Here is a 144179-nt window from a genome sequence, read left to right as displayed (position 1 = left end):
ACAATATATACAAAATACAGATCTATTTAAAGACAGTGTTTTTTTTTTACAATTTTAATTTTCTTTATTTTATCCCAGTAACAAATCTACACATAACTTTTCCATGGTTACATGATTCATGTTGTCTCCCTCCATTCTTCTCTCCCCTCTCCTAGATTTGACAAACAATTCCTTTGGGTTTTACATGTATTAGCACTCAAAATCTATTTTGATATTGTTCATTTTTGTAATAGAATAATCTTTTAAAACCCAAACCCCAAATCCTATACCCAAATAAACAAGTGATAAATCATGTTTTCTTCTGCATTTCTACTCCAACAGTTCTTTCTCTAGATGTGGATAGTATTCTTTCTCATAAATCCCTCAGAATTGTTCTGATCATTGTATTGTTATTAGTAGCAAAGTCTTACATCTGATCATCCCATAATGTTTTAGTTACTATATATAATGCTCTCCTGGTTCTACTTATTTCACTCTGCATCAGTTCATGTAGGTCTTTCCAGTTTTTAATAGAAGTCAACCATTTCATCATTTCTTACAGCACGATAGTTTCCCATCACTATCATATGCTACAATTTGTTCAGCCATTCCCCAATTGAGGGGCATGCCCTCAGTTTCTATTTTTTTGCTAACCCAAAAAAGTGCAGTTATCAATATTTTTGTACAAACACATCCATACCCATATTTTAAATCTCTTTGGGATGCAGACCAAGTAGTGTCATTGCTGGATCAAAAGACACACATTCTTTTAAAACCCTTTGGGCATAATTCCAAATTGCCTTTCAGAATGGTTGGATTAATTCACAACTCCATCAGCAATGTATTAGTGTTAAGAACACTTTTTAAAAAATACACAGGAAATTAAAAACAGAACAACTTATACTTGAGCCCATACACAGTCAAGCCAATTCTCCTTTCCTTCCTTGTAAACTCCATTTACTTAGAGATCCCTACTGTACTTTTATAGTGACATTCACAGTTCAATACCTCTGGAAGGGAAATGTGTTTGGTGTTATTAAAGAATCACCTCTCTAATGAGGCTCTCTTGTTGCGCTTCCAACTCTTGGGCCATGTAGTTGATTCTTTTCTTTCCAAAAGTCTTGATTCAACTATTGTGCTAAAAGGAATAATGAACTAGAAGAATTCAATGGGAACTGGAACGACCTCCAGGAATTAGTGCAGAGTGAAAGGAGCAGAACCAGGAGAACATTGTACACAGAGACTGATACACTGTGGTCTAATGGAATGTAATGGACTTCTCTACCAGCAGCAATACAATGATCCAGGACATTTCTGAGAGACCTATGAGAAAGAACACCATCCATAACCAGAGAAAGAACTGTGGGAGCAGAAACACAGAAGACAAACAACTGCTTGATCATGGGTCCATGGGGATATGATTGGGAATGTAGACTCTAAACAATCACCCTAGTGCAAAAATCAATAATATGGAAATAGGTCTTGATCAATAACACATGTAAAACCCGGTGGAACTGCTTGTTGGCTATGGTGGGGGCGGGGGAGGAAAGGAGAGAAAGAACATGAATTATGTAACCATGGAAAAATTCTCTTAATTAAATACAATTTAAAAGCTTAAAAAAAACCCAAAAAAACCAAAAAGTCGATTCAGAAATTTGATTAGAACTTCTCAGAGGGAAGGTAGGTCTAGGAACTCCTTTTCTTTTTTTTTTTTAATTAAAAAAATTTTTTTGAACTCCTTTTCTTGGTGGCTGGCTCCTCATGTAAAAATTTATAGTTTGCTGTAGCTGGAATGAAACTTTGAGGCCAACTCTCTTTTACTACTCTCTAAATGCTTCTCTCCAGCCACCTCTGGAGCTGAGTGGTTTCTCTCGGGGGTTTGCTGACATATGGGTCTTACTTCAAAAATACCCAGATCTACTTTTTTTGCATTTTGTTCTTCTCTTAGTGTTCTCAACATTGTTATCTCTGGTTTTTGGTCTCTTTGCTAGGAATGTCTGTTCCTTTTTATAGGTTAAGTCTAAGGGTGTGACTCATATCTACATTACCTTTGATTTAATCAATCCTTTTCTATATGGTATCAGTCAGTAAGCCAGAAGGTACCCATGAAGAGGGAGCTATACTGCCATCATGGACAAAATAAAAATTTCAAAGATTGGTCATGTCCAAACCAGAACACAGATCTCATTCTTTTAATTGATATTATTTGGGGGAGGGAGCAGGGTTTCTATTAAAGGAAAAAGCTGTTGTTGCTTTCTGTTAGTTATGGCTTGGTCAAAGAACATAGCAGAGAAGCATTGCTTTATTATCTTTGTGATTCCATCATTCAGCAAAATTTATATACAAGGAAAATTTGCCACTTTCTATCCAGGCAGTCATTCCTAGGTCTCAGAAGTCTTGATTTCTAAAATACATGACGACATAGTTACTGACTCCAGAGCATTTGACATTAGGGAAAATCATAGCCACTATTTGGAGCCCACAGTCTTAGATGGAATAACCCTGAGTGTGAATGTAGATATGAGCCTTTTATGCAATTAGTACCTTGCATCAATTAATTATAGCTCTGAGGGATAAAATAATAGGGATGAAGCACTATACTATGGGTGAATGTCAAGGATTTTTTTTAAACCCTTACTTTCTGTCTTGGAATCAAGACTATCTAATGGTCCCTAGGCAGAAGAGTGGTAACGTGGTAAGGGCTAAGCAATGGGAGATAAGTGACTTGCCCAGGGTCACACAGCTGGGAAGTACCTGAGGTCAGATTTGAACCCAGGATGTCGTGTCTCTAGGCCTGGCTCTCAATCTACTAGACTACCCAGCTGCCCCCTTAAGGATTAACCATATGAATCATAGGAATCAAATAAAATTACCTCTATGTTTTATAAATGATCCGGAGGTGTACTAGATAAAGGCACACAGCAATCCAAAATTCTCAAAACACTGGAAGTGATCTCTTGTGTAGTTCACACAAAGGGAATAACCTTTGTATGGTATAGATGTCATCTGGTTGTATTTGATAAGTCAAACACATTAAAGTTCATTGATAAGGTAGTCTATGACTGATTTCTAAAATGAAAAATGCTTAATGCTATAAGAATCCAGACATGGCAACATCCACATGGGCTGAAATAGTCCCATAAAAGTTTCATGAAGTAGGTGGAAATAGAGCTGATCTTGAAGGACAGTTGATTTTTAGATGGGGAAGGAAGAAGAAAGGGCATCTGGATGGGGAATAACATGGCAAAAAGTCACAAAGGCTGTAATAATCATGGAGTGCATTGCATGATCGGTGAGGAAACAGTCTTTACTGGAGAGGGGTTTCTCAATGGAGGAATAGTGGGAGATAAGGCTCTTTAGGGAGAATGGAATCTATAGACAGCTTTGAGTGCCAAATAAAGGAATTTGGACTTACTAGCAACCAGGCAGGAACCAGTGAATTTTTCTCAAGACTTGAACCTTCTTTGAACTGTCAAAAGTAAGATATGATACAGACAAAATCAGAGCAATGAAACAGTCTCCCTATCCCATTCTTATCTCTGGTGACATATAAACTCCATATGTCTTCACACCAACAAGGGAGTATCAGTTAAATGCCTAGTTAATGCCCAAGAAACTTTCCCAGCAGATTTCCTAAATCTCTTCCATTTTCAGGAGAGTTTTCCCCAGACTGAAATGGTGAGGATAATCAGAGTCACACTGCTATTCTCCTCTTGAGGAAGGGGAAGGTATAGTCATAGGATCCTTCTATTCTAATTCTCCCATCATCATCAGTACTACTAATAAAACTTTTCTGGCTCTTGGGAGAAAAATAGATATGCCTATGAGTCAAAAGCACTTTCAAAGATTCCAGGATTTTTCTGTCCAACTCAGGAGAGGTAACATCACAGACCAAGAATTTGGAATGTTGAACCAGGGTTTGAAATTGACATAGCTGCTCAGCAAATAGGGAAGATAATCAATCCCCTGATTGGGAAGAAAACCTGGAAATAGGGGTCCTGAGCCCAATATATATAGTATTGATTCTAAGATGGAAGGTAAGGGTTTAAAAAAAATTTTTTTTTTACCAGACAGAATAGAGTAAAATCAGATTCTATTCAAAGATTGATCCCAAACATGATAGACTTTCAACTAATTCCATTTCCAATGTATAGTGCCAGTAAGTAGGACAATGGATTGATGTGATACCGTATACTGGTTCCAAAGCAGAAAAGTGGTAAGGGTTCAGTAATGGGGATTAAGTGACTTGCTCAGGGTCACCTAGCTAGGAAGTGGTCTGAGGCCATATTTGAACCCAGAACTTCTTATCTCCAGGCATGGCTCTCTACCATCTCTCCTTTGATGTGATCTTGATAAGAAATGCTTCCTAACATAGACAGATGTTATACATATTAAGTATTCATTCAGGACAAATAGATATCAGTCCTTTGGCTAGCTCAATCTCTTTCAGGCACAGTGAACTACACTTCAAAAGGGAGACTTCCGGGTAAGCATGGTGGCAGATTAGATGCTGCTCGCTTCCCCTCCTCAGACCCAATGATACAGACGACTTCAAAAGACCCCCAAAAAACCATCCTCATAAGAACAGAGGGCCCCTACAGAAGGGAGCAGAATTGAAGGTATTTGGGACATGAACATTACCACACTATAAGGGAACGAAAAAACTCCCTCCCAAACCTGAGCTGACCTACCTTCCCCCACCACACTTATGGAGCCAGAGTTAAAGTCAGTACACGCCAGAACCAACGAGTGAGGGAGGGGTACATCAGGAGTGAGCAACGGCCAGCTCCAGGTCTTGGGAGCTACTAAGACCACCAAGGACTTACCCCTGAGAGCAGTAACACCCTAAACCCTGGCAGGCAGGCAAGGGGAGCTCAGATCTTGGGCACTCAGAACCAGCATGACACAATCAATGAGTGTGTGAAGGGCACCCGTGAAGTGAGCAAGGGGTACCTATAGGTCTTGGGAGTTGACTAAGACTACCAAGGACCCACCCCTGAGAGTAGTAACACCCCAAAAGCCGGCCGACAGGGGAGGTCAGACCTTGGACTCCGCCGGGAAGATAATACAGCTGTGGAGAATTGAGAGCTGGCCCCAGGCAAAAAGCCTTGATCCATACATAGAAAGACAGCCCTCCTCACTCATATTTCTGACTGGAAAGGGAAAGGAAAACCATAGAGATGGCAAACAGTGCCCAGGGACAACTTCCCAACACCAAGGAAAGCAAGAAGAAGGGGCTGACTTTGGATAGTTTTTATGGAGGAAAAATACAGAATACAGAGGAAATAGCAAAAGAGGAAACCAAAATAAATGCTCCAAAACCTTCCAAAAGAAATGAAAATTGTCCACAAGATCTTGAAGAATTTAAATTGGAGGTTATCAAAAAGATGGAAGCCTTCTGGCAGGAAAAATGGGATATAATGCAAAGAGAATTTAACGATCTGGGGGTCAAGAACTCCCAATTGGGGAAACAGCTGGAAGCCCCCAAAAGCAGGATAGACCAAACTGAAAAGGAAAACAAGTCTTTAAAGACCAGAATTAGGCAACTGGAAGACAATGATCTTGCAAAAGAGCAAGAATTAATAAAGCAAAGTAAAAAAATTTACAAATTAGAAGAAAACATAAAATATCTAACTGAAAAGGTGACAGATCAGGAAAACAGAGGAAGGAGAGACAATCTGAGAATCATTGGTCTTCCTGAAAAGCCAGAAATAAACAGTAATCTTGACATCATAATACAAGATATCATCCAAGAAAACTGCCCTGAGATTCTAGAACAAGGGGACAAAATAGACATTGAAAGAGTTCATAGAACACCCTCTACACTAAATCCCCAAAAGACAACTCCTAGGAATGTAATTGCCAAATTCCAAAGCTTTCAAGCTAAGGAGAGAATCCTACAAGAAGCCAGAAAGAAACAATTCAGATACCAAGGAGCTCCAATCAGGATCACACAAGACCTAGCAGCGGCCACACTGAAAGGCCGCAAGGCCTGGAACATGATATTCAGAAAGGCAAGAGATCTGTGTCTTCAATGAAAAATCACCTATCCATCAAACTGACTATATACTTCCAGGGGAAAGTGTGGGCATTCAACAAAATAGAAGATTTTCAAGCATTTGTAAAGAAAAGACCAGAACTCAGTGGAAAGTTTGATATCCAAACACAAAGAGCAAGGGAAACATGAAAAGGTAAATATGAAAGAAAGGGAAAAGGAGAAAAATGTTTTTTTTTCTTGTATTCAAACTCTCTTCTATAAGGTCTACATTTAGAACAAATTATATATATTAATATATGGGGAAAATGTTATGTGTAATTCTCAAAAACTATGCATTATTAGAGTAATTAGAAGAATCACTCATAGGGAAAGATTGGAGCATTAAGATGATATGGAGAAAGGTGGGGGGAGAAAGAAAATGGGAGGGAGGGAATTGATGATGGTATCAACATATACTTGAAGAAATAGAAATAAATTAAATAGAATAAGCCTTGTCATACAAAGATACACATGAGAAGTGGGGGGTGGGGGTGGGGGAGAAGAATTCTCTTATAAGAAGGAGAGGACGAGAGTACTAATTGGTACTACTTAAACCTTACTCTCAGTGAAATCAAATCTGAGAGAGAAGAGCATCTAGACCCATTGGGATCTTGAATTCTGTCTTATCCAACAGGATAAGGGAGAAGGGAAAATTAAGTGGGGGGAGTTCAAAAAGGGAGGGAAGGAGAGAGGAGAGGGAAATTAAAAGACCCTAAAAAAAGAAGGGAACAAAAAGGGAGGGGCTAGAAAGGGAAGCATAACAAGGGAGGGGATAGGGGGACTGATTGAAAGTAAACCACTGGTTTAAAAGGTTATAGCAAAAGAAGAAAGGTCAGAATTAGGGGAGGATATCAAAATGCCAGGGAAGTCACAAGTGACAATCATAACTTTGAATGTGAATGGGATGAACTCACCCATAAAACGTAGATAAATAGCAGACTGGATTAGAATCAAAACCCCTAGCATATGTTGTCTCCAAGAAACACACATGAGGTGGGTAGATACTTCCAAGTTCAGAATTAAAGGTTAGAGTAAGAACTATTGGGCCTCAACTGATAGAAAGAAGGCAGGAGTTGGAATCATGATATCTGACAAAGCCAAAGCAAAAATAGACCTGATTAAAAGGGATAGGGAAGGTAAATATATCCTAATAAAAGGGAGTATAGACAATGAGAAAATATCACCAATCAACATGTATGCACCAAATGGTATAGCACCCAAATTTCTAATGGAGAAACTAGGAGAACTGAAGGAGGAAATAGATAGTAAAACCATATTAGTGGGAGACCTGAACCAACCACTATCAAATGTAGATAAATCAAATCAAAAAATAAATAAGAAAGGTGTCAAAGATGTGAATGAAATATTAGAAAAATTAGAGTTAACAGATATATGGAGAAAAATAAATAGGGACAAAAGGGAATACACCTTCTTCTCAGCACCACATGGCACATTCACAAAGATTGACCATGTACTAGGTCATAAAAACATGGCAAACAAATGCAGAAAAGCAGAAATAATAAATGCAACCTTTTCAGATCATAAGGCAATAAAAAATAATGATCAGTAAGGGTACATGGAGAGCCAAATTACAAACCAATTGGAAATTAAATAATATGATACTCCAAAATCAGTTAGTTAGAGAACAAATCATAGAAACAATAATTTCATTAAAGAAAATGACAATGGTGAGACATCCTTTCAAACCTTATGGGATGCAGCCAAAGCAGTTCTCAGAGGAAAATTCATATCCCTGAGTGCATATATTAACAAATTAGGGAGGGCAGAGATCAATGAATTGGACATGCAAATAAAAAAATTCAAAAGTGAACAAATTAAAACCCCCCAGAAGAAAACCAAATTAGAGATCCTAAAAATTAAGGGAGAAATTAATAAAATCGAAAGTGATAGAACTATTGAACTAATAAATAAGACTAGAAGCTGGTACTTTGAAAAAACAAACAAAATAGACAAAGTACTGGTCAATATAATTAAAAAAAGGAAAGAAGAAAAGCAAATTAACAGTATCATAAAGGGGTACCTTATCCCCAATGAAGAGGAAATTAAGGCAATCATCAAAAACTTCTTTGCCCAATTATATGGCAATAAATATGCCAATCTAGGCGATATGGACAAATATTTACAAAAATATAAATTGCCTAGACTAACAGAAAAAGAAATACAATTCTTAAATAATCCTGTATCAGAAAAGGAAATCCAACAGGCCATCAAAGAACTCCCTAAGAAAAAATTCCCAGGGCCTGATGGATTCACAAGTGAATTCTATCAAACATTCAAAGAGCAGCTAATCCCAATACTATACAAACTATTTGACATAATAAGCAAAGAGGGAGTTCTACCAAACTCCTTTTACGACACAAACATGGTACTGATTCCAAAACCAGGCAGGTCAAAAACAGAGAAAGAAAACTATAGACCAATCTCCCTAATGAATATAGATGCAAAAATCTTAAATAGGATACTAGCAAAAAGATTCCAGCAAGTGACCAGGAGGGTCATTCACTATGATCACGTAGGATTTATACAAGGAATGCAAGGATGGTCCAATATTAGGAAAACCATCCACGTAATTGACCATATCAACAAGCAATCCAACAAAAACCACATGATTATCTCAATAGATGCAGAAAAGGCCTTTGACAAAATTCAACTCTCATTTGTATTGAAAACACTTCAAAGCATAGGAATAGAAGGGCTTTTCCTAAAAATAATAAACAGTATATATCTAAAACCATCAGCAAACATCATCTGCAATGGGGATAAACTAGATGCATTTCCAATAAGATCAGGAGTGAAACAAGGATGCCCATTATCACCTATATTGTTCAACATTGTACTAGAAACACTAGCAGTAGCAATTAGAAAAGAAAAAGAAATTGAAGGTATTAAAATTGGCAATGAGGAGACCAAGTTGTCACTCTTTGAGGATGTGATATGATGGTTTACTTAAAGAATCCTAGAGAATCAACCAAAAAGCTAGTGGAAATAATCTACAACTTTAGCAAAGTAGCAGGATACAAAATAAACCCACATAAGTCATCAGCATTTCTATATATCTCCAACACATCTCAGCAGTAAGAATTAGAAAGAAAAATTCCATTCAAAATCACCTTAGACAATATAAAATACTTAGGAATCTATCTCCCAAGACAAACACAGGAACTATATGAACACAACTACAAAACACTCTCCACACAACTAAAACTAGACTTGAACAATTGGGAAAACATTAACTGCTCATGGGTAGGACGAGCTAATATAATTAAAAATGACCATCCTACCCAAACTTATCTATTTATTTAGGGTCATACCCATTGAACTTCCAAAAAAATTTTCTACTGAATTAGAAAAAACCATAACAAAGTTCATTTGGAAGAACAAAGGATCAAGGATATCCAGGGAAATAATGAAAAAAAAAATACAAAGGAAGTTGGCCTTGCAGTACCAGATCTCAAACTCTATTATAAAGTAGTGGTCATCAAAACAATTTGGTACTGGCTAAGAGACAGAAAGGAGGATCAGTGGAATAGACTTGGGGTAAGTGACCTCAGCAAGATAGTCTATGACAAACTCAAAGATCCCAGCTTTTGGGACAAAAATCCACTATTTGATGAAAACTGCTGGGAAAATTGGAAGACAGTGTGGGAGAGATTAGGTTTGGATCAACACCTCACACCCTACACCAAGATAAACTTCAGAATGGGTGAATGACTTGAACATAAAGAAGGAAACTATAAGTAAATTAGGTGAATACAGAATAGTATACATGTCAGACCTTTGGGAAGGGAAAAACTTTAAAACTAAGCAAGACTTAGAAAGAGTCACAAAATGTAAAATAAATAATTTTGACTACATCAAATTAAAAAGTTTTTGTACAAACAAAACAAATGTAACTAAAATCAGAAGGGAAGCAACAAATTGGGAAACAATCTTCATAACAAAAACCTCTGATAAAGGTTTAATTACTCAAATTTACAAAGAACTAAATCAATTGTACAAAAAATCAAGCCATTCTCCAATTGATAAATCGGCTAGGGACATGAATAGGTAGTTTTCATTGAAAGAAATAAAAACTATTATTAAACACATGAAAAAGTGTTCTAAATCTCTTATAATCAGAGAAATGCAAATTAAAGCAACTCTGAGGTATCACCTCACACCCAGCAGATTGGCTAACATGACAGAAAAGGAAAGTGGTGAATGCTGGAGGGGATGTGGCAAAGTAGGGACATTAATTCTTTGCTGGTGGAGTTGTGAATTGATCCAACCATTCTGGAGGGCAATTTGAACTATACCCAAAGGGTGATAAAAGACTATCTGCCCTTTGATCCAGCCATAGCACTGCTGGTTTGTACCCCAAAGAGATTATAAGGAAAAGACTTGTACAAGAATATTCATAGCTGTGCTCTTTGTGGTGGCAAAAAATTGGAAAACGAGGGGATGCTCTTCAATTGGGGAATGACTGAAGAAATTGTGGTATATGTTGGTGATGGAATACTATTGTGCTAAAAGGAATAATAAAGTGGAGGAATTCCATGGGGACTGGAAAGACCTCCAGGAAGTAATGCAGAGTGAGAGGAGCAGAACCAGGAAAACATTGTACACAGAAACTGATACACTGTGGTACAATCGAATGTAATGGACTTCTCCATTAGTGTCAATGCAATGTCCCTGAACAATCTGCAGGGATCTAGGAGAAAAAACACTATCCACAAGCAGAGGACAAACAGTGGGGGTAAAAACAATGAGGAAAGGCACCTGTGTGACTACACGGGCTGATGGGATATGACTGAGGAGAGACTTTAAATGAACACCCCAATTCAAATACCAACACCATGGAAATGGGTGCGGATCAAGGACACATGTGATACCCAGAGGAATCATGCGTCGGCTAGGGAAGGGGTGGCGGGAGGTGGGTGGAGAGAGAAAGAAAATGATCTTTGTTTTCAATGAATAATGTTTGAAAATGACCAAATAAAATAATGTTTAAAAGGAAAAAAAATAAATTTCAAAAGGGAATTAGCAATGTGGAGAAAGGTGATGCAAGCGTGCAGAAGCAAATGAAGTGTGTCCTCGGTGCATGTAGCAACCAAAGTGACCTTGGTTATGAACAGACGAGCTTCTGCTTGTGTTTTATTCAACTTAAAAAGCTTTAATTTATGATAGCTGTGGTCAGGGAAATGCAACACAGACCTCTCCTTACTTCTTGTCAAAGAGAAACAATGTTCTGGTGTTGGACAGAATTTTTGAGAGAGGCAGCCTAGCTAAAGACTAGTCTTGGATTCAGGAAGACCTGAGTTCAGTTCTGCCTCTGACACTTACTAGCTGTAGGATCCCAGGTGAGTCACTTCATCTCTCCATGGCCCAAGTAACTTTCCAAGATTACAAGTTACAGACAGCACATTCTTTATTATAAGGGATGGCTCTCTGGGAAGAGAAAGGGGGAAAGAATGGAGGAGGGATTTAGTTAATATAAAACAAAAGATAACAATAAAATGATTTTAAAATATGATACATATGGCTATGTATTATAATTAGTCTTGTAATTAGTCTCTCTGCCACACGTTTGCCCATACTGCAATCTTATCATCTACTGGGCTTTCAAAGTGATTTTCTTTAAATGTAGGTCTGGCCATGTCATTCTCTTGCTTAGTAAACCAGTGGTTCCCTATTCCCTATAGGATAAAAAAAGGAGATGGGAGGCAGATAGGTGGCACAGCAGACAAAGTATGGGGCCTGGAGTCAGGAAGACTCATCTTCCTGAGTTCAAATCTGACCTCAGACACTTACTAGCTAGATGACCTTGAGCAAGTCACTTCATACTGTTTGCCTCAGTTTCCTCATCTGTAAAATGAGCTGGAGAATTAATGCAAGTCATGTAATGGGATCACAAAAGATCTCCCTTGTTCAACATATCAAGATCTTCATGGCCTGGCCTTGTCCTACCTTTCCTCCACTGCACAAACTCTACAATCTTGCTATGACAGGAAATTCACTAGTCCTCAAACACAATACTCCATCTCCCATTTCTAAACCTTAGGCTGTATCCTATGCCTAGAATGCTTTCCCTCTCAACCTCCGAACCTTAGAATCCATGGAAACCATTAAAACTCAGCTCTGGTCCTCCTAGCTGCTAGTGCCATAGTCCCTAATGCTATCTTTCTTTATTTGTATTTATTTTGGACATTCCGATTTACATATGCAGCCACCATCATTAAAATATAAGATCCTGAGGGCAGGGGCTACTTTTGCTTTTTTCTTTATAGCTCCATGACTTGTTCTGCTGCCTGGCACAGAGCAAGCAATTAACTAAATTTTATTGATAAACTGATTGATTAATTACCAGTCTGTATTAGTGGGGGCTGAGGGAGTAGGGGTGTGGGAGGAGTTTATACTTAGAAAGTTCCATACTCTAATGAAGCCACAGATCAAAAATAAAAATTGTGGCACACTTTCTTGCTTGCCAAAAATAAATAAATAAATATAATTGGGAAAAGAATAAGATATTAACCAAACTCCTAAGTCTAATGGCTCAATGATAGGTCTAAAAGGAATCAAAAGGGCTATATTAGCATATATGGTCACAAACAAAATTTTAATTTATAACTTATAAACTGTCCATTTATAAGTGATAATTTATAGTATTTAATTTGAGCTTTCAGCATTTGGCTATGACAGTGAGCTTCCCTAAAATGATAGAGAGATAGAGAGAGATTCCCTGCTATCCCTCTTTACAAAAACCATCATTTGTTCACTATTCTTTATGAACTTCTTAGTCTGGCACTCAAAGTTCTCTAAAATTTATCCCCAGTGGAGCTTTCCAGCTATATATTATATCGTGTGACAACCAACCCTACCCAAATCCTCCACTCTTAGCTACATCAGTTTATTTGCTTCCTTCAGCAAAGGCTTTGTACTTTCCTACCTTGGTGTCTTTGTTCACCCATGGTGCTCCAAATGCTTTTATTTTTCTTCAATTCATTTGTAGAAATCCACTTCTCTTTTAAGGAATAGTTTCAGCCCCATCTCATTGTGAAGCCTTTTTTGTCTGCCATAGCTGGAAGTACTCTGTCTCTTTCTCAGGCTCTGTCCCAGTCTTCCCTCTTTCTCTCTGAGTTTCTGACTCTATCTCATTTTTTTGTCTATCTGTCTGACTCTCTTTGGAACTCCTGCACTATTTATTTGACATATCCATGCACTTGTTATTGGCCATTGACTACCTTCTGTTGATTATTTTTTTGTATCTATTTCATCTGACCCAACTAAATATATGCATGTTATTTTTAGGACAGGAACAGTGTCTTATAGGTATGGTACTGAGTTATAGCAGAAAGACAATGTGGTGTAGGAGAAAGAGAACAAATGAATTTGGAATCAGAGGTTCTGGGTTTGTATCCTAGCTTTGGGTGTCTGGTTACTTAATGTCTCTGAGTCTCAGTTCCTTATCTGTAAACTGAGAAGGCTGAACTAACAGGGCCCCTTTGAGATCTAAATGTATGATCCTAAGATGCCCCTCAGGCCTGGCACCTGATAGGCACTTGATAAATACCCATTGGCAGGTGAACAGATTGCTATGACTACAACATTCAAGATCTAAATTAATTAAGGGCAAAGTTTCTGTCATTCAGTCATATCTGACTATTTATGACCCCGTTTGGGATTTTCTTGGCAAGGATATTGGAGTGGTTTGCCATTTCCTTATCCAGCTCATTTTATAATTGAGAAAACTGAGGTAAGCAGACTGAAGTGACTTGCTCAGGGTCACAAAGCTAATAAGTATCTGAGGTTGGAGTTAAACTTGGGAAAATGAGTCTTCTTGTCTCCAAGGTCAGCCCTCTACATAATGGACCACCTAAATGTTTCTCCAGAGTACAAACTCAGTCCTTTTTGGGGGTGATAAGGTCATAACTACTTTCTCTGAATGCCAGGAATTGAAGCGCCTTCCCAGTTTGTTCTTCCTACAGTACTCACAGAAATTAAGGTGGCAGGAGGACAGAACTAGGTGAGATTATAGTAAAGCTTCCTATTTAAAACTGCAGGTGAGAACTGAAATAGGATCAGGAGAGCCCAGAGTTCAGAAAGAGCCACAAACAGCATTAGTGGAAGGGGTGGAGAAAGAGGGGATCCCAAAGGGAAGATTTAAAGAAGAGAGAAGGATGGACACTGCTACTGGAAGAATGAAGGAGATTCTATAAACTTTAAGATATTAGACACCTGAATTTTTTAAAAAACTACTTTACTTGATAAGTATGGCAGGTGAATTGACATTTAGTGACAGTGACAGGTTATTTTATTTTTACCTGCAATTTTGATACATCTCTGCTTTTATTTACTTATTGGGTTTTTTGAAAAATTTATTTTAAAACCCTTACCTTCCAAGGCAGAAGAGTGGTAAGGGCTAGGCAGTGGGGGTTAAGTGACTTGCACAGGGTCACACAGCTGGGAAGTGTCTGAGGCCAGATTTAAACCTAGGACCTCCCATCTCTAGGCCTGGCTCTCAATCCACTGAGCCACCTAGCTACCCCACCATCCCTATTTTTAAACATAGAAAGATGGGAATGGGAGATATGGAAATGTATTTGTGTTGATAAAAAGGACAGACAAAAAAAAATCTTGTATTTTTCCCTTTGTGATCATAATCGTATATCTACAATTAAAGATGTATCAGTTTTAGAGGTAATTTAGTTTATCCTGTAACCATAACATAAAAATTGAGTTATGATAAGGGAAGGGAATAAGTATATTATGCCTACTATATGTCAAGCACTTTATGAATATCATCCCATTTGATCATCATAAAAAACCTGAAAGGTAAGTGCTATTGTTTTCTCCATTTTATTTTTGAGGAAACTCAGGCAAGCAGAGGTTACGTGACTTGCTCAGGTTCACATAGCTAGGAAGTATTCTAAGGCCAAATTTGAATTCAAGTCTTCTTAACTCTGGCTCAGCATTCCAGCCACAGCACCATTTTCCTGCCTCTTAGAGACAGAAATAGAGATTAGACTCGTGATTTCCCTAATGTAGGGGACTACTTGGGAAGGAACACACACATATAAAATATGTTTACACATACATATATACACATATAGATAGATAGGTGATGGATAGATTATAGATACGTGATAGATAATAGATAGATGAGAGATAGATAATAGATTATATAGAGTACTAGATTTGGAATCTGGAAGATAAAGGTTTAAATTCCACCTCTGAGAGTTATTAATTGTGTCATCCTAGGAAAATCACTAAATTTCTGTGAGCCTCAGTTTCCTCATTGAGAGAGTTGGACCAGATGATCCCTAACTTCCCTTCCAGGTCTAAGACTATGATCCTAGGACACTTCTCCACCATTTTTGCCCAAGGCACTGTGAAGGTGAGGGCTATGATTTATCAGGACCTGGGCCTCTGTCTACTACATCACATTACCTTTCAAGTTCCAGTTATCTTTAGCATGCCAATAATGCTAATCTAGGAATTAAACACGTAGTGTTTTATACTGGAATTAACAATGATGAGTACAATTACTATGTGTCAAAAGTAATATCACGTACAAAATCATATAAAGATAGCTACCATGCCATGGACAGCGTCTTACCCCTCTCATATAATACATTAATCTGAAGCAGTGCTATCACATGCTTTGAATTTATAATTCTATGTAGCAAAAGAGGTAGAAAATGAACAAGAAAATACTCAGCAATAAAAAAAGAAAACAGGAATAAAATTCAAGAAAAAATCCCAGCTGGAAACCCTGAAGAGTAGTGTCATTTTATACTAACCCATATGTAGCAATCCCATACTTGAAGAGAGTATAGTAATGTGATGTAGGGTGTGGACAACACCTTTCTAGATGCTGTCAGTGACAAATGCCAAAGCCTTATCTCTCAGCCTTCCAGTTGACTCATTATCTTATTAGTTCTCTCACTGGGTGAAAAGGCAGTTTTTAGTATGGGAATTAAGTCAGAAAAGTATTTAGAATGCAAAATCTTTCTCCTTAGTTATGTAATTAGCTCTGAGTCTCTCCATCCTTTATTTTGAAAAAATGAGAGGAACATCTTTTCTATTAAAATTTCTCTTTTCTCCTTCTCAGAGCCTATAACAATAGATTTAGACCAAGTATCCATTTTGCCAATCATATGACAAATAATAGTGACACTGAAACATACACTAAATGTATTGTCTATGAGGAAGGTCACAGCCAGTATGCCAAAATGACTTCTGATTCTTCCAAAATAGTAGAACTATAGTTAAACAATTGCTTTTTTAAAGGATATCAGTGAAAGACTCGATTCTCTTCAGAAATTCTCCTCAAAACGTTTTTTTTTTTTACCATAAGACCTAATCTTAGTCCTTTTAAACTATCTCTTCAGATTCTCTGAAGGATGGCTCAACTCACTGATTCCTTGTCTTGTGGCTTACAAATAGCTGACTTTTAATAAGTAGTGAATAAATGGGGGTGGGGTGGGGGTGGGAATCGAATGAATTGAAGGAATGTGCCTTCTATTTTATTCTTCCTACACCCTTTTACTTCAGAAAATAAGTGAAGCTGAGTTGTCATTTTGATGGTCTATAATCTTGCCTATAATCTTGGTTCTCTTGGATCTCTAACATCCTTAACTTCTAGAAACAATCTCTTCCTTCACTTTGCATAGGCAAGTCTATGATGGTTCTTCCTTCCTCTTGTTTCATATTCTTTGACCTTACTCAGGATTCCCCTTTAATTCAAATCTCTTTTCATCTTTGTTTTTGCCTTGAAAAACTTTTGTTCTTTAAAAAAGAATCTTCTTCCTGGTAAACCCATTTTTCTATAGGAGAGAAACCAACCTGTACTTTGTGACTACATAGTAGTTATTTGACATGGGCAGAAACACAAATGTCTCATAGTCTCCCTTCTTCAAATCTCTCCCTGCTATAATCTCTCCTCCAATTATCTTCCAAGGTTATTTTTCTCAAGTGTAGGGCTGGCTATGTTATTCTCCTGCTCAATGACCATTAATGATTCCCTATTACCTCCAGGATTAAATACAATCTCTTGGGTTTGTCATTTAAATTTCATAACCTGGTTCCTTCCTGCCTTTTTTAGTAAGCCTTTTTATATCCACTTTAAACTTCACACAGGATTTAAAATCCATGCTCTATACTGTTTGACTTACTTGACGCACACATCATACTCCCCATCTCTTGACTTCATGCCTTTGTCTTGGCTGTCCCCTGTGTGTGGAATGCTAGATTCTCTTACTTCTCCTCTTTAGTATCCCTGACTTTTTTCAATACTTGGCTTAAATCTAATCTCTCAGAGGTCCTTCTTGGTCTCCTACTTCCACTCTGAGATTACCCTCTATCTATTCTGAATGTATTTTGAATTTGCCTCATTGTTTATATGTTTTCTGTTCCTATTAGGATATAAGCTCCCTGAGGTCAAGGACTATATTATTTTATTTTAATTTATTTTAAATTTTATTTTTATTATCGTGCAAAACACTCCCATATTGGTCCTTGTTGTAAGAGCTCACTCACACAGAGCCAAAATGCTAAAATAAAATCCTAAATGCACTTATGTGAAAGATAGTATACTTTGACCTGCATCCATTTGCCTCCAACAGTTCTTTCTCTGGAGGTGGATAGCATTCCCCATTATAAGTCTTTCAGGATTATCCTAGATCATTGCATTGCTGAGAGGAGCCAAATTTTCACAGTTGATCATCATACAATATTGCTGTTACTATGTACAATCTTCTATAAGGACTCTTTTTGCCATTTTTTTTTATCCCAAGCAATGGTGCCTGAGACATAGTAAATGTTAGTAAGTGTTTCTTGATCAAGTGACTATCAGAGAAGAGGAAGTTGAAACTATTTTGGAGGTAAGTTGAGACTTGAGACACTTGTCTGCCCACAGAGTAATCTTACTTGGAAAGAAACTGTAGAAAATGAAGGTTTGTTCTGTGATGCTCTAGAGAACAGACCTAGGTCCAACAGGTAGAAAATGTAGAAAAGTAGATTTTAACCCAATATTAAGGGAGAGATTTCTATGAACTAAAGTTGCCCAACAATAGAAGTCTATTTCTTGAGGTAGTAAGCTCCCCATTACTAATGGTATTTAAAAAGAGGCTGGTTGACCATCTGTCAGGAAAGATTAGTTAGTTAGCTGAACAGATATTGTCTATTTTCATTCAAAAAGGATCTTGAAAGTTCTCTATGTGACTTATTTTAAACATCATTACATAGACAGGCAGTGTGGAATAGTAAAAAAACAAACAAAAAACTACTGAATTTGGAATCAGAAAATATGTCCTTCCTTGACTTCATTTTTTCTTAAATTTTTTTTCCTCCTCCATTAAATAGGAATAATCATTTTTGCCCTGCCTGGGTCAGAGGGTTGTTGGAAGGATCAAATAAAATTCAGTACATAGAAATTATTTGCAACCTGTAAAGTGCCTTTTAATTATAAAGTTTGTTGGATAGAGTTGAAAAGCAAAAATGAATCTTGGAAATGCATTTCAACCTGAAGAACTACTCTGCTTTGCTATTACTGGGCAGTCCCAGGTTTTTTTTTTTTTTCAGTATCTGCCTAGGAGAGCCATTTGGGAATAGCCAACCACACTGAAAAATGTATAAAAGAAAGTTCTTAGAACTTTGGCCAAATCTACATTAGTGGTTTGTTTGAAAAGCTTCATTGTGACTACTTTTATTCGGAATGATAGTAGAATAAAAGTTTTTATGATGAAAGTAAGTCTACAATTAAGGGTAATTTAAGCATGCCTTTCAAACACTTATTTTCAGAAATATCATCATTTACATTTCAGAAACTATGACTAATGTTCAGAGATGTAATGTATAAGGTGATATAGTAATAGGTAGATTAAAGATAATATCCATGAAAAATGTAAATTCTTCTTAGCTTCTTTTAGTCAGTTTCTAACTTCTTTAGCTTCTTTTAAAAATATGCTTTAAAATTAACAAGCATTTATATTTTCTATCTCCCTTCCTTCCCCCAACTTAAAAAGAAAAAAAAAACAACTTCTAACTTATATGCATAATCAAGCAAAATAATTCCCCAAATTGGCTCTGTCAAAAGATGTATGAGTTACTGGCTACTCTGTGTCCATATGAAGAGCTATAAAAACATAATTTGGTCACTAATGATTCTTCTCTCATCAGATCCTAAAATATTAACCATGAAGAGAAATGTGATCAGCACTCAGCACTCATATATGAACATCCCCAAGGTGGTTCCACAAAATACTGAAAAGCAAATAAGAAGGATAGAAAATGGAGGTTTCAGGTAACTAAAAGCTAATCATGTTTAACCATGCTCTTTGTCTTAACTATGTTAGAATTAGCCTTGGCTGTTTATAATTGTTATAAATGGATGATGTTTTCTTTTTAACACATAACAGCCTATTTATACAAGTCACTTTCCAGTCAATAGGCAAGGTCTCTCCCCCTAGCAGGATTTTTATGTCCTAAACAGACAGCATTAAGATGTGTTCATTTCTGAAAGGACTCAGTCATGAACTCTGAAGCAGTACAGGAAATGTCATCTGAGAGGTATGTGCCTTGAAATAAAAGATGAGGTGAGCATGAGTGAGAGCATGGGACATCTAATGGACAATTACATGTATGCTTTGTTGTCATACATGCAATATCAAAAGATGGAGAGGAAGGACTCTAGTATGCTGGACTTAGGGGAGAACATAGCTAAGAGTTGCACGAGATGGTGAGAGCTTGATGGGTTATAATCTGTATTGTTGGAGGGAGGGAGCCTTATTGATGAGAAACATGTCAACTAATATTTTTTAATGTGATATAGAATCCCTTTTCAACTAAGCAGTGAGTAGATGGGAGGGATTCTCCATTTTGTATTTAGTTAGTTTGTGCCAGTCAACATGAGTCAAGATACAACAACCCAGATATCACACTTTTTGATGGGCAAACCTTGCTATCAACCATTCGTAACCGAACACTGACCTATCAAATATCTAATCCTAATTTCTTCTTTTATATTTTAGTAGTATGTAATGGTTCAAAAGTTCCTCACCACTATCTATTTATATCCTCATATGTATATTTACAAGTCTCGCTAAATGTCATTTAGTGCTGGGATATGTTAGCTTATGGGAATTGGTAGGCTAGGAGTGGAAGAAGGGAATAGGGAAGCCCACAAAGGGCCAGGTTACCCCACATACATATTCTTTAATGTATTAGGCTAATACGCCTCTGTATGCTGTTGGAATGTAGTTCGCTCTCGGACGATGATGATGACAGTGCCTCTGTGACGAAACATGGAAACCACCAAGGAGGCGATTCCTTCAGAACTAACTCCCATGCAAAGGAAGGAGCATCCTCACAGAGGTGAGCAATGTTTTTTACCTCTAGCTTTTAAAAGATGAGTTGGGATCTCACCACTTAAATAGCATAGTCTGGGCCAGTTCTCACAATGGACCACTATACAGAGCCTCCATGGTACACTTTTTTCCTGCTATTACCTACTATGTTGCCCCTGGGAAATTGTTAATGTCTAATGGTTCCCTAGTGTAATGTGGATATGAACAGCAGCAAGTAATCATTTTATTCAAGAACCTAAAGAAGAGTTCTAAAAGAATTGTGGCATTAGAGGATTAAATCCTGGCTACTTTCCAACACAAGTCACTGCCTAAAACATAGCACCTGTGAGTGTATGATAGCTGGAAGCCATATTTATTTATATAGTCAGTAGAGGATGACCAGAGAGACTTCAAGGAAGGAAATCAGCATTTCTTAAGGATCTACTTTGTGCCAGGTATTGTGCTAAGTGCTTCACAAATATTAGCTCATTTGATTCTCACAACAATCTTGTGGGATAGATGCTATTTTTATCCCCATTTTATAGTTGAGGAAACTGAGGCAAATAGAGGTTAAGTGACTTGCCTAGAGTCACACACCTAGCAAATGTCCGAGGTCAGGGCTGAACTCAAATCTTCCTGACACCAGGTCCATTGCTCAATTCACTGTGCTACTACTTGTCCTAGGGATGTGCAATGGAGGCTGTGTGTGAGTTCATGGAAGATATATAGGATTGAAGGAAAATAGGTTATATAGAAGGACAGATGGTATAACTGAGAGATTGGTCACCTATGGTAGAACTGTCACAAGGGACACTTTATTGAATGCCCAGATTTTCTTACATTTTGAGAATAAACGTATGTTAATAGTTGGACAGTATGTTATAGTGGATAAATTTCTGGAGTGACCCAGGTTCACATTTCTTATTCTGTAAATGACAAAACTGAAGGCTAGAGAGATTAAATGATTTTCCCATAGTGATAGAGTTGGGATTTGCACCCAGTCCATCCAGGACTTAATTTCTAGGAAATTCAGTTTCTTCACCTATAAAATGTGGTTAATAATACCTAGAGTTTCTGTTGTGGGGATAAAACTAAATAATAGATGTAAAAGTCTTTATAAGTATTGGTTATTTCTTTCTCTCTTCCTTTCTTTTTCTTTGTTCCCTCACTCTCTTTATTTTTTCTTCTTTTTTCTTTCTTTCTCTACTGCCTTTAAGCCTGATAGTAGGACCCACTGGCAACCATATATTGTTTTTCCTTGTCGATGGCATCAGGGTCAACCTGTACAGGATTATATACAACCCAATGATAAAGGTGTTGAACTCCATTGTGTTAATCGGTCAAGGGATATTTAGTTACGTCTTTTGTGCGGGGGCTCTTTTATCAGTTCACATCTCATCTGAGACTTAGGATTTTTAAAAAAATCATTATGTATTATGTATTTGACAGGTAAGTATTTCTATATACAAAAAGCACAAGAGTATTTATATGGAATCACGACTCTTACATTCAGCTTACTTTTAAAAATACATATTATACTTAACATGGGAATATCCACCTTGCTGAGTCTTCTTTTGTACTTCCTTTGGCTTGCCTTGGGTGTGTTTTAAAATGTTGCATTGGTGCTCTTTTCTTGGCTTTTTTTCCCAAGCATCATTATCCTGAGCTCCTAATTCTTCTCCAATATGTAGTACCCTCTCTTCAATAATAACTTTCCCTTGTAACAAATAAGTCAAGCAGTACAAATCCATACCCTGGTGATGATATAAATCTCATTTTGCTCTTCATGACCCCGGTGCCAATAGGTGGGAAATATGCTTCATCATCAGTCTTCTAGAGCCGTGACTGGTCATTGTAGCAAACAAAATTCTTAAATCTTACTGAGCTATCTTCTTTTGTAGTATTATTCTTCTGGTTTGATTTACTTCACTTTGCACCAGACTATAAAAATCTAGGGGAAGCTAGGTGCTGAGTGGCTAGAGAGCCAGGCCTGGAATTGGGGGGTCCTGGGTTCAAATCTTACCTCAGACACTTTCCAACTGTATGACCCTGGGTGAACCACTTAACCTCATTACTGCTCTTCTGCCATAGACAGGAAGTAAGGGTTTTAAGAAACACACACACACACACACACACACACACACATCTTTCTTAGTCTCCCTGAATATCTGTCCCTTTTGTTATTTCTTACCATATAATAATGCTGTTCTATTCATATCATATTCCATGATTTATTCTATCAGATCCCAACTGATGGTCATCAATTTTATTTCCCATTCTTTGATGCTATTGGTATTTTTATACATATTGGTCTTTTGTCTCTTGGGTTTATTTATCTCTTTTAATTGGCACCACTTGGTCAAAAGGAATGCAGTTTACTGACTTTTGAAGAATATTTTCCAGTTGTTCTTTCCAGAATGTATGAATTAATTAATAGTTTCACCAGTGCCTAAATATGGGCAAAGGATTTTTAATCAATGAAAGTAACTTTAAGAAAAGCCTTAACTAAGAAGGGGCTTTGCCCAGGAGTAAGACTAGAAGTGGGAGGAGCTATGCCTGGAAGTGATACCTTGCTCTCCTTGATGGGCCATCTTCTGAGAGACCTACCTTCTCTCCCAACCCTTCAGGGGAAAAGGTTAGGGATACACTGCCTTATTGGCTTAGCCATTGTGGGCCCTCTACCTCACCAAGTCTACTTCACAGAATTTGCCCCAGGTATAATTTGAATGAATTACAATTCTAATAATTAGGAATTATAAAAGCCAGTATCTTTTCTGCCAGTTTTTGTTTCTCCTTTTTTAACTGGCCCTTTTCTTTTTGCATCACTTTTATTTCTCCTTGCATCACTTTCATTTCTCTTTTCCACTTTCCCCCTGCCTTTCTTAATTGGTTTTTGGTCTTTTTTTGAGTTCTTCAAGAATCTGTGTCCAATCCATATTTTTCTTTTGGACTTTGGGTATGTTTTCTTTGCTTTTACTGTCCCCTTCTGTGTCTGTACCTTGCTCTATCTCCATAAAAATTCTTTAAAGTTAGATGCTTTTTTTGTTGTTTGCTCATTTTCCCTAATTATAGGTAGCCTTTGGGGGGGATGATGTGATGGTCTGAGGGATGAGAGCTCTGAAAGCCCCCTCTCCCTGCTGATTCAATTGACCCTTGAGATTCTGATAATTTAAAGACTTGCCTCAGGCTTAGGTATAAGCTTTGGATCTCATTCAGATCTTGATCAGGTCAGGGGATGATCAAATTCTAGCCCCAGACTTAGGCTCAAATTTTTTGTCTCACTGTGTACTTGATTCAATCAGGCACACCCTTGATTGTCATGTCTTGGAGTTCTGTCCTGAGCTTTTGGTTTTTTCTTTTCTTGAAAGTTGTTTCACTCTGTCTCTTTGTTGGTTCATTTATTCCTGTGTTCATTTTGTGGTGATATTGTAATCTTGGTTGGAGAAGATTCTCATGGTGGCACAGAGCTGCTCTGGATTACTCTGCCATCTTGACTCCCCAATATCTCTTTTCTGAAACTATTATATTGATCTTCACAATTATACAGAAAGTTACTGATGCATATTCATTATACTCTCATTTCTAGGAGTCAATACTTGCCAGGTGCCATTGCACTCTTTAATGTTAACAACTGCAGCAATAAAGACCAGTAAGTATTTTATTTTCACCCCTGAAAAATAACAGTTATTCCTTGAAAAAATGTATTAATCAATTAAAGATACATCTGAACCAGTTTTGTATGGTGGATTCTTAAGGGAAGTATGATGTTTTAAATATAAAAGGGAGTAGATTTATTTTCTATCTCCTGTAGGGTACAGTGGGATCTAGTAAATAGTTTAAGTCATTTGTCTGGAAAATGGAAAATGGAAAAATACAAATGACCTTTACATTTTCTCTAAAATTGTCTTTTGCTTGGGAAGATAGCATTTCTGAAGATGATTCAGATCAACATGTTTGGGTGTGGCTGATTGTTTTTAGATTAACATCATACAAAGGAGAGGGGGGTTGTGGGTGGTAAGCACAAAGGCTTGGGCTGTTCTACCTTAAGAGGTATTGCCCAAGCTGTTAGATTTTAGCTCTGATTATTTATGAACCTGTAGCCTTGGGTGTATGTGCCATATTTAATAATCCCTTATAGTCTCTCTCCCAGAGGGGGAGGATTCTGTGCAAATGGGGATCCTTATGGAGCTGCCTTGGCATATAATACATTGCAGCAAATATCTTTAATCGAATTAAGAGCCTTAGGAGTTCTATGGCAAATCATGTTCAGGCTACTGAGGAGTTTATTTGGGTCCTTTGCTTAACATAAAGAATAGAACTAGGTAAAACTGGAGTAAGTTAAAATTCTCTTTATTCTTTTTTAATCTTTTGCATCAGCCAGATTTTCCCTTCCAATCTTTCACATTCCCATCTCAAGCTTGAAGATCCTTCACATTTCCCCAGGACTGGGAAGCTCCTTTTGGGCTAGGAAGCATCCCAAGTTTGGTATCTGTCACCTCCCTCTATTGTTCCTTTAAACCTCAACATAAATGAAGACCTCAGTGATCATAGGATTTCTAGCTGGAAGAGACCCTAGAAGTCATTGAGGGAAACCTATGATAACAATGGTGGTTATGCATTTCTACCTATCCAACATGGAAGGGGTATTAAGGTCGAAGGTTAAGCTCTGCTTCAAAGAAAACTTCTTTTGTGCTTTAATTGTGTATCATGATTGAGTAATGTGTCAAAGTGAATTTATCTAATTAAAATCTTGTCTCAGTCCTTACCAAACAGGAAAACTGACTTACACCCTTCCTGCCTCTCCCTAGTTATATTAGCAGGCCATTCCTATAGAAGCTAAAGGAAGAAAGCCAAATATAAGGTGTGCCTAGATTGCACACCTTTGCTTCTCCCAGATCTTAAGTAGTCTTTAGACATACTCCAAACCTGAGTTCCTAGACATAATTCAATTAATCATCAAGCATTTATTAAACTCTACATGCCAGTTGCTGAGACAGTAATCCTATCCTTATTATTATTAAGGAAATTCACCATCATCTGCTTCCATTAGGAACTAGGAGATCTCTCCACTCCCTCACTTGTTTTAGTTCTTCAAGTCTTTTCTTATGCACACCTTCAAGAGCTTTGTGGGTGGGACTGGATTTAGTTCCCTATTGGAGAATAAATAAAACCCCATTGTGTCTGGAGTTCCATTCTAACTATGCTATACTCTGTACCTAAGAACTGATGAACAGATTGGAGCTAAAAGATTTGTTATTACCTGAATTTATCTTGTCTCTCCCAGGTAATATTTGTGTTTCAATTTTTTCAGGCACTATCAATGAGGACTCAGTTACCTCTACTCCAATGGAGAGGAATATCTATAGACTTCCTCTATGTTTGGATAATAAGGATAACCTAGAGTGTGGTGATTTGTCCTTAAGCAAGGTTTTTCTAGTGTCCCTCTGTGTGAGATAAATATGATGACAAGAGCCCTACTCACATAAACAAAATATAGAATCAGAAGGTAGAAATATAAAGAGGCAGTTGTTTATTCCCCTCATGAGCACTTCAATCAACAATGGGCTAAGTGCTGACTGACTAGGCAGCAAACAGGCAAAATATACAAGTTCCCAACACAAGTCTCCTCTCCCTTCCCTTATCTCCACCCCCCTCCCCCCATTCCCACAATTAAAAACATCTGTTATAGCTTCTTCCAACCCAGTTCAGGTAAGGGGAACAACCAAGTTGTTTATGAGTCCTCAATCAATAAAAGGTAGCAAACTAGCCTTTGTAAGCTGAATGCTCACTCTGAGAATAGCTCACTCAATTCTGTCTTATATATCCTCTATCTTTAATTGAATTAAAGAAATTATATTGTGGTGATACCTAGTCAGATAGAGGGTATTCAGTGTTCATGTCTGGACTTTCACAATAGCTGTACCTTCAACTACTCACAAGGGAAGCAGTACTTCAAATACACAAGAGTAGATGATTCTTTCCTTTGTCCCTGAACCCTCCTGCTTTTGTATGCTCTTTTTGCCCCAAGGTCTATATAGGGCTAAGAATATGCTTAAAAATTACAAAAGTGGGAAAATATTTCATTTTTGCTCTGGCTTCCTATCTAATCTTAGGGATGCCTATTCTAACTGACCTCATTAATAGGACTTAGATGATTTACTTTGTAGTAGTCATGTGATTTACTGATACAAAGTAAGAGAGCAATTATACATGATGAGCTGACTCTAATAGATGATCTAGGTTATGGTGGATAGGAGTAGGAAAGGATTTTCAGGTTTGAAGTGCTGAGATTGTCTTAGCAAGTAGTTGGTGAAAATAAGGCAGATGACAGAGTTAGTACTGCCTCCAGCAGAATTAACTGAATTTGGGAGGTTCCATCAGTTTCCTCTGGCGTAATCATAGTTCCATTTTACCTGTCTTGCTAGTCCCCATCTTTGAATCCCTGCTGTCATCACCACGCTTCTCTTAGATCATTCCTCGCTTTTCTTTCCCTTTGCTCTGCTCAGGCTGTAGAGTCAATGTTATGGGGGCAAGTTTGTAGGCACAGGATCTTTTTGCCTCAGTAGGACTCCCAGTTTCTCAGAAATGTCTCCACTTTTCATATGAGGATATCTAGCCTTTTTATTCCTAGTTCTGTGAAAGGAGTAGAGTGGAGTGACAAAGTCAATGTCCTTTTTCAAACAAGGAGCCTGAAGATGAGCAGGGGGACTGGGTCAAATATGGAAGTTTGCATGTAAAATTTCACCTTGTCTCATCTTTTCACACATCATTTTATGATCAAAAGCTGAATATAAACCTTGTTACACATATAATAGTCCTTTCCTCAACCTGCTAAATCTTATACTCACCTAATATAACTTTTGAAAACTCAGTTACCTCCACTCAATGATGAGGTATTGGAAAAGAAAATCTGTCTTTAGATATTAAGGATTACCTTGCTTGTAATTAATTTTTAATGATTGGTTTAATTTATGTTGACTAACAAAAACAACAAAATTACTGTCTGATTTAGGTTTATAAAATTTATTATAATTAGAACTGTACTTCCTTGACCTTTCTTCACATTTTTATGCCTTCCTTATTCACTTTTCCTAAACACATGTCTAATGACAATAGCTTTCCTCCCTCCCCCAAATGAAATGCTCATTGATTTCTGGTTGAACTCATCTTTGGGGGAACACCTTTCCATATGGGAAATGGGAGTGGACTGATGAGGAAGAAAGTTAAAATGGTTTAGGACTGAATGTGATTTGAACATGTGACAGATATATTATTTCTTTTTTAGAGAGGTGAAAGAGGAAAAGAAGAAAAAAAAAGAAAAGAAAGGGTAAGTCTCTCATTGACCAAAATATTTGATATAAAGTTTTCCAACATACAGAACTTATGTTTTAATGCTGTTATATAATGTGATCCAATTTCTAGCAAATCCAGTGATAAAAAGGAAAAGAAAAAGGATACAGAAAAGAAAAAGAATAAGGAGAAAGAAAAAGAGAAAAAGGAGAAAGAGAAAGAGAAGAAAGAGGACCAAAGTAAAGATAAGAAAGCAGAGTATGTATATTATTTATTAATATTGAGATCAATAATGCTCTGTATTTGTGAGAATGTGATAGATGCCTTGTATAGAGTGGCAATGTGGTATAATTCAAAGAAGAGTAGTCTTAGAGTAAGATTTACTTACTGAGTGACTAGCCATTCACTTAACTTTCTGAAATTCAGTTTCCTCATCTGTAATACATGGATATCGATATTGAACAAAGACTATTTCATCTTTGTCTTTGTATACCTGGGGCCTAACCATTCCTTGGCACATAGTGACCACTTAAACACTGCTTGTTTGACTGATTGGCTAATCAATTGATTAATTTACCTTATGGGGTTATTGGGAGAAACTTCTATGTAAAGCATTAAGGGCTATAAAATATGAACTATTCTTAGCAGATATAATAAATACAATTTAGGCCAACTCTATAAGACAAAGAACCCTAGCTTAGTTAAAAAGTTAAATTGTCCTCCTTCTTCTTGCCAGATTTAAAACTAGGTCCTCCTGGCTCCAGGCTTGGCACTCTATCCACTGAGTCACCAAGCTGCCCCATAGAAATTTATTTTCTCTAAGCATTAACATCTCCCAGTTAGAGATAATGTATCAACTCATCTTCTTACTGGAAGAAATCTTGATTCTGAGGAGACTCAAACACACAGAATGCTTTCAAAATAGCATAATTATTCATTCATTTCATTATTTTTTAGAGTAAACAAGGTTCTTGTAACTCTATAGAAACTATTTTAAATAAAACACAGCTAGTTGAATATCCTTTTCCTGATTCTGGATAGCAGGACAAATGTTATCATACAACCTCTAGAAATACCCTTTTCTAAAGAGGCAGCTGGGTATGGTACAGTGGATAGAGCACTGGTTCTGGAGCCTACCTCTGATTTCTTAGTTTGCTCAGGCATGGAAAGGAAACAAGACTCAGTTTGTGGGGGAAGGGGCCAACTGGGAGGGGCAGTTGGGTCTTGTGACTAGCACTTCCTTCCTGCCGTGTTGGACTTGCTTCCGGGTGTTGGAGGAGGAAGGAGCTTGTTCAGCCAGTCTGGAGTGCCATGCTTTTTCTTGGTTCAGCCTGAAGATTCAAGTCTAATCTCTTCTGAAGGTTAGACCTGTTCTTGTTTGCTTTCTTTCTACTGCTAAGATTCTAAAAAAGACAAAACTGGACTGATATAGAGTAGACGGGAGTGGGAGAACCCTCTGCCAGCCTCTGGGGCCTGGCCTCAGGTCTGAAGCTGAAAAACAACTCCAATCCCAACTAGTTATTAAACTTTATATTATTTGAATATGCAGTCAGATACGTGGACTATCATTTCTGGTCATAGAGGGAGCTGAACTTCAGTATCAGTCATTCAAAGACAAACAGACCTCATTGGACCCTTGCTGTTTCCTCTCAGCAGGGGTCATCTCCCTCCCTTGCTTCACCAAGCAATATTCCCTCTCTCCCCTCTCTCCTCCATACCCTGCTACAAGCCTCCCATTATCCCCCATTTTTCCAACCTTATTTCCTTTCCCAATAAATATTATACAGGTTAAAAAAGAGGGGAATAATAGTACCTATTTTGAAGTGTCATTATGAGGATTAAATAAAATAATATTAAAAACCCTTAATATATAATAGGAACTATATAAATACTCATTTCCTTCCTTCTCCTTCTAAATGTGGTACTTGAAAGCTATAATTCAGTAGAACTAACTCACAGAATGCTAAGGTTTCATTTTTCAAATGCTTTCTTTCTTTCTTTCTTTCTTTCTTTTTAAATTCTTACCTTCCATCTTGGAATTACTACTAAGTTTTGGTTCCAAAGTAGAAAAGTGGTAAGGACTAGGCAATTTGGGTTAAATGACTTGCTCAGGGTGATAGAGCTAGAAAGCATCTGAGGTCAAATTTGAACCCAGGGCCTCCCATTTCTAGGCTATCTAAGCCACCTTATCTAGGCTACTGGGCCACCTAACTGCCCCTTCCTTCGTTCCTTCCTTTGTTCATTCTTTCCTTCCTTCCTTTTTCTCCTCTCCCCCCTTCCCTCTCTTCCTTCATTCCTTTTTTTTTTAATGGTAATTTGTTCTCTTTGGACATTTAAAGAGTAGAGTTGCAAATACAAATATAATGGACATAGTTATTTGTATGGGCTGTGGAAAATTAATGTTAAATTGGGTGATTACTGAAAAATCATTTTTCCCCTTTGCCTTCCCATCTTGGAGTCAGGATGAAGTAGTTTGATTTTAAAGTTGGGACAAGCAGTCTCTCCCGCAAAGCTAAGAAACGCTTGGGAATCTCCCTTTCTTTTGTTAAAATCTTTGTTATGTTATGTTGGGATTAAGGGTAAGTTGACTAGCCACTTGCTCAGTCAATGGACAGAATCCTTCAGCTAAGATTGGTTTTATTAGCAGAGTTCCACCTGTAGCACTATCTAGTCTTGGACTGAAGGGAAGCATCTCATGTGCCCCTTACTCTCTGCTGCCACCTATAGTTTGAGAAGGAAAAGCAGAGATGAAGATGGTCTTTTTGGCTACTTGGTATCCTCTTAAACTCTCTAGTTTTCTTTGCCTTATTTAAAGTCGGCTTGTTCTTTGTTTCTGCAAGTTCTTTTTTCCAGTTGGACAAAGAAGCATCTGGGACAGTGAATGACTAAGTTGGTTTGTATAGACTAGAGATAGCCAGTCTGATGAGTTTTGAAGTTCTCTCTGACTTAAAGAGAAATTTTATTCATATTAAGAGGTAATATTTTCTAAAAGCCTTCTTAGGGGAAAGCAAATTTGAGTCGAGAAGAAAAGAGAAGATTTGCTAAGCTAAAAAGTGGTAGAACCAGTAGATGAGTAGGAAGCAGAGAGTTAGTTTCCTGAAGGGAAGATGTTTCTGTATGGACCAATGACATCAAAGGACTGTGAATTACAGTTGTCCCTCACTGTATTGTAGTTCATATTTTTTTTTTGTAGCTTCATTGAATCACAGTTTGTTTTTTTAAAATCTGATTCTGTATTGCAGAGTTACACTTATCAAGGCACACTATTGGTTGATGGAACAAAAGGCAACCAACCACAGTACTATGTTCTATATCCTGAGTGCTGATTGGCTCAGTGACTGTAGGTTAATAAGAGTGTAAAAGGTTTATAGGAGAGTGGGAAGGGTTTATAAAATCTTAAAATATATATAAATAATAAAATAAATACAATACTGCTACTTCGTGGATTTTCACCTCTCATGGGGGTCTCTGGAACGTAACTCTCATAATAGGTGAGGATCACTATACTTGATAAAAACATATAGATTTTCTTCCTCATGTTTCCCTGCATGTTTCTGAGTGCCTACTTACTTCCATAGCTATGAAGTGTATTCATGGGAGATTGTGTCCCAGATTTCGATGTGGATGTACTTTAATATTATATCTATTATTTTTTTTTCTTATTTCTATGTAAAGTATTTAAGGTTTAAAATGGTGACTTAATCATTGTGTTTGGGAGGGTTAATTAATTCACCATGTGAGTGTATTATGTGGAGTCTGTTTTGTTTAAAAGGAAGTACACTGGAAGAATCTCAAGCTACAGCGATGACTTTGAAGAATATGTATTCCCTCATTAGGTTACCTCTAGGATGCTGGGGGAGTTTGCCTGGTGATGGGGACCTAGGTCTGCCAGGGTGAGAGGCCAGGTCGGAATGATCAAGCTAACTCACAGAGTCAGTAGGTGTTGACATCCCTTATGTGCGTGTGAAATATTGTTTTGCATTTTGAATGTAGGTTAGCCACAACTGCTCCCAGACCATGCCACTGCCATTATATATATAGATATACATTAATTGAATCTACCTGTTGCAAAATTTCTCAGCTGAACTGCTTAACTCTTGACTATCCATTCTAATGAATTATGTATGATGGATATAAATTTTTAAATTGTAAAATAAATTTATATTTGCTTCTCACTGATAATCTTTTTATTTCTCATTGCTGCTTAGTGAGAAAAAAGAAATTTTGGTTATTGATCCAGCGGGGAGTACATATTACAACTGGCTGTTTTGTATCGCTTTGCCTGTGATGTACAACTGGACCATGATCATTGCAAGGTGCCTAGATATTATGATAGATCTCATTTCTCTTTTACCTTATCTGATAATACCCTATGTTCTTTTACCAAGAGTACCTCAGAAGATGTTTTCTTCTTTCTTCTCAGCTCAAAAGAAAGACTTAAAAATGTCTATCCCAAACTTTCATTAATGTCAGCAGTAGATACTTTAGTGTCTAGAACTACTTTAACACTTAGGCAATTTCCATTTTAAAAAAGAAATAATTATTCAGGGATGTGTTTAACTTTAATTATTGGTGCCAGACCTTTAGAAAATGTTGCACTTTTCTGGCAACTAGAGAAAAATGCTAGAAAGTGACAAAATACAAATTTTTAAAAATAAAAATTCAATAAAGTAGGATAGCTTGTCATAGACTCAAAGAATAAAAGAATTGGAAGGTACCTGACAGCTTACCTGATCCAGTCTCTTATTTTCAGGTGGATTGTCTAAACCCTTCAGGTAGAGGGATGTTTATTTTCTTGAAACTTTTCAGGGATTCTCCAAGTCCCACTGATAGTCTATTTCAGGATTATGTCAACCTGATAACCAAGATGCTTTTCTTTATATTTAACTAAAAATCTCTTATGCTTTAATTAAAGCAAATTTCTTATTCTTATTATCTCATCTTGAGATGGCATAGTGTAGTTTCTATCAGCTGTTGAATCACACATTTATTGCAGGGAGTTCATTGGGTGGTCATGTGCTAATAATTAAAAAAGTTCTGGGTCAAGAGTCAAAGGACCCTGGTTCATAGCAGCCCTGATAGTTTCTCCCTGTGTGACCTTGAGCAAGTCATTTTACCTCTCTGAGCCTCAGTTTCCTCATATGTAAAAAGATATTGGATTAGATGTTATTTAAGGTCCCTTCAAGTTCTAGGTCCCTTGATTTATATAAAGAAATAGGTGAGAGCCAGGTCTAGAGATGGGAGGTCCTAGGTTCAAATCTGGCCTTATAAACTTCCTAACTGTGTGACCCTGGGCAAGTCACTTACCATTCTTCTGCCTTGGAACCAATACACAGTATTGATTCTAAGACAGAAGGTAAGGGTTTTTATTTTAAAAGGGAGGGGGGGTGCAGCTGGGTAGCTCAGTGGATTGAGAGTCAAAGCCTAGAGACAGGAGGTCCTAGGTTCAAATCTGGCCTCAGACACTTCCCAGCTGTGTGACCCTGTGCAAGTCACTTGACCCCCATTGCCTAGTCCTTACCACTCTTCTGCCTTGGAACCAGTACACAGTATTGACTCCAAAATGGAAGGTAAGGGTTTAAAAAAAAAAAAGGAATAGGGTACCTTTCATGATTCTTCTTACAAAAATGATAATACTAGTAATAATAGCTAGCAATGATACAGAGTTTTAAGGCTTGCAAAGTCATCACAACAACTCTGGGAGGTAGGTATTATGATTATCCCTATTTTACAGATGAGAAAACTGAGGCAGACAGAGTTAATGAACTTGCCTAGAGTCATACAGCTAGTAAGTGTCTGAGTCTGGATTTGAACTCATGACTTCCTGACTGAAAGTCTAACACTCTCTCCACTGCACTACCTTGTCCAAGTCTCATTAAAACTTGACTCAATTTAACATTTTGTCACTTGGACTTCATCAATTTAAATTACTTTTTCTAATATAAATATAAATTAGTAAAGCTTTTGCTATGCTCCCATTTTAGCTTCTATATTATTTTATTTACAAAAATTCTTCTGTTACAGAGCATGTTTTGAGGAACTTCAGACTACTTACTTAGAATATTGGATTATTTTGGATTACTTATCAGATGCAATCTATCTTCTTGACATGTTTGTACGAACAAGAACAGGTAAATATGTTGTATTGTTTTGTATGCGTTTTAAGTTGTGAGAGCTTTTCATTACAAATAACATCAAGTAGGCTTATAAAGCAATACTTTAAGGGAAGGAAAGCAGAGCCAAAGTCATAATCAAACTATGTAAAACAATGAGTTTATTTCTTTTGTTTAGACTTAAGTTGGTGCTCTGTAACATTTCTAAATACAGAAATGGTTTTCCTCCATATTTGCCCCACCATCCTAGCTTATGGCAGGATTGAGAAAAAAAATTCTTACTGTTTTTTTTTTAAAAAGTGAGAATAGATCTCATTTTTAAGATATCTTGCTTCATTTTGGTGGAAGGCATGGGAATGGTCACACTGTTTCTAGTAGGGAAGAAAAAGCATTCATTGCTTATTAAAAAAAGCACAAAATATGACTAAGACATTACATTTTGTCTATTATATTTTGCCTTCTGTTGTGTTTTTATTTCCAATTTTAATGTTTTGATTGTCCTGCTTCTTGCTTATTTTAGTAACTCCTTCTTGTTAGTAGCCTTTTCTCTTTATGTATCTCTTGTGTACACTTTTTCTCTTAAAAATATCAGTGAAAATTGAAATTTTGAACATCAGTGATAAGATATTTATATAACTACATGTCCATTAATCTCCAAAATATTTTACTCTAATAGGGGAGAATTTACTTTAAGTTCAGTCTTATCTTTGACCAGAGAATACTAATATTCTATTATAGAAGAGAAATAATGAATTGATTTGGTATTATATTTTAGGTTACCTGGAACAAGGATTGTTAGTGAAAGACAAACTTAAACTCATAGAGAAATATAAATCACATTTGCAATTTAAACTTGATGTTCTCTCAGTGGTACCAACTGATCTGCTGCTTTTACAGTTGGGATGGAACTATCCAGAGGTCAGATTAAACAGATTACTCAGGGTATCACGAATGTTTGAATTCTTCCAACGGACTGAAACGAGGACAAACTATCCAAACATCTTTAGGATTTCTAACCTTGTCATGTATATTGTGATTATCATTCACTGGAATGCATGCATATACTATTCCATCTCTAAAGTCATTGGATTTGGGAATGATACATGGGTCTATCCTGATACTAATGACCCTGAATTTGGTCGTCTGGCTAGAAAGTATGTTTATAGCCTCTACTGGTCAACACTGACCTTAACCACCATTGGTGAAACTCCACCTCCTGTTTTGGACTCTGAGTATGTCTTCGTGGTGATTGACTTCTTGATTGGAGTTTTAATTTTTGCTACTATCGTTGGTAATATCGGCTCCATGATTTCTAATATGAATGCAGCCAGAGCAGAATTTCAAGCAAGAATTGATGCAGTAAAACAATATATGCATTTTCGAAATGTAAGCAAAGATATGGAAAGGAGGGTTATCAAGTGGTTTGACTACCTATGGACAAACAAAAAAACAGTAGATGAAAAGGAAGTTTTGAAATATTTACCAGACAAACTAAGGGCAGAGATTGCTATCAGTGTTCACTTGGACACATTAAAGAAGGTACGCATTTTTGCTGACTGTGAAGCTGGACTATTGGTGGAACTGGTCTTGAAGTTACAGCCTCAAGTTTACAGTCCTGGGGATTACATTTGCAAAAAAGGCGATATTGGACGGGAGATGTACATTATCAAAGAGGGGAAATTAGCTGTAGTAGCTGATGATGGGATCACACAGTTTGTGGTCTTGAGTGATGGTAGTTACTTTGGGGAGATCAGCATCCTTAACATTAAAGGTAGCAAAGCCGGTAACCGAAGAACAGCCAATATTAGAAGTATTGGCTATTCAGATCTTTTCTGTCTATCAAAAGATGATCTCATGGAAGCTCTAACTGAATATCCAGATGCTAAATGCATGCTAGAAGAAAAAGGCAAACAAATCTTGATGAAGGATGGACTATTGGACCTAAATATTGCAAATTTAGGAAGTGATCCTAAGGACTTAGAAGAGAAGGTCACACAAATGGAAGGATCAGTAGACCTCTTACAGACAAGATTTGCCAGGATTCTTGCCGAGTATGAGTCAATGCAGAAAAAGTTGAAGCAAAGGCTAACTAAAGTTGAGAAATTCTTGAAACCATTAATTGAAACTGAGTTTTCAGATATCGAAGGAGTAGAAACAGAGAGAGAACCCACAGAGTCAACACAGGAATGAAATGATGTGAAATGACAGGGACTATCCACTGGACTTTGTGAGATGCTTGGATGGTAAGGATCCAAGGCAAATGTGAAATATCTGTTCAGCAGTTCTACAAAGTTATCTTTTTATCCTAGGAAGATATTTATGAATGTTTATGAAACAATGGGGAAAATGACTTGGATTCAATAAAGAAGTTGATAAATGCTACACTATTCATCACCGAAAGGGAAATAAAATTGTGGAGTATTCCGAATATAGAGTCACTGTGTCATGTTTTCTTACTGGATACCTTGTAAACATACAAGCTAATGAATTTGACAGTACACATCATATCTTACAATTACTTCTATAAATCATCTTCTACACGGATATAGTAAACTTTTTCTTATCTGGCATCACTGGGTAAAGCACTATTTGGAGTAATTAAATATCCTGGCAATTGAGAATTACCATCATGGATTACAAGTTTTACAAAGGAGTTAGAATATCATAAAATGCACTTAATACTAAAACAATAATGAGAATGATTTAATCTTTCTTCATGATTCAGAAGGCATTTCAGGATCCTACAGTGTCTCGGGGCCATTGTAATAAATATCAATTACATATTGGAGAATATATTGGAGAATATAGAAGTGTTGGTTAGTAGAAATTTCTGACTGATAGAATATCTAATGAATAGTAAATTGTTTTGTAACTCTCTAGTGTACCTAACATATTGTATACGATAGTCATCTGTGTTTGTATCTTATTCCCTTACTAGACTGTAAGCTCCATGAGGGCAGTCTACATTTTGTATCTGTGTGCTATGCACGTAATAGTTGCTTAATAAATGTGTTTATTTGAATAGATCAGCTTTTTTGCATGTGTTTTTATCTTTGAGATTCATAAAATCTTGTCTAAAACATGTACAGTACATCAGGATTTTTTTTTCAATTCAGCAAAAATTCCTCATAGGAAAGGTGCTATAAAAATGTGTCAAATAACACTCGAGTCAGTCTTGACAAAATTGCAAAATATCAAGTAGTATGCCAACGCCTGGCCTTCGAAGGCTTTAGAGACTATATTGGAAGTGATTGCAGGGGTTCTGGAAAGTTAGGAGCCAAGCTATTGCTATATTATCTGAACGGAAAGCTAGCCAGATAGAGCAGAGATGTGTGTATGTATGTATCACATAACCAATGTGAGACGATACACAGGATGCATATTAATAAAGGATATAAAAATCTCTCCAATTAGGAAATGAATATTAAACTGCCTTTTTAAATAACCCACTATCCTGTTAAGAGAGCAAAATCTCTTACCTTTGGGGAAGAAACAACTAAACCAATTTCTCTAGGAACTTGTCCTATATAGCTACAACATTGTAACCAAGCTCCAGTGACTTTAGATTTCTGTTATTTTCTGAAGCAAGCAAAATACCTAGAATATATTTGTGTAATGACTTGTTGCAGTTATTGCAATAAGGGTACTTTTATAGCACTTCACAGTTACGAAGCCTTTTATATATATATATATATATATATATATAGTACTGTCTCATATATATATATATATATATCTGATCCCTCCAGCCACTCTCTAAGGTAGGTAGAATGAATATTATCATCTTCATTTTATAGATGAGGTGACTTAGAAAGGGTGTGATTTCCTCCAAATCACTAACTTTGTGTTATTCTGGTCTCTTTTCACTACACTGTTTCCTTGTGGTAATGAAAAGTACTGGAGAAGAGAAATGCCAGAATGCTTTTCCTGTTGGGTTAATGTCTACCTCCCCTTCCAGTATTCTATCAATTCTCCTTCCCAAAAACAAATTTCAAGAAAGACGATTATTAGTTTCTCCAGACTTTGTACGTAATTACTTGAAAATGGCTCAATTACTTGGCAGCTAGGTGGCACCATAATGCATAGAGTGCTGGGTCTGGAGTTAAGACATCCTCCAGAGTTTAAATCTAGCCTCAGATACTTACTAGCTAGGTGACTCTGGGTAAGCCATTTAACCTTGTTTGCCTCAGTTTCCTCATCTATAAAATGAGCTGGAGAACAAAATGGGAAGCCATTCCAAAACCTCTGCCAAGAAAACCCCAAATGGGATCTTGAAGAGTTAGATACAACTGGAAAACAACTTGAAGATGAAAGCATTATGTATCATTAAAGTTCAAACTCCCAATGACTTCCTGATAAACTTTAAGAGCTAAAAGAACAACTCTATTCTTAAGATTTATGGCTGTCAGAAATAAGCACCTTAAAACTCCTCAATATTTTCCTCCAATTCAAGAATATCAGTCTCTCTGTAGGTTCAGGGTTTTTTGATCCTGTTTTTTCATGGGGCAGAGATCATTGGATTATAGACCTAGTTATGTAAAGAACCTCAGAGGCCATCTAGTGCAACTCCTTCATTTTACAGCTGAGGAAGGTTATATAAGGAAATAAGTGTCAGAGTCATGATTTCATCCCTGGGCTTCTGACTTTGAGACAGTACTACTGTACTATATAACAGTGCCATACCACCATGTCATAGATGAGGGGGACTAAAAGGTTGAAAAGTAAATTATTTTTTCCCGGATATGGTCTTCCAATCTGTCAGTGATACTATTGGTTCATCTGGGACTCAGATTGCCAGTAGCTATCTTTTACTACCACAGTGATAAATCTTACAACTACTAATAGCAAACTTAAAATGTTTTAAGGACTGAAAATGTTATCTCATCAGATCCTTGCAATAAACTTGTGTGGTAGATTGTTGATGGGATTCCCACTTAAAGATGAAGAAATTAAAGCTCAGAGTAATGGAGTGATTTGCCTGTAGTTACATAGCAAGTCAGTGTCAGTGTCAGATATGAAATTTGAATGCAGGCTTTTCCTGAGTCCAAATAAAGTGGTCTCCAATGGAAAGAAAAAGCCTGGAAGGGGCACTTAGCCTAAATAATCAGAGACTGTAAGAAAGCACCTCATAGCCTTGATAAGATCAAGTCTCTAGAATCATATGTATTTCATGTTAGGCTACCAAAAGAATTGGTGGCTGCAAATGTTGAGCTACTGATGGAGATCTTTCAAAGGTTATGAAGTACTCTCTGCCCCAGAAATTATTCCAGTGCTAAGCATATATTCTAAGAAATTTAATATAGAAAGATCCCAATTGTATAAAAACATTTATAGTTTCACTTAAAGCAAAGAACTTGAAACAAATAAGTACCCTTTTGATTGGGCATATAAAGAAATTAGTGCACATGAATGTAATCGAATCTTACTGCCAGTAAGAAACAATAATTATTAAAAGTATGACATATTTCATCAAGGACAGATCATCCAGACTAACTTCACTTTCTTTTTGGATGGGTTACTAAACTCTGTATAAAATATCTCATGCTAACTTGTAGAGAAGATGGAGAGATATGGATGACATAATACATTTGGAATTGATTGGCAGGCTGCACTCAGATTAGTCATTAGTCATTAGGATCAATTATAACAATAGGAAGTGTCTAGAGAATGTTCAAGAGATCTAGATTTAGTCTTGTGCTGTTTAACCTTTTTTTTTAATCAATAAATTGGATCAAGGCATAGATGATATGCTTATCAAATCTGTAGAAGAGACTAAGCTGAGAGGGATAGTTAAAATGAATGATATATTCAGAATCCAAAAGGATGTTGGTGGGCCAGAGCATTGGGCTGGATTTAATAAGAAAATTCAGTAGAAAAAAAAGGTTATCTTATAATTGTGAAGTTGATATTTTGAATCCAAATATAAAATGAAGGCATGATTGGATAACATTATGTCTGAAAAAGATCCAGGCATTTGGAGATAGTATGATAAGTTAGAAGGAGTGTCCAATATTGATTCAGAGGATCTGAAAAAGCTTGACTTTGATATCTGGAAAATTTTTAGAATTATTAAAGAAAGTGTTAATAAAAAGCAAGGAAAAGAAACAATGATCATAAAGAGCCAACATGACTTCATCTAGTCATGCCAGTCTAAACTAGCTTCCTTTTTTTTAAAAACAGCTGCTACACTGGGAGATCAGAGGAATGATAGGTATATATGTAACATTGCCTAGGGATTGAAAGTGTTCTGTTAAAGAGGGAAACTAGCTATCCCCTCACTTTGATCCACAGAGGTGGAACTATGCTTTCCTAAATACTCCCTTCAGGGTAGATTCTCTAGGCACTTCCCTCAACTATTACTCCAATCCCTCCAGATTTCCTTGAACTAAGGGAATAAACCAATTGAAATAAAAGTTGTGTGCACTGCCTTCAAAGAGCTTTTCCTTATCAGTCCTCCTTCTTTCTAACATTGCTGATTCAGAGGAATCCATGATGATCTGGATTCATTTGACTTGATTGTTTCCAAGGTTTTGAGGAGTTATGGTTATATTTGTCAATAAAAGCTTTTCAGTTCATTTTGTACTTCTGATGCTAAAAACTTATAATTAGAAACTTTCCTTCTTTTTCTCTTTCTCGGTCTCTGTCTTATCTCTCTGCCTCTCACCAATAATAAAATGGATGATGTTTTATCTTTTTTTTTTAAACCTTTACCTTCCATCTATGTATTGGTTCCAAGGCAGAAGAGCAGTAAGGGCTAGACAATGGAGGTGAAGTGATTTGATGAGGGTCATACAGCTAGGAAGTGTTTGAGGTCAAATTTGAATTTAGAACCTCTTGTCTCTGGGCAGGGCTGTCAATTCACTGAGCCACCTAGTTGACTTCTTTTTTCTTTTTGTTTCATTATCTCATTGCTCTTCCATTCAGTTCTTGTTTTTGTAACCTTCTTTTGAATTCCATGTGTCCTCAATCATGGAGGTAGCTGAGTTTCTTTATATTTGACACCTAATTTCTGTTTTGGAGAGGTTGAGGGGATTAGAGAACATATATAGTCTTCTATCTTGTTTATCAATGACTTGGAAGTCTGCAATACAATCTCTCCTTTCTCCTAGTCTTTGACAAAGAGGTAGCCTTTTTTCTTGCCAGCTGAACTCCTCTACATGTGGACTTCATCTTATTCCCTCACATTTTCTCCACAGATTGTATCATTCGCCAACTCCTCCTTCTTTTCTCTGCCATTTTCAACCTGTCCCTATCAACTGATTCCTTTTCTTTCTTTCTTTTTTTTTAAGTTTTGGAAAATTTAATTTAATTAATTTAGAATATTTTCTCATGGTTACAAGATTCTTGGTCTTTCCCTCCCCTCTTCTGACTCTTCCCATAGCCAATGCACAATTCCACCGGGTTTTACATGTTTCATTGATCAAGACCTATTTCCATATTAAACCAATTCCTTTTCTATTGTCTTCAAGCAGGCCCACATCTCTATATACTTAAAAAATCCTACACTAGGCCAAATCTGATAGATTTTTCTCAGTCCTAATCCTTCTCAACCAGTCTGTTGGATTTGACACTATTAACTACCTTCTTCTCCTGAATCCACCCTCTTCCTAGGTTTCCATGATCCTACTCTTTCCTGCTCATCATCAACCTGTTTGGCTGTTCTTTCTAAATCTCCTTTGCTGGTTCATCAGCCACATAATGCCCCTTAGCTGGGTATTCCCCTTGATTCTACCCTAGCCCCTCCTTTCTTATCTCTGTAAACTCTCTTGATAACCCTATCAATTCCTATTTAACTATGTAGATAACTCTCAGATCTATATAATTAGACCCATTTTCTTCCCTAAGATTTATCTACTTATCACCTGTTGTTTACTGTTCATTTCCAACTAGATGGTCCTAGGGACATCTTAAATTCAACATGTCCAAATAAAAAAGGGCCTACTGGCTGTTTCCAAACTTCCCTCTTTCTGTCAAAGGTACCATAATTCTTAGCCTCAAGGGTTTGTAGCTTTGGAATTATCCTGGCCTCTTGAGTCTTTCTTACTCCATATGGTCATTCCCTTGCCAAACAGTCATTCTTCCTTTCACCATATCTCTAGAAGCCAATCCCTTCTCTTTAGTCACCCATTCATTACTTCAGTTCAGGTCCCCTTCACTTTTTGCCTAGATGATCACCGCAGCATTCTTATTGGCCTCCCGACCTCCAGTCTTTCTCCACTCCAGTTCATCCTACACCTTGAGGCCGAAATAAATAATTCTTTAAATGTAGGTCTTATCATGTGACTCCATTGCTTGGCCAACTCAAGTGGCTTCCTATTGCTTTTAGGATAAAAATATAATTTCTGTGTAGTCCTTAAAGCCTTAAACAACTTGGCTCCAACTTATCTTTCCAGTTTCACTGGATACTGCTTTCCTATGATGTAAGTCATCCTGGCTTTCTCCCTGTTTCTGTTCCTCATACACAAAATTTCATACCTCCATACAGTGAAACACACACACACACACAGATAAAGAGACAGACAGTGAAAGAGAGAGAGAGACAGAGAGAGAGAGACAGAGACAGAGACAGAGAGAGAGAGAGAGAGAGAGAGAGAGAGAGAGAGAGAGAGAGAGAGAGAGAAGGAGCAAGAGAAGTGGGGGAGAGAAATAAGAGAAGAGAGAGAGACAGATACAGAGGAAGAGACCTTCTCTTCCTTTAAGATACAGTTCAAACACCATCTTCTGCATGAGGGCTTTCCTAACACCCCCACCTCCAACTACTAGTGACTTTTCTACCAAACTGTCTTGTATTTAACTACTTTGTATATATCTATATTTATTAACTTTATGCTCTATGTTTATATATTATAGATTTTTTACATATACTTGTCTCCACTATTAAAATGTAAACTTTTAAAGTGCAGAGTATTTTACTCACTGTATTTGCATCCCCAGTGCCTAACACATAGTAAATGATTAATAAATACTTGTTAGTTAATTGGTTTTTTCTCAAATATAATTGCTGCCATAGAAATAATCCACTATATATGTAATTCAATATTTTACCACTTGATGGCAATATCCATCCACAAGTAAAAACCTTAGCAAAGAAAAAAAAAAGAAACAAATTCAAAGCCTCAAACTTGCATTTTTTTCATAGAAAAATACATCTTTTGCAAAGTTCTAGAGAGCACTCCAGCAATCTTGTGAAAACGATGATGGATTATAATGTGGAAACTTGTCATTTCAAATATTTTCTGGACAACTGAAAATAGTTAAGTGAACGGAAAACAATGGAATAATAATTCAAAATGCAAAGAAAACAAAATGATATAAATTAAAATATTTAAGTATGTAGGAGATCTATTTGTGAGTTTCAATAAACACAGGGGAGATAATAATCATATTAAAAAAAGCTTTAAAAATGAAATTATGTTCTATACTGAGTCCACACCACTCCCAATCATGCACCCTATATTCCAGTCAAATTGGTTTACTTGCTGTTCTCTGTATATTATTCTATTTCCCATGTGAGTGCTTTTGCCCACTCTGCCCCCCACTCCTACAATACACACTGTACTCACTCTTACCTCTTGCAATCCCCAAGTCCTTTCAAGACTCAGTTCAAGTGCCTACAAGAAACTTTTCCTCAATCACATATGTATTCATGCTCTGTCCATTTGTACCAAAGAATTTTGTCTTTATCTTTTTTACTTCCTTATCTGTGTATGACTTCTTTTTACTCTTCCCCTCCAACTGAAAAGGTCAATAAGTCAATAAACACTCATGAAGGGATTGCTATGTGCCAGGCACTATGCTAAGTGCTGAGGTTACAAAAATAGACAAAAGATAGTCTCTGCCCTCAAGAATCTTACAATCTGGTGATAGGGGTACTGTTTTATTTTTGTATTTGTTCTCTGCAATGCCCACCATAGTGTCTGGTACATAGAAGATGCTTCAAGAACTTCATCAACCTTTAGGTACTATCTAAATGTCAACTTCTCAAAAAAAACCAGGATGTAAGAAATTTATTGTAGGGAAGCAGAGGGGAAAAAAGAGAAAAAGTTAAGCCTTCCAATTTCTAATGTGTGCGATATGATGGTCCTGCTCTCCTCCTAGTCACTTAGCTCATATCCAGTCAGTCACTTCCCCACTTACCTGCTACTCCTCTTAGGATTCACTTAGCTCCTGCCTCAGCTGGCACATGCTATTTTGGCAGTTTCAGAGTTAGGTAGAGCAAGGGTATTGTCAATTAAAAAGGAAATATTATTCCATTATGATAGCTGAGTCTGTATCTTTCAGAAGTCCTAACTAATAGTGAGATCAGATAGAATATTGGAAACAAAAAGTTTATTGTGCCATTTGGTTTTCTGGGCAGGTTGGATTGAGTGTTTTTATGAAATGGAAGTTGGAGGTAATGATTAGGTGATTTCTTCTTTTTAATATATTCATGAAATGAAGAATATGCATTTCCAGCATGTTGAATAGATTCTAGATGATATTTTCTAGAATTACCTTTGGAATCTGACTGGGTTTCCTGGCCAGAAAAGCATTTTTTTCACCAATTCTTTCCCTTGGGATTCTGTGAATAACATTGTACCACAAAATTATTTATCAGCCTCACAATGTTTGGCCCTCAATCAAAAGTGATATTGGATTTCTTGTCAGGTCTCCAATTTCCTCTCCTTTCAATTAGCATCACTTTATCTGAGCTGAGTTTAGTTAGTTGGACTCCATCCAAGATCCCACTTTGGTTAAGTTTCTTAAGCAGAAAGGGAAGCTGTTTCCTGGATGTCAGAAGGGATACACAAAGCTGACTCTCACCTATATATTGGTGGCATGGAAGTTTATGGCTCTTTCCCAATGGTTTCATTGCATATATTGTATAGAAGAGATAACAGGTGGAATGTTGCTGTTAAGGATATTCTAGGGAGTATCAAGGGAGTTTTTATAGGTGGAATTAAAAAATTTTAATCATTAGTTGTTTGTTTTTTTTAAAAGAACAGTTAGCCAAACTACTTTCTTAGTTGGTGCAGAATAATTAATGTTCAGTAGATCTAAGTTCCAGGTGTTTTCACTGCTCTTCACAGGTGTGAGGACTCCCAAAGCAAATGAAAATCTTAAATTACCAGAGAAAGTGTTTCTGCAATTAAGTAATGTGAAAATTGCTTTGATTGCTTTGCATTTATTTTTTAACCACTAAAATAATTGGGCATCTGAAATATATGAAGTAAAAACAAGGAGCACAATTCCTTTTTTAGTAGAAAATTGATTTGGTTTTATTGAATTGTTACAATTGGAAAAGCTTCCAAATTAAATTATATCGATGCAGACTAAAATAAGTGCTTTCTTCTTTTGGAAACCCTTGAGAGCTGGATGGTAATTCCTAGTTGTGACCAAATGACTCAGCTTTTCTACTTTCTCAGGTGTTCTTTATCACAAGATCAGAAAATCAGTTGCTTTTCTCTGAGACTCCAGGAATTATGATTTCTGAACATCATTCATTCTGATGCATTGGAGAATGCAAAGGAGGGTGAAGTTATAGTCCAAAACTATATACTGATTTCATTCATTTTGTTTTCGCTGTGTATTATGATTCAAAGTCTGAAGTCTGAGTAAACATATATTAGTAGAGAAGAGTATAAAATTATGTAAGTTCACTATTTTCAATAAGTTATATACAAACATTATAGCAGTCAATTTAGATTGTGCTATTAGAACTTCTCACTAGAATACTTATGAAAGACATACCGAAAACAAAATGAATGAAATCAGTATGCCTCATCTGAGTATTTAAGCTATCTGGGCAGAAAGGGTTGGGATGGGGGCAGTATATGTGTGTATATAAGTGAATGTATACATATGGGAGTAGAAAATATACATATTACATTTACATATCCATATAATCTACGTATACACACATACACCACATATATATGACAGTTAGGTGGCACATTTGGATAGAGCACCAGGTCTGGAGTCAAGAGGGCTGTCTTCCTGGGTTTAAATCTGGCCTCACATTTACTAGCTTTGTGACCCCAGGCAAATCATTTGACCATGTTTGCCTCAGTTTCCTCATCTGTAAAATGATTTGGAGAAGGAAATCACAAACCACTTCAGTATTTCTTCCAAGAAAACCCCAAATGGACAAGACTGAAAATGAATGAACAACAACAAACCACACATCTGTATAGATATAAGGTATATGTATATTGTGTGTGTTTAAAAATGTGTGTATACATACACACATACACATAAATACATCTAATATACATGAAGAGAGAAAGACACACAGAGAAGGAAGAAAGGAAGGAAAGAAGGAAGAATGAGGACTCAAGAAGGTGGTAGTTACTGGATTTTTCTAAAAAATCCATTGTTTTCCCCTTCTTGAAAGATAAAGTACATTAACCTAGTTTATTGCTAGTCCGATTATTATACTTCTTGTTTATTATGAAGACATAATACATGAATTAACAATTCAGGAGGCAAATTTTTCCCAGGATTAAAATGCATTTAAAGAAACTGGGCTCAGAAGAAAATAATGTAAAGTCCTTTTGAAATTCCTAAAACAAAATCTGGGATAATATACAGTATGTTCTCAAGATGTTCTTCCTTTCTCTACTAAATCAGAATAGTGCTTCAAGAAAATACTCAAGGAATTTGCAAGGGTGGTTTATATAACTTTCTAACTCAAGAAACAAATGTTTTCAAGGTCAGGAAGTTGGAGATCAAAAGAAATAGGCTGGAACAAAGAACATTTCTACAGATATCCTGAGAAACTAAGAGTTGATAATTGGTTCTGCAGTTTGAAAGCTATGTATATATTGAAAGGTTGAATGTTTCCCCTTGTTCTCCTTTCTTTCATCTTATTGCTGCTCCTTGCTTTGTGTGTGTGTGTGTGTGTGTGTGTGTGTGTGTGTGAGAGAGAGAGAGAGAGAGAGAGAGAGAGAGTTTTCTATCTGGTTTGTAACAGAGCCCAGAAAACATTAGCCCTTCTTCCTCTCTTGCTTTTTCTGCCTAGCCAGGAACTCCAACACACTCTGGCAAGAACAGTCAACTTTGGGAAAGTTCTCTTTATTCCTCTGTCCTAACTTCCCAGAAGTACTTCCACTGTAACTTTTAGTCTTCTCTTTTATTCTCATTATGTTCTAATGTGTATATTCTCTCTTTTATCTTCCTTCTGTTCCTCTGGCTAGCTCTGCAAATATTAGAAGTTATTAAACCTAAATATTTAATACAAAGTCATCTCATCAAACTAATTCTCATATTTGATGAAGAATGATTTGTATATTTGTCTTTGAGCTAATATTCCCCCAATCTGACAGTGTATATTTTCATTGTTTGTATAATACATTTACATTCCTGTTTTCAAAGAGAGCTCATAGCACTGTGAATTGTTGGGTACATTCTGCCAAGACATAAAACTGCCAAAGCTAAAGGACCTCAGGCCACCTCCCCAAATTCTTGGAAAATGTGTAGTTAAAGGATGTGTTCATGAGAGGACCCAACAATGCCCCTGAGAGACCATCCATTCTTGTCCTCACTGAGATTCCATAAGCACTACTGTATGAGGGAATTGAACAATAAAAGTCTAATCCTTGGAGGATGAGCATTTTGCTCTTTCTCATAATAACCTATGTGAGAGCTTGGTGGAACTACTTTTGGAATGATGTGATAATGAGAGGGAGGGCTCAGTCATTCACCTTAAAACATGCACAAGAATTTTCTGTCCTGGTTAGCTTGCTACATGGAAATGAAAAGCATTTTATTTTATTGTATTTTATTAATTTATTTTTAAAAAACCCCTACCCTCTCTCTTGGAGCAAATACTGTGTGTTGGCTCCAAGGCAGAAGAGTGGTAAGGGCTAGGCAATGGGGGTCAAGTGACTTGTCCAGGGTCACACAGCTGGGAAGTGTCTGAAGCCACATTTGAACTTAGGACCTCCCATGTCTAGGCCTGGCTCTCAATCCACTGAGCTACCCAGGTGCCCCCTGAAAAGCATTTTAATTGGCTACTGAGCTAAAATTTTGAGTGCATGCAAAAGGCATGAAGAGATAAAATGTCTCCTTTCCCTGGTGGCAAATCTCTATTTGGGATTGAAGTAGATGCCTTATATCCTCATATAGCTACTATGTGTTTGTGAACATATGGCTGTTTCCTCCTCTTCCTCCTTCTTTTCCTCCTCTTTCTCCTTTTCTTCTTCTAAAAGCTTGTACTACTTCCAGGGTCACACAACTAGGAAGTGTCTAAAGTCAGTTTCTAAAGTCCTCATTCCAGACCTGGTGCTCTATCCACTGTGCCACCCAGCTGCCCCTTGTTTTTTCTGTATTGTCATCTTTTTCCTGATCTTAGATGAATATCAGAGATACTGTGGACTAGAATAACCGTGTGGGCTTCAAAGAACTGGAAGGTTTACCAGAGGACCAGCAATAGGAGTCTGTAGCAGTGTTTTCTGGTAGCTGTAGTAGCAGTGACCCTTGTTATAGGAATATTTAGAAAAGGGGGGGGAGGGTTTATACAAAGGGAGAAAATAACATTTAAATAATTTAGTTTATTAACAGAGAAAGGGATGATGGGAAAGGAAAAAGGGAAAGGTTTGCAACTGACTATTTGCCCCAAGATAATCAACCCACTATAATTTCTAAGCTTAATCCTTAACTAAACTAAAGATGACTAAGGATTACTAAAGATAAGTCCTAACAGAGAGCCCAGATTCTCACTTGGAGTCCTTTGGTGGGTCAGGGAGCAGGAATCCAAGTTATGGTGTCCTTAGATGATCCAGGCAAGGTAGAGATTCTCTTCCTCAGTCAATCTGTCCACCAGGATGACTGGATATTTCCTCTCAACCTCTTCTAGTTGATCCTCACAGGCAGGCTACTTGACATATGGTTTGTCCAGGGGAGTCTCAGATCCACAGCTTTAGTCTTCACCTCCAGCTCCAGACTCCTCCTTCAACAGCTTAGAACTTTGACCCAACCAGCTCTTGGAGAATTCTAGGCTGTACTCTTGCTATACCCTTGAAGGAGCTAGCTGTAAGGAATGACTTACTTAATCCAGCCCAGCAGTGAATTAGAGTTAGCAACCAAAACCTGTTATCCTGCAAGGGAAGGAATATATCCTACACTGGCTACATCACAGCGAAAAATTAAATTGGAGTTAGAGGTGGAGAGAAGCTCTTTTTAAGTTTGTGGGAACTGAGTGGATGTGTAGAGGAGAGTGTGTTTCTAGTTCAGGAATTATCTGTACTTTTGTCCTAGCCATACTTTCTAAATTAATATCTCTTTCAAAGGATGAATTGGTATTAATTAAAATTAAGGTGATAATCACTGGTTAGTTGGTATTGGGAAGATACTAACTGGAAAGGAAATGAGGGGAAAGGTACCAGATTAATTGCATTACAGGTATGTGACAACTATGGAAGCTGGAGATGGAATGTTCAGTTGGGAGAACAGTGAGTAGTCCAGTTTTGCTACTCTTTGGAATTAAAGTGAGTAATATCAAACAAGGCTGGGAAGGATAGATTAGAACCAGATTGTGGGGCACCTTAAATGCTAGATTGAAGAGTTTGTATTTTATCTCAGAAGCTGTTAGTTCAGCTTGACTGAAATGTAGATTTTTAAGGTTCTGGTGAGATACCCAGGTGGACATAGATATAGCACAATTGGAACTATAAGACTAGAAGTCTGTGAGGAAGTTTGAGGTGGTGGCATAAACTTGGAAGTCATCAGAAGTGAGAATTGAAGATAATACACAAGGGAAAGATTGTAGATGAAGAGGAACACCAAAGACAGAACCTTGAGGGATACTTATGCCTAACGACTAAAAGAAGGATGAGGATCCAAAAGAGACAAAAGGGAAAATGTTCAGAAGGAAGGGATGAGAAATATGACACAGTGGAAGGGAGGATTTAGAGTCACTGGATATTTATTCAGTTTTAAGCCCTAGTTCAAATCCTTGCCATTTGCTACCTGTGTAGCTTTGGGTCTTTTGGGGCCTCAGTTTTATCATCTATAAAATGAAGGAACTGGATTATATGGCCTTAAAGTCCCTTTTCTCTCTAATGGTGCTATGGCACTAAGCTGTAAGAAAAAAAAATATAATAGGGAAAGTAACAATAGGAGTGTGGTATGTGCATTTTAAAATGGATCTGAACCCTGGGAGACTACATCTCAAAAGACTCTATACCCCAGCTTCCTCAGACACATCCCACTTCCTTTGTGGTTTTGGCACCTTTTCTCTAGAAAGAGCCTTTGGTCTCTGCATAGCTGCTGGAGGATCATATTTTCTCTAGTTTCCCTAAACCTTTATTTTCCTAGCCCAAATAAACCTATCTAGTTATCCCAAGAGTCTGGCTTGATTTATTTTAATTCCCTAGCCTAATTATAGTATAATTTAAGAAAACCTGGTAAATTTCCCTACCGGGGCTGAGGGAGACCTGGCTACCTTCCTTTCCCTACCTTTTTCCTCTAATTTTCCCATCCACAGGTGTCATGGAAGCAAAGGGAAGAGATGGGATAAAAATAGAGGAGATGGTCTACTGTATGAAATTATACATTGTATAACTGAAATCTGTTTTTTAGGGTAACAGATTTTTAATTTACAACATAGAGAAATATGAGGATTATGAGTATGACTATGAAGAATGAGAATATGAAGAATAAAACATGGTAACTGGATTTAGTGATTATTAAATATATAAGATCCTGGAGAAACCTATTGTAATGTAAGGCCTAAAAGGAATAGGGAAGATGGAGGGAGAGAGAGAAAGAGTTGAGAGAGTGAGAGATTGTTCTAACTCCTCTCTTACAGTATTTCAGTAGTGTGATGAAGGTAGAAATCAGATTGCAAGGAGTTGAGGAGAGACTGAGTGGTAAGTAAGTGGAATTAACAAGTAAAGGTAGGAGAAAAAAAGGATGTTAGTTTTGGGGAGTGACTGGACAAGGAAGAATTTTATTTAAATTTTAGGTCTAGGAAGATCAGAATATATTTGTAGGTTAAGGGAAAGGAGCCAGTGGAGAGGGAAACAATGAATATATGAGAGGAAGAAAAATTAATATTATGAGGGAGATGAGAGAGAATGAGATAAAAAGTACAAAGGGAAGGACTCTGGAAAGAAGGAAGGTCATACTTCTCACTGAGACATGAGGAAACAAAGAGATGATGGAAGACAATGAAAGTTTAAGAGTAATCAGAGTATGGGAAAGGAGTTCATAAGATTGTAGATTTAGAGCTGGAAGGGATCTTAGGCATATGAAGCCCTAAGATATTAAGTGACTTTTTCAGGGTTGCACAGTAAGTATTTGAGGTAAGATTAAAATACTTGATTCCAAGGACAATACTCTACCCACTGTGCCACCTCATTGAAATATTCCACATTGGACTGCCTCAATTTTCTCAGGGGAAGTCATTTACTGATAGTAAGAGAATATTGGATGGAATTGGGAGTTTGAGAGAAGTTTTGGAGCATATACTGTACAGAATGTGATAGACCTAAAATGTCATGTTGATTTTTCCTTGGTAGTTAACCTTGATAATATTGTACTTCTAAACTGATACAGAGCAAGGGAGGCTATAACTCACCCCTCTTCTCCTTAGTTTTAGATAGGAAAAAAAAAAGTTATACAACACAAGCATCTACTAGCACTGAGGAAATAGTTTTTTGTTATTAATAGAACAGAACTCCCCAAATACAAAAACAACTTGTCCTTGGAAGAAAGACATCTTTAGATCTATGAGAATCTAGAATGCAGAAGATATAAATATATTCCTTTTGACTCTCAAGATGGAAGAGAATTAAGACAATAGCTACATACAGTTTTCTTGCCAGAAATGAAATACATTTAGCACAGTTAAATATTGCTTGTTTTCAGTCCATTGACTAACAGATCCTATTTAATTATCCTGATCCCTGTTGGGTCTGCTATGTTTCCTTTTCAGGCAATATCTCATTGTTAAGATTTGTCAAGAGTGTTCTCATTTTCTGGCTTACTTAACAGGCATTTCTTTGATTATGTTCAGAGGAACAATAAGGCTTTTCTTTAAGACTGTAGGTGAAGAAGGACTTCTTTTTCTACAAAGTACATTAAATTAATTCAGAATTGGCTTCTCAGATCATTTGTCATTCAATACGAGGTCGTATATTTTGTGAAATGTATCCAACTAATAGCTTTAGCAGCACCTGCCTAAGGCACTGCCAGTTCATATTAGGAACTATCATTTCCTGACCATTGTGGTTATGATACAAATACTTGAGTAAAAAAACTCACCAAAATACAATAACATGGCTGGAAGGGATGACATGCAGAGGTCATCTTATTACCTTTAGGCCAAGGTGAAACTATGACATGCTAGACAAATTGCAGTCTAACCTATTTAAAAGGGAAGGAGATTTCATCATTTCATTGAATAATTCATCCCAATGTCATCTAGCAACTACCACCATTAGGAAGTCTTAGTCATTTCTATCATGGAAATTATAGAGTCCTCAATAAAATACATACCTCCTTATGATATATATTAATTTAATACCTATAGTTAATATTTCTTTGTTATTTCTTACTAATGTTATTGAACACTATTATTATCATTAACTCTTATGCCTTAAATCTTAGACTAAGTGAAAAACTGGGACAAAGAAGAAACTTTAGGAACCCAGATGTAAATTATTGTTTTAGCAGAATACTGCTGTCAGATTCATGGCAGACTTAAAACAATTATAGAAATGATATTCACAGCAATGAAAAATGTATTTTTTTTTGAGGGGCAGTCATATTTTCAAATAAAGAGGCTTCTCTGGGGCTGCTTCCCTTGCTTTGCTCACTAAAAGGTGACTGACTATAACTACCTAGTAATGTAGGGATAAAAAGGAAGGGTTAGGGTTTCTTTTACTGTAGAGTATAAACCCCCATCTGGTGTGTTCTCCATTGATCATCAACCAGAGTTCCTTAGATTTAGAAAGGGTATTTACTAAATATATATGGCAAGAATAGTTATTTCCCCCTTTTCCTAGATAACATTCTTCCTTTGTGCCTATGATGTCCCTGGGGAAAGTGGACTCAGATTTAAGAGGATTCATGTGGCCAAAGAGCAAACTCATAGTTCCAGGCTAAAAGCCTTTTTCTCCCTTATTGAAGTTCTCATGAAATTCCCCTTAGGCATATTTCTCTGTTGGACTCTCAATATCACCAACACTGTAGAGTTCTGAAACTGCCTTTCCTTAGTGTGTTTAGTTTGTTGTTAAGGTGTCTTTCAGCTCCTGAGTCATATCCTGCTGTTGGTCACTGCTGTTCTGAGTGCACAGCAATGGAAACTACAGATCTTCTGACCTTTCTATATTCTTAGGGTCATCACCTAGTCAATAGTGGGATGAGGAGAGAAATTCAATCCTTCTCTCTCTTCCTCCAGATCATTCCATCTTGGGAATCCTTTGGCAGTGTATTTAATCACCCCTTGACTTATAGCTACTGGAATACATAATTCTTTTTTTAAAGATATTTTAATTTAAGTCCAGGGAGTCAAATATAAACCTGGAGAGCACTTGTAAATATTCTGTAACTGAAGCATGGAACCTTTGGAAGAAATTCACCAATGGAGTAAGAGGCATGGAGATTGAGGGATGACCAAAGATGAGAAGGCCCTTGGCACTGAGGTAAGTTCCAAAGTGATGTGTAGCAGAGTCATGGTGGCAAAGTCCAGAAAGTCAAAAGCAGTCTGGAGGCATCCCAGCAAGAGAATACATTTGCTATCTAAGGACCAAAGAGTCTTGGTCATGCCAAGCTTTAAAACAAAGACCATTTTGAAGTGCTTTTTATTCTTGAGTGGTGTGATTAAGCATGGTACTTGGAGGCTTTCAAGAAAGAAGAAAATCAATCAATTGGTGATATTAAAAGCAGTAAGCTTCTATTATGGTTCATTTTAATTCAAACAAAGGGAAATAAATATCAGGCTTAACTGTACATACCCAAAAGCCAGAGAGAAGGGGGAAAGAATGAATTGTTCAGGTCAAAAGATACATATAGTTCCCATTTACTAGAATGGAAAGAACGTAATCAGATCTTAGTCCCCAGAGTGGGTTTGCTGGGACTTGGGGGTAAAGATGTTCAGTATTAGCAAAAAGGGGAAAGATAATGACAATGGTCCTAGGAAAATCCATCCTTGGTAGCAAATGAATTCTTTTTATTTCTCTTAGTTTGACATACGGATGCAAAGTTCTCTTCCTCACCTCCAAGCTACTCTTGACATGAGTAAGGAAGGTCTTGCTCAAGCCTGTCTAGTTGGTTTCCTATTTCTGATGTCACAGATATATAGATTAATCAATCAGTCCAGAAGGCCTTCTTGAGTACTTATACATAAGGGAGATAACATATAAGTATATGTATTTGCAAATGAGATGGGAGACTGGCCAAGGAGGAACCAGTTCTGGGAGTGTGTATGTTTGGTGAGCCTGTTTCTGAAATTCATAATGACTTGTAACAGGAGTCTGGCTCTCCAGTTCAGAGTATGTACAAGTATTCTGTAACTGTTTCCTTTTCATCTACAGTCTGGTAGATGAAAGACTTTTAAAAAAACTGGATGTCAAACAAAAGCAGACTTTATTTTGATCTATTTTTTCCCCTGGCATTAAAGAAAGGATGATACCCTCTGCAATTTCAGATCCAGTAAACAAACTCACTTTCATTCTGTTCCTCTTTCACTCATATATTTTCCATTATTACTCTCTCTGAGACTTGGCTTCCCTTTGATAACATTTCAAATCCAGTTTCTTCTCTAATTTCGGTTGTATCTCCTCATACATCTTCCAAACACTGGCTGATTTTGGAGGGGAAGTCAGAATATTCTTGCTTTCTAGCATTTCCAGATTCTTCCTTTATCTCCTTCACTCAATAATCATTACACCTAGAGAAGTCCGAGAAATAAAAAATTTCCACCCAATTCCAATGGTACCTGTTGAGTACTGACCCTGTCATTTTTCCTCCTACTTCAAGGAATTCAGCACATATCTTACTAACTCCCTCTCCTCCCTATTTTCTGCCCTTATAGAAGGGGAATTTTATCTATTTACTATTCCCACAAACTCCATAATTCCATTTCTTCAACCTCCTGAAGACCCATGACCCATTTCTTCATGCTATATTGGTTACATCAAGGAAAAGTCAACAACTAGATCTTGCCATTACCCATATGTGTTCCACTTCCTTATTTAGAAACTTTTTGATTTTGATGCTATCTGACCATATTGTCTCATCTTTCCATTTGTTGTTATGTTTCATTCCTCCAATATTTGTTTGTTCCCTCCAGCCCTCAACACTTTCTCAGGTCATTATCCTGCTCTGACTTCACTTTCTTCCTTATCCAATTTCAGCCCATGTATAATGTTTTCTGATCTTAAATCCTCTGCCCTGTGTCCTTTTCCTACTTTTCTCTTGCCAAACCTTAGCTCAGATGTACTTCTACCAACTGTTTCCTTTGCTTCTACTCACTAGCCACTGGATTAAGCTAAAGGAAATCTCATAATTGTGCTAACTGTATATATTGCAAATTCATATTATTTGCCCTCAAATTGGCCCACACTAAATCAAAACAATTGTTTTTATTCCTCTAGAATTCAAATCTCCATAGACAACATTCCAAACTTTTCCTTCAAGTCTTCAATACCTCCATTTCTACCTTTTTAAACTATGGACCTTGCACTTGATAGTACTGAGAAAATTATGATCAATCCATATGAACTCTCTTCTCCCATTCTTGTCATTTCAAAATCTTGGCATCATCTTCTATTTTCCTTTACATTCTATTCTCCATTCCTCCAAGTTCTGACAAAGATGTGGTTGAAAACTACACCCTATATATAGATACTCGATGCCCTTCCTTTCTTTTTTCTTCAATTATGCCCCTTCTCTCAAATTTTCACTCTCTCCATCAACATATACCTTCTCTATTACTTTTTGTTATACTCATGTCTCCTCTATCCTTAAAAATCCTTTCAGCAAGCTATTTTCTTATATCTATCCTCTCTTTTTGGTCAAAGTCCTTGAAAAAAATTGTTTACATTTGCTTCTTTTACTTTCTCGCTTCTTACTTATACCTCAATCCTTTGCAATATTTTTCTTTTTTCTTTCTTTAGGTCTAGCTCTTCTTATATTTTTTTCTTCTTACATTTTTTAAACTTTTACCTTTTCTTTTAGAATTGATTCTATGTTTTGGTTCTAAGGCATTAGAGAAGTAAGGGCTAGGCAATTGAGGGAAAGTGACTTGCCCAGGATCACACAATGAGGATGTATCTGAGGTCAGATTTGAACCCAGGACCTCACATTTCTAAAGGTGGCTTACTAACCAATATGTCTCTTAGTTGCCCCCTAGGTCTTCTATACTTCTTTTTGGTAACTCATCTTGGTAACCTCCAACCTGTGAGTTTAACTATTATCTCTATGCAGATGATTTCCAGAACTTCAGCTAAATATCACCAATGACCTACTGGATATTTCAAACAGAACACTACAGAGACATTTTAAACTCAACATGTTCAAATCTGAACTCATTACCTTTCCCCTTAAATTCTTTCCTCTTCTAAACTTCTCTCTGTCAAAGGTACCATCTTTCTAGTCTCCTAGGTTTGTAATTTTATTCTGGTCTCCTCACTCTCCTTCTTAACTCATATCTAAGCATTTGCTAAATGTTCACCTTTACAATAGCTCTTGCATCTGATCCCTTCTCTACATACACACTGTTAACCACTTAAGTTCAGGCCCTTATCACATCTGGTCTAGATTTTGCAACATTGTTCTCCCAGCCTCATTTCTTCGCACTCCAGTGCATTCTATATATATTGTTGCCAAAATAATTTTCTTTAAAAGTAGATCTTACCTTATGCCTCTTCTATTCAATCTACTTTAGGAACTTTCTATTACTTGTAGAATAATATGCATTTCTCTGGTGAGTTTTTACAGTTCTTCACAACTTAGTTCCAGTTTATATTTCAGTTCCATCGGATATTATTCTTCCTCCAGTTCTTTGTAATTTAGGCAAATTGGTGTTCTCTCTGTTCTTCACACACAACCCTCCTTTTCCCAACTGTGGACTAGAGTCGCTAATTATTTCTACTTCAGAGAGGTATTTGGGATCATTGTCTCCATTGTCCTGATTAAAGATTTGCTGTTCTACTGCTTTGAGAGTTTTGCTTATTTATAAGGTTGACAATTGTCACCAGACAAGAGAAAGATCAAGCTTGTCTGGTTAGTGCCTTTTGTATGCACACTAAGTTTCAACTTAACAGCCATTGAAAAGGCCATTTCTTCACTATGCAGCAAATAGATATGAAATAATTGCAGAATGCTTCCTTCTGAACTGGAGAGCTGAGCTTCTCCATGATATGAACTTCTAGGAGCAGGGTCACCAAGGTAGGGGAATCCTGGGAAGGCCTCTTACAAAGATGGGGCTTGAGCTGATTCTAGAGGGAAGCTAGAGAAGCTAGGACTGGGAGTAGAGGAGGAAGAACGTTCTAGGCATAAACAAGTACAAATGCCTAGATGTGCTATTTGTAATGAATAGCAGGATCTTCAGTGTTAGCTTGGTGTAGAATGCATAGAAGACAGTCAGGTGTAAGAAAGCTATGAAGGGAACAGGATGTGAAGGTATTTAAACACCAAAGAATTTAATATTTGACCTAGAGGTAATAGGGGACCCCCTGGAGTTTCATGAGTAGGGGGAATGGCATCTATGCATTGTCTTTGTTGGCTGCTATATGACACTGTTGCCCCATATTGACACTGTATCTGAGCTTCTAACCCCCCCTTCCCCCAATTCCTTGCTGTTCCTACTGATATCCATGTTTCTGATGGACACTACTTAACTTATTACTTATCTGAAATTCTTGGCTCTGTTCTTTCAGCCAGCTCTTGTAGAAAAAGTAGGCATTCTTACTGTAGCACCAGCTGAAGCTCCCTGTTTTGCTCCCTCTGAGGCCTTTCATCTCATTTTAATAAAAAAGAACTGAGTAGTTCCATCAAGTGAATGTTCTTAGGCTTAGCCTTTTCTTTCCACCACTTAAAAAAATGTTTTTCTTCTTTATTATGAATTTCAACCACTTTTCCTGAATGGATAAAGAATATTTATTATATGCTGACTATATGCCAAGCATTGAAATAAAAGCTAGGAATATAGGTGCAAAAGCAAGACTGTAACCCTGGGCAGATCAGATAACCCTAATTGCCTAGTTCTTCTGCCTTTGAACTGATATTTAGTATTGATTCGAATACAGAAGGTAATGGCTTAAAAATAAATAACTGGTACTCCATTTTTAGAAACAATGGTAATATTTAATTAGTTCCCAGAGCAAAATGGCAGTTGGTAGGAAGGTGAGCATAATGAGTAGACAAGAAACTGCTGGTAGGTTTTAGTTTACTTTGAAGTTGTATTCCTGTCCTTTTCATATGCAAATATAGGTTACTCAATTGGAAAAGATGTATTTTTCAAAACCTACTATTCCAAGTCTGAAAGGGGAATAGTCAGCCTTACAAATGATTGAATAAAGTGTACAGTCAATATCTTTCTAAATGAATTAAAATTTAAGGATTGTTGATTATACATCAATTTCTCATACCATTTAATTAACAAACACATCATTAGAGATCTCCCTACTAGTCAAGTCAACAAGCATTTATTAAACTGCTACTATGTGCTGAGTACTGTGCTAAATCCTGGGAATAGTAAGAAAGGCAAATCCCATGCACAAGATCCTAGTCTCTGCTGTCAAAAGCAATAGCTGACCATTAGCTTACCTTGCTGGCTACATGTATCTTTTCCAGAGCCAATAATTTCCCAAGGGCAAGTATTATTTCCTCACTTCTCTGGCTATGGAGAGCTATTGGTTATTATGTAAAATCATTTATTAAATCCCTTCTGGAAACTGCCTCCCAATAATATTTAAACTCTTTTACCTCAGGGCTTCCCCAGGAGCCCAGTGCTGCCTTGACTTGAGTGATATTAGATCATAAACTTCTTGCCTCAATTAAAGACCCCTTATTATCACCACTTTTGATAGTTTTGTTTATTCAAGTTGACTCTGCTCTCAAGGAACATATTGTTTAGTAGTGAAGCCAACAAGCAAACAACCATGTACAAACAAGGATATAGGATAAATTGGAGATAGTGGGGATAAAGAAAGAACTCTTGTAGAAGGAAGGAAGCCAGGAACCAGAGATGAGAAAGAAGGGAATTTAAAGCATGAGAGATAGTCAGTGAAAATGAACAATCAGGAAATGGAGTTCTCTTATATGATGAATCTTAAAAAAAAAAAAAGGCCAAGGCCACTGGATGGAAGAGTAAGAGTTAGTGGTGGGGTGTAAGGCATAAGAAAACTAGAAAGGTAGAAGGGGGCCAAGTTATGAATGTCTTTGGATGCTAGGTAGAGGATTTTATACTTAAAAGTTTATTGAATAGGGGAATAATGTGGTCAGATCTTACTTTAGGATGATTAATTTGTGATAGGCCCATACGATACAATGAATGATGTAGTTCAGCTATCCAGGACAGCTCTAAATAGTGTAAAAATGGAGACTTGAATCCAGGACTTCAGTCCCCAGAAGTCCTTGCTCCACTTCCCCAGAATGCTTTGTAATCTCACTGAATTCTCATCTGGGCTGAGAGCAAATTATTATTTAAAGGGTCTCTGCCTACGGCAGGGTCTCTTCTATTTTTTTCCTGTTCCTGCTTGCAAGCAGACGGGTCTTTTCATGATGTAGGTGAGGTTGTCTAGGCCTCTCTCTGGCCTAGACATGTGCTTTTCTTACTTGTATATTCTTAAATTCCTTATCTTAAATAAATCTCTAAAAATATAATACTCCTTGCAGAGAGAAACTAATTTCTACCTGCCTCAGTTTCCCCCCAATTTTAATTCTTACAGTTTGGCGACCACAAAGGGAAAATGAAATATCTCAATCTTCTGATTCTTTTCTGATTCTTTTCTCTACTAAGTTCAGCCTTTAATAGCTAGTGCCTAGAAATTTTTTTGATCCAAGTTTCTCTGGCCGAGGTTTTTTACCCTCGCAAAGCTACTACTCATTCCAGTCATTAGATAGCTCACAGACTCCCAGCCTGGCCCTTCCCTGCCTGCCTACCTGCCGCCATCCGCTTCGGACAGCCGCTTCTCCCTGCCTGCCTGCAGCTATCCACTCCAGACTGGTTTGCTGTTTGACCCAGATTGCAGCTCACCTGCCCACCCCAGCTGCCCGCTCCGGCTCCCAGCCCTGCTTGCCTGCATTCCTGTCCTGGCCCTGCCCACCCCGTGCTCTCTCTCACTCACCTGGTCCCTATTCAACCCAGATCCTTGGAGCAGATCACTCAGGACTCATTTCTACCAGCTGGTAAAAACAGTGTAACTTTCCTTTAGGCTAAGATCAAGCTGTAGGAGGGGAGAGAGAAAAAGGGAAAGAAGAAAGACTTTCCGAACAGGAACTTAAAAACATGGCTATTTTACAAGGATATCTTTTAATTACATTGATCCTTTTATTGACTTCTCCTGCATGTCAGGGAAAATATTCAGCTCTGTACAAAGTTTTAGCTAACTTTGGGGAGGCAGCTGGGTGTCTCAGTGGACTGAGAGTCAGGCCTAGAGATGTGAGGTCCTGGGTTGGAATATGGCCTGAGACACTTCATGGCTATGTGGCCCTGAGCAGATCGCTTGGACCTCATTGCTTAGGCCTTATCAATTTGCCTTCTGATAATAGCAGATAATGGATAATTAAAAAAAAAAAACAACCTAAGGAACTTTAAAGAAACTGGAGGTTTAAGGCATCTCAGACTCCAGTGGTTTATACAAATCTCTGTATTCTATTGTATTTTACTGTTTGCTTTGTTTAAGGTTTAACTTTGTGATTTTAAATTAATACATTACTGCATTCAATATTATTCTGTTACACTGAATCATTTTAATGTACTGAGTTTAATTATTAAATTCTGTTGCTTTTCCCCTATAACCATACTGAACAAATATCATTGTAATTAATCCCATATATGAAAAAACAGCTTTTCTATTTTTGCCTTTGTAAATTGTCACATAGAGGATAGATGGACTTCATCAGAACTGGTTACAATTGTATAACAACCTTTGGAAAATTTACTGTGCTAAATATCTCAATTGATTTTAAAGGTTTTTTTAAACATGATTTTTGGATTTTTTTTTAACAATCTCTGGTCATTTTTGCCTGCTCCTACCACGAGGTAAGGCCCATTCTAGTAGCTGAAGTGAAATACAATTATAACCCCCAACCTTCCCGCATATCTAAATATGTGAATGGAAGTTGGGGCAGTTAATCTCAGGGTATTTGTACCCCTAAAAAGCCTCCAAAAAAGGAGCACCTCTCATTTAAAACTCTTCAGCTCAGTACTTTACTTCCACCAGAATGATATCTAGATTTCTTGATGATGTTCTAAACCCAAAATGAGTTTTACTTTGTTTAAAAGTGTTTATTACCAAGGTTGAAAGATTGCTACGTTTGTAAAAACTTGTGACAAATATCCATCAATTCATAGGCTTTTAAAAATGCCATACAGCAACTTATGTGAAATATGATAGTGTTTGTTTGCTATTGTAATTAATTGGGCTATTGAGAATTTTGGGGATATTGATAACTACAAATATGTACTACTGCTGAATTAATTTGCTTTCACTCACAGTGGATCATGGCCAGATATGAAGAGGAAATGGATCTCATTTTTGGTGAGAAAGCCTTGAATTCTCTATTTTCTTAGCTGACACAGTGTGCCAATAATTATAAGCTACATTTTTATTTTTAAAGCTCTTTTATTATTATATTTTTCTTGCATGTGCAATATACTATTTCAGGTTGTTTTTTTTTATTTTTTCTCTCCTTTTTTATATTTCAAGCACATGTCACCAGCATTAATATTTTCTTTAACTTTTTGATTTTGCAGTACTATAAGTTTAAAATACATTTGCTAATACATGCCCCCAAAGCTTGGGACTATAAAAATAATTATTAAAAAAAAATTAAGGGACTTTGCTTAATGTTTCTGTCTGATTCCAGGGCAAGAGCATACAAAAAGGAGCACAAAGCTAAACTGCACAGTGCCAATAGAGCACAAGGTCAAAGAGACCAACCAATCCTGGTGGGATTGATGTAATTTTGAGCCTAGACAAAGAGGACTTGAATGTGTTTGGGGTTTGAGGTTGCGGCTCTTTAACATGTGCTAAAGGCAGGTCTTCCTTGTTCCACATTCTATCTACCAAGTATCTCAAATTTGGCTCCTACAATCTAGTCCCTCTTTTCTGTCTTTCATAGTGTGGTACCTTTCTGTAGTCTTGGCTACTGACTGGGTAAATGCATCATTGCTTAGATCATTTTAATTGGGCCTTGATTCAAGGACCTGTTATAGATTTATTTTTCCTTTACTTAGAATTTTTACACATAAGACTTTGATAGTCTATATCATCCAGAAATTTTTTTTTATTTGGATTTTTCTGATGTCTTTTTAATTTCTCTTGCCAATTGATTCATATACATCATAACTCAGCCATGCATCCCTAACTGATCCTGTATTTTTCAATCACCCACAACATGGGGAAATGTTAAAAATATTATTATTTAAATTGCAAAGTTTAAATTCCTTTTAAGAAGAATTTTAGGTAAAGAAAGATGCTACTTCCCTGAATCCAGAAATTGAACTGTTGGAGAAGACACCATGAAGAAGCCTCCAGACCACAAGCTGCACAAGAATGAACTTGATTGAACATTTATTTGTATGTATACTTTCATGCCAAAGGGGACTGTCCCCTAACTGGCTTTTTGTCAATGCGTCCAGCAATTATTGATTTTGTTCTTTTTTTTCTCTAATCCTCGAATTATTGTAATCCTTAAGTTGATTATGTTTTCATGATCCTTTTGGGGAAAAATTTCTTTTTTCCAAAAATGATCACATTGAGAAATGTAAAAATGGAGACTTGAATCCAGGACTTCAATCCCCAGAAGTCCTTGCTCCACTTCCCCAGAATGCTTTGTAATCTCACTGAATTCTCACCTGAGCTGAGAGCAAACTATTATTTAAAGGGTCTCCACCTATGGCAGGGTCTCTTCTCTTTTTTTCCTGTCCCCGCTTGCAAGCAGACAGGTCTTTTCATGATGTAGGTGAGGTTGTCTAGGCCTCTCTCTCTCTCTGGCCTAGACATGTGCTTTTCTTACTTGTATATTCTTAAATTCCTTATCTTAAATAAACCTCTAAAAATATAATACTCCTTGCAGAGAGAAACTAATTTCTTCTTGCCTCAGTTTCCCCCCAAATTTTAATTCTTAGAATAGTTAGGAAATTTTGGCTTACTCAAAATCAGGGATTCCCTAGGGTTGAGCAAAGCAACTATAATCTTTTCAAATGAATTGTGTTTACAAGGTTTTCTTTATGACCTGGGACTTCTCTTTGAACTTGTTTACTCATTTAAAATGGCTAAATATTTTTCTCTATCTGCCTCCTCAATTCCTGTATTTTAGCCCTTGCCTTTCTAAGACTTCCTTCATTATATGATTAAAGAAAACTTGCTATAACAGGAGAAAAGTGGGAAGTAACCTAAAATGAGGGAGACATTTTCCCCTAATTTGGAATGTTAATGCCATGTGTAAGTTGGCAAAGACCAACAGTCACTTGTAGAACTTGACAGGAACTCAGCTAATCCATCTCTCAGCTCTTCCATTCACCCTTGTGACTGCATCAATAACCAATTTTCCTCCATATTATTTTTTTTCCCAATTATCTTTCCTTACAATTCACCCTTAGATGGCAATTCTTTCTAACCATGCTCAGGGTTTAAAATACATTATCTTCTGTTATTAACAATTACTTCTGGGCTCCGTCATTGACTTCCTAAATTCTTCTGATGCTACCTTGGGACAAACACATCTGGCCATCTAGGCCTATCCTGAACCTATGCTATGCTAGTATTAGAAAAGCACTTTGGTATCCTTGCTGCAAATCCTCAAATTTAACAGAAATTACCTTAGACTTGCTACTGAGGTAAAATGTTACCACTTTAAACCTTTCCTACTTTAGCTAAATTTGGGGAATATCTCTCTTCTTTCTAGGTTCTTTACTTAAAGGGATTTTGCCCAGGATAATTATAATTCTCAGGGGAAAATAAAATAGCCAGTTTTATGTCTGCTACAGAAATATTTCTAAACATCAATGAAAATGATGAGAAACAGAATACTTATTGGTTTTAGTAACTTCTTGGGGGTTCCTTTAGATTTCTCGTAGAGATGTTTTTTTTTTTTTTTCAGAATCCTTCAGATTCTAGGCCACAGGAAAATCATGTCCAAGCTTTGGCTCCTAAGAAACATCTTGAGATAATAGTTAATGCTCGAGGGGTTATAAATAAATTTCTTTTTAATAAGAAATCTAGCAAACTTAACCTTAATAAGTTCTAATCACTTTGCCCACACTTCAGAGTTGGGGTGATAAATACAGGGCATCCCTAGAAAATTCCCAGGTGGGGAATTCCTTTCTCTAATAGTGATTATGTGCCAATAATTATCTATCAGAAAAATAATGCTCAGAAAATAAATGCCAAATTGGATTAGTTCTTTCCACTTAAAAAAGGTAAATCACTATAGAAAACAGTCGGGATTCACTGGTTAAAAAACAAATCAAAGTAGTGGTTGCACTCTGGAAATTTACCTTAAGTCCAAAAATTAGGCTATAGTTCACTGCCTTTTACTTCCCCAGAGGTAAAACTCATAAACATTTCTTACTAAGCACAAAACTTAGGATCTGTATAGTTAGAAAATCTTGAACCCTAAAACTACATTACCCAGAATGCTTTTCCTTTTGTGCACCTTTGTGTCTTCATGTTATAGTTTTATAAGTTTTGTAGCTCCTTCCTCTTGCTTCTTTCTTCAGCAGGCTGGGTGGTTTAGGTAGTTCTTTTACTTTAGTTATTATTAATAAAGCTTTTAAAAATATAATACTTTGTTATTGGATATCAATTTTAATCTTTACAGATCCCTAAGGAAAAGCTTAAAATTAACTTTAAATCAGAATACCTATTCAAGTCTCTTCTCTCCCTCTTTTTTTTTGTTAATGGCTCAAAAATTGCATTTCTTTCAGCTGTGCCCACAACCTCTCCTTTGCCTAAGGCAAAAATGGCTAAGAGGAAATTTGTTGTTCAGTTTAAAAATGCTCAGGATTTCCTTACCATTTAAAGCAAAGCCTTTCCCCAAATATGCCTGGTCCTATTACTACAACTCCAACACTGATCAGGTTTGTAGTTAACCTAACTGACATTAAGCTTTCTCCTACTCTACATGCAAATATACGTTAATCAGAAAAACTTTGTTTTCTAAAAAAAATAAAATAAAATCATAGTACTCAAATCAAGCGTCAGTACCTAGAATGAATGTATCTCATTATCAAAATCATTAAAAACTAACTGTTCTTGATATATTTTTCACTTTAACCATTTCAAGACCAGAGAAAAACTAATATATAAAGTTTTGAATCTTTGGCCTCTTTTTGCCTACAAGTGAACTACAAAGGCTGGAACCTTTTGGGGGAAGAATCCTTCTGAGAAGGATTGAAGTTATCTCTCTTCAGGTATCCAGTCTTATTGCAAAAATAACACCTTCCCTCCCTCCGCCTTTTGGTTGGGTACCTGAAAGAAAACCATCTTAGAAACCAAGGGCGAGACTATAGCATCAGGATTATCTGAAGAAAAGCCAAAATTGGCTTCAAATGTAGCCAGAAAATCATAAGGATCAAAAACAGATTCTCTCGCCTTTTGAGTGCAGACCTGAATGTTACCCCTATTGACAGCTTCGGAATAGCCTCTAATCAGGACTCCCCAACTTTTCTGGCTTCTTGCAGGTGGACTTCAGGCTCATCCTTTCTAAGCTTTAACTGATTTATGTGCTCTAAAAGATTTTCCCATTGGGCTGTCTTAAACCAGTGATCTGCATTGCCTGGGCCCACCAATATTTGGGCTAGCTGATAAAGGTCTAAGAGGTTTGTAAGTAGAGAGAATGACTTAGAATTCTTTATTGAATTCCATGGGACTCTCTTTAGCCTTTAGGAATTCATTAGCCATTGCTCTGAGCTCAGCCTTGGTCCCAGGTGTGAGAGCTGCCTGAAAGGCCCTGGTGTCTTTCTCCCTTGAAGGAGTGGTGGAGGACCAGGGTTCTTTATAAACTCTCCTTAAGCTCTTCTATTTCTCTCTGTAATTTGGCAATCTGACTTTCAATTTGTTCCCTGTAGATTTTTACCTTCTAAGTTTATTAGCCTGGTTTTCCTCTTTGCTTACCTTTTCTTTATTTTTACATTTCTCCAGGCTTGGAGATTGATCCAATTTTGATTGTCTCTTGGTACCTCACTAGAGCCATTGTTGGAAAATTGCCCTGGTTTTTTCAATCCTGGGATCTGCATTGTTTAAAATTAACAGCAGAAAGATGATCTCTTTCCATCAAAGAGTCCCATTTTGACGGCCCCCCCGTTTGGAATCAGATTCTGCTACTGTTTGCCATCTATCAAAATCTTTGCCATCACTAGATTCATATTTTGAAAATATATAATTTGCCCCTGTTTTTCATTGTCGTTCCTCGAGCTGGTGCTGTCCCACCATCCTGCTGGGAACACAGGCTTGCTGTTTCCTATTTCCAGCAGCCCCGGGGTAAGCTCTGGATTATGCAGTACCACCTTTCAAGCCTTCTTAGTAAAAGCTCCCAAATACAAGAAACTCAGTCCTTTTATCTGAGAGTCACTTACCTGGCCACACTGCTAACTAGACTCCTGACTCAACCAGGAATGGGTTGTGTGTGTACCTCATGTCTTGGGGTCCTTGTTAGCCTGGGGGCTCAGGCAGCTGTGTTAACTGGGGAAAAAACCCCAGAACTATTAAGTACTCAGAAAAACCACTCTTTAATTAAGAAAAGGGGTTCTGTGCTTTCCCCAAGGCCATCACATGGAGCAGCCTGCTACACACCCATGCAGAGTCCCAAGACTCTGGTTGCTCTGGTCACTGACCCCTGGGAGAACCAATTAAGCTAGATTGACAACTCCGAGGAATAAAAGAATTTGGGGGACCTATATACCATTTGGGGGATCGAGGGGCGGGGAAAGAAGATTGACATTACAATAGCTACAAGGAAATGGGAGTGTTCAAACTATAGGGACAGGATACCATCAGGTTTGGGAAAGGAATAGCTAGAGGCTAGGGTGTAAGGAATGGGGCTCCTTAGAATGGATTCTAAAAGGGTGGTCCTGCCCTGGTGTGGGTCTTCTTGGGAAAGGTCTCATACAATGGGGAAGACTACCTAAGGCAAAAAAAGAGTACTGAGTATTTGCTCAGCCCCACCTAACTGGGATTTTCACTTACTTTACGGTCCATTATTTAGTCTGAAACTGCTAGCCTGAGATTCCCTTCAGGGTGGATTCTCACGGGAATAGGAAACAAGTACAAGCTTTGAGGTCTCCATTTTACAAGCTAATCATAAAACTTGAGGTTCATCGGATCTTACTAGGGTACAAGTTTGGGGTTTCTAGATTCCACTTCCACACATGCTAGTTTGTCAATGAGCTTCCTAAAACCTAGCCTGCTTTTTTTTGTAAACCTTCCTCCATTCTACCCCTCACCCCAATCAGGAATGCAGAAGAGGTGAGCTCTTCAATTGACATCGTTTTATGCATTTTGGAGTAGCCCACCCAAGTGCCAGGTGTAGGGGAGTATTTTTTAAAAGCCCCGCCTCGAAAATGTAGTGATTCCTTCTTCTTTCTACACTCCGGAAATAGTCCCGAGTCCAGGCACCGAGGGAAACCCCAGGGTACACTGGGGCTTGTAGTTCCGAGGACCGTCTACCCTCCACGTATGTGTTCATTCAGGACACACGCTTACCTAGAGCCTCGTTCAGAAGGAAAGAGGAAGCCGACCTTTTTGTTTCGCCAGGCGCCATCTGGGAGTTGTAGTTAAAAGGGAGGGCGGGGTCAGGGGCGGGCGCTGTGGGTAAGGAGACGTAGCTCTCCGTGGGGGGTGTGAGATCGATCGAGGCGGGCGTGTCGAGCGGTCGCTCGAAGCTAGTCCTCCACTGGGGTGGCCTGGGCTGCGGGTTCGTATTTTCCGGGATTCTCGCCCTTATTAAGCACCCCAGTCCTGTCAGAACGCCCAAGCGGACCCTTCCTCCTCCGTCCAACCCTCTTGCCGCGTGATTCCACCGCACCACCTACCTCGGTGCCTCCCGACCCGGCTTCGGAGGGCAACGTGGCCGCTTGCAAGGGCGGCGGCAGCTGCAGTCGCGGCTTTCCCTTCCCCGGCTCTCTTGGGGATGTGAGGGGGGCGGTGTGGGCATCCCTCCCAGCCTCTATTTTCCTTATTCCTCGCATCTTTTCTCGGCAGGGATGGAAGCGGCTTGGCGCCAGGTGGCCGGAGGCAGAGGCCGTGCGAGAGGCCGGGCGTCCGCCGCTCCGGCCTCGGGGAATGGAGTCCAGCCTCGCGGCGGGGGCGGGAGGGGCAGCGGAGCCCCGGGAGCTGGCAGCCGGCCTGGTGTGGGCCGAGGGGCGGGGGGCGCTGCGGCCCCCTCTGCTGGCCGAGGCCCGCTCAGCGGTATCCCAGGAGCAGCAGCGGTAGTAGCAGCGCGTCCAGTCCCCGCTGCTAGTGGTGAGCCCCGCGCCCCTTCTCCCAAATTGTGATTTCGGGCACCCCGAATCAGGGACTTCTTTGGGTCAGAAACACTTCTCCATCTTCGTAGGGAAAACACTGCCCCGCGGCCTCGAAGCTGAGCACCCTGAACTTAGTTGGAAATGGTGTAGTTCTTTGCAGAGTATGGTAGGGGGGTACAGTGGAGGTGTCTTCTCCCCTATTCCTTTCTCCTCCCTGGTACTTTCTCTCCACTCTCCTCTCTTTTTCCCATTTTCTTTTTCCCTCTCATCTTTGATTCCCCCTTCTCTCCACTCTCAGCTCTCCTCTCCAATTTCTCCTCACTTCTTTTCCTTCTCTCTCTCCTCTTGTTCTCCCCACCGCCCATGGTTTTTTTCTGCCAGTTTGGTGAGTGGTCCTATTTTACATGGTAGCTTTTTTCTCTGGATACAATATAGTAGTTTTTAACCTATGTGCCAGGACCTTTTTTTTTTTTGCACTCATCCCTTCCCAGTAACATGCTTATAAATATAAAACAAAAATGCATAGGATTACAAAGGAAATCAATGATAATGAAATTCTTTTTAAAATGTTGAAGGACCCCAGTTTAATAGTTGCTGTAACAATATCAAATGGGTTCAACCCTCAGATGTAGCCTTAAACTCTAAACTCCAGGAATAATTTGGAGACAAAAAATGAAAAGACTTTTAAGGAGTAAAGAAATGAAAATTTTTTCTTAGAATTTACCTGTGGTAGTTTAGTAGATTCTAAGCATTCTACAGTCCACCCAATTCTCAATTACTCTCTTCAGTAGCATTGAAAAGTGACAGTGCAAATGTTCTAAAAGGAATTTGTTTGGTTTTAGAATGCATTTTTTTGGTAGCAATTTTTAGGCTAATATTAATATTTTTCTATATTATCTATACTGTGATAAACATCTTTTCTGATACTTATCATGGTGTAGAGGTAACCCTGGATTCTCTGGTACCTTACAATTGGAAAGCAAATTTTAGCAAGTTTTATCAACTGAAAAAAGCATTTGTTAGAGACCTTTAAGAAGAATGGTGTAAATGCTTATCCCTAGATTGACTGGTTGAATTTTAAAAGTGATATTAAATTGCTTTCTGAAGTTGTATGATTAATATTTTAAATTTTTAAATTTTCCTTCAAAGGGAGCGAATACTAAGAATTATATTTCACATTTTTTACGAACATAACACTTTTTTTGTAGAGTTCCAGTTAAATGTTTTTCTCAACATTAGTCTAGATAATTTTGGTCATTTTTTTTTTGGTGGGGTGTGTGTAGGCTTTCTTGTAACTTTGTTATTTCTTTGGTTCACTTGGTAATTCTTTTTGAAGGACATTGTTATAGAAACATTTGTGTTTTATAAAAATGAATATTTTTCATTGAAAAGCAGTAAACTTGTAATGAAATGCTAAAAAAGTAGATAGTCTAGCAGAAATTGCTTTTAGGATTTTGGTGAAGAACTTTGCAAAGGATTAAAAACTAACTTCTATATCCTAACTTGTGCTTTATTATTTGAGAGTCTTTTGCAGAAATTAAAAATTTATTTCAGTTTATTCTTTTAAATAGAGCTAATGTCACAGAAGAAATTTGAGGAAATCAAGAAGGCTAATCAAGCAGCAGCAAAAAAACTTGTTGAAGATCACTTTAGTTCTTCTGAAGAAGAAGGAGATGAAGATACTGAAGGAAAGCAGGGCAAAATTGTTGACAAAACATTCATAACATACACTAGTCAAATAGGTAAAAAATTATTAAGATTTTGTCTTTTTTCTTGGTTGACACAGTTAAACTTGTGATTTATAGTGACATATGACTTGTATGTAATATTTACGTCTTAAAGAATTATTAACCTTTTGGTTCCTATTAATGTAACAGGCTAGGTCATTATTTTGCTTTTTTAAGTAGAGCTCTGAGCTGGCTGAGAGGTGAATAGAATTATAGCTATGACTCCCCCCCCCCCTTATATTTTTATAATAACTCTTCCTATGATTTTATTTAGCTTTTAAAGCCTTCAATATTTCCTCTTTTGTATAATTTAACTTTTAAATTAATATCCTATATTATGCATTGATGATAAACAGGCCGTGTGATTTGTGGAAACATGATAGCATTTTGTGAATGATTTATACAGTTAATTTTGGGTAACAGATTATAGATAGCTGACTGACTTTAAGCAAAAAATTTTAAAGTTTACATGATATTTATATTTTAGATAAAATTTTAGTATATACTTGAACTTTCTTAAAAAATATAACAATGGCACTTTTATCAATCAATCAGGGTTTTTGTTAAGAACATCATTTACTATACTGTGCTTTCTAGAGTGAACCTCTTGGATATGAAAGTAGATATGTCTATTTGTCCTTGTACGTTGTGGCCCTCGTTTGCTCTGCATTTTGAACTCAGGTGTGGTTTTCTCTTTCCTTCCTTGCAATTGGCCTCTTTTTGCTACTATCAATGTACCTATTTTTAACTTGTTTCTACAGTTTTATATTTGCTTCTTATGTGAAATTTGGTGGCTTAGGAATCATTTAGAATTGTATCTCAGATAAGAGTCCAGGGCCTAAGGACCCTTTGTACCAGTCAAGTCCTCAAGCTTTAGTCACTTGGGCTGTGTGACATCTCAGGTCTTTTTTGCTTAGTGTTTGTATTTTAGATAAATTAGGTTTCCAGATAGTTGAACAGGCAATTACACTGCTTTTTAGAAAATTGTGGGCACTTAAAAATGTTAGTTTTCTTTCTTCTCAAGATGGAGATATGCATGATTTGGAACGGACCAGACAGTATATAAATGAAGCTTTTCAGTCGGGGGCTATGACATGCTTAATTTGTATTGCTTCCGTAAAAAGAAACCAAGCAGTAAGTTTCTTATTTGTATCGATCCATGAATAGTTTTTCCATATGCTTATTATTTATTTCTCATTTTGTTAAAAGGTTAAAAATACCAGTGAACTGAGAAAGTAAGTTTTAAAATAGAATCATTTTTTTATGTTGAACGTTTTTTCAAAGGTAAAAAAGTCACTCAAAATTATCCCTGAATTTCTGTATTTAGCATTATTGTAAACTATTTTATTAAAGTTCCTTTTCACCTAACATTAATTTTAATGACTGATATTTAGGTACCTACAATAGGGAAAGAATTAGGAATACAAAGATGAAGTCAGAGAATCCCTACCATCAAGTAGTTTACAGTCTAGTAGAAAAGTATTTTCTTCTATATGATTGCAGTAAAGAGAACTCTTCCTATCCAAGAAATACATTATAGAGAGTCCTAAAATGGCAAAATCTTCCAATAATGTACACAGCGCTCAATATTGAAAATAATATTTGATCCTTAAGCTCATATGTAAACCAGTTTTTTGGAAAGTAGAACATATTTTCTTGTGTCAACCCATAAGGTATAATGTTGAGAAAATCAGATGGGGCAGTTCAGAGTGCTGGACTTGGAGTCAGGAAGAACTGAGTTCAAAACCAACCTCAGACATGCAAGAGTTGTGTGGCCCTATGCAAGTCATTTAGCAGTTCTCTGCCTCAATTTTCTTATCTAAAATGCAGATAACCATAGCACCTACTTTTCTAGATTGATGGGAGGATCAAATGGGATGATGTACATGTGCTTTGTAAACCTTAAAACACTATAAATACTAGCTTATTTTTATTAAGACAATAATGAGCCAGAATTCTAATTATTATAAAATTTTAACTACCATCTGAATCTCAAATCTATGCTACAAGGCAATGATCATCAAAACTATTTTTTATTGGTTAAAAAAAAATAGAAAATTCGGTCAATGATTTGGATTAACTCCACAACCTGCAGAAGTAAACAAACAAGGTAAACCCAGAGACCTTAACTTCGGAAACAAGAATCATGAATTTCTAGGAAAATTGAAATGAGATATGGCCAAAATTAGGTTGTTAGCATCTTACTACAAACTAGAATAAGTTACAAATGGATAAATGATCTAGATAGAAAAGGTCACATTTTAATCTAGTGAAACAAAGAAGGAAATACCTATAGCTAAACTGTGGATAGGGGAAAAGTTCATAACCTAACAAAGGATAGAAAGGATCACAGAAGATGAATGGACAATTTTGATTACATTAAATTGAAGAGTTTTTGGACAGACAAAATTAATAGTTAAAATCAGAAGGGAAACAGTTAACTGGGGGGAGGGGACCTTTTCAGCAGATATCTTTGACAAGTCTGATATCCAAATTATTTGAGAAAATGATTAAAACATGTCAGAGCAAGAGTCATACCCCAATACATAAATTGTCAAAGCATATATGTGAACAGGTAGTTCCTTAAAGGAAGAAATCTAAACTGTTAAGAGCCATGTAGGAAAAAAAAAATTAATAGCATGTATTTTGTAGTGACAAAAGAACTGGGAACCAAGAAGATCACTATTAGGATGCTTAACAAGTTATGGCATGTGAATTATGGAATATTATTGAAAAAATGAGAAAAAGGACAATTTCAGAGAAACCTGGGAAGACTTGTATTAACTGATATAGAGTGAAGTAAGCAGAGCCAGGAGAACAATTTGTACATTAGGACAATTTTGAAAGATTTAAGAGCTCTAATCAATACAGTGATTACAATATCTGTGATTATAAATGATTGATGATAAAATACCACTTATCTCTTGACAGGTGATAAATTCAAGGTGTAGAATGAAACATTTTTCTTTTAATTTTAAAAGAGAAGAGTTGGGACTAAGAAGTTAATATTGATAGGGTTTCAAAATTAAAGGAATAATAGAAGCAAAAGAAAAGAAGGTCCATTAAGTGTTTTAAGAAAAACATAGAAGAGATCAAAGATTTAGTAGGAAACACACAAACAAGATAGCTTTGCAAAGCTCTTCATTATATAGATTCATGGATTCATATACAAGTCTCTGTTTTACTTGTTTTTAGAAGTCTTTACCTTAGGAGTAACTAAAGTTTAGTGGATGGAATCCTGGGGTCTGGAGTCAGAAAGACCTGAGTTAAAATTTTACCTAAACCCTATTTAATAGGTGTGTGATCCTGGGCAAGTCACTTAATCTCTTTGCCTCAGTTAATAATAGCACCTACCTCCTAGGGTTGTTGTAAGGATTAAATGAGATAATAATTAAGTGCTTAGCATAGTGCCTAGCATACACTAAGCATAATAGAAAGGCCATTATTATTTAGAGTTAAATTTTTTAAAATTGATTTTTTAAAATGAAAAAACAAAGAATCCTAACTAATATTTATAGTAGTGTTTCTATGGGAGAAGACATTGAGTCCTGATTTAAGATGCCTGTATATATTTCTGCTCTAAAGAGTGAACATTTTCCCCCTCTCTTCCCATCTCTGCTTGCTAAGACTAGGAATCAGATCTTTCAGGCTTTAAGTCCTGGGTTATGAGTAGATGAGTCTGTTTATAGATGAGTTGGGGGAAGAAAGAGGATCAAGGTTAAATAAAGGTAAGGGTAAGGTATTCTCCTGCTGTACAATTGTGATCTGTTCTGTTGTGAAGAAGGAGAAAAAGAACTTCCCCCAATTGATGGTTCTATTCAATAAATACCTTCTGGGGTATTTAACCATGCCACCACCACCTTTGAAAATGAATGACTTGACGTATTGCCGCTGCGCGTGAACGCCAACACCAGGCCACAACCACACCTCCCGTAACAACTGGCGTCCCCTGCCCCATGTGCCACAAGCTGTGCACCTCAGTCTTTGGACTCCAAAGCCACATGAGGGTACATCAATAGATGATAATGCACAAGGACAGACAATTGTCATTCTCAGTCACTGAGAGACTACCACTACTACTACTACTACTAAATACCTTCTGTCTGTGAAATACTTTATTAGGCATTAGAGATAAAAAAAAATAAAAAACAAAATAGGTCTATCCTTGCCTGGAGGTGCTTGCATTCTCTTTAATAAATGAAGAAATCCGGTTTATTCTTCAAAACTCATCTCTATGGGTAGCCTACTTCTCTTCCCATTTAGTCTCTTGGTTTACTGCCATTTTACTACCATCTGAAGGAAAATCTTAATTTGAATATTGTGACTGACCAGAATGCACTAAAAAATTTGCTAACGTGTTCAACAGTGGCATCAAGTAATGCTTTGCTGGTTGCTTAATATAATTCTAGGGCCTAAGTATAAAAGATAAATGCAAAAGTGAAGGAGTATTTCATTTTCCAAGTGGCTTTTGGTGATATAATGCTTTAAATTTGTAAACAGTTTAGTATTTCTCCAAGTCACTTTCCCATTTCATATCTTTCCAACTGCTCTGGGAGATAGGTAGAGCAGAAACTATTGTTTGATTTATTTTTTACTAAGAAGAGTCTATATTCTTGTCTTTAATTTCTGATGAAATTTTTTCTTAGGTTTGGAGCTGTTCAGGATGTTTCTGTATATTTCACATGCCCTGTATTCAAAAGTGGGCTAAAGACAGCCTCTTTCTTGTATCTTCACCTTTGACAGATGATGACTTTGGAAAAAGAGACTATCCTTGGCCCTGGTAGGCTTCTATTTTATTGGAAATGCTTAATTAAAAGTAATAAAAATTGTTAAGTTTTAATTTCAAATGAAAAAATCTTAAACTTTGTAACCTTAAAGATTATATTTTGGAATTCTTTTAACATATAATTAGTAGTTCTTTTTAGCTCATAATTGATAAAAGTGCTATTCTTTACATCCTATACCCTGTTTCCAAAGTCTCTGCATTTTTACTAGGTATTCCTCCTACCTGGAATGTTCTTCTTGGTTTCCTTGAAGACTCAGTTCAGATTCCACTTTCTGCAGTCTTTTCTTGGTTGTATCTAGGGTCTAGTTTCCTCTGAGATTACCTTCCATTTTTACTATGTACACATTTGTGTACCTATTTAATTTACTTGTTGTCTTGCCCACTAGAATGTAAATTTAAGAGTAGGAACTGTGTTTTTGCTTTTCTTTGTATTTTTAGTGCTTAGCCTGGTGGCTTGAATATTACAGTAAGTAGTTAATGAATGCTTGCTGGCTGACTAACTGGTGATCAGTCAAATCATTTTATTATTTCTGAAATGCGTTGGGCCTGGATACCACTGACTTGTTTTATTAGCTTTCTGGAATCAAGATTGCTTATTACATTATCTGAATTCTGATGTCTTATATTATTGTTTTCTCTTACATTATTGTGATCATTATATTTTTTCTCTTAATCCAGTTGACTTTGTTTGACATTGTTTCTTAGAAATCTTCTCGGGCATCTCTGAATTTTTCATGTGCCAATTAATGTTCATTTATGTTTATATACCCATTTTTTTTTTGCTGTCAAAAAATGGAAATCAACTTTTAAATGTTTAAAGCATAGTAGCTTTTTATTTAAACTCTTTTGAATGGAAATCTTTTAAAACTTCTCTGTTCTCTTTACTAAAAAGTTACTGTTCAAATGATACCACAGATCCACAATATAAATTTTTCTTGATAATCTAGGCTTATTATGCAAGTATTATTTTATAATTATGATTTTATAAAAATAATTTTCTATCGATATTTTTTATCACTTAGATTTTTCTTTATCCCTCTCTATTTCTTTCCAGAGAAATTTCTAAGAAAGAAAGAAAAAAAAATTTGAAGAGAAAAATGTCAGTAAAACAGGTTATCCCGGGGACAGCTGGGTAGCTCAGTGGATCGAGAACCAGACCTAGAGACGGGAGGTCCTAGGTTCAAATCTGGCCTCAGACATTTCCCAGCTGTGTGACCCTGGGCAAGTCACTTGACCCCCATTGCCTAGCCCTTACCACTCTTCTGCCTTGGAGCCAATACGCAGTATTGATCCCAAGACAGAAGGTAAGGGTTTAAAAAAAAAACAAAAACAGGTTATCACACTAAAAATAAAATCTGATATTAGATGTAGGTAAAACAGGTTATTACACTAAATATAAAATCTGATATTAGATGTAGTTGACCTCTGCAAGGGAGCAGGAGAAGACTTGTCTTCACATTTTTTCTTTGAGATCATACTTATTTGTAATTTCTTGACTTGTTTGGTGTTGATTGTTTTTTTCCATTTACTCTGTTACCTTTCATCAATCATTTTAAGTCTTTTCCTGCTTCTCTATATTTGTCCTGTTGATCATTTCTTGTAATACACTAATATTCCATTATGATCATGTACCAGTTAATTTAGCTTTTTCCTAGTTCAAGGCCATCTATTTTGTTTTCACTTACTTGCTCCAAGAAAAATTACTGTTAAAATTATTTTAGAATAGAATTTTTCTTTTTGTTAATGATATTGTTGAGTATTTGCCTTAGCACTGTTATTTCTGGGTCAAAGGGTAGAGAATTTTAGTTCTGGTTTCTAACTACTGTTCTTTTTGTGTTTTTTTTGTTTATAAAAGCCTTTTATGTCTCTTTTGCAGAATGCAAAGGCATCCTAAATAAGTATTAGGGTATTATTTGCACAGTAATGGAATGTATGACAGTGAAAATGTATTATAAATTGAAAGGACTTACTTTATGTTCACTTTTTCCTCCTTATTTGCTTCGAAAAAGAATTCTTAAGTCCAGCTTAGTGATTCTTTCCCCTTCTTCTAGTCCAAAATGTCGGTTTGAATATAAACGATCTGAAACACCAACTCGATATTATTGCTATTGTGGAAAAGTGGAAGATCCACCACTGGATCCATGGCTTGTACCTCATTCATGCGGACAGGTTTGTGAGAGAGACTTTAAGCCTTCTTGTGGACATAAGTGTTTACTCCTCTGTCACCCAGGTAATTCTCATTTTGAATTGTTTACTTGAATTGTTTGATGAACCACTTATTAAAAATACAAATGTAATTTTAAAAGTTGTTATTAAAACCTAAATGCCAGTTAAAGAGATTTTGAAAAGCATCCCTAAAGTGTTCATATGAAATACATTAAACATGAATTGATGTGATCTCAGATTCCATTACCTACATTTGTCCTTTTATTGGATTCCAGGTCCTTGCCCTCCCTGTCCAAAAATGGTTTCAATTACTTGTTACTGTAAGAAGGCAAAACCAGTATCTCGCCGATGTAGTACCAAGGAGTGGTCCTGCCAGCAACCCTGTGGTCAGAAGTTGTTATGTGGGCAACATAAATGTGAAAACCCTTGTCATGCAGGTAAAAGAAATGTCTAAATAAGATTGATGTTTTGACATAGGCAATTAGCAAAGCCAACTATAAAAATGTGAGACTTCTGGGGGGAAAAACAATTCTTAAATTGATTTACAATATTCCTGTTCTGATTAATTATATTTTTAGGGAACTGTCAACCCTGTCCACGAGTTAGCAAACAGAAGTGTGTCTGTGGCAAACGAGTAGCTGAAAGACTTTGTGCAAGTCCAGTCTGGCACTGTGATCAGGTGGGTAAGGTTCTTCAAAGCTGTGAGCTTTTGGCTCTTGTGGGGTGAATAGAAAATTACTGTCAGTTTGATATCAATCCCAGTGTTCCTTTGTATGTTAGGGATTCACTCTTTAGTTGTCATTTACTTAGCTCCTGATGAATAAGAATGAATCTTATTGGAGGCCTCTGTCCCTTTTATTATTTATGTTAAATGATTCATAATAAACTGCAATAGATTATGTTAGAATAACCAAGAAGATTTGCTGGCTATTTACATTTAGATAAATTATGAATGCATAAATTATTATAACTTTTTAGTTACTCTAAATCTCCATTAAAGATTTTTTCCCTCTTAAATAGTTGTAGATAATGTGTACTTTGGTTCTTCTGTCTTTTTTTTTTGCTTTACATAATTGCATTAATGCCTTTTTCATATTCTTGAGACTTACTGATTTTAACTACATCATAGTATTCCATTGTTATTGACATACCACAATTTATTCAACTATTACTTCATTGCTAGACATCTAGAATCTTAGATTTAGATGTGGATATTTTAATCTCTTCGATTAATAATGAGGTTGAGATTTTTCAAGTGAATATTGGCACTCATTTCTTAATTAATTAGGAACAAGAGTTATGATGGTTTGTTTTCAACTTCTCATTTCATTCAACAAAGTCATAACACATTCTTGGAATTTCTTTATTATACTTTTGGATTTAATTAGACCCATTAGGGTTAAATGACTTGTTTAAGGTCACACAGGTGGTATGTGAGTCAAGAATTGAACCCAAGTACTCAATTCAAAATAGGAATTCTATTTTTATTTCATAATACTACTTTCAAAACTTGTTCTAGTATTTTAAAATGTTGTCATTTTGTTAGTATAGATGCTTTGTGCACTAACATGGATCATTACTATACCATGATTTAGATTGTCTTTGTGAATTACTGTTGTCAAAAAAATTCATCACGTTAAAATTTTGTGAAAAACCTCTTTGAATCTTTAGATCTGATGTACAGTTCATTACTGGTTCTATAGATAGAGTTTTTCTTTCTTGATAGGACCAATCAGAGTTTGATTCTCTTGTTTTAGCTGTTAAGACTTCAGTGTTGTCTTAGTGATGAGTCATTGGAGTAGAACTTTTCAGGAAATTGAAAAATTACTATTTAACTGATGTTTTGGTGAGGAGAAAAGCCCCTCTAAATTAGTATACTGATTATTTTGATGAGGAGGGATACATACTTTTAGATGATTCATTTTTTTCCTTTTTGTGTGTGTATGAACACATGTGTGTGTAAAATATATTTTTTAACAGCTATTTTGCTTTCAAAGCACCATTTGTAGATAGGATGGCTCAATATTATTATTATAGATCTGACATCGGGTTAAAGAGGCAAATAAAGGAGAAATTATGTTATTCAAAATGATTGTTGAGTGCCATAAAATTATATTTTTATCTTATGGGTGTCAAATGGATAGTTTTTGATATTCTGTCATTGGGACTGAATCTGTTAAATCTTTATTGATGTTTATTACATTTCTCTTAGGTATGTGGAAAAACACTGCCATGTGGAAATCATAGATGTGAGCAAGTTTGTCATCCTTTCGCTTGTGGAGAATGTCCTCGATCTGGGAAAAGATTCTGTCCCTGTCAGAAATCAAGTAAGAGTTTGGTATTTGTATGTTGTAAATAATTAGAACTTAGAGAGCATATTAATGAGTAAATAGGTTCAAAGAGGTCTGCTCTTATGATTACTATTTTATTTTTACCTTTTTATTTTAAAAAAAGGAGTTTTAAATTAATCTGTTGCAACCACAGTTCCCTTTTTTAATTAAAAAAAACAATTTCAGCAAATCAAATTTTTACATTATCCATGCACCAAAATGTCTGTCTTTTTATGTATTTTTTAGTTTATCTTTCTATCAGGAGGTGAGTGATGTGTTTCATCTTCATTCTTTTGGGTCTTATGATTTATCATTGTGTACATCAGAGTTCAAAAGTTTCTTGAAGTTGTCTTTTTCTCTATAATGCTGTGATCATTGTATAAATTGTTCTACTTCACTATGCATCACTTTTTCAAATTCTTCTGGGTTTCCTCTGAAATTGTCCATTTTAGAATTCCTCGTGGCACAATAATATTCTCTTACATCCATATACCACAATATGTTTAGCCTTCCCCCCTAGAAGGGCACTTCTTTAGTTTCTAGTTTTAATCTTTAATGAAAAGAACTGCTATAAATATTGTTGTACATGTAGATATTTTTCATCTTTCTTTGATTTTATTGGTATGTATGCCTAGTAATGGTATAGATAGTTCAAAGGTTATAGACAGTCTGGCAGTCTTCTGGATATAGTTCTGAACTGCCCTCCAGAATGACCAGATTAATTCAAAACTCTAACAATAGTGCACTGGGGTACTTGCTTTCCGGCAGTCATCCCTCAAGCATTTGTCATTTTCCTCTTCACCAGACTGATCAGTGTGAGGTGTGGAATGTCATAGCTGCTGTAATTTGCATATATTTCTCCAATTTTTATTAATTTAGAGCTTTTTTTTTAATATGATTGTTGATAGCTTGGATGTTTTTCTTTTTAAAATTATCTTGCCCTGTCCATAGATTTGATTTGATTTGATTTATTTATTTATTTATTTTTAAACCCTTACCTTCTGTCTTGGAGTCAGTATTGTGTATTGGCTCCAAGGCAGAAGAGTGGTAAGGGCCAGGCAATGGGGGTCAAGTGACTTGCCCAGGGTCACACAGCTGGGAAGTGTCTCAGGCCAGATTTGAACCTAGGACCTCCTATCTCTAGGCCTGGCTCTCAATCTACTGAGCCACCCAGCTACCCCCGTCCATAGATTTTAAAGTCAATTCCTTCCTTGTTTTCTGTTTGGTTTAGAATGTATCATTTTATATCTTATCTTACATGTTCATTTAGTGCTTATATTGGTGTACGGTGTGATGTCACTAAACCTTTCTGCCAAACTGTTAGTCTAGTTTCCTCAGTAGTTGGGTTTATCAAAGACTGTAGTCTTATGTTAATTTGTTTCTGCATGTTATGGACCCAATTTATATCACTGATCAATCTGTTTTTTTAAACCAGTACCAAGTCATTGTAAAGATTACTGCTTTGTAGTACTTTTGAGATAGGATGCTGATAGGTCTCTCATGCTTCTTGCTCCCTTACTCCCATTATTATTCTTGAGATTCTTAATGTTTTGTTCTTCCATATTAATATTGTTTTGTTTTAGCTCTAGAAAATGTTTTTTGGGAGTTTGATTAGCAGTGAAGAATTACTTTAGGTGGTATTTTCATTTTTAATCTATTAGATTGAGTTATCTTTTAGCACTTAATGTTTTTCCAATTAATTATTTCCTTATGCAAAGAATATTTTATATTTGTATAATCTCTGGGTGAATCTGTAACTACCATTCTAATTGTAATTTTAGTAAAAAAGTTTAAATTTAGTAAAAAAAAAAACTTTCCAAATTTAACTTGATTTCCTACAATCTTTAGGGTGCTTAAATTAGGAACTCAACTTGGAAAGTTGACCCAGAAAGAATACTTCTACTTGACTATGCTTAGGTAGCATGGCCATACTATAAATACTGGTTTATCACTGTGAATCTACTCAATTTCACTTCCATAGTAATGAATTATATACATTTATCTTTGGGTTAATATCTTATGCTGCTGATTCGAATATATTAGTTTCACGTTTACCTTTCATCATTTTTAAGCTTTCCTCTCTGGGCTTAATGCAGATATCATGTGATGAGGGGTTATAACCTAAGATAATTCCTAATTTTCCAATAGCAGTTGAAAATTTCTATAATATGTATTTCTGAAAAATAAATTGGGCTATGTTTCTATGTTCTTTATGATACTAATAAACATTTAAAATCATAAAAGGTATGAAGTGCTGTAGGAAATATCATCAGTAGATTTCTCTTAAACCTTTTCTGATAACTTTCAGTGTTCATATAAATTGAGAAAGTCATAACTTAACAGGTTAATTTTCAAAATAAATATTTACCAGTGGATCCTTAGGTAATTGAAAGTGCTTTGATTTATGTATTAGTAAGTACTTTTAATGTTTAATATGTTTTGTCATTAACATTGGCTTTTTGTCTCCATTTAAGAGTTTTCTTTGCCTTGTACGGAAGATGTACCAACTTGTGGAGATAGTTGTGACAAAGTGCTTGAATGTGGAATTCATAGGTGTTCACAGCGTTGTCATCGAGGTTCTTGTGAAATATGTAGACAGGTTGGTCATTTGCTGTTCCAGTAACTTTGAAATGTTATCTGATGAAAATATAGGATTGGGTATTCCCTTTCTCCAAACTGATTTCCATTTTTTTACCTTATTAGAGAGTAAGAGAAAAGGATGCTTTGTGTTAGGTTGTGAGTGATATAAGAAATAATACTTTTTATTTTAAAGTTCAAAAACTCAAGAGAGGATGATTTAAAAAATAATTGTAATTTTTTTCTAGAGTGATTAGTGAATGTAGGCTTCTCTTTAATTTATGGAACTTGCTTATTCTTTAAAGGGATAGTCAGTGCAAAGTTACCATTTTTTTGGTAGTTTTAAATTTTATTTTGTTAAATATTTTCCAATTACATTTTAACCAGTTTGGTCCATCTTTAGAAGTGTTTGTTGGCTCTGTGTTTGACAACTGTGTGGCCCAACCTCACATAGACACACAGAAATATATTTATTTTTTTGTGAAATTTTGAGTTCTTAGTCGACTCCCTCCAAATTCTGCATTAGAGAAAGCCAATGTTTTGTTTTTGGCAGTGGATCCTGAGGTAATTGAAAGTGCTTTGATTTATATATATCTATTATCACACACACACACACACAGAAAACTATATGATACATTTCAGATCTTTCTCTAGGAGTGGTTAGCATTTCTTTCATAAATTGCTCTTAATTGAATATTTATATTAGATTTTTTGTATAATTGATTTCGCTCTTTGTAAATTTGAGTAATTAAACCTTTGTCAGGTTTTTATGAAGATTGTTTCCCAATTTGTTGCTTTCCTTTTGATTTTAGTTACATTGGTTTTGTTTTTACAAAACCTTTTTAATTTGATGTATTCCAAATTATTTATTTTGCGTTTTGTGACTCTTTCTAAGTCTTGCTTGGTTTTAAAATTTTTCCCTTCCCAAAGGTCTGACATGTATACTATTCTGTGTTCATCTAATTTTCTTATAGTTTCCTTCTTTATGTTCAAGTCATTCACCCATTTTGAATTTATCTTGGTGTGGGGTGTGAGGTGTTGATCTAAACCCTAATCTTTCCTACACTGTCTTCCAATTTTCCCAGCAGTTTTTATGAAATAGTGTATTTTTATCCCCAAAGCTGGGTTCTCTGGGTTTGCCATATACTGTCTTGCTGAGGTCACTTACCCCGAATCTATTCCACTAATCCTCCTTTCTGTCTCTTAGCCAGTACCAAATTGTTTTGATGACCACTACTTTATAATATAGTCTGAGATCTGGGACTGCAAGGCCCCCTTCCTTTGTATTTTTTTTTTCATTGTTTCCCTGGATATCCTTGATCCTTTGTTCTTCCAAATGAACTTTGTTATGGTTTTTTTCTAAATCAGTAAAAAAAAATTTTGGAAGTTCAATGGGTATGGCACTAAATAGATGAGTTTGGGTAGGATGGTCGTTTTTATTATATTGCCTTGTCCTACCCATGAGCAGTTAATGTTCTTCCAATTGTTCAAGTCTAGTTTTAGTTGTGTGGAGAGTGTTTTGTAGTTGTGTTCATATAGTTCCTATGTTTGTTTCGGGAGATAGATTCCTAAGTATTTTAATTTATATTACTTAGAATAGCTTAGTCATTCATAGTTATTAGTCAATATTGCTGTTATTTTGTGGAACAATCTCTTGGTTGTGTTCATTTCACTTAGCATTATTTCATGCAAGTATTACCACATTTTTCTAAGTTCTACCTTCTTATCATTTCTGACAGCACAATAGTATTCCCTCACAATCATATACCACAACTTATTCATTGGTTCCCTAATTGAAGGACATTCCTTCAATTTCTAATTCTCTGCCACCACAAAGATTGCCACTACAAATCTTTCAGAACATAAGTTGTTTTTCCTTTTCCCTGATCACCTTGGAAAACAGACCTAACAGTGGTGGTGCTGGGTAAAAGGGTAAATACATAGTTTTATAACTCTTCTGGGATAATTCCAGATTACTCTCTGAAAGGAATATATCAGTTCAGTTTCCACTCTGCCTCCAAACATTTGGCATTTTCCTCTTCCATTATTTTAGCTAATCTGATAGATATGAATTGGTTTCTCAAAGTTGTTTTTATTTGCATTTCTATTCAATAATGATTTAGAGCATTTTTCATATAACTATTTATAGCTTTGTTTTCTTCTTCCAAAAACTGCCTATTTATATCTTTTGGCAATTTATCAATTGAAGAATGACTCATATTTTTATAGATTTGACTCAGTTCTATATATTTGAGATGTGAAACCTATATGTGAAAAACTGTGTATAAATAGAAATTTTTTTTCCAGTTTCCTGAGGTACAGGGTTAAAGGCTATTTGAACAAGGAATACTTCATAGTAGCAATTTAGTTGACCATTAACTTATCAAACACAACAGTACTTACTTAATTTTCCTAAAACTGTTCAATCCTTTGACCACTGTCTGTAAAAGTATATTTTTGGAGTTGGTCTGATTATTCCAATTCTATTCAGAGGGAAAGAGGCAGTACCTCTGAAGGCGGGATCACCTGACAATTCTAGAAGGTATTGTTTGCTGAGCTGGTTTAGAGAGAGGGAAGTAGGACATTATTTTGGATTTACATTAGTCCAAAAGCTTCTAATTAGGATGATTTTAAGATGCTTTTTAAATATTTCTAATGGGGAAAGGGAAATTTGAATCCTTATAGGACAGTATTAGAATCACCAGTTTAAATTTATTAATCCTTAGAAAGACCTATGCCATTGAGATTCACAGTTTTACATATAGTTCTCTTTTTACCTTCATTACAAATGAAAAGTCATGCTTATTATTAATGTGTTAATGAAATTCTTAAGTTTTGACTGGTTCTTATTCAGGAAATTGAGCTTTGACCGAACTCATGACATTGAGGAAAACTATTGGGTTGTTAACATTTTGAATTTTTGATTCTTTTAATAATTGTATGCATTTTAATATAAAAAGTTATATAAACTAGCAAGATTATTTAATTATGTATTCCATTATCTTTCAGGAAGTTGAAAAGCACTGTCGCTGTGGAAAACATACCAAACGAATGCCATGCCACAAACCCTATCTCTGTGAAACTAAGTGTATTAAAATGCGGGACTGCCAGAGGCATCAGTGTAAGAGAAAGGTAACATTTAAAAATAGGATTGAAAATCGATTTCTTCAATCTCAAAATTTTGTCAACACTTTTGCATCTGCTATAGTTTCCCTATTTTCTTCTGGAAATATTTGTTCCTCATCCATCCAGATATGAAATTTAAAAATATTCTTGTCTACCTTTACTGAAAATTTTACAAGTCTCCAGAAGTTCGCCAGTGACATAGGGTGTTGGGCTATTTACATTAGTCATTTAGCATTGGGAAATGATGTGCTTTCTAGAAAATATAAGCACCATTAGGATACTTCACTGATTTTTCATAAAAAAAGCATCTTGTATGTTGTATGAATTAAGCTAGTATATTTGATTTACATTTAAGATAGGTGTTGCTACTAAGAACTGATTTGTTAGAAGCAATATATCTTGACCTTTTTTGACTTATGGATTTGTGACTGCTATTAAGTCAATATAGCTAAATATGTGTGAGTCTGTTTTGGAAATTGGAATGTTAAGTTGTAAATTGAATTTGTAAATTGAGTCATGAATGTTCTGAGGTTTTTATAAAATTACTAGGTGCAGTTAACTAACAAAATAACAATGTTATGGGTGATTATTTCCTAAGTTACCTTTTATAATTGAGGTTTTATATATTATATATTATTTTAAAATATATTTCTTGTTTTTCTTTATATTTTCTTAAAAGCAAATATACTTTTATATTTGCTTTATATGTCAAAGCAAATTTGAAACTTCCTAAAATTCTTTTTCCACTATTTCTCTAATATATCCAAGTAGATAAGAAAATAATTAGTAAAATAAAGTACATAGTTAATAGATCCATATATTGTCATTATCCCTTCTATTGAGTGATAGTCTGATTTTAAAATAAGTAGAGTAGGTGGTTGTTAAAAAATATTTAGTTTCTGTTAAATATATTGCTTAGTGTTAAAAGTATATTTTAAGAATACAAGAAAGGTAACTTTTTTGACAATTTTGTCAAATGCTTGATTTGCTAATTATAATAAAATAAAATTAATTTGAATTTTTGAATGTTGGTCTAAGCTAATGAACTTTATAGATTGTGCTAAAATGATTTCTGTGATTTCAAATTACATAAGGTCATTTGGATTGCTGTGCTTCACTGCCTAGTAAGGTACTTAAAGATCCTCTTTTAATGAGTAAATGAGTAATTAACATAGCACTTTCCAGTTTTAAAAAGTACTTGTGGGTATTTGAAAGCCAGAAATAACAAGTGTTGGGGATGTTGGGGGATTCATACAGAAAATGCCAGTCATTCCCTGCTCTTTCATAAGCTAATTGGGGGGAGAAGACATTAAAAGAATGTTCAATTTCAAATCATATGGGATCATATGGGTAGCACCTAATGTCTTTTAAGGGTTCATCAAGGGGGAGGAGTAGATTCAAAGCCTCAGGATAAAACTTTGTACTTCTATTCTTTCAACAAATTTTTTTTTCTTTGCAAAAATCCATCTTACCCTTCCACCCCAAGTCCTGTCCTTTTTCCTCTCCCCCCACATGAACTAAAGAAGAATCAGACTCTGTAGACTGATTTGGGAGAGATCATAGGCTAAAAGGTTTAGTGGTAAAAGGGACCTCTTGAAAGCCATTCCATTCAGCAAGCATTTTTTCAGTCGCTTCCTCTTCCAGCTCTGCAGCTCATTCCCTATGTGGGTTTAGGCTTCAAAGTTTTTTACTTGTATCATTAAGGAGTTGGACTTCATGGCTGTGGGCTACCCTCCCAGCTCAAAAGACATTACCCAAGGTGCATGGCAGTGTTGTAGGTTCTGGGGATTTAGACAGAACAAAAAACCTGGGCATACCTCCAAGGAATTTAAAATGTCCTAGGGTGAAATAGCATTTTCAAAAGTGAACACTAGATAATTTGAGGAATGACAAAGCACTAACAACTTGACTACAAGGGTTTTGGGAGCTGATCCTTGAATAAAGGTAAAATTTCTAGGAGGTAGAAATAGTAGGGCTTGCCTCTTGAGACATTCTGTAGAATGAGAGTTCAGGGATAAGCAGATACTTAAGTTCCTCTTGAAAGTTTAATGCATTCATTAAAGGGAGTAATTTGAAATAAGACTAGAAAAGTAAGATGTTCAGAATAAAAGTACTTTTTTTTTTTTAAATAAAACCCTTACCTTCTGTCTTGGTTCCAAGGCAGAAGAGTGATAAGGGCTGGGCAATGGGGGTTAAGTGACTTGCCCAGGGTCGCACAGCTGGGAAGTGTTTAAGGCCAGATTTGAAACTAGGATCTCCCTCACTAGGCCTGGCTCTTGATCCACTGAGCTACTTAGTGGCCCCCAAGAAAAGTACTTTAAATGCCAAACTGAACAACCTTTTATCCTAGCAGCATTAGGGAGCTTGGATATTAAGTCAATCAAGCAGTTAATAAACATTTATTAAGTTCCTACTATATGCCAGACACTGTGCTAAATGCTAGGGATGCAAAAAGAGGCAAAAGACAGTCCTTGCTTTCAAAAAGCTTATAGTCTAATGGAGAAGAAATTGAGCAAATAAATCTGTATAAACAAGCTATGTACAGGGTAAATAGGAAATAATGGACAGGGAAGGCACTAGGATTACAAGGAGTCCAGAAAGGTTTCCTGAAGAAGATGGGATTTTACTTGGGAACTTAGAAGGGATCTGGGTGGAAATGACCTTGGGAGAGGGAGATTGTCAGCTTTGTGGAGGCTTGGTGGAAGAGGAGCCCCTGGAAATAAGGGGATCAGTTAGACTTTTATAACAGTCAAAGTGAGGTGATAATGAATTAAGCTAGGGTGGTATCTGTGTGAATGGAAAGAATGGAATTGACTATGAGTTGTGGTGGTAAAAAAGATTTGGCGACTTGAATCAAGATATTTGTGTTTTTTTGTTGATGTTTAGTTGTTTCAGTCATATTTGATGCTTTGTGACCTCATTTGGGGTTTTCTTGACAAAGATACTGGAGGAGTTTGCCATTTCCTTCTCTAGCTCACTTCACAGATAGGAAACTTGAGGTAAACAGGGTTAAGTGCCTTGCTTAGAGTCCCATAGATACTAAGTGTCTGAGGCCAGATTTAAAGTCAGGAAGTTGAGTCTTCCTGAATTCAGATCCAGCACTGTATATGCCACAACACCTCACTGTTACATTGCTCATTTCTCCCTATATCTTTCCAGTTCTTTCCTCCCAAAAAGCCATCTCTTATAACAAAAATTTTTTTTTTACTTTCTTAGTCTATAAATATTTACAAGATTCCTAATGTTTACCTGACACTATGCTAAGTGTGCTGTATATATACAGAAAGGCAAAAACCAGTTCTTGCCCTTGAGCTCACACTCTGTTAAGGGTAAATTTTAGGGTTGAGACTGAATATAATTTTAGTGGTCGTCAGGGATTTCATTCTAAATTCCAATGAAATACTCAAAGTCAGAATAGAATTTTATGGTGGTTTATTTTCAATAGAAGGAAGAAATTAAGAATGAGGGAGAAAGAGGGAAAAGGGAATTAGATCTACTCAGGCCTTGTCTGAACCAAGGGGAGTTCAGAGGCCACTCAGCCAAGGAGCCTTCCCAGAAGATTAAATCTAGCTTGGCTTCCAGCCACTAGTCCTCCTCCAAGATGAGGGGCCTCCTTGGAGGCTTGTGCCTTCAGAAAGGTCAAGGGAAAGGGGAGTCAGCCTTATCACTCACCTGAGTGTTGAGCCTAAGGGAAGCAGTCTGAGGTCCCATGCTAGAGCTCCAAAAGACCAGTTCCAAAGCCAAAGACTGCAAAAAGTCTCTCACTGGAAGTGACCCAAAATATAAAGGTAGTTCTTTACATAACTTCCTGTGTCTCACATGTACCAATGGTTGCTTAAACTTGGCTTAGGACAGCCCAGGGGGTCAGTCAGTTGTTTCTGATTTGTCACTTGCTAGCACATGGGTCATAGACCTTCCTCCACCACACTTAATCCTTAAGTGGGGGTATATTCATTCCTGGTTGCTAGAATTCTAAAGACTAAGCAGAGTGGAATAAATCTAAAATTCACAACTCTTAACAGAAGAGACAGCTTTGTACAACTATGCTAATAACAATGTACAAGCAAACTGCACTGGAGGAAATAAGTAGAAGAGAGGCATTAGAATGAAGAGAGATTGGGACTTGAAGCCTGGAGGCAGAGATGAGAAGAGAGCCTTACCTGTATGAGATAAAACTCAGAGTTGGGAGATGGGGTATCTTGTCTGAGGAAACAGCAAGGAGTCCAGTATCACTGGGATGAAGGTATAAGGAAGGTTTAAGAAAACTAGAAAGATTAAGGGAAAGCTAGGCTTTGAATGTCAGAGAATTTTGTATTTGATCCAGGAGGTGATAGGAGTCCCTGGAATTAGGAAGATGATCACTCTGTTAGTTGAGTGAGATATTGATTGGAGTAGGGAAATCTTGAGGCAAGCAAACCCATCAGCAAGCTATTGCAATAGACCATGCATGAGGTGATGAGGGTTTTTTTGGAATATAATGGCAGTGTCATGGGAGAGAAAGTATATTTGAGAGATGTTAAAGAGGTTAAATTAACAGGTTTTAACAACAAATTGGATATGGAGTAGTGTGGGGGGAGAGAGAGAGAGAGAGAGAGAGTCGTGGATGATATTTTGATTGTGAGCCTAGAGAACTGGGAGGATAGTGGACTTAACTCTCAACAGGAATAGGGAAGGTCTAGTAAATTTAGAAGAGAATGAATGGAGAGGAAGGGGAGGCACCTCATAAAGATTTCCATCTCGAGTAGTTGTACCACAAAAGACAGGAGATTGGGAGAAATTAGCTGGAAATACAGATCAAGTGAGAGTTTCACAGGAAGTAGGAGCCATGAGCATGCTTGTAGGCAGTAGAGAAGCAGTCTATAAACAGGGAGATGATAATAATAATATTTAGCATTCATATAGAGCTACTATGTGTCAGGCACTGTGCTTTGTCCTGTATAAATAATACCTCATTTGATCCTCAATAGCAATCCTAGGAGGTGGATGTTGTTATCCTCATTTTACAGATGAGGAAAGCAGGGCAAACAGGTTCAGTGACTTGCCCAAGGTCACACAGGTAAGAAAGACATGTCTTAGGTCAGATTTCAACTTCAGTCTTAACTCCAGGCTCATTGCTCTCTCTCCAGTGTACCAACAGCTGCCTCTGAAGATAAGTGAGAAAGTGGGGATAATAGAAGGTGGGATCTTTTGGGAAAGTTAGAATGGAATAGAATCACTTGTACAAGTGGCCACCTCATGTGAAAGGGGTGAAGAAGATAGTGACAGCAGGCATGTGAGCAATAAGAGAAGGGAAGAAGAGGGAACTGTTGTCAAATGGCCTCAATTTTTTGAGGCAACATGAGGTGGGTATTCAGCAGAACAGGTTGAAGGTAGAGCTTTGAAAAGTTTGAGAAGGAATACAGAGATGGCAGTTGTGAGTGGATTAGTGAGGGAAAGTTCAGACTGGTTCTGCTGCTGGTCATTCTTAGAAGTGGTGTACTTTTCCAAGATCTCAGGGCCCTGTCAAGGTTGGGATCTGTAATCTATCAGTATTCTAAAAGTGGGCAAAGTCTTAACTATGTTCCTCTAATCTGAGCTCTGCAGATTCTTGAACTGGGCATGGGTCTGAGCAACAGTAGCTACTTCTGAATTCAGCCTTTATTGGCTGACTGGCTCATTCTGTTGGTTGAGTGATAGAACCCTTGTTCTGTGATTCTTGTCTACCTTATTACTCTATAAACCTCAGATGGAGCTGGAGGCTGGATTTGAGCCCTGTGGCTGCTATTCCCTTCTGAACCAGCTCTCCCTTGGCATTACTGCTTAGGCCTCCTGCCTCTCCTTGCCTTAGAATGCCTCCCTCCTCAGTATGGATCAGAGTGCTCCAGCGTGGTTCTGGGGCCTGCCCCATTGCTGGAGTGTTGTGGGCACAGCAGGTCCCTATCAGACCCAGACCCAGGCCCCAGTATCCAAAGACCTCTCTGTCTGTAGGTTGACAAAATGAATTGCTGGGACTTCTTGTATTTTCCCAACAGGATTTGATCTGGTACATTTTTGGAGGCATTCTGAATGCTTCTTGGTGTGCTTTTTCCTGCTAGTCCTCCATCTAGAACTAGATCTTTGAAACACTGTATTGCAAATTATTAAACCCAATTTTTCAAAAATAAAGCATATTCTGTCACTTCCTCTCCTCCTCATCCATTATTCATAATTTTTAGAATGTGAGCTTTGAGAGGAATTGTTTGATTCTTTGTATTTGTATCCCCTGTGTGAAGCATAGTGTCTGGGTATATAGTAGGCAGTAAGTTGATTACTTGTTAATGGACTAAGCCATTTTAGTGAGAGCAAAAATGTTTTTTGTACTAGTAATTAATAGTTTCAAAATATTTCTTTCTCTTATCCTTTTATTTCTATTTTGTTTTATTATATATATAATTATTAATTTGATAGTACATACATAGAATTTGAAATTAAGTAAATATATATATGTTGGTACAGCTTAAGCATTTTTTACTGATGGGATGTGAAATAAATTTTGGTGATTAGTGTTGCAGACAATAGGGAGTCACTGAGGATTTTTGATTAGGAAAATGGTTTGATCAGGCCTCTGCATTAGGAAGACTGTTTTGGTAACTTTGAGAAGAAAGGATTGGGGATGGGGAGAGGGTAGGACCAGGGAGATGAGTGGTAGATGATGTGATAATGAACAGATTCTGAAGAAAACAGTAGTGGTGTGTCAGTAGAATTGTTTTAAGCTTGGATATCTTTTCATATCTCTTGAATTATTTGGGTCTTATTCTGCATTTTTCTTTATTTTTTTACCGCTCTTCCTTTCCAGCTGTCCTCATTTCTAAGTGCTCTGTCCCTTGACCCCTGGCTCATCTGCAAATGTTTTATTCTCTTCTTGCAAAGTGATCAGGACCTGGTAGATTTTAGTAAACAGTTCCTCAGTTGAATAAGCTTGTAGCAAACATTTAATGTTTTATAAAAGCATTAAATCAACATTTTATTGCTTTTTAGAAACTATTAAAATTTTTTTTACATTATCTAACACTTTATTTTTATATAGCTAAATTGCTTGCTTATTCAGGCTATTACTTAAGAGTCCCAGTAAGATAATCTATATATATTGTTTCATCCACTGCATTAAAAAATTTCTTTTTTAGTTCTCTAGAATTAGTAGAAGGGAGTTAGCCTTATTAAAATGGACCCACAAGTAGGTAGGACAATTTTGGGATATTGGCATAGCCTCGAAATGGTAATATGCTTACTGTTTATGGATATAAAATCGGGCAAGTTCCAGTCACCTGTGTTTTTTCTAGTTTATGGATCAGGGATATCAGATATCTCTGATTTGTTCCTAAAAATATCATTCTGGCATCCTTGGATTTCTATTTTGAGAACTCATTATAGGTAAATTAATTTACATAACTGCCTTCTATTTTGATCTCATTTTAAAAAGCAAGCATGCCAGTTTTTTTTTCATGAAATATATATCCAGTGACTAAGCTACATTGGGTTATGTTACTTACAAGAGTCAAACAGATTGTGCTTTTTATAGATGAACTGATTTAAACGTAAGATAAAAGTTTAAAAGTCATAGGAGAATTAATTGAAAAGGAAGGTAGGTAAAGTTGTACTGAGTTTTTTCTTTAGGTAAGCTTAAAATAAAGGAACAGAGACTATCTGTGTAACTAATCTGTGTAAACAGAGTTAAGTAACTCTGTTTGCCTCAGTTTCTTCACCTATAAAATGAGCTGGAGAAGGAAATGGGAAACTACTGAAGTATTTTTGCAAGAAAACTCCTAAGGAGATCATGAAGAGTCAGACACATTTGAAAACAACTAAACAAAAAGATAAAAGAAAGATTTTAAAATTTCACTTAATCAGATAAAGTCGGTAAAGAAACATTTATTAAGCTCCTACCATGTGCTAGGCACTGTGCCAAGTGCTGGAGGTAAAGGGCAAAAAAAAAAGTATTTTAATAATGTTGAGTTTGTGCTTTTTATGCTGTTTCTTCCTCTAGGTTCTTGGTAGGAATTATAGTGGGACTCATACTGTGAAGAATAACTCAAAGGTATTTAGACTTTGTGTACTTTTTTTCTCTGTAGTGTTGCCCTGGAAACTGCCCACCTTGTGATCTACCATGTGCACGAGCTTTAGGGTGTAGAAACCACAAGTGTCCCTCCATCTGCCACAGAGGTAAAATTAAATATAGTAAACTCAATATGTAAAAGAAATTAAATTATTTTGTTTTTCACTTTATTATTTAGATTAATAGTTAATAAGAAAAATTATTTCATCTTAATAACTTGAAGATGATGGCTTTTTACTTATCTATGCTTGGGCACCTAATATTTGGCCCATTTGAGATTACAGTAGTAATTAATTACCTAGGTACATGATTAGATCCAGTGGAGACTACTGACCTGCCTGCTGCAGGCAGCTATCACTGTATAACTAATTGCTACCAGGTGTCATGCTAAAATGCTTACATTAGTTAATAATTGTAGAATGTTTGTCTGGCTATCCAGATTCTTGATTGTGTGCTTATAACTGAAATATGTATATGCTTTAATTTTTTATTGTTTCTACTCAGATTTTATTTATCATTTTACAGTTTACTATATGCTTACCTGAACAAGAAATGCATATATATTTAAACTCAGATCTTAAGGCTCTGACATATTGATTCTTCACCAGATAGATTGTTCTAGGTCAACTTAGAGCCATAAATTACTCTGGCTTGGAGATGGGAGCAATAATTTTCTCTGACATGTAGATCAGAAAACTAGAGAAAGTTAGAAAAAGAAAAGACAGTGCCTAAGTATTGTTAAAATAAATACTGGCTAGTCAAGTTAATATCTTAAGTAATATTGTATTTCTGTTTTAAAATGTCTTAAATATAAGAGAAAACTAGTGTTTATTGGTATGAAATACTTGCTATTTATGAAATCTAGGATAATTCTTGTTTTAGAATGATATAAAATTGCATTTTCTTATTCCCACCCTTCCTCTAAGTTACACATAAAAAGGTCAGTTGAATACTATATCCCTCTGTAAAAGCCTTATAAAGTCATAAAATAAAGGCACTATATGTGATTTCAGTTGAGTATAGTATTAAAAATATTCTGTCACTTCAAAATGGAGTGCTCATGTACTTATTTCTTTTCAAATAGAATTTCAACCCCTAGGAAGAGATCATCTATTCAAAATACAAGATAAGAGGTTTAATAACCGATGCTTATCTGCCCTGGCACCAATCCTTTATAAGACCTGGATATTTGTTGGTTAGATAAGTGTCTTCTTAGTATATATTTTATTGTTACCAGACAACCTTCCCCTTTGAAAGATTTTGTACCTAAAAATACATTTTAGGAATGTAAATTTTGGTGAAAAATAGCTTTTGGAAGCAAGATTGGTTTTTAAAATCTTTGAAAGAAAGCTTTTGTCAAATTTAAGTCCTGAATTCTTGGATCTCAGACTTTTTGAATTAGTTTTAAGGGGAGTCTTCAATAATAGTTTAAACTTTTTGGTATTTCCTCTGATCTTATGAAATTTAAAATTGAATATACTTAACAGGATCTCTGAAGAATACCAAATACTTTATAGAATCTGAATCATCTTACAACGTAAATTATCAGAAAGATCCAAGTTTCTATGCTATACACTTTTCGATGTCTTAAATATCACATGGGATGAGAGTTTTTCCCTATAAGCAGCCTCTTTTCCTCCCCATTGCCTTTTCTTCCTCTGACAAGCAGAAGCTCGGTATTTATCCTGTGATTGTCAGAAGTACCCAATTTTGCCCAATAATAATTACTCATCTTCTCTTCTCATTTTCTTTTTTTAAACTCTTACCTTTTTTCTTAGAATCACTATTGTGTATTGGTTCCAAAGCAGAAGAGTGGTAAGGGCAAGGCAACAGGGGTAAGTGACTTGCCCAGGGTCACACAGTGACATTAGACTGGAACCCAGGACCTCCTATCTCTAGATTTTGCTTTCTATACAGATCCAAAGAAAGTAATTCAAATGGCTCAATGGATAGACCCTAAGCAAGTCACTTATCCCCAGTTGCCTAGCCCTTACTGTTCTTCTGCCTAGGAACCAATACTTAGTATCATTTCTAAGAAAGGACACAAAGGTTTAAAAAAATAATTCATATTAATGATGGAGTAACTGATCGATTTCATTCTTTCTGAGGATATTTGCCTTTAAATTAAAAACATGTTAAATATTATTGAAATGTTTTGTTTTATATCATCTTCATTTCTAAATGCTTCTTTCCCCTCCCCTGATCAGAATGCTATTCATCCTTTGTAATAAAAAATAAATAATAGACCCAAGTCTAGGTAAGTCAAAAGCCATCATGAATCAAATTATTTTGATGCAATTAATTTGTTTATTAAGTGTGGCTAGGTGGTGCAGTGCACAGAGCACTGAGCCTGGAATCCAAGAAAACCAAAGTTCAAATCCAACCTCAGATACTTATTAGTTCTGTGACCTTAGGTAAGTCATATAACTTCTGTTTGCCTCAGTTTCCTCATCTTTAACATGGGGATAATTATAGTACTTAATTTGCCAGAGTTGTGAGGATCAAGTGAGATAATTGTAAGGCACTTAACGCAGCTCCTAGCACATAGTAAGCGACATAAGTTTTAGGTATTATTGTTATTTATTATAAAGAGAGGGAAGAAAAAAAGACAGTCTGACAAAACTAGGAGAGAGTACTATAAAATACTGTACATTTTGAGTACAGTATTTTACACTTTAGTCCTTTATCCTCTGCAAAGAAACGAGGAAGTAATTTTCTCAGGTGTTTTCTGGCAGGAGGGAAGAAAAGGGATTACGTAAATACTGTGTGCCATGAACTATACTCAAAACTTGTTTAATTCTCTCAACCATTTGAGGTATGGGTTAAGTTTCAGACACTCAGCATTTTATATTGTTCTTTCCATTTCCATTATCATTATGTATACATTCTCCTGGTTCTTTTTATATTACTCTCGGTTAACATAACTTATTCCTTTCCTTTTTCTTTAAATGCTTATTGATATATTTTATATTACGTACATTTCTAACTATCCTTTCTTCCCTCCTTGAGAGCAGTATGACAGTGAATATAAGAGGGAAAGAATAGTTCAATAAAACTAACCAGCATAGTACAAAAGTCTGATATTATCTACAGTATTCCATATGCATAGTCCCCTAGCTCCTCAAGAAGGAGGGAGGGTGACTCATATCTTCTTTGGGGCTAAGTTTGATCATTATAATTTGATTGCATGACCTTGCTTCTTTTTATTATATACAAACTTATTTTTTTCCATTTCAAATATGTATACTCAAGCAAAAAAAAATTCCTTATTAGCCATGACCCTCTATTTACAAGTGGATAGAGTCTTTCATCAGTTGTCCTCGAATTGTGGTTTGTCATTGTGTTGATGAAAGAATTGTAACTCAAAGTTATTTTGCAAAGCGCTGAGTGATATTCCTTTACATTCCTGTATCTTATGTTAAGCTATTTCCTAATCAGTGGGCATCTGCTTTCTTTTCAGTACTTTGCTGTTACCAAAAAGTACTACTCTCCATATTTTGGTGCACATGGGCTTTTGTGTAGCCTTCCTTGATCTATATACATACCAGTGAGCATTTCTCATAGGTTGTTGGATGTGAGGTGAAACTTTAAAGTTTTTGAAGTTTTTTTGTTTGTTTGCATTTCTTTTATTCATGATTTGGATCAGTTTTTCATGTGATTATTTGCTATTCTTTTGAAAACTCTGGGATATTTTCCTTTTAAACATCTTTTATTAGTTCACATTAGTAACCTATCTGAAGGAGGTAGTTTTTGGCCACATTTTTTAGGTTTTATTTTGATGATGACATTTTCTCTTTAAAGAGTAAAATATATAGATTTACAAATATGAGTCTAGGTTGCTATACATGTTCTACAATGCAAAAGACAAAACAATTCAGTTTTGCAAGTTTTTCTGTACTTCATTAGGCTGAGTAAATAACAGTGGAAGAAATTGTACTTGCATATATTAGAACCTCAACATTGTGGGTCACATATCTGAAACTAGGTTTTGAATTTATTATGAAGGATTTTCTACAATTATTAATATCTGTCAGGTAAAATGATAATCTATTTAGTTTTTTTTCTTTTCAAATCTCTAAAGAATTCTATTAAGCATTACAAAACATTATTTTGATAAATTGGAGCTTGAACAGAATGATTGTGTAGTTCGACAATTTGGGTTGAAGAAAATATTATATTTGACAAGTTCCTATTTGAATTTATCTGTTTAATACAAAAATTGGTAAAACGTATTGAGTGGTATCTGACTTATAACTGTCACTACTGAAAGTTTGTATGTAATTTTTTTGTCAGTCTTCAGAAAGGTTAAGATTTTTTGAATGCAAAAGTAGAAAATGAAATTACTATCTGGGTCAAAGAGGCTTAGCTTGAATTGTTATTAATGTAATATTTATAATATTCAAGCTTTAAAGTATTGAGTGCAAAGTTTCAGATACTTGCATAACAAATATTGGGTCTTCCCCAGGTTGTAGTTTGGTTGACTTTTCTCTGTACTAAGTCAGTCATTCAGAGCTGAGTCAATATTTGCTTTAAAGCCAAAAAACGTGTTTTATGTGTTCCAGAAGTCTTATCAAGTTCAGTTGTAGAAATTGAATGTGTAAAAATTTCTTAATCTAATTATTTCTGGTATTGGTTTTCCATTTTTAGAATAGCAGTTTTGTCATCATGTCATTCTCCCCTCATTATTTACTCAGTATTTAATGCTATCTAGTCCCCCAAGCTTTTTGGGATTATTTGTTAGTTTCTGTAGGAGCCAGTAGGCTGTCCTTCAACATTTGTTAGAACATATGGCAAAGTTAGCTAGTTAACACTGGTGTTGAACTTAATGCTTGTTTCAAAATAAATCCATACTAAACATGATTTTTTTACTGAAAGCTAAAAGTATGCTGGGCAGGCTATTAAAATTGGAATATGGGATTGCTTACTATGTAGTAACTTGGAGTATCCTGGTAATAGCATATAACCTAGGTTTCCTAAGATTTTTTTTGTGGGATAAAAAATTGAAATTTCCTGGCCAGAATCAGATGAGAGAGAAGGTAAAAAGGGAAGAAAGATTTGAAAGCTGGAGAATAGAACCTCTTAAGAATTCTATTAAAAATAGATAAGTAGAGGCAGCTGAATGGCTCAATGAATAGAGAGCCAGACCTGGAGATGAAGTCCTGGGTTCAAATGTAGCCTCAGAAGCTTCCTAGCTGTGTGACCCTGGGCAAGTCTCTTAACCTAATTGCCTACCCCTTACTGCTCTTGTGCCCCAGAAGCAGTAGTTATTTAATATTAATTCTAAAATGGAAAGTAAGAATTAAAAAAACAGATAAGCAAAAACAATAGCTTTATTTTAAAGAAAGTAAGAAACTTAGATGGGAGAAATTTTCCAGTCCTCCAAGAAAAGCTATGTAATTATGAATAGTATTTATTCTTTCTTTCAAAAGAATTTTGATTATAGCATAACATGCTCCTGAATCCAGTTAGTAGTTATAGAAACTCCCATTTGAGCCTTTTTCATCACTATCAGTATTAGCTGAATTGTGGAATAACTTAGAGCTTTTAAATCCTAAATCGTTAGGATGGTAGAGGGTATGTGTGTTTTGAGTACTAAAACATTTTTAGGCTGGTTTGCCCCTGCCTTTTGACAACTAGGAATGATTTTCTGAGATGGAGCCAGAGAGTTGAGGAGCTTTATCACAAACTTTTCTTCTTTATTAATAAAGGTTTCATGAGAATTTGGGATTGAATTTATTAACTAATGTCTTCTTTGCCTTCAAACCCAGTGCTTTTTCCAGTGTGCCACCTACTTCCCTTATGATTGGATTTATTAATTCAAGTAAATTTTCTATATTATGTGCAGAGGGAAAATGCAAAGTTTAGTTAGTCATTCAGTAAGTTTTAAGTGCTTACTGTGTACTAGGCATTGTGTGAAGCAAAAAGAAAGGCAAACTAGAACTCCTGCCTTTGAGCTCACCATCTAATGGGGGGGAGGGGTAAATATGCTCATAGCAACGTACAAATAAGCTATATATGAATCACTTAGGTGGCTGAATGGAGGATTGACTGGCATAGGATGAGACTTGGGGCAGGCTGACCCATCTGTTATGATTACTCAAGAGCGAGGTAGTAGAAGCTTGTACCAGAGTGGTGGCAGCTCCATAGGAGAGGAGTATTTGAGAAGATGTTACCAAGGTGAAATTGACAGGCTTTGGCAACAGATTAGATCAGTGGTTCTCAACTTTTCTAATGCCGTGACCCTGCAATACAGGTCCTCATGTTGGCGGTGACCCCAAACCAAAAAATTATTTTGGTGGCTACTTCAAAACTATAATTTTGCTACAGTTATGATTTGGAATGTAAATACCTGATATGCATTATGTATTCCCATTGCTATAAATTGAGAGGTTGAGAACCGCTGGATTAGAAAATAGGGGTGTGATAGTAAGAAGTCAAAGATGATACTTGGTTTTTAAGCCTGAGGAGGAAGGATTGGAAGAGGGGAGATAATGTGACCAATTTTGGATATATTGAGTTTTAGATGTCTGCTAGATATCCTTTTTGATAATTGAATCCAAAATGGCTGATGAGGTCACCAAATAAAGTAGCTTAGAGAGAGAAGGTAGCTCAGGGCAAAGTCTTGCAGAATACTCATGTTTAATGGGTGTGACCTGGATCTTTATCCAGCAAAAGAGATTGAAAAGGAATGATCAGATAGATAGCAGAACCAGTAGAGAGTGGTGTGCTAAAAACTTAGAGAGAGGGGAATATTAAGCAGAAGGGAAGGATTGGCAGTGTCAAAGGCCTACAGGGAGGCAAAGAAAGATGAGGATTGAGAAAAAGTCATTAAATTTGGCAGTTAAAAGATCATTAGTTACTCTGGAGAGAGCAATTATGGTTGAAGGATGATTCCCAGAAGAGTGAAAGGAGAGAAAGTGGAAGTACCTGTTTTAAATTGCTTTCTCAAGGAGTTGAGCTACCAAAGACAGGAAAGTGATGTTTCAAAGTAAAGATAGTTGGATCAAGTGAGAGTTTTTTGAGCATATATAGGCAAGTTTGTAGGAAACAGCTAGAAGATGGGGTGTCATTGAAGCTAAGTGAAAGAGTACAGATGATAGAAAAGACCAGGTGCCTACCATTATATAGCTAAGTCTAGTCATTTTTCTTAAGTCATAGATAATCTAGAATTATTCATACTTGCTGATATGCCCAAACTTCCTCCCCCTCATTTGAGGAAATTGGAATGTCTTATGTATTATTATTATTAATGCATTTGAGTAAGGCTGAGGCAAGAAGGAATGTTTTTAAATCATTAAATTTTCACTAAATGTAAACCTTTGTGAATAGCTATGAGAATGCATAATTACCTTAAGTTCATTATTTTTATTAGAGGAGGTAATTTTAAGTAAAGAAATGAGATAAGTTTTAGAAAGTTTTATTGATGCTTTTTGCCTTTACATAAGTCATTTCAAACCCTCCCTTGTGACAAAACCATCAGATAAAGTGACCATATTTAATAATGTATATATTTTTCTGTCTTCATAGTTCTCCAACTTCAAGTTTTCATTAATGATTGTCCTGGTACTCAATTCAACTTTCTATAATCTTTTTCATTTACATTTTAAAAGTCATTATGTATACTATTCTCTGATTTTGCTTATTTTACTCTGCATCAATTTGTACCAATATTACCATGTTCTCCAAACTCTTATGCCATTTTTTTTTGCTTTACAGTGAAATTCCATTTTAGTTTATTTTCTATTTTTTTTTTTAATAAAACCCTTACCTTCTGTCTTGGAGTCAATACTGTGTATTGGCTCCAAGGCAGAAGAGTGGTAAGGGCTAGGCAATGGGGGTTAAGTGACTTGCCCAGGGTCACACAGCTGGGAAGTGTCTGAGGTCAGATTTGAACCTAGGTCCTCCCATCTCTAGGTCTGACTCTCAATCCACTGAGCCACCCAGCTGCCCCCTCTATTTCTTTTAACTATTTCCTAGTGGATAGAAATCTACATTGCTTAAAGGTCTTTGCCACTAGAGAATAACTCCTGGGAATAATTATTGCACATTTTAACTGTTGTTTCTCTCTCAATTTCTGTGGGTATATGTGAAATAATGGGATCACTTAGGTCAAAGGGTATGGACAGTTAGGATCACTTTTCTTAAATAAGTCCAGTTGGTATCCATAATGGTTAAATTAATTTACAACTCCACCCGCAGTGCATCTGTATACTTATGTCTTCTCTGACTTTGACTTTATTTGTCATCTTCCCGTGTTTCTTTTAAAATGTTTATGAACTTTTTTTAGGTAGCTGTTATCCCTGTCCTGAAATAGTAGATGTGAAGTGCAAGTGTGGTAAAACAAAGGTGACTGTTCCTTGTGGCAGAGAACGTACCACCAAACCACCCAAGTGCAAAGAGCTCTGTAGGTTAGTTGAAGTTCTACCCAAACTTAATAGTATTTGATTTCTCATCATAAAATTCGTCTTCAGTGTTAAAACTTGAATATGTATAGAATATTTTTACACTGATACATTAAACATTTAAATCAATGTTCATTTGAAGACTAAAAGTTATGACAAGCAATACCTTTAACTAACATAAGGGTTCTTGTGATTTATTGATCCTGAATCTTGGACTCCTTGTGAACTGAAACTCTGAGATTTTCACTTGTGTTCAAGTTTTGCAACTCTATTTTAATTATAGAGGAAGTACCAACATGCTTTGGGCAAAGAAATTTCTTCACCCATCATTTCCCAGTGCCAGTGAAATCTTTATTCTTAAAAATTAATGTCATATTCTTTAACTTCTGAACTTTGCCCCTGTAAGGATTTACTTTTATGTATTTTTTGTGACTTAAGTTTTGATAGAACTGTCTGAGTAGGTTAAAAAATAAACTCCCACAAACATTTGTTGATATTTTCTTATTTAGCCAGCCTTCAACTTGCCATCATCCAAATCGAGAGAAACATCGATGTCATTTTGGCTCTTGTCCTCCATGTCATCAGTCTTGCCAAAAAATTCTGGAAAAATGTGGTCATTTATGTCCTGCTCCATGCCATGACCAAGCATTAGTAAAGCAAACTGGCACGGTAAGAGGGAAATGTTCTAAATAGCTAGTTTCTTGTATTTCATAGCTAAACAAGTCATTTGTCTGTATTTGATCTCTCTTTGGAAAATATTTAGAAAATATTTAGTATACTTTTGCCTTGAACTATGACTGTATTTTTTTAAATTTATCTCTTACTCAATCTTTTCATTTAAAAATTTGAGAAAGGTAGGCCTTATAAGCCCCCTAAACTTCTAGGTATCAAGGCAGTGTGGTACAGTGGAAGGAGCATTGGATTTATAGTCAGAAGATAGAGTTTTGCCATTTACTATGTGAATGACTTTTTGTCTGTTTTTTTTTTTAACTTTAAAATGAGAGTATTTGACTAGATGCTCTTTTTAGCCCACCTTCAAATTCTTTGTTCCTATGACTTGTTCTCAGGCTGTTTTTTTTTCACATTTCCCAAAGAATTGTGCTTTGTTTAAAGTTTCACAGCAAAGTTGGCAAAAGTTAATAGAAATCCACAACTAGACCATATAACACTTCTGAATTTCCTTTTTGCTCAAAAATTGAGTTGAATTCGATTCATATTGAGAGTGAGAGTTATAAATGATATACAAAATTCAAAACTTTCCATCAGAATTTTTTTCACAATTTCAGTTTGAGCAAAGAATTACTGGATAGCAGGTTGTAACTCTTAACTTGTTGACTTAAACTTTGTGTTCATGAACATAGGTATATTGAAACCTCAAGCAGCTGTTCTTAACAGTAGCTCAACGACAGTTGTCCATAGTCAGTTGTAGCAGCAGCAACTCAAGGAAGTTGAGAGATAGAAGTAACAAAGTGAGAGAACAAAGTTGTAAAAGAAAAGTGAAAGATTTTCCTTTCCTAGTTAGTCTCTGGCTATATTTTTAATTCTTTTTGATCTGGAAGGGATAAACATGCATTCTATTTAAAAAAAATTCCCATGGATCCTTTTTGACTAGTAATCATAGAGAATCTTAAAAAGATAATAATGATGGGGATTATGGAGGTAAAATAGCTTTTTAATGAAAAAACAAAGTTAGGGATAAAAATACAGGACTAGACAAAATACTTGAAAAAACCGTGAAGAGACAAATTTTCTTCTTGGAGCATTTTTTTTGCTTAAGTATGTATCTTGGAGTGGTTGTCATGGATATAAATATTACTGAGTCCAAAAATGTGATAACATTCACTCAGTTTATTCCTTTGTTTACAGCATCAACCTGCAGGTCCCTGGGAACAGATTTCTGAACCAGCATATATTCAAACTGCTTTGCCTTGTCCACCCTGTCAAGTTCCTATTCCAACGTGAGTATCAAAATGCTTTGGACTTTGTATCTGACAGAATGAAAAAGAAAGTTGAATTAAAATCCATTCAAAGTTTCTAAATGCCATCTGTTCAAATGAAGATTGGTAAAATTTATAGCTCTGTCTTCATCAGACCACACCTGATACTGTGTTCAGTTCTGACTACTATATTTTGGGAAGGACTTGATTATTTGAATAGTGTCCAGAGATGGTCATTTAGGATGGTGAAGGGCCTAAAAGTGATTTTATATGAGGAACAACTGAAAGAACTAAAGAGAAGACTTGGGGAAAAAGGGATAGGTGTTGTAGTTGTACTCCTTTATTTTAAGCTCTCTTATGGAATAGTTGAGCAATTTACTTTGCTTGACTTGAAGTATAAAATTGAGAAGAGTGGGTAGAAGTTACAGATGCAGAATTAGGTTCCATATATGGGAAAACTTATACAATGGAAAGAGATAGAATTATGGATATGGAATTAAAAGGAATCAAGTTTGAATTTTGACTGAAAAGTTGAATTAGATAACTTTTTCAGGCCCTTCCAGATAAAAATTGATAATCCTGTGATGATATCCAAAAGTTGTATTGACTGCTTCAGGTTTCCTCCTTATTATAGGTCTTCATGCAAAGACTAGATTTCCAGTTCTGTATTCTTTAAAATAGTGGGTATGTTCATTTGCTACATCATTCATGAAACTGTTTATTCCAGGAGGAGAATTAGTAATAATAAGCTTGCTTTAGAATAGTGACGTGTAAGATTAATATAATTAGGTTATAGTACTGTCTGGTTTCTGTTTTCAAGTTCCTCACTAAATTTTCAAAGGAAAATTAAGTTTGTCTTTAGTATTCCTTCCTTCCTCATTCATTTTCTATTGCCTTCTCACTTTTTGGTAAGCCTTAAGTCACTTGGCCCTGCTTTGAAACCTTTCAGACTCTTGATATGATATTACATCCTTAATCCAAAAATTGTTGGATTCCCTTCCTTCTTAAATGAAATTTTTTATTCCCTTGTGCAGTAGACTTCAGCTGTCTCTCCATTTAATCAGATTGGCATTCTGCTGATTTCTCTCTAATGAGAGAATGAATGCTAACTTAATTTTTCCATTTACTTATTTTTTAAAAGAAAATTTTCTTTATCTTAAGTCATTTCTTGTTAGAATTTCAGCCAGTATAAGGAAGGACACTGGTCACCAGGTTTGGTTTCCTATAAAGTGTTGTGATTTTAATAGCTTCTTTTCCTCTGCTATTGAATTTTTAGGCCCTCTACAGTCTATAATGTTTTCTCACCCATATGCCTCCAATCCCTACTTGATCTGATTGCTACAGAAATAGCTTACATGTTTTCAAAGGAAGTTATAAGGAAACTTGGCCTTTGGGTCTTGGGATTTGTAAAATTGAGATTTGAACTCTGGACTCCATTCCCCAGGAGTTCTTGCTGGCTCCAGAATGCCCTCTAATCTCACTGAATTCTCACCTGGGACGAGAACAAAATTTTATTTAAAGGGTCTTCCCCGTAGGCGGGGCTCTCTCTCTCTCTCTTTTTGGACTGCCATTTTGGAGCTGAGGAGTCTCTTCCATGATGTGAGGTTATCTTGTCTAGGCCTCTGGCCTAGGCACGTGTTTTTTCTTATTCTGTGTTTTATTTAATCTTTAACCTTTAATAAACCTCTAAAAATATAATACTCCTTGCAGAGAGAAACTAATTTCTATCTGCCTCAGTCTCCCCTAAATTTTAATCTTTACAGATTTGAGCAGCTCCTTTAAGAAATCTTGGGTTAGTAAGACCCCATTGAACAATATCTCTGTGTTCATAATTTGGTCACTGTGTTGTTAAGGTTTTTTTTTTTTAACCCTTACCTTCCGTCTTGGAGTCAGTGCTGTGTATTGACTCCAAGGCAGAAGAGTGGTAAGGGCTAGGCAATGGGGGTCAAGTGACTTGCCCAGGGTCACATAGCTGGGAAGTGTCTGAGGCCAGATTTGAACCTAGGACCTCCCGTCTCTAGGCCTGGCTCTCAATCCAGTGAGCTACCCAGCTGCCCCCTGTGTTATTAAATTAAGAGATATCTGAAGTATCAATTCTAGAAAATATTCTTTGAATTAAGAAAAACTGGACATGAGAAATTGCTGATAGATACATAAATTATTAAATTAACATTAGATGTGGAAATCATTGTTGAACTTCTAAATGTGTATCGTGGATAGATTAGAGTTAAGGTTAATTTCCATCTTATTATACATAAATCCATTGAAATTCTAGTTTGATATTAAATATGTTCTAAAAGGAAACTGCATTTGGCAGTACTAATAAAGTTCTTGGCATTACCAAGTTATATTACCCCAAAGTTTTTAAAACTATTGGAAACAGGCTTTCCTCTTAAATTGAATAAGACTTATAATATTCCACTTATATGGTAATGGGGACTTGTACTAGGATGGTGGCAGTGGAACTAGGAGGGGATGAATTCAAGAGATGCTGTGGAGGTGAAATCAGAGGATTTACTAATTTAATAGTGAGGGAGAAGAAAGTTAAAATTTACATTATCAATGCAAAAGACTATTGAATGATCCTGTCATAGATAGAAATGATGATCAGAATGATAAGCAGGTGACTGAAAAGCTGATGAAACATACAACTGGAGATGTCCTGTTGGCAGATGGAGATGTAAAAACTGGAGCTATATATTTGACAGTTGTCTACATCAAAATAAGACATGGGAATGATTGAGATTACTAAAGGAGAATATAGATACCCTTCTAATATAAAGAATTGACCACTTGATCAAAAGATTTAGGGCAGCTGGGTGGCTCAGTGGATTGAGAGTCAGGCCTAGAGACGGGTGGTCCTAGGCTCAAATCTGGCCTCAGACACTTCCCAGCTATGTGACCCTGGGCAAGTCACTTGACCCCCATTGCCTAGCCCTTACCACTCTTCTGCCTTGGAGTCAATACACAGCACTGACTCCAAGACGGAAGGTAAGGGTTTAAAAAAAAAAAAAAGAAATTATTCCCATACTCAAGGAATTGGAGGTTCTATGATCACCATCATGCATCTAACATCTATTTGATATTATGGCAGCTAAAGTATAAATCATTTGCAACTGTATTAGATTTCAAGTTACTGATGAAATTCATTGCTAGTCTTATACTAGCTTTGAAATAAGTCATTAGAATTGGAAAAGAATGTAAAAATTTGGCAAATTCTGCCTATTTCAGTGATGATTGAACAAAACCTGCCAAATAAGAGTTAGACATGTAAGTCTTTTGTTTCTAGTGTTGCTGTCTCCTGTTCACATTAAGCATAGCTCAGGGGCAAACACATTTGGAAATAAGTATCTGTAAGTAGAGGCAAAGGTTTTAAACTAAGTGATAAAAGTGATAAAAATAATCTTAAATATGAAGTTAGAAGTCAGTTTGAGCCTCAGTGCATTTGTTATACATATAATCTTAAATGGACTTTCAGAACTCTAGGGAAAAAATAGGAGCTGTGAGAATTTAGAATGGAAAGACCTCTTCAGATTCTTCTTGACTTTTTACAATTGCTGGATACAGTGCTTAAGATTGAGTTGGTTTATTTTGGGGAGTAGAGGATAGGATTTTTTTTTTATTTCTCCCAAAATATTTAAAAAATAATAATAGTAAGATTTTTATTCAAAACCCTATAAGTGGAAATGATAGTGGGCTGGAAATCAGAGGTCCTGGCTGGATTGGAATTTTTGTTTTGCTATCATAATATTTGTGTGAAAACAAACTAACTAACCTGTCTTAATCTTAGAGTAAGAAGAAACTTTAGAGATCATTTAGTTTAACTTCCTCATATTTTAGACAAGGCAATTAACAATTGAGTATTATAATATCAGATCATTTACAATTTTATGTTGATGATACTATAGATTAAAACTAAAGCCAGAATGAATTACTTATGGGGGACTACAAATTTTCTTCAGTTGATATCTTTTGACCTAGGTTTCTAAAAATCTAAAGCAGATGCTAGAATTTAGCTTCCATTTATTCCTGTCCCGTAGTGGTTCAATGAAGGAAAGAAATAAAAGAAGTGGAGAGAAAAACGGGCAGAACTCTCCTAGTGTCTTAGAGAAGGGGAGGGAGAAGTCTGTGTAAAGAGCTACACTAGGATTTATCCTGGCAGGAAGCCCTTTATCCCTAGAACTATTGACCTTGGCTTTGGGGACAAGATTCAGCTAGTTGACCTTTAAATGAGCCTCTGATCTTGTGATTTTAATATCCCAAGTTGGAACACTGAACCCATTTTCTTATAGAAATAATATTTTTAAATGGTGGTAACATTTCATAATATTCTTACTATAGTGCTAATTTCAGAGTTGGGAAAGGACTTTAGCAGTTATCTCATTTAGAGCTGAAAAAGAATTTTCTTATTTGACATATATGACATATACCTTTATTTTTTGCTTGAAGACCTGTTGAGAGGTCTTTTTTACCTACCCAGAGCAGCCTATTTTCCTTAGTTAATTTGAATAGTTCTAATTGTTAGGAAGATTTTCCTGATCTAAGAATTTGTTTCTTTACCACTTCAACTTAGTTCTTTCCTCTAGGGCCAAATTGAATAAATGCTATTCTAGGTCAAAAGCCTTTCAGAAACCTGAAGACACCTGCCATATCTATTCTAAGGCTTTTCTTTAGGTTAACTTTCCTTAGTTCCTTTCATTCTCTTCTGGCTAGAACTTTAAATGCTTGACCATCCTAATTGCTTTCCTGTTCACTTTCTAATTTACTAATCTCCTTAATATGTGGCTCTCAGAACTAACCTCTGTGTGGTCTGATCAGGGCACAGTATAATGGGATTATCTCCTCTTTCTACTTTTAGCAATTTGTGTTAGCACACTAGCAAACCAGCAAAAAGAAAAAGTTGCTAGATTTCTTAAGGTTTACCAACTTATAGCTGTACTTATAACAAAAATTAAAAACATTGAAAAGTTAATTTGTAATCTGCATAATTGTTTCTAAACCCTTACCTTCTTTCTTAGAATCAATACAAAAAAGAGTGGTAAGGGCTAGGCAATGGGGCTTTAGTGACTTGTCCAGGGTCACACATCTGGGAAGCCTCTGAGGTCAGATTTGAACCTAGGATCTCCCTTCTCTAGGACAGGCTCACAATCCACTGAGCCATCTAGCTACTCTGGGTAATTTTTAATAAGAAAATATGGTATTTAACTTGTGTGAATGTGAAATGTGAAAAAACTTTTAGTATATAAAACATAGTATTTGAAATGACAAGGTAAGTTATACAAAGTACTTTTTGTGTTCTAAATAATAATTCTTTAGCAGGTTCTGATGAAAAGAAAAATAATCTTATATTTCTGTTCCACTTTTCTTATCCTCCAGAGTATATTCTAGTAAAAGGAAGAAGAAAAACAGCTTTTCACTGAAGTAACAGAATTGAGATAGAGCTTTAAAATCATCTGGTCCAAACATCTCATTATACAGATGAGGAAACTGGGATCCATAGAAGTGAAATAAATTGCCCAGAATTAGGGCATCTAGAACCTCCAAATCTCCTTAACTATCAGTTCACTGTTTGTTTCTACAATTCCAGAGATGATTAGTTATGACAGAGAAGTGGAAATGGGACAGGTTCATTTGCCTAGTCTGTTTATATCTGTTGGGAACTTTAGTCTTTCTTTGCGCTTGACTGGATATATAATATTTCCAAACTTCCTTCCTAACCATTTTAGGCAGGGGTCCCCAAACTTTACACAGGGAGCCAGTTCACTGTCCCTCAGACAGTTGGAGGGCCGAACAATAAAAACCTATCCCGAACCCCAACTTGGCAGCAGTATACACTGTGTGGAATCCCCTACCCCCCAGATCGCCACTCACCATGCTGAAGTCTTCCATTGTGTAACCACATAGTCCTTTGCATGGCACCTCCTTCTAATGTGCCATGAAAAGGATTATGTCACTGGAAGTAGTACTGTATGTGAGCGATTTCCGCTTTGCAGTGCCACCACATACTGACCACCAGTGAAAGAGGTGCCCCTTCTAGAAGTGTGGTGGGGTTTGGATACATGGCCTCAGGGGGCCGTAGTTTGGGGACCCCTGATTATAGGTATAACCCTTGAATGGACAGTCAAAGACATTGGTTCTGTAACCAACGTCTGCTTTTTTGCCTGTTGCTTTATATGTGCCAGAAATCTATGATAGTTTTTAACAATACGTGGAATATTTCCAAAATTAATAGCACATAGCTAATCACAGAAAGGTTGACTAATACTAAATTTGCATTTATCCTATTATGATTGTACATCTGATTTTTGTGTTGCTTTTATAATAGCGTAGTTATAGAATACTTATTGCATGTAATCTTGTACAATATAGATAAAAAATATAGGCTCTTAAATTTATGTAGCATCTATTGCAGTGTGCAACTTTTTTTTGTTTTACTGATATTTTCTTTTGCAAAATTTTTAGGCTAATCTAACTATTGTTGACATCAGTTTTTGAGGTCTAGTATTATTTTTTCTAGTATTATTTAGAAAATTGTCAGATTTTTTTGGTGCATATAGATCCTTTAAGTACTATAATAGAATATACAGTGTTTGCAATTTGCAACAAAAGTTCTTTCAGTTTAATTATTGTCCTTATGCAAATGACTCCCAAATCTTTATTTGGTACTAGAGCTAATTTCATGAGCTGTATTTGCTCATCTCTATCTTCCTATTGGATTTATCAAACTCTCTCATTGTTGCATGCACCTCTAACGCAACATCTGCTAAACTGAACTCATTACCTTTCCCTTAAGTCCCACCTCCCTTCCAGATTTCCTTATTTCTAACAAGGAAACCAGGATCTTTCCAGTCACCTGTTATTTCTAACATTGGTGCTTTCCTTGATTCCTTATTTTCCCCTCTCTCCAGTTCTAAGTTAGGGTCCAAATCTTGTCATTTCTATTTTCACAATAGTTAAGTTCTTTATAACTTCTCATCTCGATTATTTCAGCAGCCAAAGAAATTGTTCTTTCTCCCTTAGGTCTCTCCTTACTCTAATCTATGTTACATACAGTCATACTTTTCCTAAAGTGCAGATCTGATGATATCTCTTCAGTGGATTCTTATTTCCTCTAGGAATAGATTACTATAAGCTCATCTGTTTAGCTTTTAAGATCCTTCAAAACCTGGCCCTCACTTACCTTTTCAGCGCGATATTTGCTGTTATTTCCCTTCCCATGCTATGTGTTATATCCAGACCAGCTGTATTGTTCTTCCTCTTACAGGACAATCTGATTCCCATTTCTTCTTCATGACTACCATGCATTCCTTTTTTACTTCTCTTTCTTAGAATTGCTCATTTCTTTCCCTAACTTGCTTTATTATGTATTTATTTTTTATGTACTTATTTATATATGTTCCCCCCCCCCCCCAAAAAAAAAAAAGCTGCAGGGACTTTGATTTTTGTCTGTATCTATTCTGAAGAAATGACAGTGTATCCCTAGTTCTCACCACATAGTTAGCACTTAAATGATAAGTGGTTAAAGCAATTTTTGATTGAATTTGAAGATGATATTACTAAAACACTAACATTATTTGGCATCTTTTTTCCCCTTTAGGATTTTTTAAGGAATCCTCAAGTATTTAATCTTTTGGTTTCTTTTTTTTTTCCTTGCAGAGAGTGTCTTGGGAAGCATGAGGTGAGTCATAGGGTAATGATTATTAAGAAATGATTATTGTAAAACTTGCAATGTCTATCTGTTATATACTACAATGAAAACAAAGAAGAAGCATTGTTAGTTTGGCAGATTATACAAAGTCCAAATATTTTGATTCAATTAACTTCACAGTTTCAGAGTACTTTCTCTGGAGGCAGATAGCATTTCCTGTCTTAAATTTTTCCAAATTGTTCCAGATTATTGTATTGCTTAGAGTAGCTAAGTCTATCACAGTTAATCATCATACAATATTGCTGTTACTATGTACAGTGTTCTTCTGTTTCTGTGTATTTCTCTTTGTATCAGTTTCTGCAGATCTTTCCAGCTTTTTCTGAAATCATCCTGCTTATCATTTCTCATAATTCAGTAGTATTCTATCACCAACATGTACCATTTTGTTCTGCCATTCCCCAATTGATGGACATCCCCTCACTTTCCAATTCTTTGCCACCACAAAAAAGAGCAGTTATAAATATTTTTGTACAAATAGGCCTGTTCTCCTTTTTTATGATCTCTTTGAGGTAGAAACCCAGTAGTGATATTACCGGATCATAAAGTATGCGCAGTTCTATAGCCCTTTGGGTTCCAAATTGCTCTTGAGAATGTTGGATTAGTTCACAATACCACTAGCATTGTATTTATGTCCCAATTTTGCCACATTCCCTCCAACATTTATCATTTTCCTTTATATTGGCCCATTTGATAGATGTGACATGTTGTTTTAATTTGTAGTTCTCTAATCAAAAGTGATTTGGAAGATTTTTTCATAAGATTGTTAGCTTTGATTTCTTCATCTGAAAATTGTTTATATCCTTTGACCACTTAAGACCTTTTTTAAAAAAAGGAATGTAAAAAAATTCTTTTTAAATGTTGTATTTGGTTTTGGGGAATATTAAATAAAGCCATTAAAAAACCTGGTGATAGCAGCTATTTCCTTTATTAACTTATCTTGTTATTTCACAAGTCTACTATAAACATTTTCTGGGAGAAAGAGACAAAAGTATACCTATGTTCAGAGTAAAAAAAAATACATGGACAGCTCCATTACCTAATTTTTGTTTCTGATTTAACCACAGGATAATATCTGTATTGTTACTGTTAAGATTATTAGAGAAATAATCTCTTGCATGAATTTTGTAAATATTTTAGCATTTTATGTTTTGGCCAAAATGCTGGTAATGGTAGGTGGTGACAGTGGAGTGTTTGTATGTTTTGTAAGCTGGTTTTTGAATACAATTTAATTTGACTAATAACAGTTTAGAATTTGTTAAAATATTCATGCAACATAGGTGACATCATGGTGGCAATGATCTCACATCTATTAAAGAACTGATTGCCAGCTGGAAAATATGACCTTTCATTAAATTACACTGAGATCCCAAAGAACTTTTCTTTCCACCATTTTAGGTCTTACTGATACTAGAGCTCTGAGCTAGTTCTGACCTACAAATTTACAAATTAGATTGGAGATTATATTTATCTTAATTTCATTTATTTTTATTACTGTAAGTGAATAATCTTATAAAATGAAACCCCCAAAACATATACCCAAATAAACAAGCGAAAAATCGCTTGCTTTCATCTGCAATTCCTACTCCAATAGTTCTGTCTCTGGAGGTGGATAGCATATAATTTATCTTAAGTAAATTAAACCTAGTTTATTTTCTCCAGTGCTAATTTAGTAGTCTTCACTGGAGCAGGTTTATATCTAAAACATGTTAAAAAGTAAAAGTTTCCTGCTTTTTCTTAATGTTTTATTTAGGTCAGTCCTCTCCCATGTCATGCTGTGGGCCCTTACTCTTGTAAGAGGTTTTGTGGACGGAGTCTAGATTGTCAAAATCATACTTGTATGAAGGAATGCCATAAAGTTACTGAAATTGATGACTGTGTGGATGAAAAAAAGGTAATGTCCTTTTTTTTTTTACAAGTAATCATGTTTAACAGAATGGATTTTAGTGAGAATCTTGTTACCTCTTTCATTAATATAAACATTTAGAATTTTAAAATATTTTGTTACTTCTAAAGAGCTATGATCTCATTCATGTGGACATAGACCCCAATCAATACAGATGATAAACCATTCATACCTTTTTGCTTAATACTATTTTTCTGTATCTTTATATAAGTTTCCACAAAGAATCTACTCAGTATGGTATTTCCTTTGATTCTTCATGCGTATTTGAATAGAACTTGGGATGTCCCTTTTTTATGTCACTGGCTCACCTTTTTTATCTGATTATATTTATTTATGATAGTTTGAATCATTACTTTCTTTGGTTCCTCAACCCTGTCTTAGTCTACTCTGGCTTTGCTTCTTGTAGTAGACTGAGTACTGGTAGTATGTACTGGCTCTCATGCTTGTTTATCTTAGTGACAATAATAAACAATTCTGTGACTGGTAGAGGTAAGTGAAGGTGGTGGCTACTGGTAGTATTAGATTTGTTGGTGGCAGATATGGTGGCTATAGTTGGCCAGAATCTGCATATAGTTTTGGGGACTGAGAATAATGAGTTTGGTAAGATTCTATTAGAATTGGGTAACCAGGGTTTCTGTGACAGACCTGCCTTTCAGGAAAAGGATATGTTTTTAATGAAAATTTAAAAAAAGAATATTCTTTGGCAAGTCATATTTCTCAATTTTTAGTTCAGAAAATGTAATCACTCGCTGTAAAGTAAAATATAAACTTTTTTCTTGACCTTTGGTTTTATTGGTACTGCTTTTGGCATTGCTTTTTCTCCCTCTAGTGACTTTTCCTTTCCCCATTTCTGTCAGTAGAACTCTCCTTCAATAAAGAAGCACAGATAAGCATCAGAAATCAACATACTGATCGTGTCTGAAAATTTTTGTTTGTCTTCACACATAGTCCATTACTTTTCTGCCAAGACAAGATAGAGATGCTTCACCTGCAGCAGTTCAGTGAAATCACAATCTGCATTTATCAGGGTCCTAATGTCTTTCAGTCTTTTAACCTTATATTACTTTAGATATTGTATAAATTGCTCAGCTGCTTTTGTTCTTTTTGCTTTGCAAATTTAAACAAGTTTTCCTAAGTTTCTCATAATTCTTCTGGTTTAAAAATATTTCCTACCATTGGTTTAGTCATTCTATATTTGATGGGCTTTCAGTTTTTTGCTGCCATAAATAATGGTGCTATAATAATTCTCTTTTGTACATAAAGAGATGCTTTCCTTTGACCTCCATGGACTTTTTTGCCTGGTAGCCATATTACTAGTTAAGAACGTATGTATGTATGCTTTAATGGCTTTATTAGCATGAGTCCAGATTGGCTTCTGTAATAAGGGACTATTTTGAATGGTAGATTAGAAAAGCTAAGAAAACTGGGCTTACTTGTACAACGAATACCATTAGATTTTTTTGTTGAATAAGATAAAACCAGGAAACAAGGTATATGTCAAGAACTTTAATAGAGAATCTCCTACAGAACCAAGATGGATCAGTCCAACAATGGTCCTAATGACAACCCCAACATCTATAAAGGTTGATCAAAAAGATCCATGGTTCCATGCTTCGCATGCAAAATTGCATCACATCCATAATGTTGACTAGACCTAGCAAAAAAAAGTCAACAATAGTCCTTATGAAAGGAAAGCACATGAGAGTATGAATCAACAGAAAAATCATTTCAAAAGTAAATAAAACAGCTCCGGAAAGGAATATAGGTCGTAAAACAGACAAAAAGGAAAACATGCATTTTAAAAATTTGTTCCAAAGAAAAGTCTCTACATAATCCATACAAAGTCTCTGCCAGCAATAGTAACAGCAAAGAAAGTAACAAAGTTATTTCAAATGAAAACATAACTCCATGACCAAATGAAATACATTATATCCAAATACTATCTCTAAGATATATCTAAAAGACAGCAAACAATAAATCCCTTTGTGAAAATTCAAATATCAAAGGATAAGAAAACTTCAAATTCATATTCTTACTTAACAAAAATCTAAGAACTTATCCATTATGCATACACCCACTCATGAAGATGATCATATGTAAAGCATACTTCTACACATGAAGAATAACTAATGAAGCACTCATGAAGAATTCATATCTTCCATGCACAATGAAAAATTTCAGTCTTATATACATGCACATGTAAAAACCTTACATGCATGCATTTTCCTGATTGTTCCAATATGTTCCTGAATATTAAAGGACACAAGGCTTCAATCAAGAGCGACAACAGACAAAATGTGGCAAGCAGCACAGATGAAGAGGGACCAAGATACATAGTTTGTACAATCAACATCAAAAGACATGGAAGTCCTTTGAAATTTTGGACTTGTGATCATGAGATTATGTAAGAATGCAATATACATGTTAATATCAGATATATACATACATATGTTACACATAAATACAATGTAGGAAGAAATCTCAGACTGGGTAAGTATATAACATGCATAATTGCAAAACACAAAATCCACATTGATACATACATTTCTGTGAAAAATTAAAAGAAATTTCTTATCTGCATGAGTCTTCACAGAAATCAGAACAAAGTATTATGTTTGTACATGTGTAAATCTGTATAGATATAACATGTACATATATGGATACTAATGTACTATTAGAATAATTATTAATTTTCTAATGACTAACAATAGGGATAGCTTAGAATATTTGTTCAAAGTCTTAGGGAAGTAGCGACAGACATAAAACTAAAGTATAGAAGTTAGATTACATTATGTTTTTAGATTAGCAATTGTTAGTAATAGGAAATTTTACTTATTTGAATTTATAGACATTAGGAGATAAGACAGTTACATATTCAAAATACTGTTGAAATTGTTTAAAATGTTACATGATTTGTTATGTTCAAAACTATATTCATGTAAAATCCCTATTACCTAAAACATTTTCCTATACCTAAATTTAGCATAGAATTAGGTAGACAGAATAGCTAAGATAGATTAGGATTTGTTTTGGGGGGTAGAGGAATATTTGACAGGTTTAAGAATTAGATAGTTAGAAAGGTGACAATATATATATCTAAAAGGTAAGTACTATGAATAACAAAATGTTGGTTGCATTTTTTTCCAAAGACAAAAAGGGAGGATTGTGGAAGAGAGAAATTGGGAAAGCCTGCAACAAGACAGGAATAGCTGGGACTAATGACCTGTCAAACAAGAACATTCTGGTTTGGAATGTGACTGGGAGAGGCTGTTGGAGCAGACCAACTGAAGGCTGGACCTTTTGGCTTGAAAGAGGGAAGAAGGCTGTTCTCTCTTGGCTTTTTGGAGAGTGAAGACTGAAGGTTGTCTGACTTTGAAGACAGAAGAATGAAGGAAAAAGTCCAACTCTTTGATTTGCTTTGTTATGATAGTGACTGAACTTCCAGACCTATCAGCCCATTTCTCCAAATTGAAATATTCCATCCTCCAATCTAAGACTCATCCTAGTGACAGGGAACCCCCAAATCCTCTTTCCTTCCATTTCCTTATCCTTCCCTGTCTTCCCCAATAAACCCTTTATTTAAGATCGAGAAGAGAAAGAGTATTTCATTTGAGACATCATAAACTCACCCCTGAGTTGATTTAAAAAAACAGAAGGAGAATCAACAGGAAGGGGGGAAGACAAGAAGGGAGGTGAAGGGAGGAAGGGAGAAAGGAAGAAGATTAAACAGCCTGATCTCTAATTATCAATTACCATTCAAAATAGTCCCTTATTACACTTCCAGAATAATCAGACTAATTCATCTTTCCACTAATAGTGCATAACCCTTCTTAATGTGTTCTAATTTCATCTTTTGTTATTTTTGCCAACTTGATAGTTATGAGGTAAAACTTTAGAGATTACCCTTTGCATTTTTTCTTATTTTAATAGCTCATGTTCCCCTTTTATTCTTGGGCACTTTAAAAAATAATTTTAGATAAAGAGAAAATGTATTGCAATCTCTGTAATCTTGACAACATGTCTATATATGTACACATGTATAGATAAATTAAAGTTGTTTGGGCTTGAAATTATATATCATACATTATAGTATATACAAATATTATGCATGATGTCTTGGTCTGAAATTCTGTAATAATATTTGGAGGATATGTGTGCACTTAAAATGTACGTACACTATTATATACGTGTGTGTATATGTATGTCTCTGTGTGAAATAATTTTAGACCAAGACATAATCTCACTTTCAGTATATATCTTCTGTGAGTATATCCACATCAGTTTATAATGTTTTGTTGTGTTTAAACCCTTACCTTCTATCTTAGAATCAATACTATGTATTAATAGATTCTAAGACAGAAGAGTGGTAAAGGCTAGGCAATGGAGGTTAAGTGACTTGCCTAAGGTCACAAAGCTAGGAAGTGTCTGAGGCCAGATTTGAGCCTAGGACCTCCTGTCTCTAAGCCTGGCTCTCAATCCACTCACCCAGTTGCTCCTTCAGTTTATTATGTAATTTTGGACAGCACCTAATTTTATAGGAGATGCTCATTCAATTAAGAAAATAAAGCATCTGTGTGTGTAAATAATCAAACTGCATTTAATGACATGTGCTATTTATGCTGTTGCTTGATATTCATTAAAGTTGGGCTTCTATTAGAAGCCAGGCATGACTTAAATTGGATCTAGTTGTTTTATGTATAGTACTTAGAAGAGTTAATAAAAACCAGCCAAAACCTTGTTTCTTGAAAAACTTATCAGATTCTCCATTACTGTGAGTATGTGAGGTTTGAAAATCACTGTGTCCTAGAATCTAGACTCTGGGGTCAAAATACTTGGCCCCAGATGCTGATTCTATAACTTCATAGCAGTGTTGCCATCTCAGGCAAAAGCTCAGATGCACTATCTATCAATCTTATGGGATTATTGTGAAGAAACAACTTTGAAATTCAATGACTTTACGATTTTTAAAATTTAGAATATTTTTCCTTGGTTACACCTTCCCTATTCCCTCTTGGGGCTGACAAGCAGTTCCACTGGGTTATACATGTATCATTATTCAAAACCTTTTTTTTCATAATTTAAAAAAATCTACATGACTTTAAGTTACATTTATTTAGCATATTTTCCTTAAAAGCCATTAATATTTCCTGAGCCGATGGCGCTCTGAATTTCCACAAGTATATGTGAGTTTGACACATTTAACTTTACAGCAGAAGTCTTAGTTTAATGTTTTTGAATCATGACATAGAAATAAGGCATATAATTTAAAGCTACAAAATTTTGTCAGGACAAATGTAAATACAAGTCATACTTTTTTCCTAGATTTTTTTCCCCATCTGTATATATTAGCTAATAATTCTGCTTTAATCATATAAAGCAATCAATACACAGACAATCCCATTACAACAATGGTTTCTAAATAAAGTTTATGTGCTTAAGTCATCTTTAGAGTGCTTTCCTGATTACTTCCAATAACCTGAGCATTCCTCTAAAACACTATATGAATAGTATTATTCTGTAATCCAAATGCTTCCTGAGAAAGGGAGAATAGGGGAAGGATAGTCAATAATTAGCTCCAGCTTTCTTTGTGGCTTTTTTGTTTTGACTCAACTTCAACTTCCTTCCTTTTGTTAGGATGGAGCAAAGGAGTTTTTTGGAATTCCAGGGGTGATTGACAGAACTGGAAAGGCTTTTGTCAATCAACCTTGGAATTCCAAAAACTTCCTTTGTTCCATCCTACCACTTTCTATCTCTACTTCAAATATTCCAACCATGCTATCAGAATTTAATATATATTTAGGATAATATCTTCACCTGTGACTCTTTAGATCATAGGATTTAGAACTAGAAAGGATTTTCAACATCATCCAGACCAGCAATTTTCAAAGTTTTTGGTGTCAGGATTCCTTTATACTCTTAAAAATCACTGAGGACCCCTAAGGAGCTTTTGTGCACATGTGTTATATCTATTGATATTTATCAATTTAGAATAGAGGTTAAGTGACTTGACTGGTTGAATTTGAACACGGGTCTTTCTGACTCTAGGCCCAGTGCTCTCTCCACTGAGCCTGAATACTGGGTGTGAGGGGAGGACTAGCACTTCTCATGTGAGAGCCTTTTCAGGGCTGCACATCCATTTTTTTTTTAAACCCCTACCTTCTGTCTTGGAATCAATACTGTGTATTGGTTCCAAGGCAGAAAAGTGGTAAGGGTTAGGCAATGGGGGTCAAGTGACTTGCCCAGGGTCACACAGTTGGGAAGTGTCTTAGGCCAGTTTTAAATCTAGGACCTACCATCTCTAGGCCTGGCTCTCAATCTACTGAGCCACCCAGCTGCCCCCTGTGCATCCATTTTTGCTCTCCACTTGCCACCCAGTTTTCACTTGTGATTCCAAGAGGCTGAGCATGTATTGCAGCCACATCCTGGTAAAACCAGCTTCCTGATGGGCTAAACCAGGTTGAGGTAACTGACCCATGGGTGATTAAGGGAGATGTCTACCCCAAGCATATGAAGACTTCCCCCTAAGTGGAATGATTGAATGAAAATAAATTGTCCTAGTGGCCATGAAGGCAGCTAAAGTAGGCACTGTGGAACACTTAGAGCCTGGTCAGACATTGAAGATGCTGATGTCATTCACTGCATCTTGGACCATCACCAGTTATCTTGACTTTTAATTTGCCATTCATCTTTGATGACTAGAATAGAGATGATTTTGTGCAACTCTGCCTCATTTAAATCCAATTCACCTGCAAATCAAGACATTATCTCATGATATTATTGGGCCTCCTTGAAAATGAAGGATGAGCAACTGCCACATAGAAAGTAAAATTGACTAAAAGTTAAAATTAATTAATTTAAAAGTTATATTAAACCATTATGTTAACAATCACATTTTTAGATTAAAAATAAGTTTTTGCAATAGTGGCATTGTTTGACATTTTTGCAAATCTCTTTTAATATCTGACTTAATAGAAGACAGCTATTCCATCTGCCTCTGTATTTATTTTATTGTGATAAGGCATGAACAATGAATAATTTTTATAGTTTCATTAAGGACATTTTTAGGTGAAAATTAATGGAAGTTCATATTTAATATGAACATTTGGGTATATTTCATGATATTTGGGATGGTGTCTAATTTTGGTTGACATTTCTAGAGGTTAGGGTTTGAGGAAAGTAGTAAAGATGCATGGGAAGCATCTTGGCAGATCCATTATGCTGGAAAGAGTGTGTGATTTGGTTTTCAAGGGCTTGGGTTTGAATTTTTGTTTTGCTATATGTTTCTCTACCAGTTTGACTTGGGTCAAATCATATTTTCTCTTGTTAAATGAGGAGGTTGGAGTAATTGGTCTCTTAAAATCTTTCTGCCTTTAAATACCATGATCCTTATTGGCCTCTGAAGTAAAAAACTGTATTTTAGATTTCTTTGAATTGTCTACTGAGCATAATATATTCCCTTTCATATAAGAGGCATTTACATGGTTTTAAAATGAATGAATGGGCGTAGTATAATAGAATATTAGGGCTATATAGGATCTGAGAAATCTAGTCTAAGCCTTTTTATTGATTTAGGTTAGTGAAGACTACAGAGGTTGTGGTTGAGACTGTATGGAAAGTTGGTAGCCGGGATATAGGACTGGAATGCAGAACTCTTGACTTTCAGTTCATTGTTGCTCTCTATACTTGGCAAATAAGCAAGACTTTGATTAGCTGTATCATTAATTGTGATGAATATTTTGTAACTTGCTTATGAATGGAAAGTAACTGGATGTAGGCCCTTTTTCTTTTCTTTTTTAAACCCTTATCTTCCATCTTGGAATAAATATTATGTATTGGTTCTAAGGCAGAAGAGTGGTAACAGGCTAGATGATTGGGGTTAAATGACTTTCCCAGAGTTACACAGCTAAGAAGTGTCTAAGGCTAGATTTGAACCCAGGATCTCTCATCTCCAGGCTTGGCTTTATATCCACTGAGCTACCTAGCTGCCCTGTAGACCCATTTTGAAACCATTGCTGTTTTTTCATAATCCTAAATGTTTAGAAGAAAATCTTATTTGCCAGATACTGTTAAATTATAGGTTAAGATTTTCCATTTAAATAACCCTGGCACTAGAAATTCTAGTTGTATTTGATACCTAGAAATGGCGATAAAAATATTTAAATTCTCCATATCAAATAAGTGAGATACTTTGTTCATTTTTATGAATGTACATTTCAATGATATTCTGCAGATAAATCCTGAGCATAGTAGTTTGATAACATCAATGACTTATTACCTCTGCCATTTTCCAGATTGTTTTTTAAAGCAAAGTTATATTTTTAAACAAGATATTTGCTTATTTGACCTGTCTTGCTAATTACATTTTTCTCTGTATACTGTATAAAGGATAATTTTATAGCTAAATCCAATCTTCACAACTGTTCTTTTCCTTTTAGATGAGCAGGGAAGCTTGATTCCTTAAAGGTGTTGTCTTAGAAAATGGGTAGTGAAGAAATGGGAAATCACAACTTGGGGCCCTTGTCATCATTTCCACAGTTGTCTGAATTTCTTTCTTTTTTATTTCTTATTAGTCAGGGCCAGAATGTCTTCAATGTGAAGAAGAATGCCATAAACCACGGCCACCAGGTTGTCCTCACCCATGTGTTCTGCCCTGTCACCCTGGAGAATGTCCTCCTTGTGTTCAAATGCTCAGAATAAAATGTCATTGCAAGCTCATAAACTTATATGTGGAATGCAGGTAAGCAGATTGAAAGAACTTTGTTCTCTTTCTAGATTTTATGATAAAATTATTACTTAAATAATAAGACGTGCCCCCTAACAAAAGGAAGGAGGGAGGGAACAATTATTAAGCTCTTTGTTTTGTTAGAGGCCCTATGCTAATTTCTTTTCAAATATTTTCTTATTTGATCTTCTCAACAACTCTGTGACAAATTAAATTATTTGTGTAGGGTTAAACATCTGGGAAGGCTGAATTTGATTCTGAGGTTTGGTTTTAAATCTGTGGCTGGATTTGAATTCATTTTTCTTAGCACATAGAAGCATACGTGTGTGTGTGTGTGTGTGTGTGTGTGCGCATGCACGCACACACATATACAGAATTATGATTTCACTGGGATAAGATGATATCTTCTCTGCAAATTGTAGTCCTAGGGGGCACTGAGGAATTATGACTTGCCCAGGGGCACACAGCCAGTATGTATCAAAAGTGGAACTTGAATGAAGTTTTCTGTTTACAAAGCCAAGACACCTCTGAGAAAATATGGGTTGTATCACTTTACAACAAAGCCCAAGGTACTGACCAATTCGCACTATCACACTTGAATTTTGAAATATCAAAGGCTGCTGTGAAGGTATTCAATAATCATCTTCTACCTCACCTAGCTAGCCCCCATTCTTTTTTCTTCCCTTTCTCCCAGTCCCCTTAGAAGAGAATTCTGTGGCCAGTTATTCTCTATTTTCACTTACAAAATACCATTTTCCCAACACTGTTCCCTTCCAGGGGTCACCCAGTGACCTCCAAAGAGCCAAGTACAGAGGACAAGCTTCAGTTGTCTTCTTTTTTGATTCCTGATGTATTTGACATTGTAGACTCTCTCTGTTCTCTTTCTATGGCTTTAACCTGGCCACAAGCACCTGGTGTTCCTATGTCTAAGCCCTTTCCAGTTTCCCTTCTGGATCTTCATCCTGGTCCTAATCCTTAATTTGAGTGCTTTCCCTCTTTTTTGCTATGCCATAGCTCTAGTCTTGAACTTTCTCAGCTTTAATTTGTATTTCTAACTGCATATAGGATGTTTGAAGCTTTTCTCTTCCAAATACTGAACTCATCTTTTACTTGAAATTTTCCTTATAACTATTTTTGTTTGTGATACCATCACTTAAAATAACTATAAATACTATTTCCCATATTCATAATCTTGGTTATATTTGAGTCTTTTCTCTCATTCTTTATAGCCAGGTAGCACATTGATTCATGTGTTCATCTTTCTTAAATTAATTCTTTTCTCTCTCTCCCCACTACTACTAGTTGTTGCCCCCAGGGATTATTGCAATATTCTCCTAAGAGATCTTTTCAACTTCTTTCTTCCATCTCAAGTTCATACAACTGATTTTCTATTCATGTTGTTGATGGTGGTGTTCTGTTGCCCAGAAATCTTCACTGGGTACTTAATACTTACTGCCTTCTAAGGAAAATATGAACTCTAACCTGGCATTTAAGACCCTCCTCAATTTGGTATTCCTTTTCCCTTTTGAGCCTTATTTCCTTTTTTCCTTTCTTCATATTTTATTCTTGAATACCTATGATTTCTGGCTTCTGCTTTTGCTGTACTCTATCCTTCCTTGAAAGTGCAATTTAGATTCTCATTACTTTCAAGCCTTCCTTGTTATCTATATTCAGTAACAACTCCTTGAAGCTTGTTCCTATAGCATTTTGTTTCATACCTTTCTATTGAAGTGTTATAATATAGTGTTCTTAACTTGGTGGTGATATGTCCTTCCTTATACTGCAAATTTCATGAGTTTTGTTACTTTCATCTCTAACTTTTATATTTCTCACAGTGCCCAGCACAGTGCCATTGTAGAGGCTTAAAAAGTGTTTGGATAGATGGATGGTTGAATATAAATGAAGTAAAAAACTTTGCAAGATAATAAAGTAGAGCTTTGCATGTAGTAAAACCTTAGAAATAGCTTTTGAATGATATCTTTTCTTGAAAAAGCAGTTTATTAACAAACAAAAAGATTTTATGAGATGTTTGGAAATTGTATGATTTTTGAAGTGGGCCCCAAAGTACTATAAATGGACTTCTTTTTCAGATTTTTTTGTAAATTTTTTTTTGTATTTTATTCTAGACAATTGTCAACTGCCGATGTAAATGAAAAGAATCTATTGACTTGCTGCAAAAATCAGTGTCCTAAAGAGGTAATAAGCGAGACAAAAAATTGTATACCTTTTGTTTGTTTTTCCTTTAATTAATTACTTTCCTTTGAGCATCTTATTTCAGCTCTAAAATATGTAACCTAAAATTAGATATTCCTGATAGCATCGTCCATAAAATTGTACCTGGTATGTATAGGATAAATATGGGTTTGTCTAAGAAATCTGGAAACACCAGACTTCAGGGCCATAATTCTTAGGTAGTAAAAATGTAATTTTGATAAAATTAAAGAACTAAATTTATACAGTGAATAGTTAGAGATGGGACTTCTTTATCCAAGTTTTTAAATAAGCTGAAAATGTCAGCAGGTTGACAAAAGAATAGATAAATTCCTAGGCAATAGGCTCCATAAACTATTATTAAGGGACATTGAACATATTTGAAGGAATATCACCAATCTGTTAGAATTGATGTCATATGGAAGAACAATTGTGTGCTCTTGGTGCTGTTGTCAGGTTGGCTTACAAAACATCACCTCAGTCCATCTTATATTTTTCCACTGGTTACTGTATCTTTAAAGGCCCATAAAATTTTATTTTATAAACCTTTAACAATCTGTTGTTAGCACATCCATAGTTAGCAAACTAATAGAATGAAAAGCAAGTCATTAAGAAAATAAACTCTTAAGAATAAAGTTAAGACTTTTAGCAATTTTCTTCACTGAACTAAGTACAATTTTTAAATAACTTTTCCCATCAGTGACCCATAGCAGAATTTGGTTCAATTATTAAGCTCTTACTCTACTAGTCACTAAAAATACAAAGAAAAAATTAGTATGAGTCCTTGAGGAACATACATTCTACTAGGGGAATAGAGCATGTATCACAGATAAATCAATATAAAATTAATTAGAGGAGGGAGAGAATAAGAATGACTGGGGACAAAAGAACACTTTATAGAGGAAATAACACCTGAGGTGATCTTCAAGAAAAGGGAAAAAAAATCTAAAAGGAGCAGATAAGAAAGAGACTGCAAAAAATGTAGCAAGCTAGGACATGGATTGTTAAATTTGGGGAATAATCTAATTTGAATGTAGTATAGAATGTATAAGGGAGAATAATGTGAAATACAATTGGAAAAGTGGAATAGAAAGAGATTGTGGAGGGTCTTAAGTGTTAGGCATTTTTTCCTACATGTGTTATGGAACCACAGGAGTTTTTGTTTTTTTAATTTTATAAAAACCCTTACCTTCTGTCTTAGAACCAATACTGGGTATTTGAACCCAGGACCTCCCATCTCTGGGCCTGACTCTCAAGCCACTGAGCCACCCAGCTGCCCCCAACTGCACAAGGCTTTTGAATAAGCAAGTGACATGATCTGATCTGTATTTTAGGAATATTTTTTTGAAAATATTTTAGGAAGACTTGTAAGTTTAAATTCCCAATAAACTATTTTTTATACCTTGTCTTAACATATCTTTGCTCTTTCCCTCAAGCTTTGAGTACTATTTATACATTGTGTGGCTAAACAGTTGTTGTTTTCACAATTGCACTAGAATTGACTTTCTGGTAGCTCTGAGGAGATATTCAGAAAGATATGGAAATGGTTCATAGATTTGTGTAACCTTCCAGATGGCCCAAGGAACTTTTTCTAAATTGTCCATCCTCAAGTACCTTCTTAGAAAAAAGGCATCAGAAGGAGGGGAAGAAAGGATACTATTTTGTACTGGGCCAAATCTGAAAACAATGCAGAAATCCTTTAAAAGAAATATTACTTTAAAGGGATTTGATTCATATCCATTATGGTTGTTCTCAGTTGCTATGACTATATCTTAATTGACATTGAATTAGAATTTTCCTCTTATAGAAAAATAGTGGAAAAACTAAAGGCTAAACCTTTGACTAACAAAATAACAGAACTTTAGTAAACCTTAATAGAAGGGAAAAAATCGAATTGCCAAATTCAGAAAAATGAACAAAGTTGGAATCCAGTAGAGAATAAAAAGTTAGTTCCACATTACATTATTATCTGTAAACCAAACAAATAATTCCAAAGATGTAGAGTATTACCTACAAAAATTTAAATTAACATAGTGTGAAATGGAGATCTCTGTCACTAAAAATGAAATTGAGTCATCCATAAAGGAACTTCCAAAGAAAGAGGGGGGGGGGGGCCCAGACCTGATTTAGATGGAACTCTATTAAACATTTAAAGAACATTTAATTCAAATATGCCATATTGTAAATCAGAAATTTTATAAAACTATTCATTAATTTCACTGATGAGCTTTGATACACACATTTTAAATAAATTTGGCAAAAAATATAAAGATTGAAATAACTAGATAGCCCAGTGGATGGAATGCCATACTTAGAGTTGGGAAACGTGATTTTCTGGGATATTTTCAGTGTTTGTCAAAATGCCAGTTAATAAATTAGGATTTTTTAAAAAAATGGACTGTGGTTTCAAATTAATAAAATGTCTGCCTTAAGGTATGAATTGTTTACCTTGTTTTCTCTATATGTTCTATCTTTCACTAGCAGATGTGCTTCATTTTGTATAGTTTACTGGTTTTAAAGGGAACAGGACTATTTTGAACTAGATTTTAAAAACTGGGCTCATACACCTTGGCATGTGATTTAATGAAGGGTTGTCAGAGTGATTGTAGGGTCCCTAACACTATTAGAAGAATCACATCACCTGCCTTGAATGCACAAGATAGGACTTAAAAGAGTTGAGGGAGCTTATATTGGTTCCTTAGAGTCCATTTTTCTGCTGCCATGACACATTATGCATGATTGTTAAGGATATAAAGTATCTTTCAGAATTAATACTCTCTGGTTCTCCCACTCTTTTTTTTCTAAATGAACTTTTTCTTTTTAAACCCTTACCTTCTGTCTTGGAATTGATGCTACTATCTGTTTCAAGGCAGAATTGTGGTAAGGCCTAGGCCAACCTTTTAGAGGGGCAGGTGATGTTCTCAGGCATGTATGGAGAGGGGATGGGGAGTAGCCTGTCCTGTGTCCCTCTGGTTTTTTAGTAATGAACTTTGGTGAAGTCTGTGCTGGGGTGATAGCAGGTGTGCCCACTCTGGCACACATGCTACCACCATGGGCCTAGGCATTTTCTGAGGCCAGATTTAAAAACAGGACCTTCTGTTTCCAGGTCTGACTTTCACGGAGTCAAAAAATATGAACTGAATTAAATGATTTTTAACTTGAATTACTTATATTTGCTCAATTCATTCATTAGTAGAAACTATGCTTTGTTACTGAGTATAGAGAATAAATATATTATTTATATTGAAATGCTTAACTTGGACTTTGGGGTTATTTCTATTTTATATATATATATATAAATAGTAGTATTTCTATTTTAAATTTTTGTGTAAATCAAGTTTTTAAATTTTCATTCTTATTCAGTTTAATTATGATGATATAAGTAGTATATAGAACAAGTAGCTCCTTTTGTTCTCTCCCTATGCTATTACCTAGGCTTTTAAGATGTGGACTAATTAATTATCATGAGCTTAGAAGTTCTGTTGATAAATGCAATTTTTTCTTTGAACAGCATTGCAATTTCAAGGGATTTTATTTGTTGTTTTAAAGCCACACTATACAACGTGTAGTCACAAAATCATCTAATTTGTGGGTTTTTGAGGTGGTTTTATTTAAGAATTCCAGGCGTTAGATTTTAAGGGTTGTGATTTGGACAGTATAATTTGTTAATTTTGTTTTAAGTTGATCATTTCCTTTTCAAGGAAACCTCTTCAGATAAAAATCATGTGCAACATGTTTAAAGTTATATTGCTAGACAAAAATATTTAAGCTTTAAACTAAAATAATTTATTAGTATGTTAATTTATGGAAGTACTGTTTGAATATAAAATCCTATAGAAGTAATCTAGTTTCCAGAAGGAACTATTAGAAGTGAAATTAGGTTTTCCATTTTACTGAGATAGATTCCCTCCTCTTCCCCCTTCTAATTTTTCCATTCTAGGCTGTAAGTATATATTTTTCTATGTTCTTATTCCAGTCTTTGAAATTAAAGTAATGCTAAAGAAATCTGTGAGGGAAGCACATACCTTAAAAAAAATTTTTTTTGTTTTGGGGCAGGATAGAGAGTATATACAGGGAGTATTTTGTAGTTTGTATATTTGTTACTTTGTCTAGAAACTGTATTGAATAGATTACGAGTTTTAACTTTTTTTTAATGTGAGGAGTTGTTTTTTTCTCTTTAAATTTATTTTAAAGCCCTAATGATATAAGATATACATAGAATTGTGGGAAATAAAATTTTAAAGAATCTAATGTCAATAGGAAATTTCAGTAAGTAGCTTTAGACCTTAAAGTAATTAGAGCACTCAAGGAAAATAAATTTCTAACTTCCAAAGCATAGAAGACAATTTAGGGAGTATTTTAAAAGACCTTTTCAGTACTCAGAATTATTATGAAATATAGGCAAAGAATGCAGAATTTGAAGTCACACTTGAGTTTTAATCTGGTCCACTCACTAAGCTTTGATGGGCTTCTATTTCTTCACGTATAAAATGATGACCTGAAATTAAATGACATGATGGTTTTAGTGGACAATAACTCAGTGTGAGTCAAGAGTATAATAGTGGGGAAAGCTAGGTGGCTAAATGAATTGAGAACTGGGCCTTGGAGACAGGAGGTCCTGGGGTCAAATCTGGTCTTAGATATTTCCTAGCTATGTGACCCTAGGAAATCACTTTATTCTAGTTGCCCAGCTTTTACCACTCTTCTGCCTTGGAATTGAAACTTAATATTTGTTCTAAGACATAAGGTAAAGATTTAAAAAAAAAAGTATAATAGTGATAGGGATAAGTAGTGGGTCTATGATTTATTGGATGCCTAACAAGGAAATTCTATTTGTTAACACAGGTCAGTATCTTCTCTGCAACTTATAGTGTTAAGAGTCCTCAGAGATTAAGGGACATGTCTGGAGTCATGCAAGCCCACATGTGTCAAAGGCAGGCCTTAAATTCTAGTCTACAATATCTGCTTTCTCTCTATTACACAAAACTGACTTTGCTATTGTTGAGTCAGCAGCATGCTAAAAGTTGAGCAGGCATTCATCGACCATGTGCTCTTTGCTAGGCTTTTTTGCTGGATGCTTAGGATATAAAGACAAAAATAGAAATGGTTCATAAGGACCTTAGGGGACTTATATTCTTTGGGAGCCAAATGACACATTGGTAGGAAATTAAGTGAAACTTATCTACAAAGTAATTTCTGAGAAGTGGGTGCTTGAAACTGGGATCAAAATGTGCTTCTCATAGGAGGTGGCCCTTGAGAGGAATTTGAAAGGAAGCTCTGAATTCTTTGAGTTGGAGTTGAAGAGGGAACTCATTCTAGGCATTGGGGCAGCCTGGGCAAGGACACAGAAATAAGAAATGAAGTGTCCCATATTGGGGAACAGCAAACTAGGATAGTTTGACAGGACTGCAGGGTGGATAAAGGGGAGAAATATATACTGAGCTTGGAAAGACAGACTAGAGCAAGACTGTGAAAGACCAGACAGAGAAATTTGTATTTTATCTTAGAGAAAAGAGAAAGGAACCACTGTAGCTTTTTGAGTAGATGAGTGATTTGGTCAGACCTTTGTGTGCCTTGTGGTATATGAAGTATAGATTTCAAAGGGGAGAAACAATTAGGAAGCTGTTATATTAGTCCAGCCAACAGATAATAAAGGCTTGAACTAGGGTGGTGGAGGGAAGAAGCCAGAAAACTATGTTGTGAAGGGAGAACCATTTAGACATTACTGATATGAAAGGCAGGAAAGCAAATGTAATCTTAGACTACATTGAGAGGTATAATCTGGAAGTATGATGCAGATGTACTCTGCCCTTTTCAGACGAAAGCAGACATTTTGTGTTTAGTTCTGGATGTCACATTTTAGGGAACATATTGATGAACTTTTAAAGAGCAGCCATTAAAGGGTGATTAGGATGGTGAAAAATTTTGTCATGCCATATGAAGATCAATTGAAGGAACTGGAGATAGTAAGCCTGGAGAAGAAAAGAATTGAGTTGGGGAATATAAAAGCTATTCTGAATTATTTGAAGGACACTTGTGCAGAAGACAGATGAGACTTGCTTGATTCCCATGGTAGAACAAGTTCTGCCAACTGATACCAAACTGAAAAGGTTTTAAGTAGGGATTTGGTGCTCATCTCTCAACCACCCTAGCTAAGTAAAGAGACTCATTATTTCATTTGTGGGTTTTTCACAAGGTGACACATTTTAGTTATGGCAACTCCCAAAGACTATTTACCAAGTTGTAGAAAGGTTATGATCCCATTCAGTGGATAGTGGATATGCCAACAGTGAAAGCTCCCTGAATCTTGAATTATTGTAGATATATTCTTTTATATGTGTAACTCTTCAGTTACCACTCTGTATACAAAGTGAGATATGTTCTAAATTTTAATTGAAAGGATAGTGTTTTGTTATTAATGTAAAGTAGTTATTATTTGTAGAAAATTCTTTTCTTTCTTATATTTCAGAATAGTTATTACTGTGCGAGCACCTGACTTTCTAATAGGTAGCAGTCTAAAAGTTCACTTTTAAGTTAGGTTTTTTTGAAACTTGGGTTGAATTTTCCCAATGCAAAAGTATGTACATGTTAGTTGTCTTTGATCAATTTACAAAAACTATTTTACCCATAATATTCCTATAGTATTATACTGACGGGCTTTTAGGACTTAACTACCATTTATTATAAAAATGTTTCTGTGGGAAAATACATTCAAAGTTCTACTTTGGGTTGTCAGGTCATATCTTCTGCCCTGCTGCAGCTCTGGCAGCAGAATCTGGGACCCAACACCTTGCTTCTCACCTTCTGGGCAATAGAATGGATCAGGGCCTCCCCCAACTCCAAAAACTCGAAGATGGAATAGTAGGGTGAGATGCATGGCTGCGGGCTTTATTGGTTCATGGGATAAAAAGATAATTTCCCTCCTTTTTCCTATACCATCACTAGTCCTGCTATCTTAGACCCATCCCTGGACCTGTACTTTATTGAGATGATAAGTAGAAACCTAATTCAAAGTGACAGGTTAGAAGACTGATTAGAGTGAGAGAGAATACACAATTTGTGGCACCTTATGAGTAGGCTTGGTTACTCAAAGACTTAAAGAAATATTTTATTTTGGTATGATTAGTTATGTGAAAGTTTATGATGTCCTTTGTGATCGCCAAAGAAATCAAACACATTCACCTTATATACTTGTTTCATGCAACTTTTTATGAAGACACATTGTGAAACTAATAGTTGCTGCTAGGACAGTATTTATATTTATCTGAGCATGTCCTGTTCCGAAAGTGCCAGTAGTTCACTTTGCTTCTAGGATGGAATACAGATTCCTTTGTTTGGAATTTAAACATTTGATAATCTGACTCTAGCCTGTCTTTCTGTTGTTGTGACATTATTTCCTTTCACCTAGCCTGTACTCCAACCTACTTTCTGTTACTTACTTGTCCTTGGGCCATCTTTTAGAACCTGTAGTCTCCTTTATAGCTTGGCTCAAGTATACCTCCAACTTGACGTATTTCCTCTCCCCCCCCACCCCCCCAAGGTGCTGATGCCTCTTTCCAATAAATTTCCTTGCATTTATTTTATATTTACTAATAGCTTTCCATGCATTTCCCTAATAGAATTATATTCCTTTGCCTTTTTGTCTTTATATCCCTGATACCTGGCACTAGAAAGTGTTTAATAAGTGTTTTGTTGTTTGAAATAGTTAATCTAGTTTTTCAGTACCATAAAGGTTTGCTTAAGTATTTAAAAAAGTTAACTGCTCTAACAGGATTGATTGTGTTATGCGTGTATGTCTTTTTTTTTTTTCCCAGAATCTGGAAACTCAGAATTTCAAATTAACTTAAAAAACTTTTCTTTTAGTTGCCTTGTGGTCATCGCTGTAAAGAGTTATGTCATCCTGGTGAATGTCCCTTTAACTGCAACCAGAAGGTAAAACTCAGATGTCCTTGCAAGAGAATTAAAAAGGTAAATTCCAGATTACTAAAACACCAGTAATAATTGATTTTTTTAGTGGTTTATACTTATATAAATAGTTTAATTCAGAATGAGGACATATTACCATATCAAAATATGTATTCTTTTTTTTTTAATATGTATTCTTTTTAAAGAAATTTTTTTACTTCAACTCTTACCTTCTGTTTTAGTGTCCATTCTAAAACAGAAATGTGACAAGGAGTAGGCAGTCGGGGTTAAGTGACATGCTCAGGGTCACAAAGCTAGGAAATGTCTGAGATCAAATTTTAACCCAAGTCCTTCTGACTCTAGGCCCTGAACTCTCCCACTGTGTTACCTAGCTACTCCTATCAGTCCTTGGAGGAAAAAAAGTTTAGTTCTACATTGTAATAGTGTCTTGTATTTGTAATGGGATTTTTTTTCTCTCATTACATAAAATTCATATGTTTATAGATGTATATGCTACTATGAATTGTTTCAGTAGATTAAGGAATAATGCTTCAATTTAAAACATTTTTACTGCTAATTCCATGTTCCAGATTCAAACACTTAAATATTTATATCTTTGTTTTTGAGATCTTTACTGTGGATGGGTAAAAAAAAAACCACACATTTAGATTAAGATTAAACCTATGACAGATTTGTGGACAAATAACTCAAGACTGAGTCTGTGAAACTACTTTCAGAGGTCACTGATGACTAAATCACTAGATTCTGTGACCTCTTAGTCCTTCTTGTCCAGGTTCTCCCTGCAGTTGTGGATATTGATGGCTTTCAAGCATTTTCTTACTTGTCTCTTTTGATGCCATATTATCCTTGTTCTGGTCTCTTGGCTGCTTTTATTTCCTAAGCTTCCTCTTAATTGTTTTAAATGCTCTTAAGTCAGGGCTTCTACTTTTTTGCTTGGTAACACATTTATTCTCATAATTTTAAATATCACTATTTTGGAGTAGATGTTTTCATCATTTAATCCTCTTGGTTATCTCTATTTGTTGCTTTTCTAAAATATGCAAATGGTTTCCTGATTGCTTTGTTTTCATAACATTGATACTTTTGTTTTTCCAGATTCAGATTTGAAACTTTGAACTAGTGGGTGACACTTTGGTCTTTCATCATAGTTACTATGCCCCATGAGTATTTTCTCAAGCCCCATCTCCTTTATTTTCCTTTGCTGCCAAATTCCAGGATTTCATGACCACAAACTTAGATTTATTGTGATGATCTCTTGAATAATATGCTAGCCTCCTGCATCCTTTCCTGTCATTTTGAACACTGTCACATTCTTAACAAAACATTGTTTTCAATGACTTCCTAAAATATCGCTAGAGATAAGCATACTGACAACAGAAGAAATGAACTGAAAGGGGCGGGGGTGGGGGGAACCGATTAATTAAAAAAAAAGACAAAGCCAGCCCCAAATCAGAGTGGTTGGGGAGCATTTAGTAAAAGGGCAAATAACTCAATAGGTCTGATCTTTTAATCAGTATTGTTCTATTATAGCAGAATAATATAATTTATCAGGATAACTTTTGAGTCATTAGAAAATATTTTTTTTTAACATTGGGTAATTGTGGCATAGTGGATGGATAAAGTTTTGGACAGAATCAGGAATCAATCAGCAAGCCGACTTTTATTTTCCAGGCACTGTGGCCAGGGGCTCATTCTAGTCCCCTCTTACCTTTCCAGTCTTCTTACATCTTGCAGTTCCACAAACAAGATACTTCATCTCTTGGATATTTTCCCTGGCTGTCCCCAATGCCTAGAATGTGCTCCTTCTTCCTGACTTAGCTTCCTTTAAAACCCAAACCCAACTAAAATACCTTCTATAGGAAGTCCTTCTCAACCTTTCTTAATTTTAGAACTTTCCCTCTTGAGTAGTTCCTATTTATCCTGTATGTAGCTTGCTTGTACAATTATTTTTTGGCTTATTGTCTTCCCTCATTTGCTTGTGATCTCTTAGAGCATTTAGCACATCCCTGGTCCATGGTTGGCTCTTAATAAATGTTTATTGATCAACTGGTGGTACAAAAGACATTGACCATGAACATTTTTTGCTCTTGAGGAACTTAAATTCCATTGAGCAATAATAGAACGACCTGGATTCAAATTTTGCATTGGATGCTTACTAAGGGCATAAACACTTAAGAAGTTTCCGTTGGAAAAGGTTGAAATCAAGTTCTAATATGTAGAGGGAAACACTTGTTGAAAATCAATACCTTGAGGATTTTGGATAGTTAAGCTTTTATTTTACTTGTGGAATACACAGAAAAAGGCTATGCACTTTGTCAGTGTCCACTAGTTAAATGATATCAAGAGGTGACAGTGCTTTTTTTTCCCTTTAAACATTATTTTATTTGTTCATTTCCAAACATTAATCATTGGAAACAAAGATCATTCTCTTTAACTCCCCCCTACCCCCCCCCACCCCCTACCCACCACCTCTCCCATAGCCCAGGTGACAGTGCTTTAAAAAAAGTGTGGGATAGTTTAAGGAATAAGAGATAATTGAGGAATTCAAACTGGATTTTTTTTACCAACAGAGTAATATTTTGTTTATTATTTTCAAATAGGTCATTAAAACTGAAATAATTATTTTTCAACCCATTTTTGGTTCTTATAGGACCTGCAGTGTAACAAGGTGCGTGAAGGCCAGGTTTCTCTAGAATGTGACACCATGTGTAAGGAAATGAAACGGAAAGCCTCTGAGGTAATGCAGATCATTGTTTGCAATTCTCCCTGCTTTGGAAAAGAATTCACAGTTGTGAATTATTTTTTTTTTAAACCCTTACCTTCTGTCTTGGAGTCAATACTGTGTATTGGCTCCAAGGCAGAAGAGTGGTAAGGGCTAGGCAATGGGGGTCAAGTGACTTGCCCAGGGTCACACAGCTAGGAAGTGGCTGAGGCCAGATTTGAACCTAGGACCTCCCATCTCTAGGACTGGCTCTTGTGAATTATTTTTAAGACAAAACTAAGTGAAATAAAATGCAGATGGTTTTTACATATACCTTTTACTCATAATAAGCTAGTTCTGTGGATGGGTAGAAGCACCCCAAATCCTCTTTTAAATGGAACAAAGGAAAAACTGTTGACTTTGTTTCCCCTTGTTAAGTAAATGAGGAAAATATCATTTTGCAATATGTTTGTAGAATATTTACATTCAGAGCTAGAGCTAAAGCTCAGAACCCATCATGTGATAAATTAGTCTTACAGATAAATAAACTGAGGCACAGTGAAGCTAAATGATTTGTCCATGGTTATATGAGTATTAAGCATTAGAGCTAGAATTTGAATTTGGAGCCTCTACGATGAACTCCAGAGCCTGTTTCCATTCTATCACACTGCCTTTTATGTGAAGGAATGGAATAGCTGAAGAAGGTTAACAACCTGAGGGCAATTTTAAATGGCACTGAAAAGAAATATAAGAAGGAATTTCCTAATTATGTAGTCAGTTCCTAATTTCTAGCCTGCCAGATTATTCACAGATGGATTTTAATCCTGAATATGCTTCCTCTTGCTTGCTGTGCTTTTTAGTCTCCTTTCTCACTAACTAGTTCGTGTCTGTTCAAGAAACAGACATAGTTTAATGTTGTCATAAACCAAATATAGTTAAACAACATACTTAAAAAAAAAAGAAAATTTAAAATTATTTATCTGAATTACCCTGTCTTTATTAGCACAAATAAGAATGTTTTTTTTGGTAAAGATACTTTCTTTTATCAATTACATGTGATAACAAATTTCCATATAAGTTTTTTGAAGTTATGTGATCCAAATTGCCTCCCTCCCTCCTTTCCTTTCCCCTTCCTGGTGCTGGCAGGCAATTTGATCTGCGTTTATATATATATATATATATGTATATAATGTATATATATATGTAATCATACAAAACATTTCCATTTTGTTAATTTTTGTAAGGGAATACTCATAAAACCTAAAGCCCAAATAAACTAAAGTGAAAAATCATATACCTTGATCTACATCCTGATTCCAGCAGTTCTTTCTCTGGAGGTGAATAGCATTCTTTGTCATAAGTCCCTCAGAAGTGTCCTGGATCATTGCCTTGATGAGAGGGACTAAGTCTTTCACAGATGATCATTCCATAGTGTTGCTGATACTATGTACTGTTACACAGTAACTGTGAGAGAGGGAGAGGGGGAAGGAGAGATAAGGAAAATAATGTCTTTGACATGAGAACCAATCTCATTTAATATTTAGTAACCAGCCCTATAAAGTACTTCAGGTAATTAAGATCCATCTAAAATATTTTTATTTTCATAACATGTTTTCTTTTAATACTTTGACTTGAGATCCACTATGTACAGTGAAATGTCCATAAAAGTATATACAACTTAATAAAAAATAAATTTAGAAAGTGCCTTTGTGTCTCTTCAATGTAAAGTGCTAAAAAAAATTGTAATAGGTGAAAATATAATGAAATTATATGGCAACACAAATCAGTACAATATTTTATCTGCTTATTAATGCCTTTGAACAGATAAAGGAAGCAGAAGCCAAAGCTGTTATTGAAGAAGAAAAACGAAGACAACAGGTAATCAGCAAAGCTGACCTAATGAGCTTCTAAATGTAGTGCTCAAGAGGCAGAGCATGTGACAAAGGTGTGGTTGAATGGGGATAGGTAGGCTCAGAACTCAACTGGGAGGTTTGGTAAAAGGAAGTAATTGAACACCTTTGAAAACAGCAGTAGTTAACTTATTTATTGTTTTCAACAGTTTTAGCCCAGGGCTAAAGAGGGGTTAAGTGACTTTCCCAGGGTCATAGAACTAAAATATATCTGAGGTCAAATTTGAACCCAGAAACCAACCTCCTCCCCCACCCCACCCATCTCCAGGCATGGCTTATAGGCCACTGAGCCACTTAGCTGCCCCTGGAAGTCTTTTCTTACATAGGAATTACCCACTTTGCCTTTGGGGACCCTGCAATGGAAAGATAAATATCAGGGGTCTTTAGACTGCCCTTACTACGTACACATTTACATACAACCATTAAACCTATTACTTTACCTAGTAGTCCATATTAAAACACATGACTAACTTAACTATGTATAATTGTTAATTTAAAAAACCTAAACAGTTTATATTTTTAAAGACTACCCTCACAAGCTGCATATTTTCCTATGTTCCTTAAACAAGTAACTTATGCTATAGAGTTAGTATTAAGAGGTTATCTGATTGATTAATGTAGTGTGAATATTTTAAAAATTCAGTCATTTGATTTAATTTTTGATTTGAATTTATCTAATAATTGCAACTATTCTTTCCTGTCCAGGCTGAATTAGAGGCCTTTGAAAACAGATTGAAAGGTCGTCGGAAGAAAAACAGGAAAAGAGATGAAGTAGAAATTGAACCCTCAGCATGGCAAAAACATAAGAAGGTGTTCCTTTTCCTAGTGTGCACAATTGTTGTGCTGTTTGCATGGTACTTGGCTCCTGATATGTACTGAAAAGTTTTGATCAATTTTAATATACCTCAATTTGATTTAGCTTTAGATAATGTTCTTAGAATGTTAATTCATGTATATCATAGAACATGATTTATGTTCATATTCATCTTTGTACTTTTATCAGAGAAAAAGGAGGTCGTTTTATCTTGACTAGCATCAAAAAAGGGCAGCATAGCACAAATTAAAGTAATAGCATGAATAGAAATTGTAAAATACCTTTTATTATTTACAAAGCTATTGCTAAGAAAACACTTTAGTAGTTCATTTTGTTTCCTTATGTGCAAACACTTCCTGCAAACTTTCATTTTTTTCCTTGTTAAAATGAAACTGAGCCATATTTGCTTTAAAATTAACATTTCTAATAGAACATCTTTCCTTATTAAAGAATAATTTCTTTTATCATGTATTTTGTTTAATGATCTTGTGTAGTAAGACTTTTCAAAAGAAAAACCTGAAAATGTCTGGATTTCATAATCAGGTACCAAGAAAGTTTGTTTATTATACTTTATCACTGTGGACTGTTAGCCAGTTATGACATTTTTGTTAGATTTTGTATGAGTCAAAGGAAAAATTGATTTTATTCATTAGAATTTATCAGATACAAAAATCCCAACAGTTTTATTGAAGTCAAATTATACATTTGACAAAATTTTAAGTGTATTCTTTCACAGTGCATTTCAGATAGACAAGTGGATATGATATTTTTAAAAATCAACAAATCTGGCTTGATTGTAAGTTATTTTAAACAGTTTTTTAAATTTTTGTGACTAATCTCTAATTAAAAGTATTTTATTATCAGCTTTGCACTCCTGAAATTTTTTTAAAATAAGACCTTTGACTTCTTTAATTTAAGAAACTCCTGGCAAGAAAATTCTGTCAATACAAGCCAACAATACTTTGTAATTCAAAGTCTTCAAGACTTGCCCAGGGCCTCATAGCCACTATGTGTCAGAGGTATTTTGAACTTAAGATGCTGAAGATGCAGGGTTGGTTTTCAACTCCCTTATATCACACTTGCCTCTGACAGTTCCCAAAGGTTATATAAAGAGTATTTACTTGGAAGTTAGGGGATAGTTTCAATGTGCAAAACTCAATTTGGCCAAATACTTTTCAGTTAATGGTTATAATCACCATTAAAAGTTAATAAAATACTAGAATGAGGGGCAAAAATCATCCTAAGTGCTTAATGGAAAATGTAGAGGTAGTTTTTGAGACGTTTTACTGTTTGATAATCAATAAGTTACCAAGTGTCTAGCCTTAAAGATAGTCACTCCCCTTTCATTTTTCCCCCTTTTCTCTGCTCACTGAGAATGTTTTAAAAAATATATATGTCTTTCCTCATATAATTTGTATCTCATGAAGTATTCTAAGTCCACAGTTATAATTGGAGACATAGGCTACAATACAATGGATCTCTGATTTTATTATTGGAATTAACTCTTTTCAGTGGTATAAATACAGCCCATTTCACTTGGGATTTGTCTGTGTCTTCCTGTGCATCTTTCCAGGAAGTCCATCCAAAATGCTGGGTGCCCAACTCTAGATCTCCTACCATTATGTAGGTATGAAATGGAGCGTGTGAGCTGCCATCCATTATTGCTATATGATCAGGCCTTCTCTTTCAACTGTATATCTCAGATCTTTCATGCAATTTTGGGTGCACAATTCTTTGTTGATAACATACCTTAGTCTATTCATTTGTACCATGAGCCTCTCTAGAGCCCTTTGGGTGGCCTCCAAATTTTGCACGTCATAAAAGTGTCACTGGCAGAATTTTCAAGGGCTAAGCTTACCTTAAAACCATGCTGCCTAAGTACAATGAAATCTCCTTTAGAAAGTTTGGGGAATGATGCGATTAGTTACATTGATCCAGTCATTAATATTGTGTACCCATTGGTACCCGTAAAGAAACAACATATATAAAGCAGTTGGGGAACAGTTAAATTCAAATATCAATAGAACCCTTTCCCAATCTTCCTATAATGTTAGTACCTTTCCTCTGAGATTGTCTCCTCTATGTAAGTCTTGTTTGTACATACTTGGTTGCATGCCATCACTTTAATTAGATTGTAAGCTCCTTAAGAGCAGGAACTGTTTTTTGCCTTCTGTTTATATCCTCAGTGCTTAGCAGAGTTCCTGGCATAAGAGTCCATGCTTAGGACAGGCTTGTTGACTTAATTTAATGTAAGATTTGGCACTGACTATCAAATGTATTAGGGGTTCAGAGAAAGAAGAGTGGGAAGAAGTCCTTGTAGCCAGATGTAGGTAGCTTTATTGAATAGCTGGGACAACATGGTACTTGGTTTAATCATTTATACATTATCTTCAGTGAAGTGTAATAATTTATGTTTAACATAAAAACTATCCTAAATGCCATTTAATCCTTGATTGAGAATGTATTTCAGGGAATCATCATAAATACAATCCTGGAAAACAAATTTGGATGATTTAGCTTTCAGTTTTATATGCAAAGTACTAATAAGCCATAAGAACTCTTGAGTGGAAAAAATATTAGAAAAGGAGGTGAATTTTTGCTTGGAATTGTTTTCATATTTTAAAGAGTCTCTATTGCTGAGTTATAGACTCTTTTATCTGGTTATATAGAGAAAACTGCATGTTTAACTGGAAACAACCAAGGAAGCTATCAGTTTCCTAGTTATGTTCCTTGTCAGCTTTTTCTTTGGAAGCCCTTCTTTCTGGAAACTTCTGTGCTTAGAACATTTCAGACAGGGAATTTCCTGTTTCCTACTTGATTGATAGGTCCCTCTGTCCAGGGTGAGAAACCAAGCAGATTTGCCTGAATGGGAACTATTCCCTCTCTGTAAAAAAAAATACCATAACAACTCATGGATTTCCTTCTGCCATAGCCTGCAGATCATGATGTCTGAAGCTCCTTGGGGAGCCTTCCACTGCCTGTACCCTGTACCTTAGATGGTATTAGTCCTAAATCCAGTGTGAGGGAAGTTGGTCGGTTATCCTAGGTGAAAAGAGTCAATTTTCTTGGCCCATTGTGATGGGTTCATTGGGCTCCTTGGAGTATCTTTTTGTATTTGCCTTGTTGCCTTGGGTATTTAGTTGAGCCATGTGGCCTTCAATTAAACATGCCAAATAAAAGGGCCTATTGCTTTTAAAATTGAATGGTTTGTCAAATATTTCTGTAATATCATTTTCAGTCTCAGCAGTTAAATGGACAACTCAAACATCTAGTCCATCAGCATATATATCTGGGACAGACAATACAAGTGAACTCAGAATTAAATGGAGCTGGCTGGAACATTGCTTTAGGAAATTGAAAGCTGATTTCATTCCCCCCGCACCTCCTCTCCCCTTCTCTCCCTGAACCAAAGACCCTTTATGGAAAAAACAAAAAACAAAAAACTTTTTTTGCATAAATATTTTACATGTGATGCTGTAAGTCTAAAACATGTATATACCATCTGTCATCTCTGTGCCTTTGCATTGGCAATCCCTTATACCAGAATGCTTTTCTTAGTATTTGTTAAACTGAGAGTCCCCAGAAACTAGGATAAAGACTCACTATTTGACAAAAGTCTTTTGACAAAACTCCTGGGAAAACTGGACAGATCTGTAATGTAGTTTCTTTGTTCTTTGCTCTTAATGAATACATGACCTAGATTAAAAAAAAAAAAGGTCACCTCAGCAGATTAACTTTTGGATCTGTGGATAAGAAATGAGTCTTTGACAAGTGATAAAAGAACACAGGATAAAATGGATAATTTTGATTATATGAAATTAAAGTTTGCACAAATTAATGTAACACATTAGGAGGAAAATGCATAACAAAAAATCTTTACATCAAGTTTTTTTGATAATAGAATCATTTCTAAGACATATGAGCAACTGATGCAAATTTATAAGATTGGAATTATTCCTCAGTAGATAGTCAAAGGGCATGGACAGATATCTTTTCAATGAAAATAATCATGAAAAAAATGCTATCAGTTAAATTAAAGAAATGCAAATTAAATAAACTCTGAGGTTCTACTGAGACTGGCAAAGTGAGAAAAGAGGACACTGATGATACTGTAGGAAAACAGTGATTGGGTTCCAGAAAGTTGTAAGACTCCTTCCCCATTGACCAGCCATACCACGACCAGGTTTATAATCAAAAGAAATCAAAGAGGAAAAAGATCTATATGTACAAAAACATAGTAGTTATTTAAAGCCCCAAATTGGAAATTGTTGGGGGAGCCCTCTATTTGCAGAATGGCTAAACACATCATGGTATGTGGATGTAATATTATTGTGCCATTAGAAAAAATAAATAATTTCAGAAAAAAAAACCCAGAAATACCTCTCTAAAGAAATGCCAAATGTGCAGAACTAGAACAAGATGTTATTTTGAAAGAACAAATGATCTCTAGTCCAAAAGAATGAACGTGATATGTGCCACTCACCCTGTGCCATAGAGAGGCAAATGCAGAGGCTTGAAATGCAGAGAAAGACATAAGTTTTTGGACATGGCTAATGTGGGAATGTGTTTTGCTGGACTATGTAGATATATATTGACAGATGTTTTTTAAATTGCTCAGTTTGGGGAAGGGGAAGTAATGGGAGGAATAGTCAATTTGAAAAATACTTGTTTCTTGAAAGAAATTAAATTAAAATTGTTTGTTTATACGTTGTATATGTTGTCCTCCTCCTTTCCTTACAAACTCTGAAGAGAATATATTTCATGTTTTTGTATTCCAAGCACTTAGATCAGTTTCTGTCACATAAAAAACAATGTTTGTTGATCGATTGACCAGGGTAGATTTGGGGACTGAGACTAAGCCAGAAGTCTACAAATGCAATTCCTAAAAGGGATCACATGTGTAATTTAAAAATTGTTAACAAATAAGTGATGGTGAACCTTTTAGAGACCAAGTGCCCAAACTGACCCTCACAGGAATGTGAGCCACTGCCTTAACCCCAGATAGGGGAGGGAGGAAGGAAGCACTCCCATTTGGCTGCTGGGAAAAGGGGTGGATCATGTGAGAAATGTCCTCAGGGAGTGTAGAGTCAGGGAGGGAAGCATCCCCCTGCTGCAAGCATTTCCAGCTTCAGCAACATAGATCTAGGGAACTGTAGTAAATTAATACCTTGGTAGAAGATCCATGGGAATACTATAATTTCCTATTTTATGATTTAAAAAGAGCTTTTTGACTTACACGAGTACTAATAATTCTAGTATTATACCAGTTTAAATAAGGATTTTTATATAGCCTCTTTTCCTCAAAACCAAAATTGTTTTTATTTTATGTAATGAATTATGTAATTTTAGGAGACTTCTAGAACACAAGCAACAAAATGTTTGAATAGGGAAGAGTCCACCAAAATGGACTAGAAATAAAATACCTAGGAATTCTGGGTCATGTGACAAAGAACGGAAAGGACTAGATGTTTTCTTTTATTCTCACAACTTCGCAAACTTCTCCAAGTAGGAAATATGTACGAAATAATTTTCAATTGACTCCATAGTCTAGGAAACGAAGAACCAAATTAGATTTTAAAAAAATCCCTGGGAAGTGAGTGTCATAACAGTATCTTCTTCCAACTGTGTCCCCATAAGCCAACCTGTAGGTTGCAAATCACCCCTACCCTTTGCAGTGGCAGAAAATTAAAAAACAAAACAAAACAGAAGCTTCCTACATCTGGGACAACATCATGGCTGCTTTCTAGGCTGTGCTGTTTGCTCAACCAATGAACTAAAGAATGAGGGGGAGAGTTTATGGAATGGATAGTTTTGTAACCCTCCACTAAATCTGAAGAATAGAACCCAGATACAGTTGGGGCCAATTTGTCCTAGAAATCATTAGAGGCATAGAAAAGTATGTGAAATGCGAATGGCCCAGTAAATACAGAAAAGTGTCAGTTCAAAGAATCCACAGATTATCTCCAAGGATAAAAAAAAAGTACCATTAATTCCAAGATAAATATTGGGTAAATTGAAGAATTCCAATGACCAATTTAAATTTAAAGGAAAGATAGTTGAAATAACATTACTATTTTGTACTCGCCTGAAACTTCAAGAGGAAATGGAAAAATGGGATCTGAAAAGAAAAGAAACTCAAGATACAACCCAAGATGACATTCTGCAAAACTGAAGTTTAATGGAAATAAGGAAGATGGACACTGGATAAAAAAGACATATTCAAAGCATTCCTAAAAAGAAAACCACTCATATGGAGGAAAACATTTAATTTGTTATTATTAAGTTAGATTTATCCCAGGGATGCAAGGATGGTTCACATTAGAAAAACAATCAGCATGATTAATTATAGATATTTTTGTACATTAAGAATATCTTTCTTTGATTTAGCTTATCAGTGGTATGGCTGAATCAAAGGGCTTGCACATTTTCTAACTTTTTGTGTATAATTCCATATTGCTTTTTAGAATGGTTGTAGACATTCATAGGTCCACAATAGTGTATCAGTGTGCTTGTTTTTCCTCAGTCAGTCCAACATGGGTCATTACCCCTTTTAGTCATCTATGCCACTCTGATGGACATGAGGTGAAATCGTAGAATTACTTTAATTTGAATTTTTCTAATTAGAAGTGACTCAGAGCATTTTTTCACATGGTTTTAAATAGCCTGGCTTTCTTCCCTTGAGAATTGTCTGTTCAGAAGGGAATGATTAGTTTTCTTATAAGTTATTTGAAAACAATTCCATATATATTGTGGAAATGAGACCTTAGAGAGACT

The 144179-nt window shown here is 35.8% G+C and overlaps 2 protein-coding genes across 3 annotated transcripts; both read left to right on the top strand.

Annotated features, from left to right (window-relative positions):
• Positions 1-19212: 19212 nt before the first annotated feature.
• On the top strand, positions 19213-36898 carry CNGA1 (cyclic nucleotide gated channel subunit alpha 1). The gene is made up of 8 exons (XM_007496487.2): positions 19213-19319; positions 20276-20389; positions 23948-24010; positions 27647-27688; positions 27784-27909; positions 31860-31967; positions 33676-33782; positions 34540-36898. Exons 1-8 carry the CDS (start codon positions 19213-19215, stop codon positions 35952-35954), a joined length of 2082 nt encoding a protein of 693 aa, XP_007496549.1. The 3' UTR covers positions 35955-36898.
• Positions 36899-64012: 27114 nt separating this feature from the next.
• On the top strand, positions 64013-142118 carry NFXL1 (nuclear transcription factor, X-box binding like 1). 2 transcript variants are annotated; one of them, XM_007496485.3, is made up of 23 exons: positions 64013-67838; positions 68126-68386; positions 69960-70130; positions 71140-71249; positions 74762-74895; positions 76953-77131; positions 77343-77504; positions 77646-77746; positions 79280-79394; positions 81872-81996; positions 84984-85106; positions 93188-93278; positions 101459-101579; positions 102083-102242; positions 103440-103531; positions 111167-111188; positions 112969-113109; positions 121692-121858; positions 123970-124039; positions 131918-132022; positions 134631-134717; positions 136506-136559; positions 137297-142118. In XM_007496485.3, the coding sequence occupies exons 2-23, from the start codon at positions 68128-68130 to the stop codon at positions 137468-137470; spliced, it is 2763 nt and encodes a 920-aa protein (XP_007496547.1). In that variant the 5' UTR covers positions 64013-67838; positions 68126-68127; the 3' UTR covers positions 137471-142118. The 2 variants fall into 2 exon arrangements, with proteins under 2 accessions (XP_007496547.1, XP_056658565.1); XM_056802587.1 differs by lacking the exon at positions 64013-67838 and having other exon boundaries at positions 67950-68386.
• The last annotated feature ends 2061 nt before the right edge of the window (positions 142119-144179 follow it).

The sequence above is a fragment of the Monodelphis domestica genome, chromosome 6, assembly GCF_027887165.1.
Source record: "Monodelphis domestica isolate mMonDom1 chromosome 6, mMonDom1.pri, whole genome shotgun sequence".
NCBI classification, from domain to species: Eukaryota; Metazoa; Chordata; class Mammalia; order Didelphimorphia; family Didelphidae; genus Monodelphis; species Monodelphis domestica.
Note: the sequence above shows the minus strand (reverse complement) of the source record. Positions and strands in the feature narration are given on the sequence as shown.

What these genes read in the sequence shown, in the direction of transcription:
- CNGA1 (XM_007496487.2), top strand. Translation starts at nt 19,213, where the DNA reads ATGAAGAGAAATGTGATCAGCACTCAGCACTCATATATGAACATCCCC. An exon ending in ATAGAAAATGGAGGTTTCAG is followed by an intron (nt 19,320 to 20,275) that starts GTAACTAAAAGC and finishes GTTGGAATGTAG; the next exon opens with TTCGCTCTCGGACGATGATG. An exon ending in GTTTGTACGAACAAGAACAG is followed by an intron (nt 33,783 to 34,539) that starts GTAAATATGTTG and finishes ATTATATTTTAG; the next exon opens with GTTACCTGGAACAAGGATTG.
- NFXL1 (XM_007496485.3), top strand. Translation starts at nt 68,128, where the DNA reads ATGGAAGCGGCTTGGCGCCAGGTGGCCGGAGGCAGAGGCCGTGCGAGA. An exon ending in TGTCAAGTTCCTATTCCAAC is followed by an intron (nt 103,532 to 111,166) that starts GTGAGTATCAAA and finishes TTTTCCTTGCAG; the next exon opens with AGAGTGTCTTGGGAAGCATG. An exon ending in AAGAAAAACGAAGACAACAG is followed by an intron (nt 136,560 to 137,296) that starts GTAATCAGCAAA and finishes TTTCCTGTCCAG; the next exon opens with GCTGAATTAGAGGCCTTTGA.